Here is a 144,179-nt window from a genome sequence, read left to right on the forward strand (position 1 = left end):
TCATCCGCAAATTGGATATGGGATAAAGCAACACCTCTAGACCCAACTTCAACCCCGCCACAAAGACCAATATCGAATGCCTTCTTAAACATACCACTAAGAGCCTTACCTACAATATTAAAGAGCAATAACAACAACAGGCAACCTTGTTTTAGCCCCCTCTTGATTGAGAAATAATTCGAAGGGCACCCATTTACTAGCACATCAATCATAGGAGTCAAAATACACATTTAACCCAATTCCTTCATCTACTGCCAAAACCCATATTCTTAAGGATCAGATTCAAAAAATGCCAGTCCACAATATCTTAAGCTTTGTTGAAATCTGCCTTAATCAAAACAACGTCTTTCTTACTTTTGGACAGCCCATCAATGACTTTGTTCGATATTAAAATACAGTCTTCTATCTGTTTACTAGCAATAAAAGCGAACTGGTTTTCACCAATCACTTCAGAAATGCAACAAGGCATCCTCTTGGCCAAAACACGAGAAACAATCTTGTACATGCTACCCACCAACGATATAGGTCTGAAATCATCAGGAGAAATAGACTCGACCTTCTTCGGAATAAGAGCAATGAAAGACTTATTGAAAGAAAAATCTTCGACTCTACTCCAGTAAAAATCATCCATAAAAGACATAACTTCCCCTTTAATATCATTCCAGAACCTTTTAAAAAAGTCCAAACTGAACCCATCCGACCCTGGGGCTCTCGACCCATCAGACGACTTGATTGTGAGCCAAACATCCTCTTCCGTAAAAGGGAACTCAATTATTCTTCTAGTGAAAGAATTCATTCTCTTAAGAGGGACGCCAAATCTCTTCAGAGGAACAGTTTTAACGTCGTTATAACCAAAACAAAAACAATTTATGAATGCATGTTGAATTCCATCCTGATTCTTAAAGACCGAATTAGAGACCTTTATTTTCGAAATCAGATTGGTTCGGCCTCTAGAAACAGTAGAGATGTGGAAACAATTTCTTATTTTTGTCGCCTTCTTTAAACCACCTAAGCCTAGATTTTTGCAACCACTCTCGTTCTTCTTTTCTCAAGACAGCCCACAAACCTGCCTTCAAAGAATTAATCTCAGCCTGAACTGAATTATTGGTGGAATCAAAAATAACTCTGTTTTCTAATAAGTCTATCTTTTTACCAATCTCTTCCGTTGAATCGGTGTTCTTCTCTCTAACTACTCTCTCCCGATCCTTGGTCACTTCCTAGACCAATTTCAAAATTTGAGTCAGGCCATCTTATTCTTACACAAAACTTCCACCATTTCCTTAATTTACATCTCTACTATTGGCACAATATTTTATTTTTATACATGTACAGGTACCTTGTATGTAAAAGAAGGTAGGTTTGAAATTCAGATGAATTTGAAGAGCAAGCCTCCATGAGCGGCGAAGAAAGGGGCAAAAACCAAAGACTCAACAGCCATGAGCTGATGAGTATGTTGAGTGATGGACCCGAAGTGTCTTTGAGTGGATCTCCTATTGTGTCACCTATCACTGCTGCCTTGTGACATTCCGAACCCTTTGGACCCAATGACTTTGCATGTTCGCCGACCCCCGCCTTTACAAACACAAAATATATATATTTAAAATACATGAGAATTTAAAATTTTCAGGGACGACCGTCTCTGTCCATCAGTTCATCACTGAACACTTACATCAACAAAGATTACAAAAGCTAAACAACGTTTTGCATTACCTCAATGTATTTCTTTGGCATTATCCCCGCTCCTCCTGTGTTTGAAGCTGAGATGGCAACCTATGGAGACACTTGATGATCACAATGTTGTTCAGATGAAGTAAGGCTGATAAAAGTGATGATAGATTTGGTACCTGGACACCAGAAACTAGTGAGCCGGCTAGAACCCCAGCGAGAGTTTCAACTCCAAAAAGGGTTCCGACTATAAGCGGAGTAAGCATACTAGCGCGCCAGGAGGGATCATTTCACGGAGTGAGGCATCGGTTGAAATCTTGACACAATTTGCATAATCTGTTTGGTCCTGCCTTCCATTAGTCCCTGGAATAGTTTTGAATTGCCGACGAACCTCTTCGACCATTTTGAGAGCTGCAGTTCCCACGCTCTTCATTGTCATGGCTGAAAACCAGTAAGGGAGCATAGCTCCTACTATGAGCCCAATGAAAGCCTTTGGTGTCAGTACGTTGACGGAATTGATGCCTGCTCTGCTAACATATGCACCAAATAAAGCAAGCGAAACAAGGGCTGCTGATCCGATTGCGAAACCCTGAAACGAAAAGGGCACAGCATGGCATTCTTTTCAGCGGAAGGACCAACAATGAATTGGAATAAAAAGATCAATGGATTAACATAAAATTTACCTTGCCAATAGCTGCAGTGGTGTTTCCTGCAGCATCTAAAGCATCGGTTCTTTCGCGTATCTTGTGACTCATTCCAGCCATTTCTGCAATACCACCCATTGTCACTTATGGGACCATAAGCATCAATTGCAAGGCTGGTAGCTATAGTACTGAGCATTCCCAAAGCGGCGACTGCGATTCCATACATTGCAGCTAAGCGAAAGCTCACGTAAATAGCGATGGCAATGGCAAATATGGGAATGATGACAGATTTGTATCCCAGAGCCAACCCAAAAATCACATTTGTTGCAGCTCCTGTCCTGCAAGCATCTGCCACATCCTGCACCGGACTGCAAACATATCCGAAGAGGGTGATAAGCATGGGAAATAGAGAATGAAAGATCCAAAGGCTTTCTATGAGTTTAGTCTAACGATTACAACACCGAAGAAGACTCTGAAACATCATTACCTGTAAGCATTGCTAGTGTAATATTCTGTAAATAACCAATAACAAGTCCCAGCCCACAAGCCAGTAGCAACACAGAAGAAAAGGTGCCTGCATTATACATGATCAACAAGACTTGTTAAACAAAGCAAAGGGAAGGCGACCTTCAAATGAAGAGAAAACAGTTTACAGGTTGCACACCAATTTTTCACTGCCTTTTCGGTTCCGAAATTGAACAGAGTGAATTCCGATGGCAATGCAAAGAAACTAACCACGGCGATCCCGGCAGTCATGAGAACGGTGGAGATAAGAAGTTGTCGTTTCAAGGATGGTTCGATTTCACTTACATTCTTAATCTCAAAGAGATCAGTTGCAAAGAGTGTAGTTATCAAGCATACCACAATTCCCATTGAGCTAATGAGCAAGGGATAAGACATTGCCGTGAACTCATGCCTGACTCCAAAGGATGATATGGATGCAACAAAAAGAGCTGCACATGATGATTCGGCATAAGATCCGAATAGATCAGATCCCATTCCGGCAATGTCTCCTACATTATCGCCCACATTATCAGCAATAACCTGTTTAAATGCAGTGTTAGAGTTCGAGAAGTATCTACCATTGTTCTTATGAAGAAGCCTAAAATATTCAGCTAGTGTGGCAACTTACAGCTGGGTTTCGCGGATCATCTTCAGGGATGTTTTGTTCGACTTTACCGACAAGATCAGCACCGACATCAGCTGCTTTCGTATATATTCCTCCCCCAACTCTTCCAAAGAGGGCCATAGAAGAACCACCAAGACCATAACCAGTAATAGATTCATACAGTCCCTCCCAGTCATCACCATAGTACAGTTTAAACAGATTGATGGATACAAATAGCACCAAAAGGCCATTAGCAGCGAGAAGAAAACCCATGACCGCACCGGCACGAAATGCTGTTATAAATGCCTTACCAATTCCTTTCCTTGCGCCTAGAGTTGTTCTGGCATTGGCATAAGTTGCAATCTTCATCCCTAGAAAACCTGAGAGGACCGAAGTAAGCCCTGCAAGGGCGCAGGGCCGGTTTGCAAGTATTTCCCTGGTTGTATGCGCACGGTTCACTTTTGGTGCTGAATCCCCTGACTGAACCAAGGAAGAGGAAAATGATTGCAGCAAATACACCCATGAAGATACCAAGGTACTTGTATTCAGTATACAGGAAGGAGGTTGCACCTGGGAACATAGCAACAGACGGTATGGTATGGTATCTCATCAATGTTTTAGATTAAAAGATTCAGCAGAAGGGAAATAAGTCGAAGAAAAGTAAATGAAAACCTGTAAAGTTTACAAGTAACAGGAAAGGAAGCTCACCAACAGAGATGGCATGTTGAATCTCAGCACACTTGATGGACATCTCAAGCTGGTTAACGCCCTCCTCTTCTTCATCGGATTCGATCAGTTTTTGTATAACTCCATTGCTTGAATCATTTGATGTGAGTTTCACCCTGGAGACCAAAAACCATTGAAGCAAAGAAAAACCAATGCCCAGCAAGGCAGCTACAAGTATCAGAATTTGGGTTAGACCCTCTGTCAAGGCACTCATCTCCACACAATCTCACTTGGTTTCTCGGCAAACAAAAAGTAGCATGTGAGTTTTGAAGAATTGATTAAAAAGGCCGCGGTTCTGGAGAACTCAATGGAAAATATAGACCGGTTTTTGAACGACAGATGGGACAAACTTTAGATTCTTCTAAACCTTGGGTTTCGTTAACGGGTTGTTTTGATTAGCAGTTTTGAGTTATGTCACTGTCATTAACCAATGTGCTCCATTTACAAGTGCTTTAACGTCATGCTATGGATAAGGTTGCATAGAAACCAGAATTTACAACGAAGAGAGATCAGATCAAAACAGTGGTATTTACTTGTTGATCCTATGTTGTGCTTCATTATGATGAATTAATTCTTAATTCAATGTTCATTGATTAACTTCATATATTATTTATTAATATTCTCGAGAAAACCAGTTGATTTTCATATTATGAGCCGAAAGTTAATGGCTCATATAGAAATCGATGATAACAATGCAAGTCTAAAATATGAGATCACATGAAGAAGACCAACTAAAAATTCCTTTACTTTTTCCATTTCCACGAAGCTTATTCAAATTTGGTTGTCAATTATTTGGAATTTACAGATGCTATATTCTCCATCTGAATTTTACCTTTAAAGTTCAAAGTGAGAGCTGAATTAATTATATGGCAGACATGTAAGAAAGTAATTATTTTATAATTCAACTCGCCAGCCATATTCTAAAGTGTATTGAAAATATATAGAAACAGGGACTATGAGGAGGAGTACTCTCGTTCAAGTTTCCACCTAGGGATGAGCATGGTCGGGTCGGATCGGGTCGGAATTTCGGTCTACTCAACCCGATCCGAAAATTATAAATCTTCCATCCGACCCAAACCCAACCTCAAAAAATATACACTTTTCGTCTGACCCAAACCCCGCCTGGGTTTTTTAGATAAAATTCAAACCGACCAAACCTGACTCGAAAATATATTTTATTAAAAAATATTATTTATTCAATAAAAACATGATTTAATTGAAAGAAAATATATATATATGGATTTATTGTAATTATCTTTAATATATAAAATAAAATTTTTTTGGGTTGGGTTATGTATTTTTCACTCTAAACCTGAACTAGACCCGACCCTAACATAACCTTAAAAAAAACCTGACTCAATCCAACCCGAACTAAATTTTTTTTTAAAATCTGACTCAATCGGATCGGATCGGGTCAAAAACCATTGGGTTTAGGTCCTATGCCATCCCTATTTCCACCTTTTATCTTCATAAAATAATAAAAATAATATATTTGAAAGTTAGTGATTGTCCATTATTGTTTTAGTTGTATTTAAATTTTTTAATAAAATAATAAAAAATAATGAGTTTCACAAAATTTAATTATATTTGTATTATTTATTTAATAAAATATTAAATTGATTGCCTGTAGTAGGGATGGCAAAAAAACCCGAACCCGACGGGGAAAACCGAAAACCGAATTAAACGGGTCGGGTTCGGGGATGATAAACGGGGACGGGGACGGGGACGGGGAAAACCCATTTATTTTAAACGGGGACGGGGACGGGGACGGGTTTGGTAATCCCCGCCCCGATTACCCGATTACCCGCCCCGATTACCCGCCCCGATACCCGACCCGATAAATATTAAAAATAATTATATATATATAATATTAATAAATTTAATTTAAATAAAAAATATATTTATATTTAATTTAAATATATATATATATACCCGACCCATTCTCGGCCCAATACCCGACCCAATACCCGGCCCAATACCCGTTTAAATAACCGTTTATGCTAAACGGGGATACCCGTTTCCCCGCGGTTTTCCCCGATTACCCGACGGGGATCCCTGTTTAAATCTCCGCGGTTTTTTAAACGGGGATGGGTACCGGTTTTTTAAACGGGGACGGGGACGGGGGGCCCGAACCCGGCCCGTTGCCATCCCTAGCCTGTAGTAATATAATGGGTAAAATATACAAATGGTCCTCAACTATATGGTACTACTTTGTTGAGTCTTCTGACTATTAAAAGTTACAAAGTGGTCTCTCGATTATAGGGCGTTGCTTTGTCGAGTCTCCCTACTATTAAAAGTTATAAAATGGTCATCCGACTATTCATATGTTCCAAACTCGTCCTTTTTCGTTAAAAAATTACGAGAGTTTATTTTTGACTATATGACATTGTTTTGTTAGGACCATTTATGTACTTTACCCTAATATAAACTAGTTTTAATCTACGAGAGTTTATTTTTGAGTTTTTATTCGGAGCTTTGAAAATATTCGGGGTGGTTCTGTATATATACAGGTCCAGGCACGGCATTGTTTCTCTTTTTAAGGAGGGCTCGTGCTTTATATTCAACAACCTAACCTACTGAATTTGACAAATACACAGTTAATTAGGATTTGACATCAGGTAATTACAAACAAAGAGGTGTTCATATTAGACATCAAAGGTGGGTCAATAAACCTAATCATATAGCCATCAACAAGGTCAATGAAATTTCAAGCAGAAATGTATTTAGTCGGTTCCCAACGTTTCAAGATAACCAACAAATGTTTTTTCTTCTTGTTAACAATTAGCAAAGGCCAGGCAACTGGTTAGGGTCCACCTTTCTTTTTCACATATGTAAGCATCTGGAAAACTTCACGTAATAGTGCTTGCTTACAAGACATACTATGGGCTGATTTCTTTTTAGACCTTTGATGTTACAGTTTCAGGCGTTAGAAAAAGGATTAGTCATTGCAAAATACCAGGTGACGAAACAAGCTACTGTAACTTTACAGGAAGCCCCTGGTTTGACACAGATTTATCTTCTACTTTTTAAATGATATATGGTAAAGGGTTGCATACAGGAAGATTCAACTCATTTTAAAAAAAATTATTGCATGAGTTGACATCATTGAGTGGTTTCAGTGGTAAAAGATATTATTCTCTTTAGAGAATTCGGATTTAAACAACTGTATCTATAGATGTGTATGCCTTATCAATGACAAATAAATATTTCAAACAATATATTATCTTGTAATAATGCTAGACTATTAAAAAAGTGATTAAGTGGATTCGTCATAAAAAAAAAATTTGATTAGGACTTTCATTTGATACATTAGTTGAGATCATGCATGACCACATGTACTAAGTTTTTAAATTCTTATGAAGCAGCTAATTTAACCCCTGGAATTGTCCAATGCGATTGTCCAGCCGGTTGTTTGGCGATCACTGTCGATAAGAAAAATACCACCAATGAATGATGGAATATTCGAGACCAATAAAGCACAAGAACTAGACGCTTCTTTTGTCATATTGTCATGGTGTTCTGACTTTTTTTTTCCTTTTGAATTGTCTCACTCTCGTTTTGTCATATTCTCTATTCACGCATTTAAGAATTAAGATAAATTTTACGTAACCTGCAACATTTGTGATGGCTCTATAGCAGCAACGTATAAGTGCATGTTTCCACAAGGAATGTTTGCAACCGCTACATCAAAGCTAAACACTTTCCCGTCCGCAAAAGCCTAAGGATCAAGAACCGCAACATGTTTATTGATATTCGTAAACATCAATTGAACTAGATATAATCCAGATTTTTTGAGTTATCAATTTGTTTACAGCGTAGAAAATGATCTCTACATCTGCCTTTGAAGGAGAAGCAACTGTTTTTTTTTTTTTTGACTTTATAACTATTTAATTCTAACAGGGAACCCAAGATATTGACAATGCAATCGAATTTGATGTGTTCTTCCACTTCGATGAAATGCTCTAACCGAAATCTCGTCTTTCTTCGGATCGACATTTGTAACAGCTTTTTCGTCTACTACAATACTATTCTCTCCTTTCATAAATTCAGATGGCTCCTTGTAATGTTTTCCCATTGATTGATAATACTTCAAAAACAGTTTCCATGTCCTTAACTACGAAACCTCCTGGTAGTTTTCGACCTACATCTCCTGCAGCATATACACGCCACACTCCAAACTTTGATCGACCGTGACCTGATCCGATGGTGGAGCTGAACCAATGATGAAAGCAACATATGTTTTCAGAACTTCGTGATTAGTAAATGCTTGAAGAGCATAGAAAGCTTCTTCTAATTTTGGTTATCACATTGGCTGAAGTGGTAAAGAACCATCAAGAGTAAAAAATAGACTGTGATACAATGCTTTTCAACTCCACAAGCTAACTGAAAATCCATATATGATCGAATGAAGTAAAGACCATGTAATTTTCTATTCGTATAAAAGAAGGTAGAAATCTATGGATAATCCAAGGTTAGTTTTTAGACTCTAATTCAGTGCGAAAGATGCTTTGTACAAAATACCCGAAGCTTTATTATATTTCACTGACAAAGGCAACAATTTTGCTGCTTCAAAATCATACCAGATTTTTAAGACCAAAAGTATGCGACATTTGATCAAATTAAAGCTTTCAACAACCAAATCCCAACACACAATTGTAAGAACTAGTTTAGAAATTGATAAGTCCTCTTTTAAGTCTTAAACTCCCAAGACCAAGAGGCCAAAAAACCAAACTTTTGGGGTAAAAGAAAGCTCTTTTCCTTCTAAATATGTCATCTTCTATGTCCAAGAGATTGAGTAATGGATCTTTTTTTTCATATCTCAACACATTAGAACCAAAACCAGAGTTTTTTGCTCCTTACAGACTCTTGACAATTAGCTGATTACAATCAAAACTCCAAGGTATTCTTCGATTTTGCACAAGTCACTGGAATAGCACAGGGTCCATCTCTGCTCTTCCAAATTCAATCTCTTTGGGGCCACAAAATCAACATTCATTACATTTAAATCGAAAGGCCGGATTTGGGCAAGAGAATTTGGTTCATTGGCTGCTATGGAACCTTTAAGTCTGATGGACTTACAGTAGATGGAATTGCTAGCAGTGAGTGGACAATTCTTGAGGAGAGTAAAAGCAAAATTTTATTTGGAATGCATTTATTGAGGGGGAGCTTTGATTTTTTTCAAATGATTTTTAAAATGTCAAATTTACTACTTACTCTCCAAAGTTATTTTGAACTTCAAAGATTAGAGTCTTTTTGATTTAACAAAAAGGGGGAGAAGTGTTAAAGTAAGGGGGAGTAATTTCAAAATGTTTTCAACAATCTTCCCCTTTTGATATAACAAACATTTGAGTAATTTTAAGATTTTGAAATAAAGTTTGAAATTACTCCCCCTTACTTTAACACTTCTCCCCCTTTTTGTTAAATCAAAAAGACTCTAATCTTTGAAGTTCAAAATAATTTTGGAGAGTAAGTAGTAAATTTGACATTTTAAAAATCATTTGAAAAAAATCAAAGCTCCCCCTCAATAAATGCATTTCAAATAAAATTTTGCTTTTAGGATCTTGAGACTCAAACAAAATTGAATTTCAACAAAGATAACAAACATTTAGCATATGAAATTCAATATATCCAAGACTAAAATACTTTATGCAATATCAATTGTTGAATTTAAGATCATATGCATAAAGTTTTCTAAAAAAATGTTATGCATTTGAAAAATTTTGATATCAATTATTAGAGAGATATCATTTTTATTTAAACCACATGCATAAACATTCGAATTTAGGTCAAATTTTTTTAAAGATTTATAAAATCAAAGTATTTGAAAAGTTGATATCAACTGTTCGAGAGATATCATTTGCATTAAAACAAATTTTGACCAAAATTTTATTATGATGAACTAAAAATTCTGAAAAATCATTACAACTTTAAAATGTTCATCATAATCATCTTTTCAACATACATGAGATTAAAACAATGATGCATAATCATTTAAAATCAAAACTCATGCACGCTTAAAATCAAATGAGCAACCAAATAATCCAAAATTAAAAGTATTAAGCTTAGAGGTTACTCATTCCTTTTTCATGTGTGGCTAGAGCATCTTGAATTATCATCATTTTCATCACAATTGCTTCCACACACCTACAAGAGACATTTAAGTAGATTTTGGTATCCAAATTGCTTTGGATCCTTGAACGTTAGTTATAATGCCCCTTGTTCCTTTTGGGACCCATACTTGCCTAATTTAAAAAAGTTTTCCTTTCTTCAAAGGACAAGTATGTTCCATATGAGCATGATAATGACAATGTGAGCATTTTGCATATTTAAACATAATAGATTGTTTTTAGAAATTAATTCTTTTTTTTATTAAGCTTTCAAACTTAACACCTAACTCAAAATTTTCTTTTTCTAAATCATTTATTTTGATTTTTGAAAGCTCTAAATTATTTTTCAAAATTTCATTTTGATTTTCAAAATCAACTTTTGCTTTCAAAATCAAATTATCTTTATTTTTGAGTTTTGAAATTAATTTCGTATATTTGGAATTTATGGTCTCAAATCCCAAATACAACCTATTATAAGCATCTTGTAACTCATCAAAAGTAACTGAATTAAATTCATTTGAGTTAGAAGATGCCTTGAATTCTTCTTGAGTGGATATGAGACATAGGTTGACTACTTCATCTTCATCATTAGAATCATCTTCATCACTCCAATATGCAACAAATGTATTCTTCCCCTTTTTCTTTAGAAGAGGACATTCATACATGACATGCCCCTTTCTTTGACAATTGAAACATACCGGGGGACTCTTCTTCTTGGTTGATTTCTTCTTGTTTTTCTTCTCTTCCCTTTCTTCATCTTCCTTCACTATCATCTCATGAGTGAGAAGGGAACCAATTAGCTCGTCGAGAGTGAGAGACTTTAGGTTTCTTGCTTCGATAATGACTGTCTTATTTGATTGTCACTCCTTTGGAAGAGAGTAATCTTCCTCACAAGCTTCTCATTTGGGATTACTTCTCCATATCCCTTGAGACGTTGACAATCACGGGAAAATCTATCCGTCATAGCTTTGATGTCTTCATCGGGTTTCATCTTGAAGTTCTCGTAGCTATGGTTGAGAAGACTTTTCTTTGATTCTCTCACTTCGTCGGTTCCTTCATGAGTGACTTGGAGCTTATCCCAAATCTCTTGGCACTGGAACAAGATGAGACTCGTCCATTCATTTGGGCCTAAGCACAAAATAGAATATGTATAGCCTTAGAATTAAGTTGAAAATTGTTCTGCTCTTCTCTACTCCAATCGTTGTACTTGCCGGGTGGAGAGGAGTAACCGTCCATGATTGAGTACCAAGCTCCTAGATTGTATGATTGAATGAAGTACATCATCTTATTCTTCCAATGTGCATAATTTACTCCATTGAAGAAGGGTGGCTTGTTGACCGGTTGTGAATGCATAATAGGATATTCTTCAAGATAATAAGCACCGGAGGAAAAAGTCATTTCTTTTTCGGTTGCGTCGGGAATTGGTAGAGCTTCTTCTAGGATCTCAAGGTGGTTAAACCTTCTTAACGAGTTAGGCTCTGATACCAATTGTTAGGATTTTCGAAAGCTCAAATCGATAACGGAACGGTTGCAAGAGGGTCGAACGGTTTGTGTTTAGGGAGTAAGGAGATTGAAAGATAGAGAATTGCACAGTGATTTATAGTGGTTCGACTTTCTCAACCAAAGTCTACTTCCACTACCTTAGCTCCTCACCAAGGATTTTCCAACAAATTCACTAATTTGTTCTTTCTTTTGAGGATAAAGAGTAACCTTACAAACTCCCTAATTTTTCCGGGCTAAACTAGAACCTTTCCCTAGCTTTTACACGGGCTAAGCTAGAACATTTCCCCTTTACAAAAGGATAAAAGAATAAAACCTCTCTAAGTTAGGTGTTTACAAGAATTAAACTCACAAGAACTAAATATTTACAAGATAAAGATAAAATAAGAATGAAAAACTCTTCTCTTGTGTTTGATTGCTTGGATAGTTGTTCTCTTGCTTCTTCAAGTGTCATTAGCTTGTATTTATAGCTTGGAATGTGTTTGAAGTCGTATATAGTCGTTGGGGATGTTTTGGAGCCGTTTGGGGATGAGAAACAATTAATAAAACAACTTGGAGCGTGTGGGGAATCGGTACCCCCTCATGGGGAATCGGTTCCCTAAGTGCAATCTATTTTTGACCGTTAGACAGGGGGGAATCGGTACCCCCTGGGGGGGGAAACTGTACCCCCTGGACAATCTGATTTTTCTTAAAACCCTTTAAAAAGAAAATATTTTTGGCTCGATTAAGGCTCGAAATACTTTGTAAAATTGTTTTAAAATAGTTTAAGTATAAAACACAATTTTACACTTTAGTAATGATTAAAATGAACTTTGAAAGACTTGAAGTAATATTTTGATATTCGAATAATTACATCGAATATACTTAGAAAATCTTTTGTAAAATCTTAAAATTCATTTAACTTAATTTGTTATATCGAAACATCAAAATGTTTTAAACAACTTACATTTTTAAATAATTTCCATAAGCATCATATTTATTTGTATAAAATATAATATAATATGAAAAAAATAATATTATGATCATAAGTTGACAAAGATATTATTTTTTAATGTATAAGATTTATTTTTTTAATAATTTAAAATTAGATATTATTTTTAAATAAATATATTTTTACAATCATATTATTTTTTACCTCATAAAATTATAAATAATTAATATATTGAATATTTAAAATATAAAATAAGTTTAAATACTCAAATTTATTAATATTTTACTAAATTAAACTCTTTTTTATATTATTATTATATTTATAATTTTGAGTAAAGTACGAAAAAATAAGAATTGAAAATGATCATTATAAAAAAAATTCATTAGTCTAGGGGTATTATTGTCCATAGTGGTGGAAATTGTCTAATACCTAAGAATTTAGAGGTAATAACATTCCACAATTTTAACCAAAAAATGCTACTATTGTGAAAAAATTATTTCCTGGTAATAGTCTTTTCCGTGAACAATACTAAAGCTATTCCGAAAAAATTATTACCTTTAGTAATGTTATTTTCCACGAATCAAACGCCCCCTTAGGTTTTAATTAAAATTCTTTGAGATGCTATAGGTTTTTGGCATAAAGATATAATTATCCCAACATTTGCACAAATGATCATTTTGTTTTTTTAGAGTATTTTTGTCCCTAATATTTCGTTTGGTCAAAACAGATCATCCTAGGTTAAAACCATTAGTTGAACAACTATCAACACACATTTTATTAATATGATATTTCTATATATGTTCAATTCTTGTCACGTTATCACTCTGAGTAACACGATATATTGCACATACCATGTCATTAACTGTTAAAACCACTTTAGTTTTACTTGTGCCCATGATTTACTTGGAAACACCGAAACACATATCACAACGTCAGAATAAAGCATCGACAGTGGTTGTGCTTTCAATCTCGATTAAACCAGCTTGAAATAGCTCGTCAAGCACAGATGAATTCAGCATACACAGTAATCAGATACGAACTTACGTTCTTCATGTATATGGTCTCGCTGTTGCCATGAAACTTGCACTATAATTTACTTTCAGACTAGAAACTATTTTGTTTACACCATCTTTGGTGCAGCCTTACTCATGGTGAAAGGATCCTAGGACCAATTATGAGGTTTCCCATCTCGATTCTGTGCTAGAGGGAGATCTAGACAACTTCATCTTGACCTATTATCTGCTTCATCGGACAAAATAAGATTGGCTGCAGAAGATCTTTTCTTTAACAGCTAGCCAAACCAGTTTTTTTAATTATTAATCGCATCAAACAAAGTTTGATTAATTCGATCGGTGACCGAATTATCGACTGTATTAATCAAATTTTTTGTTAGTTCTTTTAGTTAGGTTAATTTGGATTTAATTGATATAATTTCATTCACTTGGGTTAAAATTTAATAGGGTCTTTAAAGTTTAATGAGTCTTAGGTCTAGTATGGTTAAAAATAATTCGATCTTAATTCTTAACAAATTTGAGTTTAAAATATATATGTAATACATGTAAGTGGGTTAGATTCACTTCCATAGTGTAAAAATACTTTTAGGTTTACACAGATTTAAGAGCGTTGGATGAATGAAAATAGACGGTTGACATTGACAATAGTAAATGTGAAGATATTCACTGGAAAAAAATGAGTTAATCTCAGCCATCTATTTTCACTCAACTATCTATTAACCGAAAACCTAATTTTGGAGTTCTTTTTTTTTAAAAAGGGTACCTTGTATTATAGAGATTCCAAAGTCAACCACCCCCAAGGACTTCATTAAAAAACCTCCCTAGCCCTAATCGGAGGAAAAAGAGTATACCTTGAGGTGGTACATTAAACGTTTTGATTAATCAAATACAACACTCCATAACCCATAAAAGTAACCACCACCCAACAAAAATAAACTCATCAACAGACCATGAAGACAACCGCCACTCATTACTAAAACCTGAAACGAGGGTTGGAAAAAAGGCCAGCAACTAAAACTAAAGCGTAAATACAGGCACTTCAAAAACCATAACAACATTTAACCAAACCTAAATAAAATCTCAACAGAAAATCACACAGCAAAACTACAATCAGCATCAAACGAGAACGATGGACTCTGGGCTACGAACAAAGTCTTGCACATAAGGAATCAACGACAGCCATAAGAAATTCGCCCAGACCCCTACCTATAGTAAAGCTTTAGTAAAAATCTGATCCACCGAGAACAAAACACCGTTGAGTCTGGATTTATTTATGCCTATCCAAATTACCCAAATCAGACCGAAAAAGCCAAGCTACCATAGAGTTCGAACTCTTTTCGTAATAATTGTTTAACATTCATAGGGATAACCATGTTAACTTTCCACACTCTACACCATCGTTGTCATACTTGCCAAACGACTACACATTGACACAAAACATGATTTTATAGTTTCCAGTTCACATTTACAAAACATGCAGCAAGACTGTTCTATGCACTTAACTCCTCTTTTTTACAGCTTTAAAATGACCGGTAACCTTTGATGAACTGCTTTCCACACAAAGGCAACAACTTTAGGAGCGGCAAATTTAAACCAGACCAATCTCTAAATATGATCTTCCGACTTTCCAACGCATGCCATTTTTAAGCAGTATGCTTTCGGAGTATACATGCCATCTTGCGCACTGATCCACTGCAATCTATCTACTCCTAGAATAGCACTCACAACTTTACTCAAAACAAGGTTGAATTCAGTCCACATAGGCTTTTCCCATTCAAAGAGAGCTCTTCTCAGCTCAATCCTCCATTCTCATGCTCCATGATCCCACCTCCCAAACTCATTGATCTTGTCAAATTTTCTTGTTGTAATACCAAATATTCTCTAAAAAGAATCTTTAAGGGAAACCAGATCAGTCAAAAAATCGATCATATTCCTATTGCTCATTACACACTTCAAATCAGAAAAAAAGATCCACCTCATAAGAAACAACCGGATTAACAATACATTGCCACGCCCAAGACGATTTTATGTTGTTAACAACTTTTGGTAGAATCAAATCATTATCATAATTATACTTTGCTACAATAATTTTCCTCCATAAACTATCAACTTCCACACTAAATCTCCAAATCCATTTATTAAGCAATTCACGGTTCCTAGTTTTAACATAAAAAATACCCAAACCCCCATACAATTTCGGCCCACAGATATTGTCCTACTTAATCCAATGAATACTCATATCCGACTTAGCATTCCACACAAAGTTTGCTATACATTTATTGATCATCTTAGCTATGGAATTAGGAATTGTAAATATGGACATATAATACACCGGTAAATTAACCAAAACAGATTTGATTAATGTTAATCTACCACCAAAAGAGAGTAGTTTACCTTTCCAGCTTTGAAGTCGATTCCTGACTTTGACCAGAATGGGCTACCATAGACTTTGAGCTTTCTTCTGTCTTAACAGTAGTCCCAGATAAGTCGAAAGAAGCTCTGTCCAACCACAATAGATCAAATCGGCCCAACTCTTAACTTTGCTCTCTTCCATATTGATTCCAAAAAGCTTAGTCTTTTTTATGTTTAACTTCAGACCAACAACAACTTCAAAATTTTGAGAACACGATTGAAGTTTAAAATCGACGACTCTTTTTCTTCGGAACAAATTAGTAGGTCATCCGCAAATTGGATATGGGATAAAGCAACACCTCTAGAACCAACTTCAACCCCGCCACAAAGACCAATATCGAATGCCTTCTTAAACATACCACTAAGAGCCTTACCTACAATATTAAAGAGCAATAACAACAACGGGCAACCTTGTCTTAGTCCCCTCTTGATTGAGAAATAATTCGAAGGGTACCCATTTACTAGCACATCAATCATAGGAGTCAAAATACACATTTAACCCAATTCCTTCATCTACTGCCAAAACCCATATTCTTAAGGATCAGATTCAAAAAATGCCAGTCCACAGTATCTTAAGCTTTGTTGAAATCTGCCTTAATCAAAACAACGTCTTTCTTACTTTTGGACAGCCCATCAATGACTTTGTTCGATATTAAAATACAGTCTTCTATCTATTTACTAGCAATAAAAGCGAACTGGTTTTCACCAATCACTTCATAAATGCAACAAGGCATCCTCTTGGCCAAAACACGAGAAACAATCTTGTACATGCTACCCACCAACGATATAGGTCTGAAATCATCAGGAGAAATAGACTCGACCTTCTTCGGAATAAGAGCAATGAAAGACTTATTGAAAGAAAAATCTTCGACTCTACCCCAATAAAAATCATCCATAAAAGACATAACTTCCCCTTTAATATCATTCCAGAACCTTTTAAAAAAGTCCAAACTGAACCCATCCGACCCTGGGGCTCTCGACCCATCAGACGACTTGATTGTGAGCCAAACATCCTCTTCCGTAAAAGGGAACTCAATTATTCTTCTAGTGAAAGAATTCATTCTCTTAAGAGGGATGCCAAATCTCTTCAGAGGAACAGTTTTAACGTCGTTATAACCAAAACAAAAACAATTTATGAATGCATGTTGAATTCCATCCTGATTCTTAAAGACCGAATTAGAGACCTTTATTTTCGAAATCAGATTGGTTCGGCCTCTAGAAACAGTAGAGATGTGGAAACAATTTCTTATTTTTGTCGCCTTCTTTAAACCACCTAAGCCTAGATTTTTGCAACCACTCTCGTTCTTCTTTTCTCAAGACAGCCCATAAACCTGCCTTCAAAGAATTAATCTCAGCCTGAACTAAATTATTGGTGGAATCAGAAATAACTCTGTTTTCTAATAAGTCTATCTTTTTACCAATCTCTTCCGTTGAATCGGTGTTCTTCTCTCTAACTACTCTCTCCCGATCCTTGGTCACTTCCTTGACCAATTTCAAAATTTGAGTCAGGCCATTTTCTTTATTAGCTTCACATAAACCTTTAATTTTTTTAACAAGAATGGAATCATCCGCCCACTGATTAAACAACTTAAAAGGTCTATTGAACTTTTTTAACATATTTTCTTTTAAAACGACTGGCCTATGATCAGAGAAACTCCTAGGAAGAGTAAATTGCATCACTTGGGGGAACATATTGGCAATATCGGGTGAGATCAAAAATCGATCAAGCCTACTCGGCTCCATATTCACACCACCCATGAACTTTGTAAACGGACTTCCCACATTTGGAACTTCAATTAGATCCCAAGCAAAATAAATTCATCAAACATTCTCATAGCAGCCGATTGATCAAGAACCCTTACTCTTTTAGACTCCGACCTAACAATATTGAAATCACCCCAACTATAACAGGAATATTCAAAACAACAATGACATAATTCAATTGCTCAAAAAATGCTCTCCTATCGCCTTGCACATTCAGACTATAGACATTTATAAGACATATCTCCCTATTATTTAGAACCAATCTAACCTTAAGGACTAAGATTCTCGTTAATACAATTTAATCATTCACACCAAACACATTCAAATCCCATATTGAGATGAGCCCACCTGAAGCTCATTCAGCAGGCGAGAACACCAGATCCCTACAATACTTCCCTTTCAGTCTTCTTTCAAGAGACCCACTAACATCAGAGACTTTAGACTCCTGCAACATGACTAAACATACCTTGCTCGATTCTATAACCCGGGAAGCATCTCTTAATTTTTCTAATTTCCCTAACCTTCTTATGTTCTAGGATAAGACATATAAACTCAGTTCCATGAAATAAGGACACACACCAAAACAATCTCAACCAGTAATAAAAAACGTAATCATGACTTACCCCTTAGCTCGATCGATTCCAATCTCTGAATCTCCTACTTCCTCGGCCCTGAGAACTCCACCCCAAGGTCTCGCCAACAACTAGAGACATCTCCGCTTTCGTTCCCGAGTTTGACTTCCCACCCAAAATATCCCCACCGAGGAACCCATTATGGTTCGAACAACTTCTACCAATCTATAATTCACGTAGTTCGTTGGCACTCGACTTTTTCCTTTTGGTAGTGATGATTCTCATGGAGACTCTTTTACTAGATCGAGTTGCTCTCTTTAGAACGAGTTTAAGAAAATTTTCTACAGTAGAAATACCACATTCTTGATTATTCTTCAGAGGACACCCATTATTTTCAACTCGAGTTACATCCAAAAGAGATTCATCCATTAATTTGAGGGAAAACACTTCTTCAATCTGTACTTCCTGAAGCCTTGAGCTATGAGAAATGGACTGGATCTCCCAAAGCAAGATCAGATCTCTATTAATTGCCATGAGCCCAAAGCTCTCATCAGCGAGCTGAGCGTCAGGCCCAATATTAGACGCAATAGGCACATCGTGAAGCCCCTCTTTTGAAGCAACAGAATGGTCCACAAAAGCTTCCACATGCATCGATCATTCTTCCAACGTATCTTTAACCTTATCACTCCTCTGACTCACCGAATCGACATGTTCTGTCTCATTACAACCTTTCACTAAATTAAGCCCTACAACATATTCATCTTCGAAAACATGATCTTCGGCCTCTTCAACATCAGCTGTACGCCACTCTCTACCCCCTCACCAAGGACCCATCGATGAAAGTTTCGACCTCCTCCTGAACTTCTGTACGGATTCTGATGGAGAAAACATTTCCATTAAAAATAATAGAGACTTTTTATGGGATAGTTGACTCAAATTGAACTTCCAGCAGAATCCTTGGAATATCGAACCTATCCTGATTTCTGGTTTCATCGTCGATCAGAAGAACTTTCCCCCACAGACTTCATATTTCTTTAAAAAACTTCTCACTCCATATAGATAGAGGGACGTCATTCAAAGAGACCCAAATTTTAACCTTAACTCTATTCTCAAATCCTTCTAATAATTCAAGCTCATCAAACCATAGGCGAATCCAATCTTCTCTACATAACCAGCAAACCTAATAGTCACTTACATTTTGGAATTGGATAATCACTAATAAATCATGCCATGGACAGACCTTCACATCGAAGCCTTCAGCTCTAAAGGCTGTTTGAACAATATCTTCATTGTACATGTTCTTGATTTTTCCAACCAAACTACACTCTCTCCACGATAATTCTTGCGTAGGAATGAAAATATTCCTACTAGTTGCATCAGAAATAGAGTAAGGACTTAACGCTCTATCATCTGCTACGTTAACATGGACCACACCATTAGAGTTTCCTCCTTTCAGAGACTGTTGCCGACCTTCCTTCTTATGAATCTTTCCATCTACTTCATGCAACCCTCCCAGAACTTCCTTGAAGGATCTGGAATCACTTAAAGCTGGCTTCCATACTTTTTTGACGCTATTGACTGCAACCCCCTCTTGATATTACTTTTAGCCACAAAAAACTCTAATCTTAAAACCGTCCATCACCCTACCGTCCGCTCTAAGCACCGCTGTATTTGCTTCAGACTTCTTTCTGTACCTAACAAACGCAAATGTAGAACCCACAACTAGTCTTTTTTTCTACTATTATATGCAATGAATACGTCTGTCACAACACCATAAGCCTGAAACGCTTCCTTAAGAGTTGAAACATGAATCCTTTTCCTTACATTGTTAACAAAGATCGAAAAGCATTTGGGAGCCAGAACAAATCTCTCCCCTTGACCATACCTTCCTGAAGCTCTTTCCTTGTGACTCACCATACCTTGTTTCTATTCGATGTTTGATGAGTATTTATAGTGGTCTACAAGTAGCATACTAGATAGATCTGGTCGCCAGAGTTTCCTCCTCTCCGAATTATGATATACAATCACTCATCGGTTTGAAAGTTCGATCAATCTCACCAAAATCAACCCGATAGAGTTTTCCTGTTCCAAGGCAAATTTTTTTTTAGAATTCTTTTAAATGTTAACTTATTTAACATCCAACTAATAGATCGATTAGCTGAACTAAATTTCGATTAAAATTGAATAATAAACACCCCTAACTTTAGAATTGTAAACGTAAGCTAATATAACAACTTTTGAGACTTGAAATGTCTTAACGATTCTGGAATTGTAAACGTAAGCAAATAGATCATTCAATATGACCGTACCTAGAAGAAAGCTAGTTGACATTTTGACATTGCTGTAAAGTTGAAACAGTGTAAATAAAGGGCATGTAATTTTAATTTTAATCTTTCTACTAAGATTTGATTGATCATCTATTATTATATTATTGGTAGATTCAAATTAATAATATAATTAGTTATTTTCCTTTAAAGATTTCGTATTTTTTTAAAAATATTCGAGGTATTACATTTTAAACTTTGGGAAAATTACTTTTTTAGTCACCCATATATTCCTGCAGTTTTGGTCAATAATCGTTAATTTCTTATTATCTGTGATGCTGATGTGTCACCATAAAAAATATCATGTCATCAGTAAAAAAAATAATAAAAATACCAAATATGTGATTCTGATTATTTTTTAACGACGGATGACTAAAACGGAAAAAAACATAATGTTATATATATATATATATAAAATAATTGAATGATCAAAACAGAATCATAAGAATAAGTGGATGATTAAATATTTAATTTACTCAAAATTTTATTATAATTGAGAGATTTAATACCGATTTTAAAAGGGGAAAGAAAAAAAACAGAAGTTTCCAGGAGTCCGCCCAAGAAAAGGGTAAAACGGTGAAGGGAACATCCAAGGGTTTAGCGAGGGTTTTAGCTCTCCATCTCCAAAACTCCCTAAACGATCCAACTTATCCTCCTTAAACCCTCTCCTCCGATGGAATATGCCTTGCTGCCATTTTAACCAACCGCCTCCACTAAGTTTCCATTTCTGCCCCTCTACTGCATCCAAATCCCCTCCAATGCTGAAGCTTCTATCCTCCACCTCCTCTAGCGTTCACTGCCTCACAACGGCAACTCCCACCCTCCGAATCAACCAGGAGGCCAATTCGGTCTTTTATGCCTTGGGATTACTCACCGGTTTGACTCGGAGGAGCCCTAGGAATTCGCTATTCAGGGCTTGCTTCTGTTCTGATTCAAGCGATGGTTCTGGATCCAAACCAGCGGTTGAAGTCGAGGAAAAGGGAGCCGAATCAGAGTCTGGGTCTGATTTGAAAGCAGCGTCGGCAATTGTGTCGACTTACCCCAGGCCAGAGGATTACTTGACGGTTGGTTTCTGAAATTTTGAGTCATTTTCCGGTCGAGTTTGTTTAGTTGATGTGAAATTGCAGTAAAAGAGAGGATAGAAAAGTGTTTTCCCCCTTTTTAAATGATATTGTTTCTATTCAAAACTGTTATTTGTTGCTGAGTTTTTAATGGGTTGTCCCCTTCCATGCTATTGTTTATGGTAAAGGTGGATCTTTTTATACCATTTGTGATGATTTTTTTTGGACTTTCATAAAACACGTTTAATATTGTGGCGTTGATTGGTGTTTCTTGTTCTTGTTTTTTCCCTACAACATAGTCAAACAAATTGTAAGGTTTTTTACTTAAGGGTATATGTTGAAATTAGAACTGCATTTTCGAATAAAGCTCCGTATTTGTTCTCTCCACATATGTTTAATGATTTTTTTCTCCCTTGTTTCAGGTTTTGGCGTTACCTTTACCACATAGACCCCTTTTCCCTGGATTCTATATGCCAATTTATGTCAAGGTATGACATGCTGTCCACTTGCATGGGCTATGTAATTTTCCCCATATGTTTTTACTCTTAGGGTAGTGGTAGACTGGTAGTTAGCATTACATTGCTGAACTCTATGGTGTCTTACAGTATTGCAGTTTATAGCTTAGCTGGCATGATACAATATTAGTTGGTTATTTGCATTATGTGTTTAATGGTATTAATGAAATTTAAACTCTTATCAATTTGATTGTAGATCTTATCTTGACTAACTTGTTCCATGTTACTGCTGCTGAGTTAATTTGACTAGAAGAAGTGGAATATTTCATAGATAAGATTTTTTCCCCTTTTTGGAGCAAACTTGTTTTATAGATCAGGAAAATGTCCACGCTCTGCTCTCTATTCTGCTACTTAACTTTGGTGATAATATCTTTTCCAGTTTGTAGATTTCACTATTAGATAGGAATCTTGATCAATGGATCAATTACAAAGATGCTTTCTTGTGCAGGATCCTAAGTTGCTAGCAGCTTTGCAAGAAAGTCGAAAAAGGCAAGCTCCATATGCTGGTGCTTTCCTTCTTAAAGATGAGCCAGGGTCAGAGTCTAATCCTAGTTCGGACACTGTGAAAAGCGTATATGATATTAAGGGGAAGGAGTTGTATAATCGTCTTCATGAAGTTGGCACCCTTGCCCAGGTATGTATTTTTGTTGCCATTTGTAGAAAAATACGACTGGAAGAATTTCTTCTTCATTTATATTCCACTTAGAGAAAGTTATATATACATGTTATTGTAACTAGAAAATGGGAAGAAAATAAAGAAATCAAATCTAATTTCTAAAGTTACTCCTACAACAAATCAACTTTTTACTTCCTAAGATTTCTATGACAGTCTGTACCATAACCCTATTATTTTAGTAAATAATGTCCTCCTATACTTCGTTAGTGTTAAATGCACACAATTAGAAGCATCTACAACCATATATCATTTTCCTTGATGCATATATCTGTTATGTGATCTTTTCAGATCTCAAGCATCCAAGGAGACCAGGTTATCCTTATTGGTCACAGGCGGCTTCGAATTACAAAAATGGTGTGTGGGAATGATCTTTTTAGCCTTTCAGAATTTGGTGTTTGTTTAATATTATCTATGCCCTGAATAAGTGGACTCTTTGTTAAATGCAAAACCTTCTAAACTTAAAAACATGGTTTCTGAGTAGGTCAGTGAAGATCCTCTTACAGTCAAAGTCGATCATCTCAAGGTATGTTTTTTATTTGTTATCATTTCCGCAATTATGTATGCAAATTTCAAATATAGAATTGATGGTTCCTTGTATGCAATCAATAGTTTAATATTACATATACTCACCTAGTTGTCTTTATCATGCAGGAAAAACCTTATGACAAGGATGATGATGTCATAAAGGCAACATCATTTGAGGTTATATCAACCCTAAGAGACGTTTTGAAAACTAGTTCACTTTGGAGGGATCATGTTCAAACGTATAGTCAGGTGTGTTCTATCTTCTAAAATTTTGATCTATATTTCTTATATCGCTTTATATCTTTGCTTTATTTCTAGACATTTTGTTCCTAAAATATTGCCTTAGAGTAGGTAGATTCTCTATTGAGGATAACATTGCCAATATACTTGAGCAAATGTTCTATGATTAAATTACGTGTTAGTATTATTTCATGGCAATTACTTGAGATAAAAATGGTTATATGTACATCATATTTATATCAATGTACTAGTTGTTTTGATCAGTTTGCTGGAATAAGCTAATGGTTATATATTTTTTTTCTTTTTTGCCTTCTTTCTCAATATATGCAGCATATAGGTGATTTCAATTTTCCAAGATTAGCAGATTTTGGAGCTGCAATATCTGGTGCAAACAAGTTGCAATGCCAGCAAGTTCTTGAAGAGTTAGATGTAAGTGCCTTGGATATATGTTACTATTGGTTACAAATTTTTGAGAGGCGGTTCTGGTTCAGTTTGTTTTGTATTTGGGGATACTGAAGTCACACACTCCTATCATGTTAACGATGTTGTACTGCTCTCTTCACCTTATGGAATTGGCATTGGAATCCATTGTTTACTTTTTATACAGTTTGAGATTGGCGTAGTTATCTTCCTCTCTTTTAACTTGTGCTGTACTGCTCCTAATAGGTGCATAAGCGTTTACAACTTACACTAGAATTAGTAAAAAAGGAAATGGAAATCAGCAAGATTCAGGTACATGATGCCATTACTTCCATAGCACCTCTATATTAATTAAGCCTTTTTATTGTCATTTGATTTAGAGTATTCAAATCATTTGGCGACTATTTTTAGGAATCAATTGCAAAAGCAATTGAGGAAAAGATAAGTGGTGAACAACGCCGATACTTGTTGAATGAGCAGCTTAAGGCTATAAAAAAGGTATTTCATTCCACTGTATTTTTATTTGTTTATTTTTTGCGGTAATGCTTTTACCAATTAGAATGAACTTCATTTGTTCTGGTGCAGGAACTGGGGTTGGAAACAGATGACAAAACTGCACTTTCAGGTTAATTCTGTTCCATGATATATTTGGCTGAATCAGAAGATTATCCACCTGCTTTTCCTCTTTTCTTGTAAAAAATGGAGTAATTCCATTATATGTTTTCATAGAATAGGTACAAGAATATATACAAAAACAGTAGCTTATCTTAGGAAACTTCTATGCTTTTTTTTATAAGAATTTCAGGCCTCGTTAAAAACCTCCTTCTTGATTAATGGAGCTTATATGAACTCCTTAATCAGCGGAAGGAGGAAAAGAGTGCATTAAGATTTTATTGAACCATAAAATTACATAAGATACAACCATCATACACCCCACCAACCAAATAAACTCGAAACAACCATAAAACATCCAAAAATATAAATATAGAATCAGCCAATTCCTTCTTTAGCTAAGGCATCAGCCTCTAAATTGCTTGTCCTATTAACCCATCTAACAACACCTTCTAAAACATTAAGCCTATGAACAATATCTTTAATCAAAAAAGCATAAACATTAGGAACTAGATCCACTTCCTTAATCCAGTCTACCGCAACTTTGCTGTCGCTTTCAATAATCAGACGTCCCTTCCTCTCTCGTAAATTCGCATAGAACATTAGACCCTTCTGAATAGCTTTTAATTCCATAAAAGTTGGAGGGCCGACCAGCAGTTTCCTTGAAATAACTTAAAGTCAAACCCGAGGAGTCCATTAGAACACCTCTTATCCCACTCTTCTTCCAATATCTTGTAGTAGCCGCATCAACATTTAACTTTACAAAACCTTGAGGAGGAGGAGACCAAGGAAATTTAGTTACAAGCCGATTAGGATAAAGAGAGCACAAATCCCCTAATGAAGGGTCTGAAATAAGAGAATCCTTAGGAATAGACACCTCTTTGTACTTAGCAAGGAACCAAGAAGCTAGTCTAAACCTTGCTAGGAAAAAATACTCAGCCAAATCCAACTTTCCCCCTTCAAACACAATAAGATTCCTAACTTTCCAAGTAGTCCAAATAACTGCCCCAGGAATAAAAGACCAAATTGTAGAGGTAGACTTCAAATCCGCCCAAGCAAGTAGGAAGTTTTTCGCATTAACATGCAAAACAGACTTAATCTTCCAGAAATTCAGAAATTTGTTCCAAATCGTCCACACCACTGAACACGTGAAAAACAAGTGCGAGGGAGACTCCACCTCCCTCTTACAAAGAGGGCACATAATGTCTACAATTCCTTGTATTCCCCTTTTAACAAGTTCTGTCCTAACAGCCAGCTTCCCTAACACCACCTGCCACATAAAAGACTCCACTCTAGGTGGAATCTGGCCCCTCCAAATAATCTTCTTCCAGAAATATACCTCTTCCGAATCCGAAATAATGGCTGAACAAATCTTAGTGCCAGATTTAACAGTGTATACCCCATCTCCAGAACCTTTCCAAATCACCCCATCACATAACTCCGTAGATAGAGAAACAGAGGAAATAGCGTTCATCAAGTTAACCCACTGTTCTACTTCCCAGTCGTTTAAATTTCTTCTAAACTGCACATCCCAACTCCAACCCGATGAGCTGTAATTCCCAAATTCAACCAGTTTACCCATTCTGTTTGTGGAAATGGAAAACAATCGAGGGAAAATAATTAGAAGAGGATAGTCCAAAGCCCAATTATCCTTCCAGAACCTAATCAATCTGCCATCCCCAACTCGAAAAGAATACAAACTTCTAAACTTAGAGCCAATACTGTCTTCTTTAAAGTGATTCATAACCACCGATTTCCAAATCCAAGATACTCTTTGTGGGACTTTGCTATCAAACATTAACCAAGATGGATCCATATTGTATTTTGAATAAATGAATTCCCTCCAAACAGACCCCCTTTCATTAGCATACCTCCAAGACCATTTTGCTAGAAGAGCTCTATTCATGAAAATAAGATTTCTAACACCTAAACCCCCCTCGAATTTTGACTTGCACACATTCGGCCAGTTAACCCAATGTATCTTATTTTTACCTACTCCCCCTCCCCATAAGAATTTCGCCATAATGGAGTTAAGAGATTTAAGAACCGCAGCTGGTATCTTAAATAAAGATAAATAATACATAGGGAGCGAACATAGAACCGACTTTATTAAAACCAACCTTCCTGCTAATGACAGTGAAGAAGCCTTCCACCCCTCTAATTTATTCGTAAAATTATTCACCACTGGATTCCAAAGTACTGTAGAGTTTCTAGTAGCACCCAAAGGCAGTCCTAAATATTCAGAGGAAAAACTACCCACAGAACATCCGATAGAATTAGCCCACTGCTGAACTTCTTCCTCGTCCAAATTCACACCAAACAGTTTACTTTTCTTCATGTTGAGCTGTAAACCAGAAATCACTTGAAACACTCTAAGCACCCTCTTCACATTTAAAATCTGCGTCTTAGATGCACCACAAAACATAATGAGATCATCCGCGAACTGTAGATGCGATAATTTGAAAGTAGCCGCATCCCTTCCAATAACCAGTCCAAAAAACAGACCTTGATCCACAGCCTTTAAAATTAGCAGATTGATAAGTTCTCCAATAAAATTAAACAACAGAGGTGATAGAGAGCACCCCTGTCTACGTCCTTTAGCCATTGCAAATTCCTCAGTAGGAACACCATTCACTAAAACAGAAACTGAAGCTGTGGTTACACACTTTCTGATCCAACCTCTCCACCTGGAACCAAATCCCATTTTCTCCATTACTAGAAACAAAATGTCCCAATCAACCGAATTATACGCTTTCTTGAAATCTGCCTTGAAAACACAACCTTTAATACCATTTTTCCTCTAATAATCCACTCATTCATTCGCAATTAAAGAACAATCCAATATTTGTCTCCCTTAGGTGAAGGCAAATTGAGTAGGACTAATTAAGTCTGAAATACAGCTCCTCAACCTCCTCGATAGGCACTTAGATAGGATCTTATATAATCCACCAACTAAGCTAATAGGCCTATAATCATCAAGGTTACCACTGTTAGAGACCTTAGGAATAAGAGTAATAAAGGTATGGTTGATACCATGATCCCAATCTTTCCCCGAATAGAAGTTGAAGAAGAAATTCATAATTTCTCCTTCAAGTACATGCCAATATCTCTTGAAAAAACCCAAATTAAAACCATCCGGCCCCGGGGCTTTGTTGCTATTGCAAGACTTTAAGGTCTCCCATATTTCCTCCTCAGTAAATTCTTTCTCCAAAATTAAACTCTGCTGAATCGAAATTCTGGAAAAATCCAACTCGATTTCTTTCACTTCTAAGGTCGATTTGTCATTAAAAGCCTTAAAGAAGTGTTCTTTGACAGTGGCTTTTATAACATTTGGGTCTTGAATAACATTACCCCTGCTTATAAGAGCATTCAACGCATTTTTTTTCCTTCTAACTGAAGCACATGTATGGAAGAATCTGGTATTTCTGTCCCCATCTTCTACCCATTTGGATCTAGAATTCTGGAACCAAATCTGCTCCTCTATCTTATGCAACTTCCATAATTCTGGCCTTAACTCCTTTAACTCAGCTGCTTTCTCATCATAAGTACCATCTTGCTGCTGTTGGACCTCCACTTCTAATTTTTGAATCTTCAATTCTATTTCTGAAATTAAAGCTCCAGGAAACTTTTCTCTCTTCCCTGCCCAATTTTTAATGGCAATTTTAGTTTTTTTCAGAATTTTGAAAATTCCAGCATTCATCTATATCTCTTTACATTCTTGAATTGAAGAACTGATCACATCCTCAAATCCTGCTTCATCCATCAGATAGTTAAACAGTTTAAACGGCTTTTCCCCCTAATTTACACCTCCATTCTCAATTATTACTGCATTATGATCTGACAATGATCTTGGCAGCAACGATTGTGTTAAATCTGGAAAAGCTGCCAAGAATTGGCTATCAACCAAAAATCTGTCCAACCTTACATAGGTCGGAGAATCTTGGTTACACCAAGTAAACCTACCTCCACTTAATGGCAAATCGATTAAACCTGTATTAAGAAGAAAACGATTGAAAATCTCTAAAGAATTCCTGTTTTGGCCTCTACCAATCTTCTCATCTTCCTGTAGATACACATTAAGGTCCCCTCCAACAAAAATAGGCTCACCTCCAATGAACGTGCTTAATTCTTCAAAAAAACTCTCTTTCTCCTCCTCAACTGAAGGACCATACACATTAATGAATCTGCAACTAAAATTATTTGCCCGAAATCTCCCCGATATAGCAATAAATCTTTTGGATGTACACTGATTTTGCAACTCAAATACATTATCATCCCAAAACAACAGTAATTCCCCTGACGAACCAACCGATGGTGACTCAATAACCCCTTGCAAATTATTTAACCCACTCCTCATAAAAGACCTTTGAATTTTCTCCAATTTCGTTTCCTGCAACCAAAGAAATTGAGGACAGTATTTGGAAACTAGCCTCTGAACAGCCCTTTTTTTTCTCTATTCTATCCAATCCTCTAACATTCCATGTTATTATAGATATCTTTAACATCATCATAAAAAAATCAACCAACTGGTCCCCCCTCAAAATCCTCCTGCTTGTCCATCCTCAAGCCTTTTTCTAAACTAATAATCTTATCCAAAAAGGCTTGTTGTCCTTGTTTAAAGGAAATACCCAACATCTTACTTATCTCCCAAGTAGCTAAAGCTTCATCTAATAAATCTGAAAAACCTGAAGAGGAAGCTGTTGAAATGCTCACTATTTCTAAAGCTTCCCTTAACAAATGTCTTCTAGCTCTTCTGATAAAAAAACCCGATTCAAAGCTGTGATTATCACCCATTAACTGCAATCCTTCAACCACCCTCTCCACACTCATATCCCCCGAATTCGATCCATCATTCACATCCTCACAACCCTGAAACTCTGCATCCACTGACAAGCTATCCAATTGGTTTCCTTTGGAATTTATATTTTTCCAGTCCCTGACGATAAATGCACTTTCTTTCTCAGGCTTAAAATTCAAGATACTTCCCATCCAGTATTTTCTGCCCCTACACCTTTTGTAAACCCTTTTGTAACTTCTGCTTTTCCTTTTCTCTAACGGTACACTTTTGGTACTTAACGAAGTCAGACTTATAACACAGTCTACCCTCAACTTTACTTCCAGAATTATCAATGGTAGGCTCTATCACCCTTAACTCATAATCCTTGGCTCGAAAACCATCATGTTTAATTATCTCTGAATCTGACCTCCTCCCCACATCTTCTCTGCTGTAAAAACTTGACTTAGCCAAATCCTGATCTTGAACCATTTTCCCAAATTTATCAATTTTAATTTTTGGCCCAACAGGAATAATCCTCATTACGTTAGGCCCAGAAAACTCATCTTCTTCTGATTGGGCTTCAGACCCATCAACCGTCATTTTTGAATCTCTCAATCCCAAACCTGCAAACTCACCCACTTTGATACTCCCCCCATACTGCACAACTGACTTTCCATTAATGTCTGATCTAATTTTTGAAATTCTTTGAAACCGATTATCCCCACCAACTCCACCAAGCCTGATAGCTGCGCCCTGTTCCATCCAACTGTCCACTCTCTGACGGTTTTCTTCATCTGATCTAGCAGAACCTTCCTCATTTTCTGACCATATCTTGTCTCCTTCATTCTCAGTCATGAACGATCCAAACTGTCCCTCATCGGAACTGACCACTGGAGGATTTGTGGAAAAGAAAATAGTCTCATCATTCGTCGATCCATTCTTCATGGTTACTTTGAAAGATCTTCCATATGCTCCAATAGTAATCTGATCTGGAACATCAAAAGGACTTGCCACCCTAATTAGCAATCTTGCCTTTGTAAGATCTTCCCTGTGTTTAGTGTCATCAAGAATATCTATCACCCTTCCCCATCTCCCTGCTAAACTTTCAAGGAAAGATTCATTCCAGCATAAAAGAGGTAACCCAAAAAACTCCACCAAGCAAAAAGCCAAAGGAACACCATCTTCGTTCAGTAATGGCTCTAAACGATCAAACCAAAATTGAAGATCTTCTTTCTTCTTCATCCAAGCGTCTGACATTTCTTCAACTGATTTAAAGATTATTACACAAGAGTTCCAGACATACCCCCATCTAACAATCTGGACGTATTAGCCTTCATTTACTAAAGCATTATGAACTAACTCTAACTCAAATGAATGCTTGATAATCCCCGTCAATGATCTTTTAACCCAGCTCGAGCTCTCAGATGAAATGTGCATCTGCATGATGTTTTTCCTGACTTTTCCCCTGTTTTGAGCATCGACGGCCATATCTTTGACCTCCAGAACACTCCTCGACCTCCTGTTCGACATCAATGCATCTTTGTACGATCTGTCATCCCTCAAACTTCTAAGAACATCATCTGGTTCTTTTGGATTCGATATATCAGCAGTGATCGGACAAGCATCCTTCTTTAAATCTTTATTATTACGCTCTACCCATGCACGGGATTCATTGTATCTTGCGACTCCAACCGTGATCCTTCTCCCATCTATGGTCGCTCCATTAAGGTTTTCTACAGCCCTTCTCAAACCATTCTCATTTCCAAACTGCACAAAAGCAAAAGTGGAAAATCTGTATTTTGGATTTCTAGTTTCCTTAGGGATATAGACTCTCTGAACTAGACCATGAACTAAAAACATTTCCCTTAATGCACGTCTTGACACTCTCCGACTAAGATTATCCACAAACACCTTCCAAATCTCCTCGGAAAAAAATTACTTTTCGCCCTTTCTCTCACAACTTCTCTCTCCCTCTCTCTCATCTTTTGTAGCTTCAGTGAATACGTGACAACTATTTGATAGATTATGCTCCTATGTTGAATGTACTAATTTGTGGAATAGCATCCGTCGATTGTGTTCAGATTTTCTCCTTTCATGGCCTGGTATGATTTGCTAACCTACCTTAGCATATCTAATTCACTGATAATGAGTGATATTGCTTCACAACCTTTCATGTATGAACGATAATGTATCGTTATTCTTTATCATCCACATTGATATTGTTTCTGTACCTCGGTAACTTTGGATTTAAAGATACATCAAATTTCCCATTAATGTAAGATACAACAAATTTTGTGGAGACTTCTATGCTAGGTAAGTGGCCTATTCTAGGTAAGAACTAAATCCCTTAAAGTTAGGGATTGTAAGACATTCTATAAGATTCTACTTAATCACATAATCTTCCCTTAATTAGGATTCTACTTTCTGACACTCCCCTCAAGCTGGGAATGGATATCCTCCATTTTCAGCTTGCTTACTAATTTTTGGAAACACTTCCCAGGTAACCCCTTGGTAAGTATATTAGCAATCTGGTCTCCCATAGACACATATGGTGTACAAATTAACTCACTATCGAGCTTTTCTTTTATAAAATGTCTGTCCACTTCAATACGATTCGTTCTATCGTGTTGAACTGGGTTATGTGCCATGTTGATGGCTGATTTATTATGGGCTTAAGGAATTATGCTGCTGGTGTGGGGATTATTCCATCGGAATTCGAGGATGTGGTGGAGCACGAGAATGTGCTGGATCAAGGGGCTAGAGAGTCAGTTTTTGAAAGCAGCGAAAGTTGTATGTCTGCACGTGATAGAGAGAGAATATTGGATTTTTTTGATTCATCCAACTTGGATGGTCGGTTAAAGGCAAAGGTGATGAAAAACGTGATTAACATTATTAAGAGGCGTGCTATTAGTAGTTCCAAGGGTGTGGAGGCCCATCAGGATGGGGATGCCCAACAGGTTGGGGCGGTGGTTGACAGGATGGATGGCAGAGATATATCGGGGTTAGCAGAGAAAGTTTCGGGTCCCCAATTAATGGCCTGATACAGCCAAATCAAGCAGCAGTAGAAGGTTCAATGTGTGGGAGATTTGTATGTTCTGGGAGCCAGATTATGATTCCATTTTTCCAGCTTTGGAGCCAGAGTCTATAGTTTGGTTTTCTGCCCTCTTCGTGTGGATGGAAGCTCCTGGATGTCTGTGTTTTATTTTGGATACTATGGTTTGAGTCAGCTGTCATTTTTTCTCTCTTTTTTAGGTGTTCTGTTTTCTGGTGCTCTCAGAGTCAAGAGTTAGACTTTTAGTTGGGTCAGTCCTTTTGAGGCTGTTGTGGTTGATATTAGGTTGAGCTACTGTTGCTGCTATGGGGGTGTTTTTTGGTTGTTTTATGGTGTTTTGTTTTATGTACGGGGTCGATATCTGGATGTATTTTGGTGTTCTTATGTTCAATGAAATCCTAAGGCACTCTTTTCCTCCTTCCGCTGATTAAGGAGCTTCTCTTTAAGTCTCTATAATCAAGAGGGAGGTTTTTAATGAGGCTTTCAATTCCTATCAAAAAAAAAAAATTATCACAATATAACTTCATTGGGCATTCCCACTTGATCTTCAAGTCTTCCAGAATTATTCTTAGCCATAATAGTTCACAAATTCCGAGAGTCATTGCTCTAAACTTAGCCTCTGCACTTGAACTAGCCACCACATTTTGTTTTTTTCTCCTCCAAGTCACAAGGTTCCCCCCCCCCCCCCCGAAAAGGGGCAATATCTAGAGGTTGACCTCCTGTCCTCCATTGACCCTACATAGTCAGCATCAGTATAAGCTTTTAGAGTTAATTTTCTTCCTTTTTTAAACATAATTCCTCTGCATGGTGTGCCTTTTTAATTACTGCAGAATCCGATTAACAACCCTCAAGTGTGAGTCTTTAGGATTGTGCACAAACTGGCTCACTACTCCAACTGCATAGGCAATGTCTGGTCTGGTGTGTGATAAATATACAAGTTGTCCTACCAGTCTTTGATAGGAGCCTCTATCAACGACTACACCTTCTGTTGTATCTCTAAGTTTGTGGTTGGCTTCTATTGGTGTTTCTGCTGGTTTGCACCCCAATTTTCCCGTTTCTTCCAACAAGTCTAGGGTATATTTTTGCTGAGATATGAAGATTCCTTGTTGAGAATGTGCCACCTCGATTCCAAGAAAATATTTCAATTTGCCAAGTTTCTTGACTTTGAATTCTTTCACCAAGCACCTTTTGAATTTATTCATTCCCTTTAAGTCATCTCTTGTAACTATAATATCATCCACATAGACTAATAGGATAGTTACTCCCCCTGAATATGAGTGCTTCACAAACAAGGTGTGATCGCCTTGACTTTGCTTATAACCTAGCTTTAGCATCACCTTAGTAAATCTACCAAACCAGGCTATTGAGGACTATTTTAGTCCATACAATGCTTTTTTTTAATTTGCACAATACTTGCTTAGTGATAGAACCGAAACCTGGTGGAGTCTCCATATACTCTTCCTCCTTGAAATCTCCATGTAAGAAGGTGTTTTTAATGTCAAAATGTTGAAGTTTCCACCCTTGATTGGCAGCTAGAGACGGCAAAATTCTCACAGTATTCATTTTGGCAACTGGAGCAAACGTCTCGAGGTAATCTATCCCATACGTTTGAGAATACCCCTTGGCTACCAACCTTGCTTTGTACCTCTCAAGTGTACCATCTGATGTACTTCACTGTAAATACCCATCTACACCCTACTGTCTTCTTTCCTTCTGGCAATTTTACTAAGTCCTATGTCCTGTTTTTCTCAAGAGCTTCCATCTCCACCTTCATGGCATTCTTCTAGTTCTCATCCTCTAACGCCTCAGATACATCTTTAGGAATGGTAATGGTGTTTAGGCTGGTAAGAAAAATTCTGGTATGACATGAATAGGTACCTCGGGTTTTGTGTGCAGGCTCTTTTCCCTTTTCTAATTGCAATGGGAAACTCGAGATTCCTTTGATCAGTAGGTTTATTAGAAGTTTCAGTAACAATATTTTGATCAAGTATGGGTTCTGTATTTACCTCACTTTGGATAGGAGAGGGGGATGATTGAACTTGCATTGGCGTCTTCCTCCTCGAGTAGATCAATAAGGGACGATTAGTATCCTGATCCCTTTGCTGAAGTGCATTAGGAGTAGTTTCAGTGGATTTTGTGGACTGTTTGTGGGAGTATGTTGGGACGAAACAGAATCTGGTTGCTGGTTACTGTTTTGAGTGGCTGGAGTGGGAGAAGGAAGGTCAAGAAGTGGCTGGATAAGGAACAAATCTTTGTTCTTTTCTTCCTTGAAAGATATCTCCCCCTGAAGATAAGGACGAGTAAAGTAGCTTTCCTGTTCTACAAAGGTAACATCGTCAGAAACGAAATACCTTCTTGTAGGCGGATGGTAGCATTTATATCCCTTTTGAGTAGAGGATGGCCCTCAAAAACACACTTTAAACACATTTTTTTGAAATAGGAGTGCTCTCTAATGACAAGTATATGTCCAAATTTTCTTTCAGCTACTCCATTCTGTTGGGGTGTATTAACACACGAGGACTCATGTATAATACATCTCTCTTGAAAATAGGGTGACGGGATACAATTGAAGTAATCTCTGGCATTATCTGACCGGAATCTCTTTATTTCAGCCCCAAATTGGGTTTTGATCATGGTATAAAAGTTTTTAAAGACAAAATTAACATTAGACTTCTGTTTTAGGGGAAAGATCCAAGATACTCTTGTGCAGTCATCAATGAAAGAAACAAACCAACGAGCCCCAGATATATTTAAAACAGTAGCTGGCCCTCAAATATCACTATGGATAAGATCAAAAGGATTAGGATTTCTTTTATTGTTTTTTGGAAAGGAGGTGCGCTTATGTTTTGCTAATTCGCAGATGTCACAGTGAAAATTTTCTACACTGAATTTTTTTAACAACGAGGGAAACATGAGTTTTATAACTTTAAAGGAAGGATGACCAAGGAGAAAATGATGAAGCAATATTTGATCTTTATTGGTTTGGGAATCTGACATAAGGGATAACAGTGAGGAATTCAGGACACTAATCCTTCCTCCGGGGTCTTCAAGATAGTATAGACCGTTGACTTCCTCGGCACGTCCAATCATCCTCCTCGACTCTATTTCCTGAAAAATACATTAGTTTGAACGAAAAAGAACGCAGGAGTTGGCATCTTTGGTGATTTTTTGGATCGAAATAAGGTTGGTGAATAACGTAGGAATATGGAGAACATTTTTTAGAGTGAGGGTTTAACTTATGATGATATTCCCTTGCCCAACCACTGTTATTGTTCCATTAGCTACTGTTATTTTCTTATTGCTCGAACAAGGTGTATAGGTGACAAATCTAAGTGAGGAATTGGTCATATGGTCTGTAGCCCCTGAGTCTATTACCCAGGAACCTTGGGAATATGTATCCAAGGATTTAGAGATTTGAGAAGAGGATATACCTGAGAAAACCAGACTACAAGTACCTGTGGATGAGGGTTTTTCCAGAGACTCCAGCAAGTTTTTAAGTTTCTCAATTTCTTCTTTGTTGAATTCAGCAGGCTGTTCTTGAGAATTTTCAGCAAGCTGTTTTGTAACATATGCACGTCCTTGCTCCTTTGATGGTCTTCCTTTTTCTGAGAAATTCAAATTCCTGTTTGTTGTTTGTGGCTTCCCATGGAGTTTCCAGCATTTTTCTCTTGTATGACGAGGCTTCTTACAATAGGTGCACCATAGAGAGTCCTTGCTTGCTGTTTGCTGCCTATTACCCTCATTTATTATCTGTTCTAAGCCAGATTTCCTCTCGGTTACAGCCCTTGTGACCAGTGCTGAACTTTCTATTTGAGTGGTTTCGATCATCACCCCTCTTCTTCCTTCTTCAGCACGTATGATTGCAATTACCTCATTTAGTGTGGGCAGATCCTCCTTTCCAAGAATTTGGATTCTTACCGCATCAAACTCAATATTTAGTCCAGCAAGGAAATCATATATATGATCTTTTTCTACAAACCTTTTTAAAATGGCTGCATCTTCACTGCATCTCATTTGGATACACTGATAGTGACCCATTTCTTGCCACAAATTTGCAATAAGTTGGAATATTTCGTGATTGATCTGTTTCCTTGCTTGGTAGACGAGATCTTGGTCTTGATTCATAAATCTGGGCTGCTTTTCGAACCTTTGAATAGGTCTGTTTCACTGCCTCCCATATCTCTTGTGCTGTGTTTAAGAACATGCACGTATCACTGATTTCTGGAATCGTGGAATTCCACAGCCATGACATTACAAGAGAATCCTGTTCATCCCAAGCTTCGAACCTAGGATCTCCTGCCTTAGGTCCAGATCCAAGTAGATGGCTTAACTTTCCTCTCCCCTTTAGGAACGTTCGAACTAGTTGAGACCACCTAAGATAATTTTTTCCATTCAGTCTATACGCTGATTTTATGTTCTGCAAGTCCCCTGTTGAACTAGAATAGTTCCCCTCATTCCCCTGGACTTCTTGAGCAGTATCAGAACTGCTGGTGTCGACTACTTCCACCATTTTCGTACTAGGTACTTAAATGATTGTTTTGAGACAAATCGGAGGCTGCTAGGGGAAAAAAACTGTGCCTAGGATTGAGCTATACTTACTCTGATACCATGTCAACAATGGAGTAATTCCATTATATTTTTTCATAGAATAGGTACAAGAATATATACACAAACAGTAGGTTATCTTAGGAAACTTCTATGCTAGGTAAGTGGCCTATTCTAGGTAAGAACTAAATCCCTTAAAGTTAGGGATTGTAAGACAATCTATAAGATTCTACTTAATTACATAATCTTCTCTTAATTAGGATTCTACTTTCTGACACCTCTCTCTCCCTTTCTTTAATAAATAGTGATTTGCAAGCATGGATGGTTCTCTTGAACCTAATTTATTGTTGGGGTTAATGAATTTGCAAACAAACCCTTCTAAAAAATAATTTCCATACATCTGTTTAACTGCTTGTTGAAATCAGTTTGTCATAAGGGGGTATCTGGAATTCCAAAAGTTTGGTACTTTTGAAGCTATATGATTTTTAGTTTTATATTTTTGAATCTTTCATGCGTCCTTTTCTATATGTTCATTTTTCTTCATTGCAGCGAAGTTCAGGGAAAGACTTGAACCAAATAGAGAGCAATGCCCACCTCATGTCTTGCAAGTTATTGAAGAGGAACTAACAAAACTGCAGCTGTTAGAGGCCAGTTCAAGTGAATTTAATGTAACTCGGAACTATCTGGATTGGTTAACAGTAATACCTTGGGGAAATTACAGGTTCGTTTCTTCTTGCAAAGGAACACTTGTTAAGACTTAGATTATGCGATGTCTTAGGATGAGTTATCATTGAATATATATATTTTTTTGATAGGAATGGAAGGCCTCGTTAAAAACCCCCTTCTTGATTAAGGAGCTTGATAATAAGCTCCTTAATCAGCGGAAGGAGGAAAAGAGTGCTTTGGATTTTATTAATAATGAAAAATTACATAAGATACAACCATAACCAATACACCAATAACAGTACATAAAACTTAAAAACACCCCCTGCCATAAAAGTCTTCACTGTAGACCAGAAAACCACAGTTGAATCCTAACAATCAACCTATCCCACTCTTAGCTAGATTGTCTGCCTCCCCATTACACGCTCTTGGAATCAACCTCACTGAATGTACCTTACCAGTGATGAGAGGCGAAATCTGATAAACAATAGACGATAAGAAAACAGGAGCCAAACCCGGGGCCTGAATCCATTCCACTGCAGACTTACAATCACTCTCAACAATCAACCTACCAACAGATTCCCAACGCGATGACAAATATTTCAATGTCTCTTTTAATAGCCTTTAACTCAACAAGTGGAGGAGTTCCTTGACCAACATTCTCTGAAAAAGTCAAAAGGGTGTAGCAATTCCAATCTCTTAAAATACCACCGATCCCTCCACCCAAGCCATCTCGCCTAACAGCTCCATCAACATTCATCTTAAGAAAATCTAGTGGGGGGAATCCATCTTATGACATGACATTCTTTGGGTTTTGATAGAGAAAACCCATCTGCAAGAAAAGGATTACCAATCAGCACATCCTCCTGTATCGAAATCTTAGGGAACCTGGCTAGGAACCATTTAGAAAGCCTGAATCTGATAGTGAAGAACAGAGACAGCCTATCAAGAGAAGATCCTTCGAACACCATTGCATTTCTTACTTTCCAAATCGACCAAAAAATGACTCCTGGAATGAACTTCCAAATCATCGAGTTCTCCCTCAACTCACCCCAGGAACAAAGAAGAGAAGGAGGGTCTTTGGGTATAACGAATGATAAGTCCCAGAAACTAACTATTTTATTCCATAATTCCCAAACAACGTGACAAGAAATGAACAAATGCTGCACTGATTCCTCCTGTTTCTTAAAAAAAGGACACATGATATCATCCCCTAGAGATAATCCTCTCTTAACCAACTCAGTTTTAACTGCCACTTTCTGATGAGCAAGCTGCCACAGGAAAGCTTCCACTCTAGGTGGAGCAAATCTCAGCCAAACCCCTTTACACCACGACACACTGCCCCCAAACACATTACCAAAAATATTTCTGCAAGATTTAACCGAAAACAATCCATCCCCACTCGCAGACCAAGATAGGTAATCTTCCACCAACTCTGATAGTTGAATATCCTTCAGCTTAGACATCAAATTCATCCACTGATTCAATTCCCAATCGCACAAGTTCCTTCTTGTTTCAACATTCCACACCCAACCACTCGGTTCCAAGCTACCAAAATCTACAACCTTCCCCCCTTTAATAGGTGAAAGCACGAAAATTCTAGGAAACATAATTTTTAGTGGAACATCATCTGCCCATACATCATTCCAAAAGGAAATAGATTTTTCATTTCCCACTTGCAACTTCGCATTTGATCTAAGACAATCACCTTCCGAATCATTCTTCAAAAAATTATTTGCAATACCTCTCCAAATCCAAGAAGATTGTGAAGTAACCTCCCTAATAGACATTGTATTGCGACTAACCTTTTGTTTGCTACACAACACACATTTCCATAGGGAATTTTTATCATTAGCAAATTTCCACACCCACTTACCCAGTAGAGCCCGATTAGTGAGGTTCAAATCTAGTACACCTAGACCACCACATTCCAATGGCCTACAAATGTACTCCAATTCACCCAGTGAATCTTCCTCTTTTCCTCCTTATCTCCCCATAGAAAATTAGCTAATAATGAATTTAACTTCTTACCAATTTTGCAAGGCATTTTAAACAGCGATAAGAAAAAATTGGTAAGGAAGTTAATACCGACTTCAATAATACTGTCCTTCCAGCTAAAGACAAACAGGAAGCTTTCCACCCAGCAAGTTTGGAACTGAAGTTCTTAAAAACAGGATCCCATAAAACTTCTGAATTTTTCTTAGCACCCAGGGGAAGACCCAAATAGTCTATTGGAAAAGAAACAACTGAACAGCCCACTCGTCCTGCCCAATCTGTTAATACATCCTGCTCCATATTAATTCCAAACAGCTTACACTTTGCCAAATTTAGATGCAAACCTGCCATCATACTAAAAATCCTCAACACCCTTTTAACATTCTTGATCTGAGTTAGAGATGCTTGACAAAAAATGATTAAGTCATCGGCGAATTGCAAATGAGACAATCTAGCAGAATTTTCCGATTTCCCAATAACAAAACCTTGGAACAAACCCCTGTCGACTGCTTTAGAAAGCATCAAGTGGAGCATCTCACCTACAATGTTAAACAAGAGCGGAGAGAGACTACAGCCTTGTTTTAAGCCTTTGGCCATAGGAAACTCTTCCGAAGGAGACCCATTAACGAGTATCGAGATGGAGGCTGTTGAAAGGCACTGAGAAATCCACGAGGACCATCTATTCCCAAAACCCATCTCTGGCATTGCTCTAACTAGAATTGGCCATTCAACAAAATCATAAGCTCTACGAAAATCAACCTTTAGAACTACCCCTTTCAACCCTTGTTTTCTTCAATAGTCGATTCCTTCATTCGCAATAAAAGCTCAATCCAACAGCTGTCTCCCCGGTACAAAAGCAAACTGGGATTGACTGATTATATCCCCAACACAGCAACTCAATCTCTTAGATAAAACTTTAGAGAGGATCTTGTATAGACTGCCTACAAGGCTAATAGGTCTAAAGTCCTCCATACTGACCGGATTAATCTTCTTCGGGATAAGCGTGATAAATGCGTGATTAACCCCATGTTCCCATTTCCTGCCCAAGTAAAAATCCTGAAAAAAACTTCATTACATGCTCCTTTAAACTAGGCCAACAATTTTTGAAAAAACCCATGGTGAAGCCATCCGGACCTGGTGCTTTAGAACTGTCCGATGAGGCTATCGCTTGCCATACTTCCTGTTCTAAGAACTGCTCCTCTAGTTTTTTAGATTGATCCCCTATCAGCTTTGTAAAATCTAGAGATAAATCTTCTACTTCCATTGTTAACTTGAAATTGTAGGCTTTCTTAAAATACTCTGCAATATGCAACTTGATCATTTTCGGATCTGAGATCACACAACCATTAAAGTTCAAACTTGTAATTTCATTTCTTTTACTTCTGTTTAGTGCAGACAAGTGAAAAGATCTTGTATTTCTGTCCCTATCCTTAATCCATCTCGCTCTTGATTTCTGAAACCATATACTTTCTTCAATCCTATACAACCTCCAAAGATTCGATTTGAACTGCATCAACTGGTCCCACTGGTGGAACGAAAGTTCCTCCATTAAGCAAACTTCCTCCTAACCTTCTCCTAAGGGACTGAGAACAAATTTCCAGCTTTGTTTCTTGAATGAGAAGAATGCACGGCTTGTGCTTCTTGACCATATTTGCTATAGCTCTTGATTTTTCTTTTTACCCATACCCCTGACGTTCCATGTAATGATCTTAATCTTCATCATATAAACAAGTATAAAACCAAAACCTCAAAGCAAAAAAGCAAACAAAAACCTATTCCCCCGGTTCCATCCCTTCCCTATTTTCAACCAAGCCCTCCTCAAGGTTAATAATTTTTTCCAAAAATATCTTCCTGATTTTCAAATACATTATTGTTACTATGTATATTAATTTATAACCCTGTAATTGTTATGCCTGAAGGTGTGGCTAGAAGAAAAAACAACTCAGCTAACTTTAAGAGTTCCATATCTTTTCTTATTTCCAATGTCCTTCATTTCTCTTTGCAGTGATGAGAATTTTGATGTTGTCCGGGCACAAACAATTCTTGATGAAGATCATTATGGATTGACTGATGTTAAGGAAAGGATATTGGAATTCATAGCTGTCGGAAAACTCAGAGGAACTTCACAAGGTTGGTCTAGTTTCTTTTTTCTTATAGAAAATGCCATTGAATGGGATGTTTGATGTTTTCGTCTCGGTGGTTTTCATCAGACGGCCATATGCAATACTATATTATCTGTATCAGTGATTATAATCATAATAGCTTAAAGATGCTTGAGAAAGTGCAGCCTTATTCATAATGGGAGAACTTGAACTTGAAAGAAAAAAAATCCTCGGCATGAATTAAAATAAAGACGAATCATTTTACCTTTAGGATGAACCATGTTCTTGAAAATTTTCTTAAAATAAAATTGGACACAGTTGACCTTTTCCACTTGTATTCCATTGTAGTGAAGTAGCATTGATCAATTTCCACTTTGTACCTGAATATTCTGAACAACAGATGGCAGTGAGAGCAATCTGAAACTAATTGCAGTGATAAATATGTTTGGCTGCTATGATATGCTAAATATTGAATGACACGATAAACCAGTTCTTTGGGTATGGCTGCTTCAATGTTTCAAAAAATTTCTGTTAAGCAACTTTTATTATTCTTTTGCCTTTCAGAATTAAAAGGTTTTTAAGTTTTGTTCGATGAATCAAAATCTCTGGAAACCAAACCCTTTTTATTGTTTCCTTTGATATAAATTTGTTCTTGCAAGGAATAGGGTTGTTGATATGGCACTCTCTAGTTTGATTTTGATGTCTTTTCAGTCTGAAATGTTGTTTCCTACCGTGGTTTTGTTAAATTAATCATATCAAGTCCAATCATCATTGATGCATGAAAGTTAAAGCTGTATAAATTGGCCATCTATTTTAATTTCAAAATAACAGCAAAAGTCTGATTCATGATCTTTTAATATTGCAGGTAAAATTATCTGTCTCTCAGGCCCACCTGGAGTGGGCAAAACTAGTATTGGCCGTTCCATTGCCCGAGCATTGAACCGTAAGTTTTTCCGATTTTCAGTTGGGGGACTCTCTGATGTTGCTGAAATCAAGGTTGTTACCTTTCTGTGCTCTTTTTGAGATAGTAAACATCTCAATATCATTGTATTGATCCCTTTTCTTATATCCTAATTTGTATCCAGGGGCATCGTCGAACCTATATTGGTGCTATGCCAGGAAAGATGGTGCAGTGCCTAAAAAATGTTGGGACAGCAAACCCTCTTGTACTCATTGATGAGATAGACAAGGTATCTTAAAAGCTAATATTTGAAAACTTTGCATTTATAGTTTATTTTTGGGTTTCTGTAATGATTTGCTTCTCACTCAATTCCTCGGAGATGAGCTTTTTACCATTTAGTGTTCTTGAATTTGATAATGGCTGACCATTTGAATTCTACCGTAATGACAGCTGGGGAGGGGATATGCTGGTGATCCAGCGAGTGCTTTGCTAGAGCTACTTGATCCCGAGCAAAATGCTAACTTTTTGGACCACTATCTTGATGTCACAATTGACCTATCAAAGGTGTGATTGTTGATTTGTAGGATCTATGTTAGCTTACTTTGCCTTGTGATAATTTTCAAGCATCTCTTTAATATTTATGATAGAAACTTGATGCCTCACATATGATGAGCATTTTGTTGCAGGTTCTGTTTGTTTGCACTGCAAATGTCGTGGACAACATACCAAATCCTCTCTTGGACAGAATGGAGGTAATTGCCATTGCTGGTTATATCACTGATGAGAAAATACACATCGCCAGAGACTACCTAGAGAAAACTGCACAAGAAGCATGCGGTGTTAAACCTGAACAGGTCTTTTTGTTATAAATTTTACCAGGATGGTATTTATGTTATCTGACGGATATATTTGAGAAAAAAAGGAGTGTTTTGACTTCTCTTCATGCTGTTTCGTCCAGGTTGAGGTAACTGATGGAGCTCTTCTTGGCCTAATAGAAAACTACTGCCGAGAAGCAGGGGTTAGAAACCTTCAAAAGCACATTGAAAAGATCTATCGTAAGGTTTGCTCAGCTTTCCTTGTGATGATGAAAAACTAGTGTTACGATGGTTACTAGGTTTCAATCATAAAACATTACAAGAATCTGTCACATTGGTTCACATGCACGTAAACTTTCCTGTCTTACCTCTTTAGGAATTGTATGGAATGTAGGACGTGGATTATAACTATGTTGATGTATGGCAGATTGCTCTTCGACTTGTGAGGGAAGGATCATCAAATGAACCTGTCATTAGTGGAGAGGTAGTCCTACCGACTGAAGCCGAAGCTGAAGTTGTTGATGCAACTGATCAGCATGCAGCTGCAAACGAGACCACTGTTGAAGTTGAATCTGTAGGGAATAGCAGTCATGAACTTAAATCTGAGTCCTCAGTTCAGACAACTGACCAGTCTGACGCAAAGGTATTTTAAAAGTAATCCACTTGAAAAGATGGTTTTAGGCATTGAGAAAACAACTAACATTTGTAGCAAGAAACAACTATGGCACCTTCAATAGGTTGTGTAAAAGTTATCCACCTGAAAAGATGGTTTTGGGCATTGGGAAAACTTCTAACATTTGTAGCAAGAAACAACTATGGCATCTTCAATAGGTTGTGCTAATTGTTAGGCTATTATCCCCTTCATGCTTTAGTTTGAGACAATGTGACCCAATTGCTTATTGCTCTAATTGGTCTTTAAAAAATCTTTTTTCTTCAGGATGCAACAGAAACTGAGAAACTTCAGACAACTGAAACAATAAAGGCAGTTGAAAAAGTGTTGGTGGATCCCTCAAACCTAACCGATTTTGTTGGAAAACCAGTTTTCCATGCAGAGCGCATCTACGATCAGACTCCGGTTGGGTTGTGATGGGTCTAGCTTGGACTGCCATGGGTGGTTCTACTTTGTACATTGAAACTACTCTTGTTGAGCAAGGAGAAGGGAAAGGTGCCCTTCATGTCACTGGTCAACTTGGAGATGTTATGAAAGAAAGTGCACAAATTGCTCACACACTAGCCAGAGCCATTTTGCTAGAGAAAGAACCAGATAACCCATTCTTTGCCAATACCAAGCTCCATCTCCATGTTCCTGCTGGGGCCACCCCTAAAGACGGTCCCAGTGCCGGTTGCACTATGATCACATCTATGCTATCCCTCGCTATGAAGAAGCCCGTTAGGAAGGATCTAGCAATGACAGGGGAAGTGACTCTAACTGGGAAGGTTCTTCCAATTGGAGGGGTAAGCTTAAATAAACCTTCTTTCTGGTCATGTAATCATTACCATGTTAAATTCCATGCATTCTCCAACCTTGAGCTTTATGATTGTCTCTACGTAAATATGCTTGGGTCTTTCCTCTTTCTTTCGTCTTTGAACTTACGAAAGTGAATATCAAAATCATCAGGTGAAGGAGAAAACAATAGCAGGAAGGAGGAGTGAAGTGAAAACCATTATATTCCCATCTGCAAATAAACGTGATTATGATGAGCTTGCGCCAAATGTAAAAGAAGGCCTTGATGTGCACTTTGTGGATGACTACAGTCAGATTTTCAATTTAGCATTTGATAATAATACAGAAAATTAGGTTCTCGTCGCCAGCAACACAGCAGACAGATTGTTTTTAGATAACGGCTTTCTGCCTAAATATTCCCTGTAATTTATTGGACACCAAGACCCAATTTGTACTGTGATACACCAACATTTTTAATCCAGATATCAAAAAGCAGAGCACAAATTTGACAAGTGCTCGAAAATAGATATGAATTCATTTTCAGAAATGAGAAATAAATTGGCAAACTTTCTTGTTTCCACCAAATGCAGCTCAATTGTTCATTTCATTTAGTCAACGGTAAAAGCTCAATTGTTCCATCTAGTCTACGGTAAACTATCAATTGATCATTTAATTATTTTTATTTCAATCATATTTAAATTTAATTGTTTTGTTTAATGGATATTTTTCTCAATGTTATTGTGTCCATATTTTCTTTTGATTTATGTTTAGCCAGCGGCAATATTAATTTTAGTATTGATTGTCGATAATAAGTTATTATTAGTTTTTTATATTATGTATTTTTCCCCTTTTGTTCTTATCAATTTGAATAAAATTTTGTCCTGTGGCATGTGTTTATTTGCTCTTGTGGCACGTGTTTTCTCTACTATTGTTGTATGACCCATATGATTTTTGGTAAGCCTTTCGTATACTTTTGCGGTTGTTTTGGTGCTCACACAAAGATCATCACAATATTTGTTTTTAATTGGTTTGTCGATAGTAATGTATAGTTAGATTCTCTCTTTGGTAAAAATTATTTTTCGATATAATCATATTTGTGTAGCGAATCAGCCTACCAAATAGTTTGATTCGTTCATCACTCCTTTATCACTTTGTAAAGCGTCTCGATCAACATGGACGAGGAGCTTTTATGAAGGTTATTGGTTCTTTGATGTTTGGTTGTCATTCTCAATGGAATGTTTTATTTTTTTTGTATCTTTGGGTTTAATAATTTTGTTTTTGTATGAATTTTTTTGGTGATTATTGTCCTCATTTTTTTCTATGCTTAGAAACGTTGTAATTCTGATTTCTTTTATTATTTTTATTAATGAAATTCAGTTATCATTCTTAAAAAATAATTGATTTAACGAAACAATAATATGTTACAATATAATAATTTTAATTCTAAAATTTAGACTTTTTTAAATTAGGTATTCTAGAGTTTTTTATATAATAAAAAACAACAGAAATTTAGAGAACAAAAATATAACACACTTTTAATTAATAAATTATTATTAACTTTTTCTAAATTAAAAATGGAATTAAATTAAAAACAAGAGGTGATGGTGAGTTGTGGCCAACAACATGAGATTTCGGTTGAATTTAAGGTTTAGATTGACATTTTATCATGGTTTTCAGAATCGGACCGGTTAGCGAATCGGCCATGCTACCGGTTCACTGGTTCAAACGGTTGAACCGGTTCTACCGGTCGGAAGAACCGGACGACGTCATAATTATGTAAAAAATTAAATAAAAATACCAAAATATTTAATAAAAAATAATTTTTTATATCACAATTCATATTCAAAGCAAGTCATAACATATATAAGTTAAAAACCATAAAATCAAGTGAAACAAAATGATTCAAATTAACTACAACATAATATTTAAGGTAAAACATATTAAATAATAAATATAATATATAACTATAATTAAAAAATAAATTTGGGGCTAAAAAATCATAACAAAATGATATTGTTTGGTTTAATTTTTTTTAAAAACAATCTCACATGGCTAAGAAACATAGAAGATCATCCCAACTAACTTCTATGAATAATAGAGGTAATTTGACATTCAAAATCATAGAGCCTTTTGGTGAGCATTGAGTGAACTATTCTTTCACTTCAATCAAGCTCGAATTTTAGGCTTCAATCGAGCTTCTAAATTTTTTTTGAGTTCAAGCCTTTTCGAGTTCAAGTTTCAATATTATATTTCGAGTTTGAGTTGAACTTGATAAGTTTTAGCTCGTGAGTTTAAGTCGAGTTGAGCTTACTTTTAAAATTTTCAAGTTCGGGTCGAGCTCATCAATACTCGAGTTCGACTTGGCTCGTTTAACAAACGACGTCGTTTGGTTTCATTTGTTTAAAAAAAAAATTGGCGGTTTTTTTCGGTTTTCAGCCGGTCCGGTTTGAACGGTTCAACGGTTCCGGTCGGTTCACTAGTAGCGGTTCAACCGGTCTAGATTGAATCAGACTAGGCAACGGTTCCCGGTTGAACCGACCGTTTCGGTCCGGTTTTCAAAACACTGCATTTTATCTAAAATTTTAGGGACAAAATGATAATGCATCTAAAGTTGATAAATAAATTAATATTTTATCTAAAATGTGGAGGTTAAAGAAATTGACTCTTTTTAACTAACATGTCACGTAATCAATTAACGACACAATGAATAAAATACAACAATCGATAATGTAAGTGACCAAAATTTAATAAATTGATAACGTAAGTGTAGGGATGTGAAATTAGATAATCATTCATGTTTCAGTAGGATAATGTTAGGTCGAGTCTTGGTTGACTCAGGTCTGGATCATTTCCATTTTGATTTGAAATCAAATTTAGTTTGGGTTTGAGTCAGGGTTCATTTCAATTCGGATCAATATTAATTCAAGTCAAAATAGTTCTGGTAGGAATCAGGTTTAGATGAACATTAGGTTGGATCTCGTTCAGATAAGGTGCAACACCCTAATCGGATCCGACCCGAAGATCGATTGACTAGAGTATTACACGAGACCACCAAAGTGGCTAACATAATTTTTTTTCTTTTAAAACGATGTTGAAGTCATACTTGAGAATTCATAACTAAAATAATATTCATTAAAATGAGAAAAGTAACAAAGGAGATTAAGTTTGCAAAATGGTGAGCTCCCAAATACATACTAAAATAACATCACATAAATAAAACAGAGTTACGACTGAATACAAGAAGGTATATGAATAGTACAAACCTTCTAAAATAGACTCAAGACGTACTTTGGTGCCTCGACAAATCTGGAATCACTAGTGACGATAATGCTCTTCGATAGATCTCCTAAGAACCTGTGCACAAAAACACATTCCAAACGCTGAGCTTATGAGCTCAATGCCACACTAATAATTGTTTTATATTATGTGCATTCACTACATGAGCATGCTAGCATATAGAGGTATGAACATGCTAACATACAAAGCTGAGGTAAGCATCATGGTGTAGTCAGAGGGTTCTGCATCATGGTGTAGTCAGAGGGTTCTGCATCTTGGGATGTACACCCCTCTAGCCTACCTATAATATCCTTAGGTATTCAAGGTGGAATTCAGAACTGCATCATAAACGTACACCCAACAAACTCACTCCTCAGAGTCTCAGGGCATCTGCGACCAAGCAGCAACTGAAGTGCTTTGGCAATAGCTGAGATATATCTAGATTTTCTAAACATACAAGATGATCATCATAATTCTAAAGTAACTCAAGTGTTCAAACTATTTCCCGAGTGTTACACAATGACTAGTTTTATGTCATCTTAATTCATATTATTTCTAACTGTAGTTGTATTCATTACTATCATCACTTGTAGTTTTATTTAGTGAAGTTCTGGTTCTGTTAGACCCCCTTCTCAAACCCCTTGGTCAAACTGGGTTTCTTACCCAATTTAAGAATATGGTACCAATACTAAGCCTTTTAGTATCGATACTAACATTTGAGTATCGACACTCACCCTTGTTACTAATACCAAAACTGACTACTGGGATCTGAGGAAGCTTGAAAGTATTGATACCCCTTTTTGGAGTATAGATACTTCTATACTAAGGTATTGATACCATCTTGAGTATCGATACCAAAATTAGATTTAATATTTTGGAAATTAATGTAATATCGATACCCTTACTTAGGGTATTAATGTCCTTCACATGGTATCAATACTCCCTTGAGTACCGGTACCAAATAGGTTACTGAATTTGAAATCTGAAAATGGTATCGATACCCCACCCTTGGGTATTGGTACCCAACGAACGATATCGATATCTCCAGCTAAAACCCTTTTGTTTTAGGTTATCTAAAGAACAACATAGGCATTTTTCATCCAATACTGATACCTAAGACCAGAAATACTCTGTTTTGAGCACGGAAATGGTACTAAACTTTTCCCAAAAGCTCTATTAAGGCACCCAACTGTTATTTAAGTCTTGTGTATGTTAAGAGGGGTCATTATAGGCCAATTTACAAGCTGAATAACATCACAAACTAAAATATACCAAGGATGCACTTATATTATTCATGAACTCATGCAACCAACCAAACACATCTATTGATCTACAAGTGGTAAAGATGAATTATAAATGTGTTACTTGGAATCCTAAGCTATTGGAGAACACTCAAGACTCAATAAAGTGCTAACTTCTTATTTCCCTTACTTTTTGAGCTTTCACTAACTTCTCTTACTAAATAAGAATAAAAACATGAGTTACTAGTTTGCGTTTGATTAGTAATATGTTAAGGAAGATTCTTAAAGCCCAAATGCCCCTAAAACGAGTTGTTTTCTCAAGGGTTTCCAAAATCACTCTAAACCCCCACCTATGGCCACCATGACCAAAACTTGATTTTGTGGCCTTAAATGAAAGCTCTAACGATGTTGATTTCAATTCTTACCTTCGTAAGACCAGACTAGAGGATGAAGGCCAACAAAGTTTCCACCTTTGTATAAGCTACAAAAGAGAAGAGACGAGGTTTGTATGAAGAAGAAAATGACAAATGATAGTGGGAAGAAAAAAAGGTCTCTGTCGTGACCTCAGTAACATTAAAAGGAATTCAACCTTTCAAACTTTAAATGGTGAAATTACTCCCTTGGTCTTTCCAACTTTGGTCTCCAATAAAAAATGCCATTTTTTTAAATAAACTTAGTCTCAAACCAATCCCAAACTTGGATTAAGGTTTCTAACAAGGCTAATGAGTTTACCCAAAACTCTCTTGGGTTAACCCGAACTACTAACCCGAGATTCGGGTGTTACATCGGGTACGCCATTAACATATAAAATTAAGGTCGGATCTTACCAGGTACGGATGAACTTCTAGTCAGGTCAATTTGGGTGAATTATTTTTGTCTTTTATGAACGTCAAATAGTAATTTGTAATTGTATGATGTTTAAAGTAAATTACAAAAAATAGAAATAATTATGGGCCAATTTAGGATAAAAATAAGTTTAAGGACTAAATTGAACAAACATAAAAATACTAACTGAAATTTAAATTAATTAAACAACATACAAGGATCAAATTAAAATAATTATAAATGTGAATCTAAAGTTAATATAAAAATGGATTAAATTGCATTCATTTAAAATGTAGGTGAACAAAATTTATACAATTTGGAGATTATGATTTAATTTACAGGGTTTTAAATGAATTTTATGATGTGATTTAGAGGGTTTGGAGTAAATTACAAAATATAAATAATTATTGGCTAATTTTGGATAAAATATAGGGATTAAATTGAAACAATTTTAAATCGTAAATCTAAATAAATATCAAATTGGACTAAATTGCATTCATTTGAAAAGTTGTTGAACAAAAGTTTACAAGGCTGAAGGTTATGATATAATTTATAGGGTTTGAAATGAAATTTATAATGTGGTTTATAAGGTTTAGAGTAAAATACAAAATAGAAATAATTATGAGCTAGTTTTGGATAAAAATATTTTTAAGGACTAACTTGAATAAACATGAAATTATAAAGTGAAATTTAAATAAATTAAACAACACACATGGATCAAATTAAAACAATTGTAAAATGTAAAGCTGGAATTAATATCAAATTGGACTAAATTGTATTCATTTAAAAATATAGTAAAGAAAAGTTTATAGGTTTGAAGATTATGATATAATTTATAGGGTTTGAAATGAAATTTATGATGTGATTTATAGGATTTGGAGTAAATTATAAAAATAAAAATAATTATGGGACATTTTTAGATAAAAAAATATACTTTTAAGGATTAAATTAAATAAATATGAAATTATAAATAAAATTTAAATAAATTAAGGAACACATAGTGATCAAATTGGAACAATTGTAAAATGTAAAACTGAAATTAATATAAAATTAAACTAAATTCATTCATTTTAAAAGTTTTAATTAAACATCTATTTTTCAATCTAATAAAATTAATAATCAATAAATTAATCATTTAATAAAATTAATTTAATGATTATAAATAAATTTTTAATGTAATAAATATAATTACTATAGAAGAAAATTTATTAATTTAATGGTTAGAATTTAATTTATTAATCTAATGATCATAATTAATAATTTGTTTTAAATTATGAAAAATTATTATTTTTATTAATTTTAGTAATCACAATTTATAAATCTAATATAACTTTTATGGATTACACTTTATAGATATAAAAATTAAATATATTAATTTAATGATCATAGTTAATCATATACCTTAAATAATGAAGAAGTATTTTGTCACACTATAATATCATAAATTCATAATCTCAGAACTTCATGTATCTTACAAGTCAAGTAATATCATATCGGTTAAATAACAAGTTAGATCATTTACATGTCAAGTTAATTATAGGTCAGGTCGATAACATCTCAAGTAATATAAGTCATTTACTAGATTAATCTCGGGTTCAGACTCATATCAGATCGAATGCGATCAAGTTTGGTTATCATTATCAAGTTGGCTGTAGGTCGAGTTCAAATCCAAAATTTCCAAGTTCGACTTGAGTTCAGGTCAACACCAGTTCAAACTCAAATTGATTTTGGATCATCACCATATCAGGTCACAAGTAGTTCTAACTCAAGTCGATTTCAGTCAATTTTATAGTTTGTGTAACACCCTAATCTCAATTATTCGAATGTCACACGGAATCAACGAAGTGACTAATCAATTTTTTAAACAATTTATTCGATATTTGAAAATATAAAAGTTTATAAAGGTGGAGCTCCTTTATTTGAAACTAAAATATATAAATAAAATACTTATAATAGACTCGAATAAAATTATAACCTCTACATGGCCACTCAAGCCCTCATCGTTGTACTCGGATACTCCCATTGAGACTCATTCGATGACATCGTTGTCGTATCGCAATCCACGAAACCTATAATCGTAAGTTATAAAAATTTAAAGAGTGAGCTATTAATCCCAAAGAATACACATCTACTCTACTATATTTCATAAGGTTCATAAACATAAGTATGCAAATCATATATAGACATAAAGATATCGAGTGTAACATAAGTCTTCCCTAATTAGTCCTCAAGGCTCAAAGTATCTCCTCTAGCTTATGGAGTAGCATATAACATATCTTGTATATCAACATTCGTTGTACAACTTAAGAGTGCTATCATTCAACTATTAATCCAAAACTATATGACTTATGCTTATAATCATTTTACTAAAAACCAGTCATCCAATACCATATAGTAATCGTCTATAACACATAAAACTCATTTGACCTCAAGTACTAAAATCAATAATAACAGATGAGATGAGACGATTTAGAAGTGACATAAATAATACATGTATTTGGTATCACACAACATCAAATACGATATACAACATAGGTCATACTTTACAAATAACAACTCACAATTTGATCTCACTTCTAGGCTTGTTATTGTCATTAAAAAGGTGAATTTAGTGAGCACAAAACCTTAGTCATATGTTTACAAATTATTTCCAAGACTGATGGAAATATTTTAGAGCATATCAAAAATATAGTTACAGATAAAAACCAGAAGTATATATGTTGTTAATGCTCAATATGTAACCTACTTTAATGTCACTTATTTTTGCTTTAAATAACTTTAAAATTTTGTATTGGAAATGATATTTTTGCAAACTTAATATTATAAATAGTATATTTTTTTTATAAAAACAAACTTAATTGAGTTTGTTTAATTTAACTGTTTACTTGCAATTCTGCTATAAATATTGTGATTGGGTGCAGTGGTTGTTAATTGGTGGATCTTAAGATGTAGGGGTGTGTAAAATCTGATCCGTTGATTCGATATGAAAATATAGATATTCGATTTATTTTTTAAGTTTTGGATAATTTATATTTTTTTCAGATAATCAGATTAGGGATATTTGATTTCGAATTATATGAAAATTTGGAGAAAAAAAAACATTCCTTTAAATTATTGTACCCAGGCCCACTTATACCAACCAACTAGCTTGCCCCTATCTTAAATGTCCATCACCCCGGCTTGGTCTTATAACTATCGATGAGCCTCTCTGCTCCTCTGCTCTTGACTTTCTCTTTATCTTCTTCTTTCTCTTGCAAATCCTTTCATTTTCCCGATATCAAAAGCCTTCATTTCCTCTTGTCACCATCCAATCGTCCGAACCTTAAAAGAAACTTCATTATTTCTTCCCACTTCTCTTAACATGGATCATCCTCCATCTTATCACAACCCATTTGCCATCAATTTTGAGCACTAATCATTTATTTTTATATCAAATTTATTATCTATAACTATATTTTATATATTTTTTTTTATCTTGAATTCGCAGGAAAAAATGCCTCTATCTGATCTTGTATATTAACATCATGGTTATTCTAATTCATTTATAAACCATATTCTCTCTAAATTAAGTTTTTTTTTGTGTTAACATGAGTTGGATGGTTACTTATTGTTGATTAATTTTTTATACTTTGTTGATATGTAAATTAAAGTTTATATATGAAATTTTTGTATTAATATCTTGACTTTTTTTGGGGTTAAATTTAATTATTTTTAAATTAAAGTCTATATTCGGATTCGAATATACGAATATCCATTCTAAAAATTATGGTATCTAATTTGTTCTGATCGGATTCAGATCAAAATTTTAGTGATCCGATTTTTTTTGAATATCATAAATTTCGGATCGGATAATACCCGTATCCGAAAATGCAGACGATGTTCCACAGTTTTCAAACAATAGTGACTAAATTAAAAAAATTCTGAAAGTTAGGTGATCATTTCAAAATTGTCCCCTAAAAATATAGTATAAAACGATAGAATAACAATCGATTTTCTACTTCACAATCTGCGTCTGACCCTGTACCTTACACCCACGAATCAATCCTCTTCCATTTATTTAACAAACACATCAATAGAAGGATTGAAAATAGAAGAGAATGTCGCTTCGGCCAGGTACCCGAACGGAGGTGCGGAAGAAGAGTTACAAGACGGGGGTGGACGCAGAGGAAGCCAGGAGGAGGAGAGAGGACAATTTGGTTGAGATCAGGAAGAACAAGCGCGAAGATAATCTCCTCAAAAAACGAAGAGAAGGCCTTCTACTCTCACCAGCCTTTGCTCGATGCTGTCCAAAATGCTTCCGCTATTGAAAAGAGGGTACCTTTTCTTTTCCTGTTTGGGTTTTTTGATTGATGGGAAATTTTGGGATACTACTCATTTTATTTATTGTTGCTGTTATTCTTCAATTACAATTGTTAATTCTGATGATCGGAAAGGATGTATTTTTCTTTTGTCAACTTAGGCTAGAAGAATAGATTTCATCGAGATTTGGGTTTTTGACTCAATCTAGATCTTCAAGCTCACTTGATTCGTTTTATTTTTTTTCCTGATTTACAGTGGTTCAAGTTGAAGTATTTTAATAAAGAAAGGGGCTTTTCTATTCAAAATAAGAAAAATAAAACCTTTTCTTTTAATGCACCCTTCTGTTTTCCCCCAATTGTTTCAAGGATTTGAGATTGAGTAGTCTTTTGAAAGAAAAGGGGGAAGTGGAGGTTTTGGTTTGTGTATTTAGGATGCCAATATTCTGATATTCTATAATCTATTTAGCTTTTCAGCTAGTGGAGTGTTTTCTTCCAATAACCATTTTCTGTATGGTTTTAGTGTTTGATAAGATGGATTTATGTGATGGGAAATTTTAGCATTTTTGATCGTATCTCTTTCATGAGGCAGAGTTGAGATTTGGGAAGGGTTAAATGTGTTTGACGTTCTGTATTCGAGTTAGGTTATCCAACTATTAGGTCAGGTAGAATGCAGAGGAAGTGTGGGAGAGGATTTTGTTATGGTTTTGATCCCCTCCATTTCAGGCTTTTTCTATATGGATCCTGAACATATTATTTCTGATATCTAACAGCTTGAAAGTATTCCTTTGATGGTACAAGGGGTGTGGTCTGACGACCCTGCCTCACAGTTAGAAGCCACAACTCAGTTTAGGAAGCTGTTATCTATAGGTAAGTTGTTTTTTCTAATTCTTAGAACAGTTCTTTTATTAAGGAATATGTCCATATACGTTGTTGACTTTCATCTACTTTATCTTTAGAGCGCAGTCCTCCAATTGATGAAGTAATCAAAGCTGGAGTTATCCCTCGATTTGTGGAGTTTCTTGGAAGGCAGGGTGTACCCCAATTGCAAGTATGATTTTTCAGCCTTTTGTTTAAGAGTGAGATCATTTGTATAAGATTATTATTATTACTGAGACTAATTGCCTTTGATTTTAGTTTGAGGCTGCCTGGGCTTTGACCAATGTTGCCTCTGGCACATCTGAGCACACCCGGGTTGTTATTGAACATGGTGCTGTTCCAATGTTTGTACAGTTGCTTAGCTCTGCTAGTGATGATGTTAGAGAACAGGTCAGTTCTTGTCCCAGTAACTATATCTTCTGCACCTGTTTAGAGTCACGATATACTCTTATTTTCCATGTAACTTGTACCGTTAGGGTTTTTACATTATCTGCATTTGCTTTACTTGTCAGAGCATTATATTTTACATTTGATCTGCGTGCTGATCTTTTGTCAAGTTCTTTTAGCAGCAGCGGCTGATGCATTTGTACCCTTGCTTCCCATATTTTCTGGTTAGGCTGTATGGGCTTTAGGTAATGTTGCAGGTGATTCTCCAAGTTGTAGAGATCTAGTTATTGGTAATGGTGCACTTATGCCATTGTTGGCTCAGTTAAATGAGCACTCCAAATTATCCATGCTGAGGAATGCTACATGGACATTATCTAATTTCTGCCGTGGCAAGCCGCCAACGCCCTTTGAGCAGGTAAAGATTGTAGAGGCTTCTGTGGATATTTAAATAAAAGAAGTTTTCACAGTTAGCTTGTCATTGTTTTAGCCATTCATTTTGGTAGCTTAATAAAGCTTATGATAACAATCTTGTATTCTTTTCAGGTGAAGCCTGCTTTACCAGTTCTAAGGGAACTTATTTATTTGAATGATGAAGAAGTTCTGACAGATGCTTGCTGGGCATTATCTTATCTTTCGGATGGCCCGAATGACAAAATTCAGGCTGTCATTGAGGCTGGGGTCTGCCCACGACTGGTGGAACTTCTAGGGTAAGCGTATGAAGTATTCTAGAAATACTGGAATGCTAACAACCTTAGTATGCTATCCTTTTCTAAGTGTCTTTTCAGCGTGGATACCATGAATCTCTCAGTTTCAGCTACTGGCTATAGTTTTCACTTCTGTTGGTTTTTATCTGTATACTTTTTGGGTTTATTCTTGTTCCATTATTTTGACTATTGGTGCTGACCAAAATTCACGTATGCCAGTCATCAATCGCCTACAGTTCTTGTACCTGCTCTTCGGACTGTGGGAAACATTGTCACGGAGATGATAATCAGACTCAGGTATGCATGTTCACTACCAGTCTTGGCTTCATTTCTGTTGTTTATCACACTTTCTTTGCTTGTTTCGTTTGGATTGTCATCAATCAGCTTTAATGCAAATGTAAGGAAATAGTAACAAGCTTCATATTCTTTTACGTGGAAAAACAATTGTTGTCAAATTGTTTCTTTCTTTGCTTCAAAAGCTGCAATAAATTGGGGTATGTTTTTCAGTATGTGATTGACAACAAGGTGCTCCCTCATCTGTATCAACTTCTTATACAAAATCACAAAAAAAGCATCAAGAAAGAAGCTTGCTGGACAATCTCCAATATAACAGCTGGGAATAGATCTCAAATACAGGTATATTATCTCTCTGAAGATATATTGCCTCAATGTGTGCTGTTGCCCGTAAGATCATCTTGTGTGCCTGCCATGTGTTGCTGAAAATTCGGAGGTGTTGAAAAATTTTAGTTGATGGCAACTGCACCATTGCTAGTTTGAATTGTGACTTCAGTTGATACTAGTTCTGGGGCAGTGTTTAGTGATGTACTTATTGATTTTTTTGTTGATTTTCTGTGGCACAGGCAGTTATTGAGGCCAATATTATTCTCCCTCTTGTACACCTTCTTCAACATGCAGAGTTTGATATTAAGAAGGAGACTGCATGGGCCATTTCAAATGCCACCTCTGGAGGATCTCATGAGCAGATTCAGTACGTCCTGCTCCCTTTCTGCTTACATTTTTAGTTTTTCATTTTTGGATCCAATATTCCTTCATGTTTATAAAAGATACATAAATGCGTGTAAACTTCCATAGATGGATTCACTTGAGAATATAACAGATATTGTCCAAATGCAATAACAGCATCATTTTGCACACATGTACTCAGATGTTAATGGGTACCGGAGCTTAAGGCTTAATTAGTTATCAGGATAATGAATGCAATTCTTGTCTTTTTTTTTTCTCTCTTTCAACTTCTTTCATCATAATTATGGTGACAGATCTTGTATCAATTTTTGGTTTTGAATCAAGTTTTAATAAGTGAATAACAGCTATATGCTTTACTGGTAATCCATAATGAAAATCTGCTTCTTATTCGAGTAACCTTACATGATAATGGTTCTTAACCATGTGCTTAAATCATATGCATGTGAGACAGTGGGAGACAGTCTGCCTTGAATGTGGCAAACCTCAAATGATGTTTTATTTTGCAGATTCCTCGTGAGCCAAGGTTGCATTAAGCCTCTCTGTGACTTACTAATCTGTCCGGATCCACGGGTAGTGACTGTGTGCCTCGAAGGGCTTGAGAACATTTTGAAGGTTGGTGAGGCTGATAAAGAAATGGGAATGAACGGTGGAATCAACCTATATGCACAAATGGTCGATGAATGTGATGGGTTGGATAAAATTGAAAACCTTCAAACTCATGACAACCATGAGATTTACGAGAAGGCTGTAAAGATATTGGAGAAATACTGGGCTGAAGAGGAAGAAGACGAACAGAATATCCAAGATGGTAGGAATGAAAATCAGCAAGGCTTTAATTTTGGAGCTAACCAGCATCCCAATGTTCCACCTGGTGGCTTCAAATTTTAGTTGAAGTGTGTTTAGTTGTAGAACTTGGGCCATGTCTGCATTTTCGTCAATCTCTACAAGGGGTCAGGGTTTTTGTTCTGGCGCATAGGCGTTTACTTTTTTTTTTTTTTAAATATGTTGAAAGGATTTAAAACTTTGATCTGTATTTCTATATTTCCATAGGAAAAATATACCTTGGGGTTGTGGTAAATCTGAAACTATAGATGATAAGATTTTTGCCTGTTTATCCTGTTTTACCAAATGCGTATTAAAGTTAGTAGGAACTACGTAATGATTTATGGCAGACAACCATAAGAAAGAGGAAGAGACTTTTAACCTCCGAAGATCCATATTTCTCCTTGGTTTCCACTTCAGAGAAACGTGCTCAACGATCATGCTTAGATTGATGCTTTTATTCATTTTCTTTACGTTCCTCTAATTTTCGTGCTTTACTTGATACTATCTTGTATTGATTTCAATCTCATGGGTTGCTAAATTCTTTTGTGTTGTTTGTGATCCGAAGGGTGATGACTTACGAACTTAAGGTGTGGAAACTTGATTGAGCGGAGCCAAGGGTTTATCAGTCAGTTAAACACATGCTTAGATTGATTTTCTTACCTGCAAAAAATGAAACTCACATTCATCAAACACAACATGGCGAGAGATGTACACCTTTTCATTTGGTGAAAGACACTAATATCTTCTATGTTGAGGACTATAGTCGAGAAGCATGCATGGCTAGATCTTAAAATCCAGTCTGTGCTTCTAAAACGGTCTCAGATGAGGAAAACACTTGCATCCAAATACTTTTCATCAACTCATATTAAGGCTAAATGCCAAATAATTTTCACAAGGCGATTTTCTTTGAAGTACTTTTGCAGGTAGTCCTATTGACAAAAAATGGTAACTGTATAAGATCAGTATTGAAGGGGAAGAGATGTTTGAGCAAGCAAGGTTAAGGCTAGTTCAACTAGATGGTGATGCTTTCTTTCAACTACATTTTAAGAAGAGGTATGGGGTCACATGAGTAGATGCTTAAATCCAACTTTAAGGACATATGTCAAAATTCGAAAATCACCCCTAGATGGTGATGCACTCGTCTTCTTTCCTTCTCCTTTTTCTAGAATACTGATATTGTAGTATTCAACATGGTATCATTTTCCAAACGATCTTGAAGTTCCTGTCTGTTCTCCTGATTTGTTATGTATCTGGTGCGGTGGGCATGACTCATGACGATTCCTCCTTTGGTGGTGGTGACAGTTCTTATTCTGTTTCTCTTAGACTTCTTCTGAATAATGGCAAGGCATCCACGAACAAGAAGGTGAGTGTTGTTCTTAATGATATCAATTTCCTACTATAGAAACAACAGATCTTGTTGCCTCTTTGTAATCACAGCCTTCAAAAGTTTCTTGAAGGCAATGTGTCTGTTCCTTCTTCAACAATTGATTATGATTATGGTGTCGAGATTGAAATGAAGAGAGTGAACTTTTATTGCCCAGGATAGTGCCATAGCCTCCTAACTTCTATCTATGATCAGCCCGCATTTGCTTCATCAATTCGTTGGTGCTGTAACATCTTCTAAGATCTAGAAAGTTGTAAAAGTTTCCCCCCCAATAGGTCCCCAACTACATTAATGAATCTGCACTATAACTTTGTTCTATTCATAAGGTGAGATGATAATGCAAGCGTACATCTCTTCAATCAAAGAGGTTTGCGATACTTTGGTTATATGTGGTAATCATGTTTCTGATTATGAGCATGCCTCAACCATTTCATCAATGAGTTTCCTATAAGCCTTTCAAAGGAGTTATTACTGCTAGCCGTGAACCATTCACTGTTGATGGTGGTGTCAATCTTAATTGACGTTGAGGCACAACAAATATTTTATGGTGCTTTGAACAATTTGCCAATTCTTTCTAATCTAACATGTTCCCATGATGAAAAATGGTGGTCAATATAAGACCAATACTTTATGGGAAAAGGGGACATCTACTTGACAAATGTAATCATCGTTTTGACCGGAACCGCGAGTTTATGTTAATAATACTGGTGCAAGGTCTAAGAATGAATCTGTTTCACTTGCTATGTGCGACTACTCAACTAATAGTACTAGTCATAATCATTGTTGTGCAACATCCCATTCGACAACTCGTACAGAGAGTTCTAGTTGATTTGATTGCATGCTCAGAGGATACACCATGTTTGGATACATTGTCGGTGACTCGAGTGTAACACATCATGTTATTGGGGATGCAAACGACACTCGAGACATCTTCATCCTCTATTTTTCACTGCTAGGACTCATACTGGAGGATAATTTGAAGTTAATAGGAAGAGTGATAGAAATTGGCTTACAATCTTGCACGTTGAATAGTGGCAAGATCTTCTTCAAGTAATTCTTTTGTGAAAACCAAATCTTTCTATTACTTCTATCTCGGTGAATTTGCATCCCTAGAATCTTTTTTGTTGATCCAAAGTCCTTCATTTCAAATTCCCTAGTCAGTTGTGCCTTCAATTCTTCAATATGATTTTTGTTGGGTCCTGCAACCAAAATGCCATCCACATACAACAACAATATAACAAAATTGTTATAACCAAAACTCTTGAAATAAGCACAAGGGTATGCGTTAAGTATGTTGTATCTAAGGCACATAATGAAGGAATCAAATATCTTATACCAACACCTCGGCGCCTGCTTTAGACCGTACAGAGATTTGTTCAACCTGCAAACCAAGTTCTTCTTTTCTACTTCTTTAAAACTTTTAGGCTAGAGCATGTAAATCTCTTCTTCAAGATTTCCAAGAAGAAAAGCTATTTTAACATCTAGCTGCTCTAGATGTAAGTTCAATGTAGCACATATTGCCAAGACTACTCGAACTGTTGTTAGTCGAACCATAGGAGAAAAGATTTTATTGAAATCAATACCTTTTTTTTGAGCATGTCCTTTGACCACCAGTCTTGCACGATATCTCTCCACTTGATCGTTACCATTTCGCTTGATTTTGAAGACCCATTTTTATAAATTGGCTTCTTTCCTTATGGTAGTGGCACAAGGTCCCATGTATTATTTTTATGAAGGGCTTCAATTTCTTCTTGCATCGCCATCATCCACAGTGAATCATCTTAGCTGTTTATTGCCTCATGGTATGTTGATGGCTCACCGTCTTTTGTTAAAATGCAATATGCAATATTTCCTTCTATAACATAATCTAAGTGTCAATCGGGATGTCTTCTCACACGATCTAATTGACGAGTTGTTGGAGCTTCAGAACTCTCTGGTTCTTGTTCATCATGTGTTAGTTCTGCTTCAGAAGAATCTCCTTGTTCAAACTCATTTTCTACATGTATCTGTGTAGTCTCTGACTTTTCAGCGCTATCATCATCTTCTTTCTTTGTAGCTTATCTTTTATAAAGATAACATCCCTGCTGATGATCACTTTGCGGGCAGTGGGATCCCACAAGCGATACCCCTTTACTCCATCAGCATACCCCAAGAATTTGTATTTCTTGGATTTTCGATCCAACTTTGAAATTTCTTGGGAGTTGTACATCACGTACACAATACCTCCAAATACATAGAGGTTTGAATAATCAGCTGGTTTACCAGTCCACATCTCCATTGGTGTCTTCCGCTCTATTTCAGTTGAAGGAGCTCGATTCACCAAATAATAGGCGGTATTGACTGCTTCTGCCCAAAATGATTTTTCTAGGTTTGCACCCCTTAACTTTCTCTTGTTCTTTCTAACAAGGTTCTGTTCATCCGCTCTGCCACTCCATTTTGTTGAGGAGTGTTCGCCACTATGAACTGTCTTTTGATGTTTTTTTTCCTGCAAAAGTCATCAAATTCTTCACTTGTGTATTCTCCTCTATTATCTGTTCTGAAACACTTGATCTTATTTCCAAAATCAAGTTCCACCCGCGTTTTGAAGTTTTTGAAAGTTGAAAACACGTCTGACTTCTTCTTAATAGGGTACACCCAATATCTCCTAGAGTAGTCATCAATAAATGAGACAAAGTATTTTGCTCCGCCTAGGGATGTAACTGGTGCTTGTCATACGTCAGAATGAACCAACTCTAGAACACTTTTTCCTCTAGAATTTGACGTGTTAAATTTCAACCGGTGCTGCTTACTTGTTATGCAATGCTCACACAAAGTAAGTGATACATTTGTTAAGCCTGGAAGTAGCTTATGCTCCACAAGAACTTTCATTCCTTGTTCTGACATGTTTCCAAGTTTCTGATGCCATAACATTGCAGAATTTGAACTACATGAGGTAATAGAGGCTTTTGCTTCTAGCAAAGTCTCTCCCTTCTGCATTTACAAGTTTGATGCTATCTTTTAGCCTTTCATTACTACAAGCGCTCCATGGAACACCTTCATGATTCCTTTCCGTGTTTCAATCTTGCTTGCATTATTATCCAACAATCCGTAGGATAATAAAATTTTCTTCAAGCCTTTCATGTGCCGCACATCTAGAACAACTTTAATTGTTCCATCATACATCTTCAATTTGATTGTTCCCACGTCAACGATCTCTAAGGCATGATCATTGTAACTATACACAGATCCTCCTGAGACATGTTCATAATGATGAAACCATTCTCTTCTTGAGGTAATGTGATATGTTGCTCCTGAATCAATGAGCCATATATCTGTAAATCTTTTTCTGTCTTCCATGGTGGTTGATGCTTCACAACATAGAGCATCTCTATCATCTGAAGTGTTTGCGATATTGCCTTGTGGATTAGAATTTTTACCTAGACTCTAACAATTATTCTCAAGTGACCATTCTTTCCACAGTTGTAGCACTTTAAATTCTTTTTGCTTCTCAACTTTGATCTACCATGTTTGTCACTACTGATTTGGCCACGTTTTATTGATCTTCTTCTCATCGTTGTCAACGCTTCTGCTTGTTGCAAATTTACTTGTTTGTCTTCCTTGTTCTTGCGCCGATTTTCTTCTTGTAGAACAGCAGCTGCAATGTCATCGAAGACTAGACTGGTGACATTATTGTTTGTCAAGTTAATGATGAGTTGATCATACTAATCAGGTAGACTTTGAAGTAGAAGTTCATCACGTTCTTGTTCTCCTATTGTACAACTTAAGGATGTAAACTAATAAAATAAAGTGTTCAATGTGTTTAAGTGCTCCACTGCAGTTGATTCTGGCATCCGTAGAGTGTACAATTTTCTCTTAAGGAAAATTTTATTGTGCAACAATGTGGCATCGTACAATTTGGTGAGATGATATCATATCTCCTTAGTTGTCTTCTTCTCCTCGATGATTGACAATACTTCATATGCTAATGCTAGATGAAAATTTTCTATAGCATTCTAGTACATTTTGATCCATTTGTTGTCATATGTGAAATCTACCGGCTTTTCACTGATAGCTGCTAGACAACCGTCTTTCCTCAGGATGACCTTCATCTTCAATTTCCACAATGAGAAATTTCTCCCATTGAAATATCAAATTTTGTTGCCATAGCTTCTATTATTAATAGCTTCCACTATTTTACTATCATGAATAGTTCTTTGGAACCTTCAAAGAATGAATAATAACTTATTACTTTCTTATGTTGGAGGATCCACCTTTTGGTGGCAACCACAAAGACAATAAATAGATATTACACACTCTAATATGGCTCTAATACCAATTGTCGCGGAATACGACTATCGGATCACTACAAGAAAATATACCTTTAATTACACACGAACGATGACACACGCTAATTTATGATTTGCAAAAACTGTGTGTCATAAAAAATGTCATGTTTCTTAAAATATGAACGATTTATGACTTACAATAATGTGTCATATTTAATAGTCATAATCCAAAAAATTTGAAAAAACACGGAGTACACTTTTTAATTGTGTGTCATCTCTAAAAGTCGTATTTGAATTTCCCCTCCATTATTTTCATTATGTCCCGCTTATTTTTTCCCTTTACTTGGAAGCACCTTTTTCCCCTTATTTTTTACGTTTCATTTCTATTTGAAATTGTTTCAGGTTCTAAAAAATGACTCAAGATATGGAGATGAAAGAACAAACAACTCCTTCCAATTTCGTTATTTCCTCTTCTCCATCCACTTTGCATTGTAAGCTCACTCCATCTATGCATCTATAACACCCATTCCCCCTCTCGCACGCATATTTTTTACGCCTGGTGGTAGAATTTGATTTGCTATTTTCTAATGTTTCTGAACTGGGGACTTGTGGGATTTCTCAGATTTGAATAAATTCTTATGGGTTTATGTTAGATTTGAAGGAAATTGCATCTCTGATAGAGCCGGTGCATATGACCATGAAGCTCGCCATATTTTGCGGGCTATAAGACTTACTATGGCTTTAAGAAGGAAGTTGAAGCCGTCTGTGCTGTCCTCATTCCTCACTTTCACCCTTAGCCCTGGATCTGAGGCCCTTACTCGGCTTAAACTCTGGCTTCCACCTTATAGTTCTGTTTCACACTCTCGTGCATTTGTTTTATCTTTCTTACCTACATGTGGCTTTTTTCTCTCTATGATCATGCATTATCATTTTATACTTGCATCTATTTTGAAACTCATAGTTATGTTGTTTCTGTAGTAACATTTAGTCGGTTAGAGCCTGGAGGGAAGTTGATCATGTGTTTCAGAAAGGCTTCAACTGCTTCAGCATCTGATCAGGTTTTGCATCTATTTTGATTGTGCATCTATATGCTCGACGGCTACGATAAAATGCAATACAACTGGTTCATATGAGTGCTTTTGTTCTTCTTGCTTTTAGTTCATTCTCAGGATACAATTACACTTCAGTTATGGTAAAACTTATTGTTGGTCTTTTTAAAATCTATATTCTATGTATTTTTATTTCAGGTGATCAATGAAAACAAAACTAGCAATGAAATTTCTATGCATGGAGAAGTCAGTGCCTCAAAATATAAAATTGCTGATATACTTTACAATTATTTGAAAATAGCTCAGGTTCACGTAACTTTTTATCCATGAACCATGCTGAAATGGCAGATCCTAGCTTATGGTCAAAAATTGATAAGTCAGGACACATAGCAAAAGAATCATTAGGAGCCAAAGTAGAAGTTTCCAGAAAGAGAAAGAATATCATGCTAGGTTCAAAGAGTAAGCGTCTAAGAATTCATAATGAAGACTTTATAGAGCTGAAATTAACGTGGGAAGAAGCTCAAGGGCTGCTTCATCCCCCTCCTAATCATGTAACAAGTGTTGTCATTGAAAGTTTTGAGTTTGAAGAATACGAGGTATGTTATATCTTTATTGATCCGTTATTTTTTCTGTCCACATTTAATATTTGTTGTGATTGAAATCACTTTTGGTTGTAACTGGCAGTAATAGAAACCACTTTTATTTTGTCTTTCTAGTGTTTGTTACTCAACTTTGGCAAATTTAACTCTGATATGCATATCTTAGATTTTCTATGGTTGGTACACCCTTGACGAAGACTTAAAGGGTTGCTCAGGAACTTTTTATATTGTTTGCTGTTAGTGGATGCCACCACAAAACCAGAATAATTAAATGCAAGAACATCATCTCATTCTTTCTAATTCTGGCATTTTCAAGTTTTTTCATTCAAAGATGTAATCCATTTTCATCATCGACTGTTCAATTTGTTTTTGCTAGGATGTGATTACTAATTAATCAGTACATTGTTTTAGGTTGCCTATTAGTAGTCTTTTGATATTTATATATTCCACAAATTCTATCCTTTCTGTGGGATTCTTTTCACTTTCTGTAGTTCCACAATTTCTCACTTTCATTGTGTTAATAACAAGATGCATCGATTCTTGGGAAGCCACCAATATTTGCTACTGATACTATGGGGTAACTCACTTTCTTTTGGATACTAATGCATGTATTAAAGAAAATTAATTGTCTTGGTTGTAACGTGGTCGCAACTCGCAATAGTTGTCTTAAACCAAGCAAATACAATTTTTGTTTCTTTGTGTTAGGGTAAAGATCCAGTGGGATCAATGTGAAGATTAAGTGGCGAAAATTGCCTTCTAATTTACTTCTTCCTTCCAAGGGAAGATAGAGTGTGAAACAAGGTTCTCAAGGGAAGCCAGAGTTTAAGGTGGAAAGTCCTGTCTGGAGAGCTGGAAAACTTTATAGGTTGGAGGCAGTGAATGATGTCCATATCCTTGAGTTAAACTGGGCACTACCTTGTCTTTTGCAAGAGTATCTGAAGAAACTGGAAGATTATTTGGCTCATCTTCTTGGTCACGGTATATATTTCTGCATTATCTTAATGATTAAGTAGGAGGTTGCTCACGAAAGTAATAATAACAAAGAAAAGGATGCATATGCATATATGAAGAAAATATGAATGGTTTTTGATTAGTTTGTGGAATGTAGATAGTGTTTTTCATTTGCTTCAATTTCCAATGCTTAACCCCTCAAGTTTATTCAATATGCTTAACTACTACTAGTACTACTATTTGCTGATATCAGATTTTAATACCCTGAAATTAATATGATTGCTACTATTCCCTTCTTGTTTAGAACCATATAAGAGATAAACAATGCTTATATCTTAGTTTCTGGTTTATTCATTGAGAAATTTTTTTGCTGCTTAAACCATGATGTTGTATATGTTTTGTCATGTGTACTAAAGCACAAATGTAATATCTTCTTCTGGTATTTCTGGTATTTGCTGCTGCATTCCATTAACTATTCATTTTGTTTCTTTGTTGCAAAAAATTTGCTTGTTTATCCACCAGAACATGTTATCTTTGGAGACTATGTCTATGAGTTATTGGATGAGTAGACGATAAGAAAGATTCTAGGTTTCTTCACTCCCAGAAACATGAGAATTGATGTAGTAACAAAATCCTTCAAGCTAAATGGTATCATGTTCTGTTCTATTTAGTCATCATATTCTTATTGTAAAATATTGGACCATGTTTCTATGTTCCAAGAGTCTAAGAACAATGACGATCTAATTTGAAGCCATATGACTTTCTTTGATTTGCAACTACCAGTTGGTTGGATTGTCCCTTTTACATTGTAAATTCCCACAATTATCATGTTTCTTATGTTATGTTGATTCTGTTTAACTAAAATGTGCTTAATTTCTTTTATTTATACTGATAATTATGGGAAAGCAACTGAGTGCATATACTCTCTGACACACAATGTGTGTCATTTTCATTTATGATGGGGGCTTCAATGACACACAATGTAAGTCATATATGCGTGTCATAAATTTATGACACACAATGTGTGTTGTCTTAATTTATGACGAGGGCTTCAATGACGCTCAATGCACGTCATAAATGCGCGTCATAAATGCGTGTCATAAATGCTCGTCATCAAAAATTCATGTCGGTGGCTTCAACAACAGGCATTTGTGTGTCATCCGCACCCATAGATGACGCGCAATGCGCGTCATTAAAGGGGTTTTTTTTCTAGTAGTGGATAGAGCAAAATTGCAATTGATAATTTGAGAAAATAAAAATGAAGATAAGAAGACATAAATTTTACGTGGAAAGCCCCTAAATAATATAGGGTAAAAACCACGGGCAACGGTAGAAGAATTTCACTATGAGAAAATAGGAATTACAACTTCTCTCGATCTAACAAGGAGAAAATAATAATAATTTTCTCTTGATAAAAAAAAAGAGAAAACAACTCTCAAGAAAACTCTATAAATTCTCTAGTATTGAGAGAAAGCTAGAATGATTTGGGATGATTTTGAATCTAAATGGGTTAGAGTATTTATAGTTGAAGCTTAAGGACTAACCTTGTAAATATCCTAAAGTACAGTAACTAAATTTGGTAATTTCCCTTACCAAAAATCAACAAAACCTGCTCCTTTTTTTACCATTTTATTCGGTGCATCATTTTTTGACTTTTAACAATGGATGCATCAGAGTACAAGCTTGTTATAGGTAATGTCAGGAAGGTTGATATTACGAAAGTTGGTAACTCTTTTTTGTAAACATCATATCAAAAACAATTGTTTCTTCATAACTTGTTACATGTGCCTAGTGTGAATAAAAATTTTAATCTCTATTTCTAAACTTGCTGGATACAGTGGCGTCTGCGTAGAGTTCCATGCCCGAACATGTGCTTTCTGTGATTAAAAATCGGTGATGTTCTGATGACTGGACATGAGGAAGATGGATTATATCGTTTTAATAATCCCGGATGTAATAGCTTGCCTAGTTGTTTTTCCAACAAGATTTCAGGTCCTGTTGATTCCTATAAACAAGTTAGCACATATGAAACTTGGCATTGGAAGGCTAGGGCATCCGTCCATTCTTCCTTGCATAAACTTTTATAATCTTCTAATAATTTTTTTATGAAATAATCTTCTAATGTTGATTGTAATAATAGGTGTGTTCAAACGATCAGTTCGGTCACCAAACTGACCAAATACTCATTAACCGAATTAATCGAATTTTTTAACGGTTAATCGAACTAAACTCTTTTTTGAAAATCATTAATCAATCTGAATAAAGTTCGGTTAATTTGATCGGTGTCCGAATTAACCTAAATTTTTATATATTTTTAAATTAGATTAATTTGAGTTTAACAGAGATACTTTTTTTTTATTTGGGATAAAATTTAATTAGATCTTGACAATTTAATGGGTTTAGTGTGTTTAAAAAATAGTTTGGTTTTAATTTTTGATGAGTTTGAGCTTAAAATATGTATTTAATATATATAATATACTAAACATTTTAAATTTATAGTTAATTCAGTTAATTAACCAATTTCGAATTGAATTAACCGTTAATCGAATATTAAAAAATGATAACCGTTTTCCTACTAAACTAAATCGATGGCCGACCGAATTAATCAAACTATTTTGGTTTGATCGTTTAATTCGATTAATTTCAAAAAGTGAACAACCTTAGTAATAAATAGTGTATGGAGGTTATGTGTTACGTGCAGTATATACAGTAATAATTGTTTTTCACTTGATCAACATGCTGCCAACAGATGTTAGACCGAGTGTCTTTAATTTTCTAAGAAAATTATTTTAAAACCAATTCAGCATATTATTTTAACACTGAACAACAATTTACATAGCCTATTACATGTCATTCTTAGTATTCCTATTACATGTCATTCTTAGTATTCCCTGCAAATGAGTGTTAGGTCGGATCGTATGGTGTGGCTTCTCAAGAACCATGGTACATTTACTGTTCGGGTGCCCATCATTTCTTGCTACTTGTTCATGAATATTGGGACTCTATCCCCCTTGCGGAGCAATTGGACGTAGCAATTGCCGGAGAGAATTAAGATATGTACTTGGTGAGCTTTCTGTAACTAGCTGCCATGTTTCTGCTAACCTTTTCGATAAGTAGATCATAGCATCTACGTTATGTTTCTGGTGTGCCAGCAATGGGAGACATTGCTTCATTCGTTGAGAGATTGTCCTTGTGTGATGTCGATATGGACACTGTTTCGATGGGGCCACCTTCTTCAGTTTGGAACACCTAATTTTGTGGACTTCTCAAAGCTTCTAATCCTCCTATGGGATTTGTGTAGCAAACGGAACAGACACTTGTACGAGGGCACTCCACGTTCATATTTGGAGGTACATTGTTTTGAGCTTTCTTATTCTGGTGAATGTCTACATGCTCGGTAACGTCCAGATATTGCCCTACCACCAGCGGTTTTTATATGGTCACCGCAATAGTTACGTGTTCTGAAGGTAAATGTTGATGGTGCTTTCGATCATAGGACCCACGCTGGTGGTCTCGAACTTCTTGTGGGAGATGTGCTTCGGGCTGTTATGTAGCTGGTACTGTTAGATACATGCGACTTGCTCTCGGTGGTTTTCTTGTTGAAAAATTTTGGCATTTTTGCCTTAAATTAGGGCCAACTTAAGAAGGAGCCAGGACAGGAAGCAGGAACCATCAACCATTTAGAATTCTATAACTAAAATTAGAATAAAACAAGCCTCCACTTCTTTAAAATTGTTGAGAGCAGCTGCTAATTAAAAAGAATATTAACAAATCAAGTTCGGAAATGCATTCCATTCCAACGCCTCATCCTGATATACAACTAACACCCAAACTTCTACTATCATAACGCATTTCCTTCCTTCCATACTTGAACACTAACATCCTACACAAATTCTCTCATGCTAATTTTTCATCTACCAAAATTGAATACAACTTTTAAAATTTGGAAGATTTTATGCATCCAGGTCCCTTTTCGAATTCCATACAGGAGATTTCGGAACAACACCATCGCTCAAGATCCCACTTCCTTTATCTACAATAATCAAAGGATCAGAATCACTTTCTTTAACCTGCATCATCAATGGTAAGCATATCAAGAAAAGAGAAAGGATAGCATATGACCATTTGGTAAACTGGCTCATCAAAGGGCATGCAGTGAAGTACCCGAGGCAACTGAGCTGATACTTCATTAGCCTTCTGCTGCTGGCTCTCGATAGTGCAATAATAGGAGTAAAGGATCATTCCAACTACAGCAATCAAGATCCCCAAAATAGTGCGCCAGCTAAATGGATCATGAAGTAGAACATAACCAAATGCCAAAACAAGGCATGTTTTTAAATGTCCTAGGACTTGGTAGGTGATTGGGGACGTCTTCCCAATTACTAGAAATGTACTAAAGTTGACAGTGACAGATATCATGCATGACAGAACAATGAAGAACTGCAACAAAAGGTTGCATAACGAAACAATTAGAAGCAACAATATTCGATAGAAATATTCCAATCTTACCGATCTTACCAGCACTTGAGGGGTATACTTGAAAGCAAAAACATTCTGGTTAGTCAAAAGGCCATCCAGGAATGGGCCACTGATGAACAAAGTTAGTGCCTGATAAGGGCAAGACTGGTACAGGAGTTGAGTTGAAGATACCTTGAACTTCTTCTGGATGTTATTAGTCATCTAAGATGAGATTAGTTATGGAGTTTAAACAACTGAAAGTATTTTGTATTTAGATCGCGTTTAACATTCATTTGTTCCTAAGCACTGAAACAAATTATGGAGAAAAAATGAAAACAACTAGCAATAATAACATTTCAGCTAAGGATACAATTTGAGCTATACATGTCGTAACAACAGCCAGGAGAGAAAGGACAGAACCCAGGAGATTGAGCTGAAGATCAGTCACAGTAGCAATCCCAACTCCGACAAGAAGAATGGCTAATGAAAGCTGGACATTCCTACTGAAATAGCATATAAACGCATCAAACTACAACCATAAGTTTACCAAATAATTTGCTACTCCAATAGTAATATTATGATGTAAAGACCACCTAAAACAACTAACAAATTACAATAGAAAACAAGTAAAGATTTCAACTACGAGAAGTTAGAAATAGTAAAATCCAAGGAAGAAATTATTGATTGCAGCAAAAGCAGATGACTAATGTAATTCAAACTCCAAATTCTAGTGTCTATAAGCTCCAAAGGACCTCACATCCTTAGGGAATATCTAGCCCTCTAAACATTTATCCCCGAGGTTTATCTCCAAAAAAACAAATGCAAGCAGCCAAAATTATAAGAACATATCAGACATACAAAGCAACAAGCATGTCAATACTGACCTGAATTTCTTCCTGAAGAAAAGGGTCTCCAAAAGAACAGTACAGGGAATAATTGCCAGTTTTGTCATCTAAAAAAAACAAAACAAAAGCTTCACAAAATATGCTTTAAGAAAAAGGGAAAGGCTAAGGTTTGAGCTGGATATACATAGCACTAACAAATCCTATATCCATAGAAGTTGTAAGCACAAAATATCATTATGTATGAATTATGTTTGAATCAGGCAAAAACTTGACATGACTTGTATATCATTCAGGAGGATAATGACTAGAAATTTACCTGGAAGAAACCAACAGAATTGAAACCCAAACTAAGATTCAAAAGGCCAATGGACATCCCATTCAAAATACCAAATCCCATGACAGCTCTAGCATCAAAAGGCTTATGCTCAAACATGTTCATCCATAAAGCCACATGAAGAGTAGAAAACGTGACCAGGAGATGCCAACTTGTCAAAGTTGTGGCTGCAGAAGGCAGACCATAAGTATACACGATCAAGAAACAACAAGAAAAAAAATATGAGAAATTCTGATGATGTTCTCAATTTAACCACATGAAATTACAACAAACTATTAGCTTACAACTTCCATGGTCTATAATTGACTACTCTGTTGTAGAATTTGGTATTTAAAGAATTTATCAATTATCGTTTTAAAGAAAACAGCACAACATATTATGATAATTGGCATCATGAACAATTTCAAAGACACAAGTTGAAGAAAGTCCTTTCTTCTTAACTTGGTGAAGGAATGATTACATCATTCATCATATTGTAGCCAAAGTTATGCAGCAATAATATAATCAATGAGGTTATTTGATCACTTAGTCAAGAAACTGTACGATCATCAACCCAATTAATTTGAGCACTTAAGTAATGCTTAGAAATAGTAATTGAAAACATGCATTAAAATTATTTTCACATAAATGCATGCAGATTGTGATTCTAATGAATTACCATCTTCTAACTTCTGTTCTTTTCAAGGGAATGATATTTCCAAAGCATGAATTCTAATGTGTGCATATAAAGAAGAATATCAATTCGTAATTGTCTGCATTAGCACAGCATGAAAACATTAATCGACAGTTTATTCAAATTGTAATATTCAACACCTTAATTTTCAGTTGAAATTAAAAAAAAATCATTTCTAGTTATAGTGATCGGATCGTTTTCTTGATATCATAAATAAATCGGAAAGGAAAGAAAACAAAGACAAAAAAAAAATTAAAGGCATCTTAAATCCAAAATTTTCAGATAATAAACATGAATTAAAAAGGGTGGAATCTGGAAATAGACATAGAAAAATCAAATCAAAAGCAACATCAGACATAGTAAAAAAACAAAGATTTCATAATGTATTAGACATAAAGTGAAAATGAATCCATCAATCACGTTAGGAAAATAAAAGGAGAATTAAGTGAGCTGTATGCAATTGAAATTTAACTGACCAAAGTTGAAACCAAGAGTGGTGATAAGAGCTTTGTTGCATATAACAATGGAAACTGAGGAAACAACCGATAAACTCAAAGCACCAATTGTCCCCGGCAGGAACTTATGGTTGTCACCCATTTTTCTTTAGAAATATGAATCAGATTTGCTGATTATAGTAGGATATTTAGGCATTTGAATTGTGGAGCTACCTCATTATCACATACAATAGGCGTAAAGGGATCTAAATATGAAAAATGGAAGAAAGATCATCGAAGAACCCCATATCTGCTTGTTTTAAGGAGAGATGAGAAACAGATGATAATAATAATAATAAGTGTAAGCTACACATTTAGTACCTCAACTATAACATTTGTTCTGTTTTCATCACCCCAATTATTATTTTTTCAAAATCATATCTAACTATATGTTTTGGTTTATTTTGATTATCCGAAGTTAAAAAATTAACAGAACTACTAATATGATAATTTTTTTTTATTTTTTCAGTGAGGACGTGACATTATCTTATGGTGACAGTCATAATAATTGCTAATTTTTGGGAAAACTAGTTCAGATACCACTTAACTTTGCATGCTAACTTGTTTATACTACTGAACTTTTAATTTTGCTGATTATAGCAATGAACTTTAGTTTTACATTCAATTATACGACTTCATCGTTGAGTCAGTAACGAGACAATGACATGGCTAAAGACTGCTGTCTTGACCTAACACACCAAAATGATGTCATTTTGGTGCGACAATTTTGATGCCTAAAACGATGTCGTATTAGATACTGAACTGTAGAGGTGTATCAATTTTGCCACTATACTTTTAAACAATTTTCTTTTTAAGCACTACACTTTTTAGTTGCCTACAGTCAATCATTACCCGTCATCAATCATATTTCGTGGCAAAATCGGTATCAAAATATTTGTGTTGCACTCCTTTTTCTTCTCCTATGATTGGTTTTTGATGAAACTCACTCAAAATCGACAAAAATCCATTTAAAAGTTCAACGTATTAACACTCATATCTCTTTTAAACCGTATGATAAGGGTAGATTTGAGGTATGTTGTTTGTCTTCTCGAAATAATGCTTTTCACTATTCAGATTTAGAACAAACATCCAAAGTCCCACAAATCTAAGAAAGTCTCCAAACATCTCAAATGATAGATTTTTTGGTTTAATTTCGTCAATTTTGAGTGGTTTCATGGCAAACTAATCATACGAGAAGAATAAGGAGTAAAATGTGAACATTTTGGTACTAGTTTTTCACGAATATGATTGATGGCAGACAGTGATTGACTGTCAGCGACGGACGAAAAGTGCAATGCCAAAAAGTAAACTATTTAAAAGTTCAGTGACCAAATTGATACATACCTAAAGTTTAGTGTCTAAAATGACATCACTTTAGTCATCAAAACAACCACACCAAAACGATGTCGTTTTGGTGTGGCATGCCATGTAACAATCGTTAGTCATGCCATTGTCTCGTTAGTGACTTAAGTGGGGAGTGGCATAATTAAATGTAAAACTAAAGATTAGTGCTATAATTGACAAAATTGGAAGTTCAGTGGCATAAATGAGTTGACGGGAAAAGTTTGGTGATATCTGAAGTAATTTTCCCTTAATTTTTTAATATGAGTGACCAAAATAAATTAAAACATAACATGGTATAATTTCGAAACAAAAAATAGTTAAGTGATCAAAATGGAATAAAAGTGATATTTTGAGATACTAAACGTGTAGTTTACCCTAATAAGGGTTAAATAAAAAATAAGTCCTTAAATTATGCTATTTTTTGTTTTAAGTCCATAAACTATTTTTTGGTAAAAATAAACCCTTAAACTATTATATGTAATCATTTTAAGTACATGAATTATTTTTTTGATTAAAATAAACCTCTAAACTATGTCATTTTTGCTTTAAGTCCCTAAATTATTTTTCGGTCAAAATAAATACCTAATTTTGTGTGACATATTTAACTTCTTATTATCTGAAAACAAAATCTAACTAAAAAAATGGCGGGATTTAAAATAATTACATATAATAATTTAAAGACTTATTTTACCAAAAAAAAACAGTTTAAGGACTTAAAACAAAAACAAAAACATAGTTTAAGGGCTTAAAATAAAAACAAAAACATAGTTTAAGGGCTTTTTTTACATTAACCTAATAATTACAATAACAATGCTTTTACCTATAGAAAGTTTATATATTCACTAAATTATCCGTAAATTCTTAAATAACAAAAGAGTATAAGTAACAGACTGAGGCTCAAAATAAAATTAATTCTAGATGGTATCAATAATCCTCTAAAGGGTATCGATTATCACCTTGAGTATCGATATCAAAATTAGTTTCAAAGTTTAAATATTTTTTCGCGATATCGATACCACTAGGTTGAGTATTGATACTAGAGGAACGATAACAATACCATTAGAACATAACATCGGTAATCCTCTCCAAGGAAACCCAGATTTTTCCTAAACTTTATAGGATATCGATATTGAAAGAACAATACTCATACGTGATAACTCTCCAAAAGAGTTATCATTTAAGATATTTTTACCGAACACCTTCGTGATAGAATAATTAGGATTTTGCCGATGAAGCACTTCATATGGAGTTCTTCGGCCCAAAACATCCGTTGGTAATCTGTTAATTAAAAAATCAACGGTGATAAAAGCACGACTCCAGAATTTTATAGGTAACGAAGCTTGAGCTAGCATAGTTAACCCTACAACTATGTGGACCATTCTGCTATGAGGTACTAAGACAGCTTTTCCTATGTTGTATTCCATTCAAAACAAGCCAATTGGAACGAGTTTGATACTCGTCACCTCCATCCGTTTGAAACGCCTTAACCTTACATCTAAAGTGAATTTCAACCATCTTGTAGAAATTGAGAAAACACTGAATAACTTCAGATTTCTTCTTTAACAGATACATTCACGTGTATCGACTAAAAACATCAATAAAATACACATAATATGAAAACCCATCAGAACTTGTATGTGTTGCATCCCATAAATCATAATCAACTAACTGAAAAGTTTCCTTGCATTCAGTTAAAGATCTAGAAAATGGCAACTTGTAAGCTTTACCTTGCAAACATGCAGCGCAAACATGCGACATTTTATTCTCATCGGTAACTTATTACAAGAATTGAGAACAGATTTGAGTACATTATTAGAAGGATGACCTAAACGATTACGCCACAAAACTAGATTATCTTTTGTTTTTGACACATGATATGACTCGGGATGAACTTCCTTTGCGTCATAAGGCAGCAGCCGATAGAGCCCCTCAGGTGTGAGCGTCCCTCTTAGAAGAACCATCTGAGTCTGAGCATCCTTCATAAAGCATTCATAAGGGTGAAATTACATAAACACTCTATTATCTTGAGCAAAATGTGACACGGATAATAAATTTTTCCTTATAATAGGAACATGCAGCAAGCTTTGTAAAATAGAGATTTTGTATTAGTCAGCAAAGATCCTTGACCTATACGAGCAATTTTGATACCCTCGCCATTACCCATTTGAAGGTATCATTACCTGTATAAGTTGTTCCTAAACTGAAAGTGGGCAGATCATTTGTGATGTGATAAGTAGCTCCTGTATCTGGATACCAAGTGACATCAGAAAAAACCTTTCCATTCATTTGACTAGCAGCAACAGAAGATGTTGTTGTGAAGACCGTGGTGGCTGCTGCAAATCCTGCAGATGCTGATGGAGAACCTTGAACTTTCTATGCACTCATTTGTTTAACCTCTGCAAATAACCAAGACTAAGTATACCTTTACACCTGCTGCGGTTTCAATCTGTTGCTGAGGGCATGTGGTTCTCGTACGGTCTTCGGCAATGTTGAGTGCAGCTTTATGGTCTGTTGATTCTGATTATATCATTTGCTAATTTTTTTTTTCTGTTTGGCCGGTCGGAGAGTTGCTGCTGCTCTTTTGCTTTTGTCTCAGTTTGTTTGAGAAAGGTGCTTCCTCTGAGTGCTGTTGCAGGTCATTCCTTTGCTTAGTGTTTTGCTATATCATTCGATGGCTACTCTGCATATGTTCTGGTCTCGCTGTCCAAGAGAAGTTGAAGTGCTTTAAATTGGTGTGGTTTGCTTAGTCTGAATAGAGAGCTGCTCAATTTTCATGCTTGTTGTACTTGCTGCCTTAGTGGTTGCTTTGCCTATAGTCGGAGCTCAGCATTTCGTTGTGGGTTCCATGTAGATCCAAGTAATTACCTGGCTGTGTTTGTTATTGTGGAGGTTGTTAGGTAAAAAGCTGCTGTCGGGGTTCTATAGTTTTGATGCTGGCATTTTTTGCTTGCTTGGTCTATGTCGGTCGAGTTCATTTTGGTTGGTTTGTTTGGTTTGTCCCTATTATGTTGTAGTTATTCCGGGTCACTGGTCTATGTTGGTCACGTTCATTTTGGTTGTTTTGTCCCTATTAATAAAAATAATCGAGCACTCTTTTCTTCTTCCGATGTTACTATTGAGTTTCGGCTCAATCGACCGAAGGGGTTTTTAACGAGGTTATGCTTTCCTTTCAAAAAAATCTATAAATTCAATTTTACTAATCATTTTCAACCAATCAATATGTGCCACATGTTTATAAATTTTTAAAAAAATTAAAAATGAAAATTAATATATGTTATGATTTATAAGTTTAGATACCAATTAAATAACTAATATCAAATTTAAAAATTAAATGGATCTTTAAAAATTTAACGAAATAAAATTTTTAGATCAATGTATGATATGATTTTCAAGGTCAGATACTAACTAGATACACTAAATTTGGAGATCAAATGAGTGTAAGAAAATCATGAGCTAACTAAATATCTAATACCAAATTCAAGACAGAAAGATATACATTAATCCTTAGATATATACTCGGGAAGCAGCGGTACACACAATACAAGTTTTGAACTAGGAAAAAGGTTATGAAGCTGATCGATGGCTGAAATTAAGAAGAAACAAATACAACTTTCCCTTTTCTGTTCACTATTCGAGTGACAAGTTCATGAGCCTATACAATTTAAACAAATTTAGATCTCTTACCACAGATACAGAAATCAAACAATACATATAACATCAACCATCACAAACAAGCTATAGCTGCGGCAACTTATTAATTGCTCAAGAAATTGAAAACCTTCTCCTCCTAGGCTTGGTGACATCCACTCCAATGCTATCATCGATATGAGAAGTGTCTTTGAAGCCATGGCGGAAGGGATTTAGCTTCCCTGGAGTCTTGGACACGAGGAGAAAAAGGTAGGCTTTCTATTCCCACTGCTCTTTGAACTTGTTCTGGTTTGATTGTTCTTCTGCGTGTCGGATACGTACATCTTCATCTTCAAAAGCTCCATTCGTAAAGCCTCGTTCTCTTTTACTAGTGATATGTCTGCCTGCAATTGATTCCTGGTGGTCACAGCGGCTGGCTCATTGCGGTCAACTGCCCCACTACCACTCCTTAGCTTAAGCTGATCATAGTACAATGCGTGCAGAACAATCTGCACGGGCAACCGCTTGTTTTGTGACGCATGCACTCGAGCCTCGTATGAAAGCTTTAAGGGGTCCATGGAGCTGCATACCTTCTCCCTTTCTATTTCATCCATATTTGGATGAGACTGCATTCATAAATTCATATGCTCAACAATGGTAAAGCACTTATCTTTTAGGATAACCTTCGTATTTAGTTAGTCATCTATTTTCATGATTCTGTTTCTGTCATCCAATTATTTTGTTTTTAAATTCATACCTAGCTGTATGTTTTAATTTCGTTTTGTCAATTGTCAAAAAAAATAGTAAACTACACGTTTAGTACCCCAACTATCACATTTATTTTGTTTTGGTCACCTAACTATTATTTTTTTTAAATTATACCTAACATTACATTTTTATTTCATTTTAATCACTCGCCATTAAAAAAGTAATGATGATGCTAACGTGTCATCATAATATAATTTCATGTCATCGTTAAAAAATTAAAACTATAATGTCAACAATTCTACTATTTTTTAACAGTAGGTGACCAAAATGAAAACCAAAACGTAATGTTAAGTATGATTTTGAAAGAAAAAAAAAGTAATAGTTGAGTGACAAAAACATAACAAATGTGTAATTCGGGTACTAAACATGTAGTTTATCCAAAAATTAATATTTATGCTGACGTATTAATAGGGATGGGCATAGGACCCAAACACGAAGGGTTCCGACCCGACCCGATTGGGTCGGATTTTTTTTAAAAAATTCGGGTACGGGTTCGGGTTTATGGTGAAAAATACTCGACCCGACCCGAAATAAATATAATTTTACCTTATATATTTAGGAATAATTACAATAATACCCCTCTATATATTAATTTTTCAATTAAATCACTGTTTTTATTGAATAAAAATAATATTTTTATTATTTCGGGTCGGATTCAGATTTTATCTCAAAAAGTCGGGTCGGGTGGAGAGTATATATTTTCAAGTCGGGTGAAGGGTGTAAAATTTTCGGGTCGGATTGGGTTGACCAAAACCCGACCCAAACCCGACCCATGCCCATACCTACTTATTGCGTATAATAATAGAAAGTTAACATTAAAAAAGTAAAAAATCCTCGCATCAACAGTTCTATTTAGTTTTTAACAATGAGTGATCAAAATAAAATAAAAATATAATATAAAATATGATTTAAAAAATATTTGAATGGCCAAAACGATACTGCATGAATAAGTGAGTGACTTATTTATTGCAACTTATATTAGCATTAAGAACTATTTAAAGATTAAAAATTAACCTCGAGGTAAACGTCTATGGCCCGATGGAGATCATCTTCGACCTTTCTGGCTCCTTTAGGGACGAGATTAGCAATAGCGTTGAACTTGGAGATGGTGAGTTCAACTACGGTTGCTATCTCAGCCAGGCACGCGTCGACAGTCTTAGCAACTCTCTGCATCGAAGAACTTACCTCCCTAAAATCACCGCCGTTGAAAACAGGCATGCTCTTCTCCAGTTCTCCTTGTCCACAAACCCCGATATGATCCTCCGGAGGCTGTCGAGATCGAAGAGTCTCTCCCTATCATAAGTGAAAGACAAAACCAAAAGATCATCGACCGTGACATGTTCCAATATAAATGAGATCCGTTCTCCAGCTCGTTCTTGCTAGCGGAGAAGGCAACACAAGAAGTGGATCGGAAAAGCAGCTTTCTCTGCCGGTAGAAGTGTCACTATGGACTCCAAAAGCTCGCGCTGCTGGATCAGAAGATCGTAATCGATGGGCTCGGAACGCTTGATGCCATTCCCGAATGATCGCGGACTAGATCTCGTAGCCATTTTTCTGCGTAAGTTATGACTTATGAGGGCGGTTGCTATTGTTAGTGCCTTTGCTGTCGTTTCATTGCGCCGACGATTCTGCCAAAGAACTCAACGGCCAGGATCGATAGCTCTTCCGTCCACCAGTTTGGAGGCGTACGGTAAGGGAACTCGCCTCTCTACAAGCCTGCACACACCATTCATGTTCCAATAAGTTGATCCTTCGACTTACTTTTCACACAATTAGCTTCTAATTTTGGTTCCTACCAAACAGATCAACGTCCTTGGTAATACTATGATTGATCCATATATATAAATTGATTTGCATCTTTGAATAATTTTGAGTTCCTCAGCCATAGGAAGCAGATCTTCGCGTGATTTGAGAACCACGACGGCACCAGAAAGGCTAGAGAGCGCAACCTGTGAGAGGAAATCATCGGTGCGCCCTGCTAGGTTGTTGTCGCTGTATTTATCGGTCATCTGGAGATACTCCGCGGCACATCGGAGAGCCGCCACGTTATGGACCGTAATCTCGAAATTGACACCGTAGCAGAACTTTGCTGCTTTCTCGAAGATCTCAGGGCCTCCGGGAACTTCGGAAAGGTTGATTCTCGTCAAATCTGCTTCTTTCGTTTCCATTACCAGCTTCCTTATATAATTGCTCTTCGCCACCAGCATGAACTACACAATTCGAAATGCCCTCATTTTCACAATAAACAAGGCACCTAAATTCTAAAAAATAATTGCATACCTTACGAAGATTGAAATTGGCTTCACCAACTTTGACTATAACATCAGTGGGGATCTCTTGGGAGAAAACCCTGAAATTGACCCAAAAATGATGATTAGTTAAGAATCAGAGTAGAATAATATAAATCGTAAACAAAAGAATTGGCCGTAGTTAATTATTTGTACCACTGGCCGGTCCTCTCCATGGCGGTGGACAGCCTGTTGTTTCCGTTTAAAGGAGTGGCCATAGGCGAGCTGGTTTGGTTTGGGAAAGAAGGATGTACGGAAACAGAGAAGAAATTGATCTGCTTCTAATATAAGAACTTGTATGTATTAGTTTTTATAGAGCTTCTTGTTCAATTAACTTAATTTATGGGGTAATTATTGTTAAATTAATCTTATTGGCTCCTCTGACGTTGTTTTCTAGTCCTCTTTGCTATTTTACTTGCGATCTTATCCGCCGAGTTATACTAACTTTCGAGTAAGTACCATTCTACCCCAACATTAGCTATTGCTATACTATATCTGATTGATACTTTGTATCTTTTTTTTTCTCCTTTTTGCTTCAAAATATCGAGTAGTTGCGCCTTATGATAGTTTAATATAAGATTAAGGAATAATAGAAAATTGATGTAATCGAAAATATTATAAAAATATAAAATTATCGGTTTGACGTAATCTAAAATATTAAGGAACAGTAGAGAATTGGTGTAACCGAAAATGTTATAAAAAACATAATATTTTTGGTTATGCGCAACTAAAAATATTAATCTTTTTCTAATTTTTTCGGTTCCTTAACAGAGAATTGGCATAACCAAAAATGTTATAAAAAACATAATATTTCGGTAAAGCGCAATCTAAAATATTAATCTTTTTCTAACATTCTCGGTTGAACAAAAAATATTATCAAGAATGTAACATTTTCAGTTGCCAACCGAAAATATTATTAAAAATGTAACATTTTCGATTCATGTTAGGATAAAGTTAACATTTTAGACTACGCCCAATAAAAAATATTACGTTTTTTATAACATTTTTAGTTGTGTCTATTCCCTGTCGTTCCTTATTGTTATATTAATATGCATTTCGTTCGACATTCCTCAAAAGATCTGATTCATATCTAAATGTAAACTATTTTATCTTCTCAAATTATGAAAAAAAAAATAGTTTTTTCATGCCAATAAAAGAGCTAATTTATTGAAAAAGAGAATATATCTAAAATTATATTGAAGTTTTATAACTATAAACGTAAATCAAACACATAGTTATGAAATATTCCTATAACAATTGACAAATTGACATTTGGAGTCGAGATAATAAGGCTCGTACAAAGAAAAAGTTAAAAATTCATTAAAAAAACTCAAATAAGATATAGATATAAAAAGATCTAGTTGCACTGAAAAACGAACCACAACAAGAGATCAAACTATTAAAACCACCAACAATCACATATTGAAATCGAGTGTCATGAGAAATTTATATCCAAATGTAAATCGTGTATCTAAATCCATTATGATGGTATGAAAAATCAACATGATAACAAATAAGTTTCATTTTGATCAGTCGAGATGTCGTCAAATTCAATCCTAAAAAAATTGAATGAAGAAAGATCAAACAACGAAAAACGTATAAATAACAGAGGAAAGTGTATCGTAGAGACGAAAAATGTGTCATAGAAATAAAATTATTGAAAATTAGAAAAACAAAAAAATTAAAATGTGATATAAAGAAAATAAAAAATATATAGTGTTGAATGTCGAGCACCTGTCAAATAGGGGTGGCAACAGGACGGAGCAGGGACGGTTTTATATTACCCATTCTGTCCCCAACACTTGTGGGTACGATTTTGGAGAATCTCCAATATATGTTTCGAAGATTTTTTTGTCCTCATATCCATCTCTTACGGATCCATACGAGTTTCGGTTAATCATCATCTAAAAAAATAAACAAACATTTTTGAAATCAATGCAACACCTAAAACTTGTAAGATATATCAGATTGTGTCAAATTGGTCTCTATCTATAATATGAAAGTTTCAAACGTTGATATTCATCTAACACTCAATGTATATGTACAATCTTAATCATTTTCAATCTCAACAAATCAATATATTTTAAATGAGAAAATATATAAACTTCAATTTTAGTTCCTTTGAGATGTAACAGTGGCAACACGTACTCTCACAGATATTTTTTGAGATCCTCACAGTTATTCACAAGGGTATTGTTCGATTATCCCCGTGAGTGAAGATTTCAGTTATTCTCCATCCCGTCGATTCGAATCTCCACGGTTTTCGATTTTTCACCACCTGATTACCACCCCTACGGTCAAACAAAGAAAAAGAGAAAGGAGCAAGCAGCTAGTTATTTAACTTTTGTTTTTCTGAATTTGAGGTAGGATAATATAATAGTTAAATGTTGGTTATCAAATGAATTAAAAATTTTTTGGATAAATGTTATCTTGTAAATCACCCCTACATTAATAAAAAAATGTAAACTATTTTTTATAGTTCTAACATTGTGAGTAAAATAATTGTTAATTACGTATATAATGTAATAAATAAAATTTATTTTTTATTTTTTATTTTTTATTTTAGTTGATATTAGATTTAGATTCAATTTCAGATAATTATTTTACATTTTTATATAAAAAATATTGCGAATAATTAATATACTTTTAGTTAAATCAACCCACTAAAGTAAATAATATATAAGTTATAAATATTATTTCAGTTATCATTCATCTTATTAAAGAGTCAAAGTTACAGTTACAGTTAGAGTGGATTTACTTTTCGTATCAAAATATAATTTTTGTGTGTGAGAATTTGCTGGTGTGAGCCCACCAAGATGATGTTAATTAAAATTTATACACAATATGGTTGAAAAAAATTATATAAAAGTTGCAAAAATTAAACGATTTTAATGGCTAAAATAATGATTGTTATTTTTAGATATATCATATTCAAACACCAATGATTATAAGATATTTGCACTTTCATTATTAAATAATTGAGAATTTATAAAACAAATATTATCGCTTATAATCACCATTAGATTAATCGAAAAAATATATAAAAGTGTTATAAATAATATTTAAGTGGATGTTTCATCTTCCATACTTAAATGTATGGTAACTTAAGGTGTAAATGTTGTAACATATAGCTCTAATAACTTATGGGTTTTTTTTTAGCCTGTAAATGGATGTACCTACAAACTTGTAAGATATGGTTAATAAAAGATTATTAACTACTCACATAGTATTTCATATGTATGCTATAATTTTATAACACATTATCAACATGATTTTGTTTAGAAATTTTTTTACAAAAAATTTAGTATCGTCTCTATCTAATTGTAGTCACCCATTATATATGATAATATATATAACAATATATAGTATAGTTTTTGAAAATATTTTTGAAAACATATAGTATATAGTTTTAGAAACGGTTTTTGAAAACATATTATATAGTTTTTGAAAATATAATATATATTATATAGTTTATAAATAAATATATAGTACATATTAAATTTATAGTGTTATTTATTATTTTCATTACTTTATTCATTTATTTACTTAATTATTTTATATTCATTTTCTGTCTAGGTCCAAAGTCCAGATAGTCTAGCAAGGGAGCCCAACTGAGCTATGCCAGCCTGACCCAACAAAGCCAGCCTGACCCAGCAAAGCAGGCTCAGTTAGGTTACTTGACCCAACCCAAATTAACATGTTATGGTTTCAACATTAGGGGAAGGCGCCGCATAGGGGGAGCTTGAATGGCGTGTGAGGACCACGCATAGTAACTAGCCAAGATTTCGACAGAGAAAACTGGAGCAACCCAGGACTGAACCATCCTAGAATTTTGGGCCAACGTGAACGATAGCAGGGCTAAGTAAAACGAAGACAAGGGAAACGTCCACCGTAATGACCGGAAATAGCCCCCATCGGGGGCTATATAAACACTCCGAGTGAAACCAAACGAAGAACAAATAGTAACACAGAAACAAACAGCAAAATACCAAAAAAACCATCGAACACAACACCACAAAAACACCGGTGGAGCATCGAAAGGAGTCATCTTCTTTTTTTTGCACAAAAATATTAAAAAAACAAAAAACACATAGGAGAAAGTTTTTTTGCCGCTGGAGTGAAACTAAAAGTCGCCAGATTTTCAAAGAGTCACCAATTTAAAGGTAAAAAATCAAAATGTTAATCCTAGATCTATGTTATTTGGGGTTTTTTTTAGGAAATTTGGGGTTCAATTTTGGCCTCAGGGTGATGCGGGCTTTCGAAAAGGGTAGATTTTAGGTTGTCCAGTGGTTGGAGGCGGCGGCCGGACGACAGTTGATCACCCCAGTGAGGGGTATCTGGCTCTAGGCCGACGGGAGAGCAAGGAGAAGATTGCGAGAGTTTAGGGGGAGAGTGCTTTGAGAAATTGTTGAAATGATATAATTTTGTGATTTTTGGGCTATTTATAGGGGTCCTTAATATAATTAGCAAATAGTTAAATTATTTCCGTAATCCCTGCAGTTTTGAAGCGTAATTCATTTTGGTCACCTATTATAAATTAACCCTTGACTTTTGAATTATTTCAATTTAATCCTTGATTATATTTTCTTATATTTTGCAATTTGGTCCCCTAACCTTTTGTTTTTCTGTTGCAGCTAACATTTAGCATTGATTTGATCCATAAATTTCAATTTGTTTCAATTTGATCCATTAATTTTTTATTTCTTTTAAAATTTAACATTTTCTTCATTTTTTAATTTTTTCTCTTTTAACATTCTTATTTTACTTTATTATTCTTTCTTTTTTACTTTGATTTTTTGATTTTCTTAATTTAACCCTTTTTTCTCTTTGATTTATTTAATATTTATTTATTTATTTTATTTTTACAATCTAACATTTTTTAACTTTTTAGGGGCAATTTTAATCGATCAAAGGTAAGTAATTTGAATCGAATTTCAAATTAAATTTTACTTTTAATTTTCGCAATTAAGACAACCGATAAATTAAATTGATACCAAAAGGACAGTACATGGGTGCTACTCCTTCCCTGACTGTAATCGACTCCCGAATCCGATTCAATTCTGGTTAAAGTGCATATCAGGTAAAATGGTAAATTAAGGTATCCGATCAACCTAATTTTAAATGATCAGTGGCTCCAACACATCAAAATCAAGTTGAAACCCAATTCTCGGGACCACCCGAAGGACGGTTACAACACTAATCTAAGGTAAATTATCTTTCATTAATTTTTATTTTTCTTAAAAAGTTCATATTAAGTTTATGCCATTAAATAGTTTTAAATAATAAATAAAATTTAAACATTTCATGTCGTTTAACTTGTTTTCTTTAAAGTCCAAATCGCTGAATATTTACTATACTTTTGATCAATTTATCTATTGTTATATTTTTAGCTTTTTATCGTATTAAAGTTTATATAAATAGATAGTTATTAATAATATTTATCATTTATTTTAGTTTATTTATTTTTTTATACTAGTATATCAATGACAAATCTTGCAAAATTAGAATTCGTGGCTCTAGATATTTCTGAAAAGAACTATTTATCATGGATTTAAGATGTCGAAATACACTTAGATGCAAATAGTATATGTGACACTATTAAAGAAGGGAATAAAGAATATGCTCAAAATAAGGTTAAAGCCATGATATTTTGTCATTGTCATCTATAGGAACTGAAATATAAATATTTGACTGTTAAAGATCTCCTTGTTCTTTGGGATAATCTAAAAGAAAGGTATGACCACTATAAAACTGTTATACTTCTTAAAGCTCGATATGATTGTTGCATTTGAGATTACAAGATTTGAAATCAGTAAGCGTATATAATTTAACCATGTTTCAAATTACTTATAATTAAAATTAAGTGGTCAGAGTATCACTAATGAGGATATGTCATACCCCATTTTTCACGCAAATAATATTATTATGCAGACACAAGAAATATGGATTGTTAATTGTAGCCTAGTGGCTTCGAGTCTATAATCATGCCAAGAACAGTAAATTTGTATTCCGAAACACAAAACCGAGAACCAATAACCATTGAAGAAGCACAGTTGAGCAATGAAAAGGGTGATGGCATCATTATTAATAATCATTGCAATATTATTCTGCCCAATAATATGGAAAGAGCCCTTTATTCGATTGACAGACACGTTGCTTGCCAATAACAACTGAATAATGGCAATGAAGAGTCCAGAATGAGTACGATAATTGGTGGCACCGCCATCTTCAGATCTAACCCGCGACAGTCCGGTCAAGGCCTTCGGCCGGAGATTCCTGAGATGGAAAATGATAACCCATACCATATACGTAGTGACCCCTAACCAGGAACAATCAACGACCCTCAAAACAGCAACGCCATGGTGCAAAACCCCTAAAAACAAAAAATAATAATCGAAAGCCATGTAATCTGGAAACCATACATAAAATCAATATGGGATTGTAACCCCAGCACATGTGCAATAAAGGAGATCACAAAGGATCTGTGACAGATTATGCAGCCGCCAGTAAATGTTAACGGATTGCAACGCAATCACAAACAAGATCTGCGTCGGGTTATACAGCCGCCAGGAAACCCTAAAGGATTGCAAAGCAATCATTAACAATAGCCGAACCCTTTGTGTATTTCGATAAATGATATCTGCGCTGGACCAATAATATTGGGGATCTCGAGATCTGGTTATAAGTCGAAACCAATGAAACCAGTGGAAAACTTGCATCAAACAACCACGAGAGTGGTTTTGATGGCCATAGAAATCGTCCTTCTGGCAAAAAAAGAAAAGAAATTCACAAGAAGGCGATTCCAAGAGGGGCAAAAGTGGAGAAAATTGCAGAGAATTTCCTCCATCTCTGCTAAACGAGACATTTCCGATCACGTCAATAAACTTAATGACCATAAATGTGTTTAATATTTAATGCAATTTAAAGGACCATGTTTGATCACGACTTTTTATGTAAAGATATAAGGTTACTTGATTTTCGGGTATAATTACGAGGGGCTATTTTGTATTTAATCCCATAAATAGAGATATTTTCATATAACGGGCCTCGGCCCACATTGCAGGAAAAGCCTATCATGAAAAAGAAACGAACTTAAAACACTCATCATTCACTGATGTCAGTGGAGTAGCCGAGCAACGAAGAGAATGAGTGAAGGAGGGGTGGTTTGCGTCACCGGTGCCAGCGGTAGCATTGGATCTTGGGTTGTCAACCTCCTCCTTGCTCGCGGCTACACCGTCCACGGAACCGTCAGAAATCTCAGTTACTTCGTTTCCCCCTTCTTTTTGCCCCTCTTGTTTCTTCATTCCATTTTTTATTTCCATGTTATTTTTCATCTTCTCTACTGATTTTGTTGTCGCAGGGGATGGGAAAGAGACGAAGCATCTAGAATCTTTCGAAGGAGCTGATTCACGTCTGCGCCTCTTCCAGATCGATCTCCTTGATTACGATTCACTCGCCACCGCTATCAACGGCTGTGTTGGCGTTTTCCACCTCGCTTCTCCCTGCAGCGTGGACCAAGTTCAAGAACCTCAGGTACACGCGGCCTTGCCTAATCCATTTACTTCATTTTTTTCCAATTTTAATAGCGGATGGTATCACCTTGGAGATTATTTTACAGAAGGAGCTTTTGGATCCTGCAATTAAAGGAACGCTCAATGTACTCACAGCTGCCAAAGAACTCGGTGTTAAACGCGTGGTGCTCACGTCGTCCATCTCCGCTAGTTGGCCCAGCCCCAACTGGCCGGCTGATAAGATCATAACGGAGGAGTGCTGGACTGATATCGAGTACTGCAAGCAAAATGAAGTAAATATATGATGTTTCCTTTCTTTCTTTCTTTTGTTGTAATGGCTATATTATGATCCACCGTATGGGATGATATATTGTGGGTTTTGATCATTGTTGGTTGAGCTAGTTATGGTATCCGATTTCTAAAACACTAGCTGAAAAGGCTGCGTGGGAATTCTCCAAGGAGAAAGGTTTGGACGTGGTGGTTGTGAATCCAGGCACTGTGATGGGTCCTAATATTCCTCCTAACCTTAATGCTAGTATGGTAATGTTGTTACGCCTTCTGCAAGGTAATATTCTTCTCAAACTGCATTCCTTTTAGTTGGAAATTATTGTTCAAATGAGTGAAATTTGAATATGAATCTGTACCTAGGCCACTTACTACATGCATATGGTCTTATTAGTGTTCATTGCATTTGGCGTTCCGCCAATGCAGCTGCTCATGGCCTAGCACACTACGCTTTATCTGTACCTAGGCCAGTTTATCATGTATGTTTCCGCCATGCTGGGATGGACGAATGATTCTATGTTAGGGGGCAGACTTATAAAATTTTCACCCTTCATCAGTCCATCCCTGCCGCCATGTATATCGGAAGTACTCATAACTGATGCCTTTCATGGCTAGTACTATATAATCCATGTTATTTTCATAAAAAAAATGATTCCGTGGGGTCTATCATCTATGCATTGCATTTGATCGACCCAACTTTCCTCTCTTTGGATCAATGAAATTTAGTGCTCTCGGCTAGCTAATGGATTTCAACAGAATCCATATTAGTTTTTTTATGTAGCTGTAAGATATTGGTTTATGACCATATTCGTTGAAGCTTCATAGTCAATCGTTCTTACTTGCAAGTGTTTTTCGTTCTGTGTCAGAGAGTGCTTGTCCATGCACCATATTCCTCTGTGATTCAAAAAAGAAAAGAGAGTTACTAGAATGTAATACGTGTTTCTCTTGTTGCAGGCTGCACAAACACATATCAGGACTTCTTCATCGGATCCGTCCATTTCAAAGATGTTGCCTTAGCACACATTTTGGTGTACGAGAACAAACAAGCCACCGGAAGGCACATGTGTGTTGAAGCAATATCCCATTATGGTGACTTTGTAGCCAAGGTTGCTGAACTTTACCCTGAATATAATATTCCAAGGTAATAAGTCATGCTTTATGCACCCATTTATATCAATGCAATTGGGTATTTTTTTTTGTCAAATATCTTTCCTCCCCTCCATTTTTTTTATAATTCTGGAGCGAATACAAGGTAGTATATATTCAAAGACTCTCAACCATTTGACAATTAATGCTACCCTTGCATATGCGGTATTCGAACCCGGGATCTCAACCTACTATAAAATTTTAACTGCAAATCCTAATTTTGTGTGCATATTTGCGTAGTTTGCCAAGGGACACTCAACCTGGACTGCTAAGGCCAAGGATGGAGGTAAAAAGCTGATGGAGTTAGGGTTGGAGTTTATTCCGATGGAGCAGATAATCAAAGATGCTGTAGAGAGTTTAAAAAGTAAGGGCTTTATTTCATAAATGTATGTTCTACTTGTACCCTGAGAGCTTTGTTGTATAGCCGTGTGTGGCAAAGAACCAATAGCTGAAGGTCTGTATGAATAATTTCAGGGGTAGAGAAGCGAGTAAAACTATACTCCGTGGATATCTTTATACTTTAATTTGTTTATCTTCTAGTTTTCTGTACTTCCATTTTTCTTTCCAGTACCGAACACTGAGTTTCTATTTATTTTTACAATTTGAATCAAATTCTGAATAAAAGTGAACTTACACCTCAAGTAATTATATAAGTAAATTTATAGTAATGTCATTGTATTTCAAAAATCACAATCATATTATTTTATTTATTGATTGTAATAATTAGATAATTAAATATGTAATGGGTATTAAGCTTTTAGTTACAATTAGGTTATTTTATAGGATAATTACACTTTATTGCCTGAATCTTATTTTGTTTCAAAATCATACCTAACATACCCGTTAAAACTTAATGGTGATGTTGACTTTTCATAATAGGATAATGTCACGTCATTATTGAAAAAAATAAAAAACTGTGACATTAGTATTTTTGTTAATTTTTTTAACAGTGGTATCAAATTGAAACACAAGCAAGCGTTAAACTATGGTTTTGAAAAAAAAAGTTTGAATACCAAATTGGAATAAAAGTAATAGTTTGGATATTAAACATGTAGTTTAACCTATTTTATTTATTGGTTGTAACATTTATATCATTTTAATGTAATTAAAAAATATTTTTTATTATATGATTAATTGTCCGGTTACACATTATGAATAAGGTAGTTTTGCCTTAGGTCCAGGTTAGATTTGTTTTGTTTCAAACTTTTGTTTTAAAAAAAAAGTAGTTTTTTGTGAGTAAACCTTTTAATCAACTTGTGATGGGATGCTAATGCTAATGTAATTCCATGAATTGCAGGATGAATGGATGATGATACTACAAACTATAACATGGATCGTATAGCCGGGCTTGCCAACATGCGGGTAAGGAACTACAGCACTCCTGAGGTGGATAAGCTATAAAAGCAAAGTTCATCGCCGGAAGAATCATAGCAGCAATAGCTATGGCAACTGGCCTCGTATGCCTTGAACTATACAAGGTTCTAGATGGAGTGCATAAAGTGGAAGACTGTAGAAATACATTTGCAAACCTAGCACTGCCTTTGTTCCGCCAGGCCAAGCTCATTAAGCACAGGGACATGAGCTAGACAGTGTCGAACCGGTGGAGGCAATCCCACTCTGAGAGAACTCATCCTGCGGCTCAAGGACAAGGGCTTGAATGCTTACAGCATATCTTATGGAAGTTGCATGCTCTTCAACAGCATGTTCCCAAGACACAGAGCGATTGGATAAGAAGGTGGTGGATGTGGCTCGGGAAATTGCCTCCCTACCATCGCACATGGATGTGGTGGTTGCATGAGAGGATGATGACGGCAACGTTATCGACATTCCTCGGATCTCCATCTACTATTGTTGAGGTGTTTCAATAATCCGCCTAATAAACGAGGCAGTAATTTTAGTATGGCAATGGCATTCTTCAGTTCTGGTTTTATAGCAATGAACGTACAAAATGGAATCTTGCTGGACGGTTGCAATATTCATATAAAAATTGAGCCTACTTTAGTTGCTGAATTGTGATATAATCCTCTTTAAGTTTTGTTCTTTCTTGGACATGAATGCATCATGCAGGTAGATTGGGCTATGTAATTATGTATTTTGATGAGTTTATCCACTGCCACGTGAGATGTTGAACTTTTCAGAACCCTCCACTTTGGGATGCTGCTTTTGTCGTCTTTAGGAAACAATCGTCGAGTCATTCCAACAAGGCCTATCTGTTGCACAGAAATTATGGTGCCATGCCATCAATCTCCCTTTTTATTTATTTGTTGGTGTTCCATAACTTCATTAAAAGCCATTCTGGCTAAGAGAGTTTTAGTATCATTAGATGGAGCAGCCAAGTTCCCCGTGTTTCATCAATGTCAAAATGGTGATATGCATGATTTCCAATGTTAAAGATAAGTCCTTTGATTTTGATGCAAAAGGATAAAATAAGCTAAGCATTCAATTATTGAAGTATGATATTGAGGAATTTCTTACAATTGAATTTTCTTTCGACTTGAGTGGAACAACATTTGACAAAGACTATTCCATAACAATATTCTGATTAAAACCACAACGCTATGTTTCCTGCCAAGGAAGTGAGACAATTTTAATGGGATGGACCACTGAGAAACTATTTATCTATAATACAAGGGTAAATTACAATTTTAATACTTAAACTAATACTTTTGTTCCGTTTTGATATCCAAACTTAATTTTTTTAAAAAATCATATCTAATATTTAATTTTTGTCCAAGATAAAAATACTATATTTATATTATTAAATTATTATGATTATTATTAATGTTATTATTATTATATTTTGCAGGCCATCAAATTCCATAGACCTGGCCCAATTACAAACACAGATTACAAGTTACAAGATCCAGTCTACTTGAAGCCCAAACTCGTATTTGACCCAACTGGAGCCCAACAACAGTTAGCCCAGACAAGACCCGATACAGACCCGGATCCGAGCCGACAGGGTATAAATTTTTAGAGTTTTTGAAACCCTAAGGGGGTGTTTGGATGGGGGAATGTGGGATTCCATGGGAATGGAATCCACATTCCCCTGTTTGGTTAGCCCGGGAATCCTATTCCCGGTAATGTAAGATTACCAATAGTGGATTTTTTGGGGTATATTACCGGGAATGTCATTACCTCCCTTTCCTTAGGTATTGTTGGATTACCGGCGTTTTGGACTAAAATGCCCTTAAATTTTTATTTTTTTTCAAAAATATATTTATTCTGTCATCGAATAATAAAATTTTTACGAAGGTTAAATTACAAATTTATCCTTAAATTATTTTAGATTTACAAAAAAAATCTATAATTAAAATTTTATATAAAGTTCAAGGGTTAAAATAAAATTTTACCCTTTCATTAATTTTTTTTTATTTTTAATTTTGTAAAAAATATATAAATATTATGAATTTAATTTTTTTAAAGAAAATATATAAATATTTTTCAACTTGTAATATTACACAAATATATAATTAGGACAATTTGGTCAAATATACATTCCAATAATCTTTTATTCCTTTAACCAAACACGTAATCTTACATTCCTGCTAAGCCAACCAAACACAAAATACAACATTCCAGTAATGATATTCCTTGGTAATCTTACATTCCCACTGGTAATCTTATATTCCGTGAACCAAACGCACCCTAAATGACAGCCACGCCAACGTTTCCAGCGCCGCCGCCGAACACGCCGCCGAGCTTCCCGAGCTTCCAGCTTCCACAGAGCCACCATGGGTCGTCATTGCATGCGTCAAAAACAACAAATCAACCATTATCTACCACTAAACATTAAAAATACTTGAACCTACCCCACTATAATCCCAATCAAACCCCACTATAATCCCACTCAAACACCACTATTCGAACTAGAGGAAAATCTACCAACAAAATCATTTTAAAAGATGAATGCCACCATTCAGTTAGGGAAAGAAAAGAGAAGAGATTCGGAAAAAAATAAAAACCAAGCAAGAAGCAGAGAAGAGAAACTTAGGAGTTCAAAACCGATCGGGAACATCAACGATCGCCTATCTCCAAAGCTTTCGAAAGGTACAAAAGTTTAGATCTAGAAATTTGGGTGTATTTTTAGACTAAACCGGTCTGATTTATAGAGAGTGGAGAGAAAGGGGAAGCTTTTGGGACCATTTGATCCCTACGCTGCCGTCCGCTGCCGTGCGCCGCCGCGACGGCCACCGTGAACCGTTTGTAGCCACCGGCGGCGGCAGACCGATAAACCCTCTGATGAAAAGTTAAAGAGAATTATTTGTTCTCTCTCTCTTCTATTTTGAAAGAGAAGAAGCAAATGAGGAAAAATGTGTATTTTAGCCTTTGAATAACAATTATATATTAGAATCAAAACGATGCCGTTTTGAGTTTCCTTGTTCCGTGTTTTTCAAACGTTTAGAGATAATTTCAGTTTTAATCCTTTCTCTTTTATAATCTCATACTTGTTTTACAAATTGTTAGGTAAAATCACAGTTTAAGTCCTTATAGGGTTATTTTAATTGTAATCAAATCATCTTAATAATTTATTTTATTTTTATATTTTTGGTTCTAAATATGTTTGATATTTCATTTTAATCCTATTTGTGTTAATATTTTATACGTTTAGATTTTAGTTATTAATTTTATGTATTATTTGTTTTGGTCATCATATTACGTTTTTAGTTGTTTCATTTTTGATAAAATTTAATTCATATCTTATTTAGATTATCATTGGTTCATTAATAGGTTTAGGGGTTTAGAATAAATACTCTGTTTTACACCTTAATTAGTGATTAAGTTCATTTTAGTCACCATCATAGTGATTAATGTTTAGGCTTATTATCCATTTAGTCTTTATCGTTTTTTTTGTTTATTTTTAGTTAATACTTACTAGGTCTTTCTAATTTCTATTAATACTTAGCCCTTTTTAATTTATTTTAATATTATTTTAGTTCTGTAAATTCATATTTATACTATTTTAATCTTTTATTTTTTTTCTGCTATTTTGGTTTTCATAAGCTTAAATATTTATTTTTGCTTATTTATATTTCGGTTTATAATATTTATTTGTTTTCATTTCAGTCCTTTGAAATTTCTCCTTTAAATTATTAATTTGAAGCAAATTAAATTAACTTTAATAAAAAGGATCACACTTTAATTATTGATGATGATTCATAGTTTCCATCATTTACGATAACGTGTAAGCGAAACAATACCAATTTTGGGCGTTGTGGGGTGCTAATCTTTCCCCACACGTAACTGACTCTTGAACCCATTTTAATCGAATATTTGGTAAACGTAGACCTGTTTTTGTCTTAAAAATAATTTTTTTTAAAATTATTTTTAAAAAGACATTTTTAGGTATTCGACCTACCTAACCCAAAGGCCGATGGTGTCTCTTTTCGATTTTTATCCAAATTTATTTTCCAAAATTAAAAGGCGTAATCGTTTTCTAAAACAAATAAACTAATTGTTCCACCGAAAAACGGTTACGACAGCTTGGCGACTCCGCTGGGGACTGTTTTTTAAAGAGTCAAGCAAGTCGCTTACTCATTGTTGTAGTGGAAATTATGAGTTCATGTCTTTAGTTAACTTATGATCCTTTTATTGAAATTTTTAATTGCTTCATTATTTTTATTGTCATATGAATATTTGAATTTTTGCTTTCAGATCTGTCCAAGTTTTTTGTCGAGAGGTTTCATTTTCCTTTCGAGTCAAAAAGTTTCTCTTTACACACATCACGGGCATTTGCATAAATAAGCTCTATACTCGAGCTCTAAACCCTTTCTAAGTGGGGGTGAAAGCTAGGCTTTCGAGAAAATTTATTCTTCGTGCGGGCCTAGTAAGTAACCTTCAGGATTCATATACCTTATGTTTTCGAGGGAATTTATTCTCCGCATAGGCATTAGAGAATGTATCCTCTCGAATTGAACTCGTTCCGTTTGAAACCTGTAATAGGTAAGGATCGAGGGTTTGGCAACCCAAGGGGGCACCGACATCAAGGACAATTCGAGTACCTTTTCCTCATAGAGCCGAAACCATGCATATAGTAAATCGTAGAACAATCACCGTAGTTATAGACATACCGAACCTCTGTCTGTCTATAGGTACCCAAAATAAGTGTACACGAAGAAGGAGCGTTTCTGAACCTTATCTTTTTGCTTTAAATACTGTTTAATAACAGCATGTGAACTAGATACCAAACGATTAGGATTAATTTCTTGAAAAATCATTGTGGGTAGATAGCATGTCCGAGTAGGAATATTTAATTAAAACATGTTCGGGTAGATAGCATGACTGGGTAGGTGTTATATTCATCTTTGAATAATATTTTTATTTGTATTGATTATCTTACATGTACTAACTAATTTCTTTTCTTTTGTTTGTGTACACTAACTTATTTCTTTTGTTTGTGTCATTTTTCATCTTTATTTGTATTGCATTGCATCAACATAACATAATGCAAAAGTATTGATTCGCAAGGGGGTACTCAGGTGGAAATTTTGCACACGAAGAGATAAAAATTTTCAATCAAGCAGTCGCATACACAGACATGCTCCGAGGGATAAGAGAAGTCCAGAATACTAGAATGAGACTTGTTCGAAGATTGGGCAACATTTGAGATTGGAAAGTTGATTCTTTGATCCAAGAAGTAATCCAATAGTAGATTCTCATATACGATCATCTAATAACTAGTCATCAAGGAGCGACGTACTAACTTCAGCACCGTCGTGGCATTAACGGAGTTAGTTTACAAAGCATCGAGGAGTATCAGTTCCAAATATGAATATCCAAGATGAAGTAGTGAGCTCAAAGATCGTATAACATTCGAGATTAAAATGACGATCCACTAATCCAAGGAGTAATCCAACAATAGATTTTTATCTATAATCATTTCATCGTTAACCATCAAGGAGTAATGCACTTCAGCACCGTTGGGGCATTAACAAAGTTAGGTTACAAAGCGCTTGAAGATCCAAGATGAAGTGGCGATCCACTTCAGATTCAACATCTAAGTGAAGGCATGTCTGTAAAGTGCACTGTGTTAGAATGTGAAAGTTTTTATTTCTAGTGAAAATTATTCTACAATATCCATCGTTGGGATCAACAGTTTTGCATCTGTATTTACATCTTTGCATTTTGCATCTGCATTTGCATATGCATTTACATATTTTCATAATTATGTTTTTATTTTCAATATTACATCATGCATTTTCATTTTGTTTCAAACTACTTTACATGCATAAAATCATGAAAATATGGGAATAATTTGTGGAGGATTCCATGACAGAATTTTCGAAATCAAATTGGAGCTAACTTGGTCTTCCTAGAGAATGATAAGAACCATGAATGATATTTTAGCAAGGGCTTGTAGAATTGAGAAACACCAAGAGCAAATTATCAAGACTCAACAAGAAATGATCAATTGAGCAAAAAAGTTCCACGATGATTCAAAGAAAAAAATGAATCAAGCAGAGAAGTTCCAAAGTGAATCAAAAGAACAAATGACTAAATTAATGGACATGGTAAATGTTGTAATCCATGGAGAAAAAACCTTAGAGAATCTAGTTACGAAGGATTTGAATGAAAATATGAATGTTGGTGTTGTAACCAAAACAAGAAGGACAAATAACCAGGAACTTGTAGAAGAACGTGAAAATCAAATGCAACTCCAAAAATCGGTTGAGCTGGCGTCAAATAAAAGAAGCATGAGAGAGGACCAAGTACCAGTGAAGAATAATAAAAAGAGCAAGAATGAAAAGAAGATGAAACATCTCATTCTAATTCCAATCTCATATTCAGACTTGTTACCCTTTCTATTTGAAAGTGGTCTTGTAACACCTATTCCTCCAAGTACTTATCTGCGTCCAGGTTGGCAAGATGTCAAAGATTTATGCAATTATCATTATGGAGATTTCAGTTACTCTACAGAAAATTGCATAATTCTGAGATCAAAAGTCCAGGATCTTATAACAAAAGTGTTGCTATGTTTTAAAGACGAGTAACCTAAGCTTGTCAAAAACTCAAAACTGGTCGAGAAAGAGAATTTTCGAATTATTATCTTTCTCATGATGTTGGTCAGAAATCAAAAATTCAAAGCAAACATTTTGGCCATCAATCACAAGGTTTTCAAGAAAGTAAAGTAAACAATTATAAGGAGAAAATGATGTCAAGGGAAATTCTACGTAAGTTTCCTTCAATTTCGTGCAACAAGTTATATCCTGAGTTACTCAAAGCCCAACTTACAGCCCCATGTCAGGCTAAGCCTTTATTGCCTCCTTACCCCAGATGATATAATGAGAAAGTCTTTTGTGAATATCATGATATAATCCGATGACACTCCATCGAGAATTACGGTAATTTCAAACGATGAGTTCAAGACCTTTTGGTTCATAAGTTCATAGAAGTGGATGTTAATAGTCAATCCCTGTTGATCAGATAATTAGGGTTCAACCCCCAAAATAAAGTTGATAGTGTTAAAACAAGTGAAGTTCATACATCAGAGGACATTACAAAAAAAAAAGGCAAAACTAAGGAAGGTGAAGTATGTATGGCAGATTCAACTCTCGATACTTCTCTGACACTAAAGAATGAGAAAGAGATGAGAAATGAAGAAATAAACGGAAAAGTAATTCGAGACTGGCCTACAGGTCTAAGAAGGAATGTGACAGATGTAACCCAGAAGATACCTCAGACACTTATATCAGATTTTCTGAAAACAAGTGAGGCAGGGGGTAATCTAAGGAGTCTGGTGAATACTACACCGATCATAGCTGCAATAAGCATTCAGAACCAAGTTAAAACTATCATTATCAAGGAAATTTGTTATGGATCTAAAATTGAGCCTAATTTCCAGTCGGAGAAGAAAAAAATGATGATTGAGACTGCTCAGGAGGAAGTAGAGATTTGTGCATTTGAAGATTTATCCAAATAAGTTGACACAAAAGATAATCAAGAAATGGGGGCAAAAGAGGATAAGGACCCTGGTTCGATTACACACCCAATATTCTATGAGTAATGGGGCATGTTAAATAAACAAGTGAAAGTTGTTATCTACCACTGTAGTACTTTCTGTTTTTAGCATCTTGTTTGAACTTTTTTTCTAAACCTTTTTGTAAGGTTATATAAATAAATTTGTGTTTCTTTTATGGTTATGAGTAAGAAATCAAATTTTAATATTGAAGCTTTTGAATATCATGTAAATTAAATATTTTTTTAATTTTTCAAGAGTTATAGATCTTTGGCAAGTGGTAAAATTAGACTTTTCATATCCCATACAATGCCAGAAATACAATTACTTGATCTATTTTTAACCCATACTAAATCCTGACCCTACATTTATCTGAGGATCTGAAGTAATGTCTCTACCCATTTTTGAGACACCAAATCCAGATATTTACCGTCTTGGGTAGAGTTGATTGGTTTATAACATTCCACCATATACACGACTTCAAAAGTCACACATTTGTCCTTCTAGATACAAAACCATCATACTGGTGAAATCAACAGACCTCAAAAAAAACCAAACTTTTAATTATCCATGAATCTTCATGTATGAAGAGAGGAGATAGGGTATCATAGATCAATTTGTTGAAGAGAATTTTGAGTAATTGGGGCAGGCTCGAAGAAAGAAAAAGATGAGGAGGATATGAGAAAAGTAAAGGTCAATGTTTCTGAAATTAAGTCTCCCATCAGTTGGGTATTCCAACAATTCTCCCAAGCTGGTATGATTCATTAAGAGTTTAAGCCAAAACCTAATGATTGTAGAGATTATTGTGAATATCACCAGGAAAAATGATATGAAATGCAGCTGTGTCTTGAATTTAGGGGATTGATACAAAAGTTGATGGACAATAAAGAGATAGAGTTCTTCGAGAAAAAAGAAAAAAAGAGAAAAGAAGAAAAAAGAGAAAAGAAGAAAAAAAGAAAAAAGAGGAAAAAAAGGAAAAAAGAAAGAAAAAAGAAAAAAGAGAAAAAAGAAAAGAAGAAAAAAGAGAAAAAAGAAAAGAAGAAAAAAGAAAATGAATCAAGATAGGTGACTCATTGAGCTTCAAATTACAAGGTTGATCAAGTGTAATCAGTTTAAAGATTCATATTCAATAAGAAGCTCAAGAAATGCTTGAGATATAAGGAAATAGAAATTGGCAGTCTAGAGGGATCTAGAAAAAGAAATGATGAAAGGCAAGTAGCAAAGTAGATCCAAGTTAAGCAAGGCAAGACTGAAGACATCAGAATGAATTGATCCTTGGTTCAATTACCCTTAAACACTTGTTTGGACCTTTTTATCCCTTTCTTTCGTAACCATGAGTCATGGTATATGCTACGTACCTAAAAAGTCCATTCTAATCATACATGTATTTTTAAGTAAAAGAGATTATCTTCAGATTTTATTCGGCCTCTTAGGATGATTTTCACTTGCAAAAATTGGTTTGGGGGTTCAAGATGTAAATTTTGAATAACATTTTGAAGCCAAAAGAATATTTGAGTTGAAAACATGAAAAGACAGCTCGAGTATTGAATAGTGCAACAACGACATAAGAGGTGATCTTAAGCTCTTGATGAAGCATCGCACATCCCAAAGACGTTTATGAGATTCTGGAATCAAGAAGTATCTCTATGAGATGAGCATAACAACTATTTCTTCAAGTTAGTAGATGCTCAAAAGGAAATATATGCTGGATAAACCTGAGAGACCTTATCTTACCAGAATCAACCTACACCTTAAATCAGTCAATAATTTAGACACTTGTCATAGGTCTATGATTTTTGAATGATTTAAAAAAGTAGTTGATTTATTTGATATTCATTAAATTCATGTTTTATGATTTGATTCAATTGTGAACCTATAAGAGACAACAATTTACAAAATTCTTTCATTCTTTGATAAAAAAATGAGCAAAAACATTTTCAAACAAGATAGTCTCAAAGGAGGAAAGTCCTTGAAGCAAGTTGATGCCTGTTATGCTTCTATTTGAGAAAAAGGATAAGCAATGCAAAAATGATAAAACACTTCACATTCTTGAAAGCAAGTGGAAAGCAAGTGGTCTGGAAGATAGGAGGGTTGGAGGAGAGAACTTGTAACACTTTCTTGTGACATTAGTAACCTGATAAGAAGAGGAAGATCACCTTATTCAAATGGGGCACATATCTCAGTGCATAATAAAAAGGCAAGAATATAAACAGTCAATAAGAAGATGACCACCTTATTCAGAAGAGACATATATCTCAAACATTTCTGTCAAAAAGATTGACCACTTCTTAAGTTTATGACAACATGAAGAGAATTAATTGTTGTTCAGTAACACCAGAATGAGAGCATTCAATATAAACATATTTGGGCACGAATAGAGCCATAATGGTCCACAAATAGGGCATTATCAAAGTTGTAACTCATGGGAATCATGAGATTCAAATTCAATGGACATTGAGAGTGAACATTTTAACTTGAAGGTTGGAGGTCCATATTATCCATGTGGGGCATCTTGAAGGCTCACATCAGCAGAAAAAAGACAGAAGTAATCCGTGTGGGTATCTTGAAGGCTTACACCAGTATGAAAAGGTTGTGATATTTTGAAAGTCCATTTCAACCAGAAATAGAATATTCAGGCATTTTGAAGGCCCATTTCAGACAAAAATGATTCATGTGGGGCATTTTGAAAGTTTATGTTAAAGGATCACATCAGCAATAAATAATTTTGAATACATTTTGATTGTTCGTATCCACAAATATTGGGGCGTGCTGAAGGCCTACATCATCCTGTGTCAAGATCATTGATTTGAGCAATTGCATTATTCTGGTTTGATGCTGAAAGTTAAAGCATCCCACTTGCGGTCTCACTGAGATTTGTTCTTAAGTGACGTCCTACAAAAGCTCTGAACACTATGCAAAGAGCTTCACTGACAAGAAATCTAGGCAGAAGCTACATGAAAGGATGAATGTGTTGTCAAATGTTTTACAAATGCTTTATAGATTTTCCAAGAAAAGAAGAGAATAAAAAGACATAATTAAAGCCTTAAATGAAAGAAATTATATCTCGATTGGCATAACCTCAAGAGTTGAGGAGCCCAATCCAAGAAGAATCATTACTTTGATGTGGGGCCATGTTACCCAAACAACATGATATTTTCAAAAGATTTTTAAGAAACTAAGCCTAATTTTTAGGGGTTCCTTGATGACAAGCTTTAGAGACCAACGTGATATGTAGGGGTTCCTTGATGACAAGCTTGAGGGATCAACGTGATATGTAGGGGTTCATTAATGAACACTTGAGGGACCAACGTGATATGTAGGGGTTCCTTGGTGACAACTAAGAAACTGAGCTTGATTTTCAAGAGTTTCTTGATGAGTAAGTCCTTCGGGCCATCAGTAAGTCTTTCGAGCATGATGTGTAAGTCCTTCGGGCCATCCATAAGACCTTCAGTGCAGGATGATTTCAAATGAGATTTAAGAAACTAAGCCTTCGGGGGTTTCTTGGTTTGTAAGTCCTTCGGTCATCCATAAGACCTTCAGTGCAAGATGATTTCAAATGAGATTTAAGAAACTAAGCCTTCGAGGGTTTCTTGATTTGTAAGTCCTTCGGGCCATCCATAATACCTTCAGTGCAGGATGATTTCAAATGAGATTTAAAAAAGTAAGCCTTCGGGGGTTTCTTGATTTGTAAGTCCTTCGGGTCATCCATAAGACCTTCAGTACATGATGTTTTCAAATGAGATTTTAGAAACTAAGCCTTCGGGGTTTCTTGATTTGTAAGTCCTTTTGGTCATCCATAAGACCTTCAGTGCAGGATGTTTTCAAATGAGATTTTAGAAACTAAGCCTTCGGGGGTTTCTTGATTTGTAAGTCCTTTGGGACATCCATAAGACCTTCAGTGCAGGATGTTTTCAAATGAGATTTTAGAAACTAAGCCTTCGGGGGTTTCTTGATTTGTAAGTCCTTTGGGACATCCATGGGACATCCATAAGACCTTCAGTGCATGATGTTTTCAAATGAGATTTTAGAAACTAAGCCTTCGAAGGTTTCTTGATTTTTAAGTCCTTCGGGTCATCAGTAAGTCTTTCAAGCATGATGCTTAAATCCTTCGTGTCATCTGTAAGCCTTTCGAGCAAGATGATAAGTCTTTCGGGCCATTCATAAGATCTTCAGGCAGAATGTTTTCAACATTTTCGTTGCTTGATTCACGACATTTCGAATCAACGACGTCTCTTAAAATAAATTTTATCTCACCTGAGATAGTTCATTTTCGAACCTATTTCTTTTTATTCATTTCACATTTTTATATTTGAAAGGAATTCCAGAGATTAACAAAGATTTCAGTAAAGATCATAATTCATCAAAAATGGAGTTGAATCAACAACACATCACTAGAGGGATCAACATTTCCAGTGAAGAGTTCATAATGAGAAGAACTCATCCAACAAGAGAGATCCAACGCTTTATAACGAAGGATATCCAAATCAAACACTAAACAAAAAAAGAAGACCGGACAAAAACTGGTAGTCTATTTCATCTTTTCCTTATTCTTGTTAACACAAGAATGTGCAAAGAGGGGCAGCTGTAGACACCCATTTTTGTCCAGGATAAAAATATTATATTTATATTATTATATTATTATGATTATTATTAATATATTTTGCAGGCCATCAAATTCCATAGACCTGGCCCAATTACAAACACAGATTACAAGTTACAAGATCCAGTCTACTTGAAGCCCAAAGTCGTATTTGACCCAACTGGAGCCGAATAATAGTTAGCCCAGACAAGACCCAATCCAGACCCAGTTCAGGCCTGGATCCAAGCCCGACCCAGTATAGATTTTTAGGGTTTTTAAAACCCTAAATGATAGCCACGCCAACATTTCCAGCATCACCGCCGAACGTCTTTTCACCGCCGAACACGCCGCCGAGCTTCCCGAGCTTCCAGCTTCCACTGAGCCACCTTAGGTCATCATTGCATGCGTCAAAAACAACAAAATCCCACAAATCAACCATTATCTACCACAAAACATTAAAATACTTGAACCTACTCCACTATAATCCCACTCAAACACCACTATAATCCCACTCAAACACCACTATTCAAACTAGTGGAAAATCCACCAACAAAATCATTATAAAAGATGCATGCAACCATTCGGTAAGGGGGAAGAAAAGAGAAGAGATTTAGAAAAATAAAATAAAAACCAAACAAGAAGTATAGAAGATAAACTTACAAGGAGTTCAAAATCAGTCCAGAACATCAACGATCGCCTATCTCCAAAGCTTTCGAAAGGTACAAAAGTATAGATCTAGAAATTTGGGTGAATTTTTAGACTAAACCGGTCTGATTTATAGAGAGTGGAGAGAAAGGGGAAGCTTTTGGGACCATTTGGTCCCTACGTTGTCGTGCATCGTTGCGTCGACCACCGTGGACCGTTGTGTAGTCCACCGGCGGCGGCAGACCAATGAACCCTCTGATGAAAAGTTGAGAGAATTATTTGTTCTCTCTTCTATTTTGAAAGAGAAGAAGCAAATGAGGAAAAATGTGTATTTTAGCCTTTGAATAACAATTATATATTAGAATCAAAACGATGCCGTTTTGAGTTTCCTTGTTCCGTGTTTTTCAAAGTTTTAGGGCTAATTGCAGTTTTAATCCTTGATATTTTATAATCTCATACGTGTTTTACAAATTGTTAGGGAAATTCACAGTTTAAGTCCTTATAGGGTTATTATAATTGTAATCAAATCATCTTAATAATTTATTTTATTTTTATATTTTTGGTTCCAAATATGTTTGATATTTCATTTTAATCCAATTTGTATTAATATTTTATACGTTTAGATTTTAGTTATTAATTTTATTTATTATTTGTTTTGGTCATCATATTACGTTTTTAGTTGTTTCATTTTTGATAAAATTTAGTTCATATCTTATTTAGATTATTATTGGTTCATTAATAGGGGTTGAGGATAAATACTCTGTTTTACACCTTAATTAGTGATTAAGTTCATTTTAGTCACCATCATAGTGATTAATGTTTAGGTTTATTATCCATTTAGTCTTTATCGTTTTTTTAGTTTATTTTTTATTTAATGCTTACTAGATCTTTCTAATTTCTATTAATACATAGCCCTTTTTAATTTTATTTTATTATTATTTTAGTTCTGTAAATTCATATTTATATTATTTTAATCTTTTATTTTTCTGCTATTTTGGTTTTCATAAGCTTAAATATTTATTTTTTCTTATTTATATTTCGGTTTATAATATTTATTTGTTTTCATTTGAGTCCTTTGAATTTTCTCCTTTAAATTATTAATTTGAAGCAAATTAAATTAACTTTAATAAAAAGGATCACACTTTAATTATTGATGATGATTCATAATTTCCATTATTTACGACAACGTATAAGCGAAACAATACCAATTTTGGGCGTTGTGGGGTGTTAATCCTTCCCCACACGTAACCGACTCCCGAACCCGTTTTAATCGAATATTTGGTAAATGTATACCAGTTTTTGTCTTAAAATGATTTTTCTTAATTTTTTTTAAAAAAATACATTTTTAGGTATTCGACCTACCTAACCTAAAGGCCGATTGCGACTCTTTTCGATTTTTATCCAAATTTATTTTCCAAAATTAAAAGTCGTAATCGTTTTCTAAAACAAATAAACTAATTCTTCCGCCGAAAAATGGTTACGACGCCGCCGTTAAAAACTTAATAATGATATTGATATATTACTATAAGGAAATGTAACATCATCATTGAAAAAAGAAAGATGCCATGTCAGTAGTTTTGTCAGTTTTTTAATGGTGTGATAGCAAATTGAAACATAAACTAAATGTTAAGTTGTTGGATTAAAATCCATAATTATGTACATATATTTTTAATGTATATTGTTATCATAAAATATAACATAAATTAAGTGACCAATTATGTTAGAAAATCATAAGGTATTAAAAGTGTCCATAAAAGTGTAGATACTATTAAAGTTGTATTTATAATTCTATAAGAGGCAGAGTTATAAGGCCATCTCCAGTCCTCATCTCTATCTCTACTTTAAAGATGAAACAATAATTTATCTCCAGCGCTATCTCTACATTAACATCAACTCTACTTTATTCACAATATTTAATTATTATAATATTAATTTTACAAATTTAAAAAAATACAAAAAATCAGAAAAATTACAAAAAAATTAATATTATTATTTATCTAATTTTAATGTATTTTTATCTATCTTATAATTTAATCAAAAATTAAAAAAAAAAAAACAGATTTTTGTAGCATTGCTACAGTAGAACGCTACATGTAGCGTTGGTGTTTCATGAAACTCCAAAGTGGAGTTGAGTTTAGCGCAGGGTTGGAGCACGCTACAGTGGAGTTTTGCGCCACAGTAGAACAACGTTGGAGATGATCTAAGAACAGATAATAATTGATTCTTAAATTAGCTATATAAAGGGGTAGAGTTTATACTTAAATAAACTCTATCTTCTTAGAATATCAAAATCAAAGATATATGCAATGATTTCAACTAATTAATTGATTCAAGCACGCTTCCAAATCTAGTATTTTATTCTTAATGATTTGATATGATTATATCTTAGTTGTTTTCATATTTATTTATGATTAGATCAAAACGATTGATACTGTGCGATTATGGATCCTTAACAAGTTTTTTCCTTCTTACTTTACATGAATGATACGTGGATTTAATCCACATTAAACAATGGTTCGTGGATTTGTTATTTGTCAATTCATGAAAGTTATCGCATATTATTATTTCTTGGCCCAGCATTGAGTTTAGGTAATCCTGCGCATTTTTTAGATTGCTAATAAGGGTGTATACAGTATAATTCTGAAACTGTTATGCATGCCCTAATTTTTTTTGTTATATATTTTTTAATAATTGTATATATATTGATCCAGGTATATTTTATATTTAGTTTGGCGTGTCATTGGTTATTAAGGAAATTATTTAAGAATAAATAAAATTTAACTTTGGTTAAGTCTGATTTTTTAATGGATTTGTATTTTGGTTTCTTGTATTATGTTTTGATCTAATTTGGTGAATCTATGATTAAGAAACTCTCAAGAAAGTTTCAAAGATTTAAGTTTTTGGTTTCTAATAACAGCGTTTAGACAACCTTATTATAGGTTACTTCGGAAATCATGACATAATTAGAAAATTCAGTTTTGGTTTTGGACTATTATGAATTATAGAATGTATATTTAGCATTGATATATTCGATTTAGTTTGATAAAAAATATTTTTTTAATATTTGGAAAAGTTTTAATTCATTTGTATGCTCTTTGACCTTGACTTTTGGTTAAATATTGATTTGAATCCAGTTTATTTATTTATTTTGTGATTTATGAAGTTATGAACTAAATGCATATTCAAGGAATTCTTTAGAAACAATAAAAGAGTTGACTTTTCTGTTTCTGATAGCACTGCCTATGTAACCTTATTTTGGGTTATTTCGGATATTGTAGTGCAATCAGAAATTTCAGTTTTAACCTTTGATTGTTATAGAAATATTAAATTTGAATACTAATATTTATTTTGAGATGACTTAATTAAGTAATAAGTCATTAAATTGGCCATTGTTATGATATATATATATATATATATATATATGTGTGTGTTTAAATATAAAAGTTATGTACATGTACCTTAAGATATATTAGTATTGACATAAAATATATATTTTTAAACCAAAAACTTTAAAATTTAAATACTAAAGTGAGGGAAAAGATATAATTAAGGGGTAAATTTTACGAAAATTTAGGCCAAAAATCCATGAGCCAAAATTAATTGGCCTAAAGGGCATCCATAAATTATTTTGCAATCTATGACATTTGCTATAGTGTTAGGCAAATCCGTCACCTTGGGGTAGCGAGTTTGTTTGGATATTTTTTTTAATAAACCCAGAGATGTGAGCCCTCGATGAAGAATTTTTTAATATTTTTGAAGAAACTCGCCACTTTCATGTGATGAGTTCAGATAAAATATATTATCTTTTTATAATTAAAATAATATATATATATATATATATATATATATATATATAAAGTTAAAAAAAGACTTGTCACCTCCACGTGACAAGTTCCATTTAAATTTGATAAGTATAGTCATTGGTTAACGTTGTAAAAATTTAAAATTTAAAAGACAAAATCGTCACGTGGAGGTGACGAGTTCCAACAGGCAGATTGATAATTTTTAGTATAAATAGGAGTAAGTTGATGGTGTTGATATGAGAAGAGAGGAAAAATTGGGAATAAAATAATGAATCAATGGAAACAATTTGAGTATGATTTAACGAAAGGTGTTTATGATTTTTACGATTCCAACTCCTACGATAAAGATTCAATCCCATCTTCAGATGATGAGTTGATATACCAGACATTAATATTGATGGTTGAGGAATATAAGTAGAAGAACAAAGTTGAAAAAGTCGATGAAATCGAGAAGAATTGAAGAAGACAAAAGATAAGTATAAAGACTTTCCAATCCAACGTAGCAAACGACTTTAGAGAGGGGTAAAAAATAAAAATAATAGTAGGAAATTGAGAAGAAGAAGAAGAAGAATAAGTATAAGAAAGACAAGTGTGCAGACATACCAATCTGACGTAGTAACCGAATTGTAGAGATGAGTGAGAATTTTTTTTAAAAATGTTGATTTTGATGGTTTAAATAAATGTAAGAATTTTTCATTACTAATTACATAATTATTATATTAAGTGAAGTTATTTATGAATAGTTTTCAATTATGTACACAAAAAGAATGAATTAAAGTGAAAGTTAAAATTATAAAGATGTTGATATTACAAAAAAACACACATAAGAAAACGTACAACTAAAAATATGAAGTGAAAGATAACAACTTAGAGAAGTACGTAAACACAGTTAAATGAAGCACAACAAATTCCGTTAACTAAACATAATTATAAAGGTTTTATCACCCAACTCAATATTTTTGAAGATTAGGGTAATGTTTTCTATTGTTGATAAGTTGGTCTTTGATTTGCCCGCATAGCTGAAGTTTGGGTGGTCTCGTCATCCTGGACTGTAAGTATTAATGTATGGGTTATATTGTCTTTGTGGAGGACCTGGAAAGTTCCCTACTGCATTGAATTTTGTATTGCCTCCTTCTTGTATCAGCAGGCAGCAATCCGTTGGATGGTCTAGCTTTGTGCATATCCCACATGCTCTTGTTGCTCCATATTTTCCTGCAACAAGTGAATTAACTACTTCAGTTAATTTGACTAATTTATTCTCAAGGGAAAAAGTACTTATCTCGTGAACCCATCGACTGGGTTCACTTGAAAACTGTTGAGAGTTGGTTGTCATGGTTGAAATCAATTCCCTTGCTGTTGTTGGGGGTCATGTTGACTAATGCTCCTCCACTGGAGACATCTACCATCTTCATCTCCATTGGAAAAAGGCCTTCATAAAAGAATTGAATTAACATTTGCTCACTTAATCCGTGTTGCAGACAATGTTCGCAAAGCTTTTTAAATCTCTCCCAATAGTCATAAAGACTTTCTTCGCTCTTTTGCTAAATGGAAAGAATGCTCCTTCGTAACTCGCTTGCTTTAGCCGCTAGAAATAACCTGTCAAGAAAAATTTGATTCATGTCAGCCCATGAATTAACTGAATTTGGAGGTAAATAAAATAACCAATCTTTAGCCAAGTCGGCTAAAGAGAAAGGGAAAGCTCTCAATTTAATTTGATCATCAGTAAATCCCTATGGTTTCATGCTAGTGCAAAACATGTTGAATTCCAACAAGTGTTTGTACAGCCATGGAAGGAGGGAAGAAGATGAATGAGTCCCGTCTTTAATTGAAACGGAGTACCGTCTTTAATTGAAACGTAGTCCCACCACTAGGAAAATTAATGCATAATGGTTTCTGAGTGATAGGTGATGTGGCTAGTTATCGAATTATTTGTTATTCTTCTGCCATCGGGATGTTGTATGCGTCTACTTCAGAGTTTGTCTCCAGATTTAATTCTGCTTCTGAACTCTGCTCTTGTTCTTCTTGTTTTTTTTTCTCTTTTCTCGAAGTGTTTGTGCGTGGATTCTTCGTGCTCGTGCTTTGATCTTCGGATCTAGATCTACTAATTCACCTGGGTTCCTTCTGGTCATAAATCAAAAACTAGAAAAATAAAGCAGTATTTGTCGTTAGTCCTCGGCAATAGCGCCAATTTTATAACCGTCATTTTGCTATCAAAATAATTCCGGCTTCTTAATTAAATAGAAAGGAAAAGGTAGTATAGAGAAGCAGGGTCGACCCATAAGGACTATGGTTTTTGTTATTTAGTAAAATTGTTACTTGATTTTAGGAAAAGATAGAATTCCAGGTAAAGTTGAAAAACTATAATAAAATAAATAATTATAATTTAAAAAAGGAAAAATAAAATATATTGATAAATATAAAAAGGGTTTTAAATTATTTAAAAAAGTATAATAAAATAAAAATTAAATAAACAAATAAATAAAACAACTAAATTGGGATAAAGAAAACTTATTGTGGAAGCAGCCTCAGACTTCAGCTTTGCCTCAAATTCTTCGGATTATCGAAATAGATTTTTACTTCAAGAGTCACGTCGGCTTACAAGGACAATACTTCACTGCCAACTCGGATTGTGTCGTTTCAACAATAATTGATTTCGATCCCAATTTCCTCTTAGCAAAAGATTTTGTTAAATATGTTCTCGAGAAGTTAAATAAGCTTCAATAAGAAAATCCTTCTTCAAATGTTAACCATAACAACATCCGGACCAATGTTGAAATCGTTTTGATTTGAAAAGTAAGCTCAGAAAACAGAGAGAAAATCTGAAGCGATTTAAGTACCTTACAATTTTCACATTTGGAATTGAGCATTCACTTTAGTTTTCGGCTTGAAAGAAAATTAGCTAAATATGGCCAAAGTCATACTTAGAATAATTGAAAAGTATGCGAAAAATAGAGAGAAAGATTTTATTCTCAGATGAGAGAGATGTGTTTCTAGGCTTACCCTGAAAGGATATTTATAACCTTCAAATTCCTAAAAACAAGCTAAAACATCTTAAATCCTAATTAAAACACTTAAAACTATTTAAACTAAAATACCTAAAAAAATATTTAAAATAATATCCTAAATCTTAATTAAAATACTAAAACCTATTTAAACTAAAATACCTAAAACAAAGATAAAATATAAAAATAATATTCTAAAACTTGAGTTTAATCCAAATCCGAATTCCAAAAACGTGCTGACAATCTATTCATGCTTCTAGAAACGCTGACTGGATCTTCTAGAAGGTGCTGACGTCATTGCCTCGTCAGATGTTTCATGTCCGAATTCATGCCCACTAATCCAGCTTTGTTTCCGAAAATAAAAAAACTACAGAATTCTGTCATTTTAGTGCAATTTTCAGAATCTGAAGTCATGCACAGAAAATGAATCAAAACAAACAATTAAGCCACAAAACCAATGATTAAGGAATAATTTAAAAGCAAAATATTAACTAAATTAAGCACTTATCATGCATCCCATAGACTTGCAAGTTCTGTCGAAGCTGGTTGAGAAGGTGACACTACATCCCATTAATCTCCTAATCATTCACTTTAAAGTCGCTATCTAACCATGCCATTCATATCCATAACCATCCATGACATTTGGTGGTGTCGTCTTACCCAACAATTGCTCACAAATATTAGCTACATCGTAAACATTACATCTCACCAATGTCACACCATTAATAGGGGTAAGCAACATATTCTAGAATAATTGTCGTTTCTTCACAAGGAAAATGGAAGGTATGAGTTTCGGGTCTTCAACGTTCAATCAACTTTGAAATTAATGCAGATATCATCTTAAAACCACAAAGAAATGTGGTAGCATACAATTTGGATTGTTGTAGATAAGTAACAATCCGGTGATGTTGCTCACCACTTTTCATTCTTTTATGGCAAATGGTTTATTCTTCTTACTACATTAACATTAACATTCTAATTAGTAAAATTTTCTAAAAAAAGCATTAACATTACAGTTTGAATTTTTAAAAATATAAGAACATAATGTTTACAGTATTGAGTTCAAGCGAAAAAATATGGACAGTATCAAAACGTAACATTTTTTCTTGAGTAAACATTTTAAATTTACACAAAAATATTAATAAAATTAATATTATAATTCGAATATTTAAAAATATAAGAAACTAAAATAATTAAAAAATAACTTGCCCAATCAACTGATCTCCAAAGTGGGATTTTGGGGACAGACAAGAAAGGAAGCTGAAAACTAGAGTTTCCTGGATATAGTTAGTCGCATATCCACGCTTGGTTTAAGCTATTCTTGAAATCCAATTTTTATTAAGTATTCATTTATTTTATTAATTATGAACGTCTGAAATTTTCTTTTTGATTATCTCATAATAAAAATTTGTATTGTTAATCCATGTTGCATTGATATGGATACGGAGATAGATACGAGGACGGATACGGAGACGTGGAATGACAATTTTGACGAGTGTATAGAAAATATAGAAAAACTTTAAAATTCGTAATTACTATAAAATTACGTATTAGACCTATATTCAATTTTTTGTTTGCATTATTTTCGTTAAAAGGATATACTTGAGTTTCTAACGTCCGATCTAGGTGTTTCAAGATGTGTTAGAAATGTAATTGAACGACGGTTCATACGTAAAAAGACATCTAACCCAAAAAAATTTTAATCTCATCCAAAAATTTATCGTAAGTAAATTGATATTCCATATTTCAAAACCAACTTTAATTTCTTAATCAAAATCATTTTTTTATTATTTTTAAAATTAAATCTCAAACATAATTCTAGGTACATGCATGAAGATCAAAAGCCATATCTGATATGACCCTAAAAATCCCTCTAACATATCTAACTTAGTCATACCCTTTCAATATGGGACATCCCTGGTATGTACCCAAATTATATTCGTCTGGTATCTCTCTCATAGATATATTAAATACATAAAATAACATTAGGTTGATATGCCTATATAATATAGTTGTTAATATACTCATTCTGAATATTGCTAAACAAAGTTTATGCTTGTAAATGTATTTGTTAATCCTCGGCGGCACTAACTTTAATGTTGGTTGTCGATTGTAGATATTTTTTATTATTTTTTATATTGTATCTCTATTTTTTATGATAAGTTTATCTGTATGACATATTTTTTATACTTTTTGGCATGTTTTTCGGTTGTTTGGTTGTTTTTTCATTTATCTTTTTTCAAAAAGTTGATTTGATATTGTCACGACTGATCAAGATGATGCTTATCCGATATCTTATTGATCTTCCCTGTTTTGGACAATCAGATTGGATTTGAATACCCGATTTACGTTTGTGGATAGCTTTTCACGTCGCTCGAGTCTGATTTACGATTTATCGGTGATATTTTAATAGTTTGATCCTCTTTTATGGTTCGTTTGTCAATGCGATCAGATTTGTTTGTATCAATCTTTGTTCTATTTTCTTGGTTAAATTTTTAATCTTTCTTTGTATATTTGTATAGTCCTTATTTGATCTTAAGTTGCTAGTTTGCTTCAATGATTATAAGAAATTTTCCTAATTACGTGTTTAATTTACGATTGTGATTGTGAATCTTTATTGTAATTTGAGATATTTTCTATTTTAAATTAAATTAGTTTCTTTTATTAAAAAAAAAGTTTATGCATGTAAATCATTAGCGCCCATTCACCGTGCACTACAACAAAACTGGCTTTTTGTGGCGTTTTTTTGACCTATAACAATGTTTTTAAGCACCGCAAAAAACACCTATGATGTTATGACAAACGCCGCAAAAAGCACCGCTGAAAATAGCGCCGCTAAAGTTTACAGCGTTTTTTAACGAAAAACGCCAAAATAGGTGACGATATATAGCGGCATTTGTCATACAAACGCCACAATATGTGTTGATGTTTAGCGGCGTTTTTCCCACAAAAGCCACAATATGTGTTGAGATTTAGCGGCATTTTTCTCACAAACGCCACAATAAGTTTTGAGATTTAGCGGTGTTTTTCTCAAAAACGCCACAATAGGTGTTGAGATTTCGTGGAATTTTTTGATACAAACGCAACTATAGATCTGGTATATAGCGGCATTTTTAGGATACAAAAGCCGCTAAAGGTCTGGTATATAGCGGCGTTTTTAGGATACAAACGCCGCTACATGTATGGTATATTGCAGCGTTTTTTTGTTACAAGCGCCGCTAAATAACACAGAATTTAACCAATTTAAAAATTATGTTCGATTACCCTAAATCTATTTTTTCAACATGTTCCATTATCCAACAAACAAAACAACAATAACATCAAACTCTATATCCATAACAAGCAACATCAAATCCAATATAATAAATAAAAGTTTTCATTAACGTAATATAAGTTTAGTTAAACGGTTCAGTAACATTAACAGAATGCTCATAACATAAATGAGACTACGATGGTGGATTCTAAGGTTGCGTTTTCTGTATCATCTGCATCATATCATTGAGTCATTTTTCAAATTCTTCGCATCTCTATTGATATGTTGCTTCTCTCTGTGCTATCACTGCTTCTCTCTGTGCTGTCGCTGCTTCTCTCTCTAATTCTGCTGTTGCTCTCTCTGCTTCCGCTACTGCTCTCTTTGCTTCCCTTGCTTCATTTTCTGCTTTCATGTTAGCCATTTGTTGATCCATCTCAGCCAACTTTTCTTTTAAACGACTAACTGCTAATTGGGAAGATCGAGATTGTGATGACATGTACTGTGATGAACTGGATCCAAAATATTTGGTGGGAGTAATGAATGATCCTTGACAGCGCACCTGACCATATCTTTCAGGACCCAAAACGTCATTAATAGCTTGGTTTTCAATGTCATCATCATTAACAATACCATGACTCGAAGTAGTAGCATGATACTCTGCCATTTTCTCCCTCGATTAATAAAGTGAATAATTAATTAAAATAAAAAAGGTCATGGTACAAATATAAATAAAGTCAGGTAAATTTAAAACATCTACCCAATAAACGTACCATAATTTCTGCAGCTTCAGCAGTCATAAGAGTGTCATCCTTCTTCGTATGTGTCATATCGAAGAGTTGGATTCAGCCAACTTTAGAACCGGATGTATTTTCTTACAATTTACCATAAAATAATTACTATGAGTTAGTATGTACATGGAATACAAAAAACTATGTCAATAATCTATAATACCTCCTCATGAGCTATACAAGCAAATCTCTTCGATCCAACCATGTGCATAAAATTTTGCTGTTGCCTGCTAGCAACACCAACATGCTCTCGGTCCTACAATGTCAAACAACCACTTTTAATGATGATTTACAATTCATTACAATTATTTCTAAAAAATACATCATACATGTCCTTTTTGTGAACTCTAAAATCTGACTGCATCTTCCCATTGGTACCTGAGCATTCCTGGTGGGGCTGTTTGCAGCTTCTCTTCAAGGCTGAGATCATTCTTGAAGTATTTCTTCTTTAAGGAGCTCTTGTGGTCCCTCCATCTCTTCCCTAATGCTTGCTTCACATAATCATCAGAGATCTCTAAAGAAAATTTCTCTTATACAGCAAATAAGTGTGCACCGTAAATATAAATTAGTATTGAATTTCTATAGAGTATCTATTATAATGACATTATTACTTTAACAAAATCCAATGCTTGATTTTTGTTACTATTAGGCATTTCGCGCCATGACTCATAATTGATCGGTAACAGATTCGCATTACGTCCAACTATGCCTAAGTAACCTGATAGAAGACGTGTTTCTGGTCCAATAGGTTGATCGACATCGTTTCTTGAAACTTTAACACGGTTCCCTGGAGGAAGTTGGTATAATTCTTTCAACGTTGTACGTCCTCGAGTCTTGCACGTTCCAACATTTTCAACTATATTAAAAATTAATAAATGTAAGTTTTGAAAATGAACAAAGTAGTAACTAAAGTTTTGAAAATTACCTTGAATTTGTACATCTTTTTTCGATAGTTTCAGGAACTTCGGAATACTCAACTACATTCGATTCCTCGTTATTTCATTTTTCATGGTCTTCTAAAGTTCGAACAACCCGCAAATCAGTTATTTTTCTCCTCGGCATGATATCTGTAATAAACAAACATGTGTAATAAAAAAAACAAATTAATTAATGAATATATTGAAAGACAACATGTTAAAGGTTATAACATTATAAATAAATAAATTAAGATCTAAAATCTTACGACATTCTTATGTAATGTCAGTTGTCATAAATATCTTCATCAACGTCCTCCCGAACCCATTGAAATTGTGTTGTATTTGTGATAGTTTCATCTAAGTTTTGTGGTAGTAGAGGTAAACATTCTGATCTTGTTTCAATTTCATCTCTACTTCCATCCCCGATGTCTATCAAGTCTCTAGAGTATTATGGAGCACAACATACCAACTGCCATCCATTGGATCCTGACAGTAAAATACTTGTTTCACTTGAGAAGAAAATACATATGGTTCATCCATCAACTGTTGCCCAGTGTGAATTAATCGAGAGAAATTCACCATTGTAAACCCGAATTTATCTCTTTTTATGCATCTGTTTACATCAACCCAGTAACACCGAAACAGGACAACCTTTTATTTTCCATAATAATCTAACTCAATAATGTCCGTAAGATTTCCATAATAATCGACCTCTCCCCTCCTGCGGATTATTGTTCCTGACACTAGCATAACTTGTAGTTAACGAAGTAACTACGACTCCACAATTTTGTGTCCTCCTTAATCTTTCACGAGATTTCTTGTGGAACCTGAACCCATTAATGAAAAAGGCATTATATCTTTTAATTATTCTATTCGGACATTGAGAAAGCCATTTAACATCTTCACTAACTTCTCTCCCACTCCAAACCTATTACACATGAATGGTGAATTAATTTTCATTGATTTCGATATAAAAAGCAAGACATATATTATTTACACATATGTGGAATGATTTAGTTGCTTACCGTCTGGCCTAACCATTCATGAAAAGTTTCTATAAATAACTTATGTATCTCTCGCTGATGTAATCTTCGAGAGCATACACGAGATCTCAAGACTTCTTTAAAATCACTATAAAATATATTATGTCGTTAAGAAATGATAAATATAAAAGATTAAGAGATTTCATTAGGATTGGGTCCGAAATACTTACGTGCGAAAGGGATCTATTGAATCGTGATGGAAAAGAACATATCGAGACGTGTCATCTAAGTGTGCAATTTCAACTTTCCCTAATGGTTGACCATAACTTCCAAACAAATAATGTTCAAGTAAGTCATTAGTACTTAACACATCATTTCGATTTGGTCTATTCCATCTTGTTTCAAAATCTTCCAAATATCTAGAGCAAAATGTCATACATTCCTCTGCCAAATACCCTTCAGCAATTGATCATTCCAGATAACTCTTATTACTACAGTAAGACTTCAACTTGCCCAAGAACCTATACACAAAACAACATACTACGTAAATACATTTTATTAAAAGGTATAATCAGTAGTAATTTAAAACGTATAATTCAATTAACATCTCTCTATAGGGTACATCCATCGATAGAAAACCGGTCCACCAACTCTTGCTTCGTGAGGAAGATGAATTAGCAGATACACCATAATTGTGAAGAATGAAGGTGGAAATATCTTCCCCAAGTTGCATAAAGTCAAGGCGACTCGATCTTGTAGTTTATCAAGTTCTTCAACCATCAAAACTTTCCCTCATATGACTTTCATTATATTAGAAAGTTCAATGATACAAGACGTCACCTTACTCGACATGCAACCGCGAACAACTATTGGCAGTAAATCTTGCATTAATATGTGATAATCATGTGACTTTAAACCATAAAGTCTTCGATCTTTAACACTACACATCGAGAAATGTTTGATGCATACCCATCTGGAACCTTTATATCCTTCAACACCATGCAAAACACCTTTATATCTTCCATTCGGATGTAATTGCGGATGAAGATCATGTCGAATTCTCATGTCCAATAAGTCAAGTCAACTCTTAAGATTATCTTTAGATTTTCTGCCATCATTCAGAATGGCCCCGATAATATTCTCACAAACATTCTTCTCAATATGTATTACATCAAGATTATGTCTCAAAATCTGATTCTTCCAATAAGGCAACTCGAAGAATATACTCATATTTTTCCACAAGTCTACCTCATTTGGATCATCCTCTACATCAGACTCATCATCACTATGTTGGTCAACTTCAACCTCTTCATTGACCTGCTTTGCCTTTTTCTTTGATCGTGTACTACTTGGTTGATTCATCTTTCCATAAGTAAAATTGATATTTTTCAACATTCTGAATATTTCAGACCCGGTTGTTTGGTCAAGAGATTTTCGAAACTCTTCATCACCATCAAACATATTCTTTTGACATCTAAATCTATTATTATCAGGTAACCACCGACGATGTCCCATATAATAAAACTTCTTTCCGTTAACCAACCACTTCAAATATGTTTGTGCAGCACAACATAGACAAGCATAGCGACCTTTGGTACTCCAACCAGATAAATTTTCATAAGCAGGAAAATAATTAATTGTTCATAATAAAATAGCGCGTAAATTAAAGTTCTCATTCGTTAACACATTTCGACCCCTTCACATAACTGTTTCAACTCTACAATTAGCGGCTGCATGTAAATATCAATATCATTTCCGAGGTCTTTCTCACCAGGGATTATCATGGATAAGATGAAAGATGATTGTTTCATGCAAATCCAGGGAGGCAAATTGTATGGAACAAGTTCAACAGGCCAAGTACTATACGAATTACTCATTATTTTGAATGGATTAAAGACATCAGTTGCGAGACCGAGCCTGACATTTTGAGGATCTCTCACAAAACTTGGATACTTGTTATCAAATGACTTCCAAGCTAAAGAATATGAAGGATGTCGTAATACTCCATCATCGGTTCTGCCATCATGATGCCACCTAATAGACTCAGCAGTCTTGGAGGACATAAACAATCTTTGTAGCCTAGGTATGGGAGGCAAATATCGCAGAATCTTGACCGATTTCTTTCTTAATCGTGCTTGGACTTCATCATCAGTAACATTTTCTGCCTCCCTAGCCATCCATCGAGATTTTCCATATACATGACAAGACTCTTGATTTTTTTGATCACCCCAATACAACATGTAATTATTCGGACAACTATGAATTTTGTCATATCCAAGACCCAAATCTTTTATCATTTTCTTCATATCTTTGCATGATTGAGGGATTTTTGCAAAAGGAAACACTTCTCCTAGTAACTCCAACAATTGTGTAAATGTGTTACCAGTCCACCCTCCCAGGCATTTTAAGTGGAAAACATGAATGCAGAAAGAAAGCTTTGAAAACTTTGATCCCTCATAAAGTTGTTCATTCATTTCATTCAATAACTTGTAAAACTTTGTCGCTTCTCCATTTGGCTCTTCATCACATCCAATTCTTCCCGTCTCAATGAAATCATTAACATCATTCGGACAATAATTTTCTGTAACATACGGCTGATATTAAATGCATCTCGTAACATCCCTTCCATGTCATCTTCTCTGAAAGTTGGATGGTGAGAAGGAGCATGATAAGTCGAATAACTCATGGAAGCAGATCTATCTGATACAAACTCTCCATGAAAGATCCATTTTCTATACACCAAACAAATCCAAAAACAATTAGATGCTCATACATAACTTCACGAATGTGCCAGTTAATGTTAATACGGTTTTTACAAGGGCAAAGAATCATATTCTCTTGGCTTGCATTCAGAAAAGCTAAATTTAGAAAGTTTTCGACTCCATTTCGATATTCGACGCTTACCCTTGAGAAATCCATCCAACTCTTATCCATTTCGTATTTCTAGAGTTTCAAATTCAAATGTTAATTGCTAATATTATAGATAAATTTAAAACCTAAACAAAAGCATTACATTTAATTTCACAATTTATTGCTAATACTAAAGAGAAAAGTAGAACCTAAACCTCATTATTTGGAATTTGTTCTATGGTATCAACAAGGTGACAAGGATATCATAGCTGTTCAGCTATGTGAGGTATTATGTGCTTTTTAAACCTCATTTTCGATATCAGCTGGTATGACCAATTATGGAGTTGCAAATGGAAGGTAGATTTAATGTCCGGATCTACAACAACTAGTACAATAGTTAACTAAGGGGAAATTTATCTCTAATATATGCATACTCAAAACTTTGTGTGCAAGCTATTGGATAGGAGTCATGGAGCAGTATGGACAACAACTTCACCACCAAGTGGTCCATTGTCTTTGAGAATGCTACTGAGTGGAGAGGATGGAGATGAGTCATGGATTGTTCCTATTAATAACATACTAGAAAATTGGAAAGGTGGAGAGACATATGACACAAGAGTTCAAATTAGTGTCTAGGAATATGTACTAGGTTCTTTCAGTTCTTTGTTTAGCAATACAAGTAAAAGAATAAATTCACAGGCTTTCCTAGAATGTGTAGTTTCATCATGCTTTATAGGTTAGCATATAATTATTTTTTGTCAAAGAAAGGAATGACAAACTTTAGTAAGATAAATTCTTATGTAATGTATTTATTACTAATGAAATTTTATGTTTCTTAATAAAAAAATCAAATTTCTCAAATAAGTCATCATAGAAAACAGCACTATCCATATAGTCTAGGAAAAGACCTTGACTTGCACTATAAACATATTTTTTCCAGTTTTACAAATATTCATCCATTTCCACTTGTGCATAGTTTCCTGATTTTCTCCACAAGTATGTTATCTATTAGTATACAGTACGAAAAAAAATTTCATAATGGTCATGACAGTTTAACATACCCTATTTGCTCAGGCAGGAAATGCTGCAGCAATTCTTAAATCCCAAATAATAATTAACAAAGATGACCTGGTATCCTTAGGCATAATGCTACTTCTATTAGTTCCAAATAGCTAAGGTATGATTAAACCTATTAAATCAACAATAATACACTGTCTACTGCCTTATCTTTCTGGTGTTTAGAAGCACAAAATAATCAGCTCGTAATAGACAGAGAAACATCCTTAGTGAAATGACTTAGTACTGCGTGAATATCTGAACGCTAACACTATGATCTTCAATATTCATGAAAATAAAGCAAGGTCAATATTAAGATAAGAAAAAAAAGAATGAAAGGTTTAGTGAAGTTAATAAAGAATCGAACACTGCAAGGAACATAGGAAAAACAATTGATGGAGGTGGTCAGATTGATCATAAGGCTGAGTAGAGACAGATTATCGGTTCTTTCAGCCTTGTTAAAACATTGTTTTCTTTTGATAAATAAATAAAATTGTTACTTAATCCAAAAATGATATGTTATAGTTGCAAACAATATCAAAGATGGCATGATTTGGTGAATTTCTTCACTTGAAGCAAGCTGAGAAAGATGGGAAGTTCTCCAACTAGAATATGAAATATATCGCATAGCTAAACCAACTTCCTATATCTCAGTACACTAATCCCCTGTAATAAGCTACTGGGTTCATACAGTTGCACAACTAACATATCTCAGGCTGATGCCGAGAAGTAGAACTAAATAAATTTGAGCAATGAACCAAGAAGATGAAAAAGAACATGAACAACAGAGGAATGTAGATGTAAAAATGGTGAAATTTTCACCTCAAATCACAGAGTTGAGCGTTGATGGCGTAACGATGGCGGTGATCACGAGCAGCAGCAGGAACGACAGCTTCAAGCGGCGATGACCAGCAGCAGTTGAGTACGGGCAGCGACGGTGTAGGTGATAACGAGCAGCAGCAGGAACGACGGCTTCAAGCGGCGGCGACCAGCAACAGTTGAGTACCAAGCAGCGACGGTGTAGGTGATGACGGCTTCGAATGGCAACGGGGAGAAGTTGTTTTCGATCGTAAATCTCTAGGATGATTGAAATTAGGTTTAGAATTAGATGGAAAGGGGAAATGGTCTCGCAGGATTTTAGAAATCAATAATGCGGCGTTTTTTATTATGTACCTATTGTTGCGTTTGTAAATAAAAACGCCACCAAAGGGTATGAGACGACAACAATTGCGGCGTTTGTAATCCAAACGCAGCTATAGTTATACTCTATTGCGGCATTTTTTAATAAACGCAACTAATGTCCATATATATTGCGGCGTTTGTGTCTAGAAATGCCGTAACAATTCAAATATATTGCAGCGTTTGGTGAAAAACACCACTATATAGTACACCTACTGCGACATTTGTTATAAACGACACTAATGTCTAAATTTTTTGCGGCGTTTGCGTTTAAAAATGCCACTAAAGTAAAATATGTTGCGGCATTTGTTAAAAAACGCCATTATATATTACACCTATTACAGTGTTTGTATATAAACGCCGCTAATGTACTATTCATTAGCGGTGTTTTTTTTTATATAAATGCCGCAAAAGGTTATATATATAGCAGCGTTTTTGGATACAAATTCCGCTAAATACCTTTATTTATATAAGATTAACATATTTTAAATATTTCATTTCTTCTATACATAAACTAAATTTACAACCATACATTTTAATTAAGACAGAAGTTATGCATAAAACTACTTAACAACAAAATACATTACAATTTATAAACATTAAAGTTATGCATAAACAATCTTCACCATATTGTTCACTACAATTTAGTATTCATTGCTCCTTCATGGGGAAAGGACGTAGGAAAGCTATTTTCCTTGTTTAACAACGCATCGTTAAGTTTTTCCTCCGTGTAAACTCTATATGGAGAAACTCTTCATCCATTTCACCAAATAAATCTCCTACCTCCGGTTCACCAAGAAGACTCCTTTCGCGCTTCAGTGCTTCACTTGAAACTGATAACGCCCCTCCACCTATAGTATGAAACTTGATTGGAGGTGGCTAGGGAACTGAATCAAACATTAAAATAAATTTAAATAGATGATATAAACATTTACTTGTAGTAACAGTAGAGACAACATCGTCTTCATTGAGGATCGATACTGCTTTTGCAATTGAAGATTCTTTCAACGCCACAGAGTTACCGAATTCGGTTCTAAACATAGGGTATTTATCCATTCCTCTATCATCGTTCTCAATAAGCTTTGAAGATCCTACATGCGTACGATCTATGAAATTTGAGTGAGCGTACAAAAAGGGAAATATAGCGACAGAAACATTCATAGATTATTACCTTCAAGTAGGAGATCGACCATGGAAGGGTATGAAGCAATAGGAGTTCCTTTTGAGTCATCATCGAGTTTCGATGGAGAGACCGGACCGATAGCCTCCCAACGATAATTTGATCTATCGTCAGAGCAAATACGCCACGTAGACATTCCGACGATAATTTCTCTTACTCAAGGCAACACCTGGTCTTTTTTTTCTCTCAAATACGTTAGTTTTCTGGGTTTTCCCCATTTTCAGAATACCAACAAAAACAAAAATTAAAAAGATCATTAGTGATAAGAGAAATCAAACCGTGGAATTGTGTTATAGTTCGTCGGTGAGAGGGTTGATTTGGTCGCCGGGACAGATAAAAGACGATGTCGCTTGGAATCATGTGAGGGTCGTTGTTGTACCAGAGAAGAAACTATGAGGGAGGAAGAGTTGAAATGAGTTTAGGGTTTAGGTAGGAGAAAAGGAAGTACAATATATTTAACATTTTGCGCCACTATATCACATGTTTTTTGCGGCTTTATAGAAAAAACGCCACTATTGATTAACACTATTGTGGCGTTTGTCAAAAATGACGCTAAAGTATTATTTATTACGGCGTTTATTCAAAAAAAACGCCACTTAAACAACCATATTACAACGTTTTAGACAAAACTGTCGCTAATTTACCACTCTATTACGGCGTTTGTGGTATAAACGCAGCTAAATTAACACTATATTGCGGCATTTGGCCTAAAACGCCGCTAAATGTCTACTCTATTGCGGCATTTTTACTAAAAATGCCGCTATTGATTAACCCTTCTGTGGCGTTTGTCTAAAAACGACGCAAAATTATTCTTAATTGCGGCGTTTGTTGGAGCAACGCCACTATATACCACCCTATGGCAGCGTTTTTGGTAAAAACGCCGCTATATTTCTACTCTATTACAGCGTTTTAAGAAAAAAAACGCCACCAAAGTCTCAATTTGTGTCATTTGGATTGAAAACACTACTATATGTTTAACTTTTGTGACGTTTACTCTCCAAACGCTGCTACATAACAGTTTTGTTGTAGTGATGGCATGATATACGATGTATTGATATGAGGAATGGGGATGTGATGGCTAGAGAAAGGACAAACATACTCATTCTGGAATATCGGATCGATCCGCATAAAAAGGGCTACGTATTCTCATGCAACCTTATTATATTAATGTTTTGATAACATCCTGCCTTGGAAGGAGAGATTGGTAGGAGTTGACCATGCCTGCCTAATCTTCTCAGCTCTCCATAAGCACATCAAACAAAGAATTTTCCCCGTCTCTTTTCATCATCTTCACATCATCTTCACATGCACCACCTCCATTGTCTCTCCCAAATTCATTTTTTTAACTTCTCATGCATACAGCAGAGATATTGTTTTGTAAATGTTTCGGCAATTCAAGCATGCATATGATGTTTTCCCCCGAACAATATTACAGTTGATGGCTTGATGCTGATGAGTATGCCGTGTGAAAACTTTGTAATTAAGAATCTCATAGTCAAAATTCAGCATTTTTCACGGAAAACAAAACCCCAGAATCACATTGAGTTTGGTGCTCAGAGAATCACGATCATGGAAGCTGTGATGTGGAGGTAGCTTTGAATCCGATATGCTTTGAGAACCAGCAAATTTCATATATTATATACATTTAACATCTTGTGGGAGAGGCAGAGGAATCTTGGGAGTAGCCCATAAAATACAAGGCTTGTCCTTATTAAGAGCTAGCAGCCATATGGGTAATGAGGGACAAAGACAAATCCGTGATCACCGACAGCAGGAATCAACTGCACTGTCTTCCCCAACACCCATACCTTTTCGAGGGCTTTGAAATTTCTCCAAATATACGTACTATATATGAAGGTATCCCATGTATGTGGCTATGTGCATGACATGTATGTATCAGTCATCATCCACAGAATATGATCTGGGTCCGCTATGTATGAAGAAAAATATTATTTCCACCAAGTACTGAGTGCTTTTAGGGTTTGTACTTTCCATTTGGAATAGATTGGGAAACCCAGTTCTACACTCTTCCAAGCTATGGAACCTTCTTTCTCACAGACTTGTACTTGAATTGTTCAAATCAACTTGCAAGAATATCATGATGAAGAAGAATCCATTGAAGCTGGATGAAGATAAGGAAGGTGATGATGGAAGTAAAGTCAAAGATGGTACAAGTTCAAGCAACAGCATAGTTGAAGAAGGTGAGAAGAAGGCGAATTCAAATGCAGTTCGGCCGTATGTGAGATCAAAGATGCCAAGGCTACGATGGACCACCGAGCTTCATCTTTCGTTTGTTCGAGCGGTGGAGAGACTCGGCGGTCACGAGAGTAATATCCTTGCATCCATTTACTACATTCATAGTAGGGATTTAAATTACAGTGACAGTCATGATTTAACGGTTACGAATAACTTTGCTACTGCTATACAGCGGGTGCTATTGCAATAGCGAACCGCTATTCAAATCCCGATTCGTAGATTTTCAACTAACTAATATGAATAGTGTTGATGGTCTGAGAAAGAATGTGGTCTTAGGCGGTTCATTCTCTCTGGACTGAATGAAAAGTCGCAATCAGTGTTGATCCAGAAAAAAGAGAAAAAATAGAGAATACAATAAACAGACACCAAGTCTAATCTAAGGAAGATGAACTTTTACGATGACCACCTTTCTAATCAAACCATCTACTAATAAAAAGCAAAATATCCTTTTAAATTGGTGTGCTCTTTGGTGTGTAGGAGCTACTCCAAAGCTGGTCATGCAACTAATGAACATCAAGGGTCTTAGTATTTCTCATGTCAAGAGCCATTTACAGGTGCTTTGTTAAAATCTAGATATCAACCATTGAAGTCTTTAATGGGATTGTTCTGATTTCGATTTTTTTATTTTATTTTTTGAGTATCTAGATGCATCGGAGCAAGATGATCAATGATCAGGGTCAAGGTACGAATAGCTCTTGTTAGGGTCAGTGACCGTTCTAGAAATATTTTAGGTTAATTAGTTTCTACAAATATTCTCTAACAATACCATCTATCATGGTATATGTGACAGTTCTAAACAACAGGCACCTTTTGGGAAGTCGTCTCTGGCATCAGTCCAAGGTTCACGATCATCTAAGAGTAATCAGGTATAGTATAGACTGAGCATTTTATTCCTTTGTAAGTTAAGTCTCCTAATGTTTCTGGCACTAACATATACAGCGATATTCCATGGAGTGCTGTCCATGGGAATTCAATGTCCGATTCTTACTTGAGTAATTGCATAAATAGTACAAGGAAAACTGGTTTTAGTCATTCAAACATGAATGAAGAGTTTGGTTCAAACACAAGGAATGAGGCTGTCTATATGAATAATAACTTCATCTTCAACCAGCAACCTGTCGGGGAAATGGAAGAGCTTCAGGACCAACTACAAATGCAGCCAATGGTAATGCATACGCATCCCACTTCTGCAAACAAATGGCTAGGAAGAGGAGAAGAAAGGCAAAGAATAAACAAAAGAAAACCGGCTGAGGAGGACCTTGATTTGAGCCTCTCATTGAGCTCAAAGCTGAAGCAACAAGTTAGGAGAAATATATCAAATGAAGAAGAAGAAGAAGCCGCCAATAGCAATTTGTCTCTTTCATTAGCTTAAACTGGCAAGTACCCTGGATCTGACTACATGAATTAGGGATAATTCTAGTGAGATCTTGCTGGTACTTGTCCAAGGAAAAAGAAAACACATTACTATTCATAGAGTGCCCGAGTCATTTTTCTTGTAGTGATGATTTAACTTTGTTTTCAGGTTTCTGTGCTCAAATGCATGTTTTAGTTCAAATAAAATTTCAAGTGCCAACTTAAAGGCCATGATCTTGACATACATCATAGGCTTCAAGTGAATTTTCATTTGCTCTTTATTTTCTTAGTTTCTGCATAAATTTCTGATTTTACCTCATTTTTCTTTTCTTTCACCATAGGTGAGTTGTTAATATAATTTATTCCACCCTCAACTTTTATATTCTCCATCTCTTGAGGTGATCTCAAATCTCCCTCAAAAACTACAAATGTCATCAAAGTGCAATTTCTTTGTAAGACTAAGTGTTTGGGACTCCTTTACCAAGTCTAGTAAATAACTTGCTTTTATAACATGACTCGTAGGTTCGTTTTCTTCAAATTGCTCACTATAACAAATCTTTTTGCTACAAAATGATTCATCGATAACGTCACGTTTAGAACAAGTTATGAGTTTAGACCACTTACCACGCTAATTTTTTTCTTGAAAATAAGATTTATATGAACATTCATTAAGACCTTTTTGACCACAATAGAGGCGTATAATTCCAAAATAAGTGAAATCAAATGCGTTGCTCCAAGACACTTGAAAAGAAACAAGAAACAAACCTAACTTGTTAACACTAACAAAGAAAAAATTTAGGAAAAAGGCATCAAAGGTCCCTGTAATTAAAAAAAATAATGTGGTTATCGTATTATTTTTTCTCTCAATGTGACTCTCCAATTCAAAAAATAAACCAAATGTGGCCCTTTGATCAATGTTTTTCACCATTATTTTCTCTCTCAACGTGACTCTCCAATTCAAAAATAAACCCAATGTGACCCTTTGATCAACGTTTTTCACCATTATTTTTTCTCTCAATGTGACTCTCTAATTCAAAAAATAAACTCAATGTGACCCTTTGATCAACATTTTTCACCATTGACTGTTAAGGTACTGATGTGGTGATTTACAGTGTTGATATGGTAGTCTACGATGTTGATGTGTAGTCCACGGTTTGATAACGTGGCGGATGGGTTAAATGGTAACTCAAACATAGCAGATGGACTACCACGTCAGCACCGTAGACTGTTAGGTCAAGACCTTGAACTGTCATATCAGCACCGTAATGATCAACAACAAAAAATGTTGGTCAAAATGTCACATTAGTTTTGTTTTATAAGTTAGAGAGTAATAAAAATAATATGAGTGTCATATTAATTTTTTTTTTCAAAAAGTACAAGATCCTCAAATGTCTTTTTATCAAAAATTTACTCATTGAGACAAGTAGTTAATCTTGTAAGTTTTAAAGTCGTTTCAACAGTGACTAATCTCAAAGAATATATAGTGCGGTGATCATTCTAGTAAACCATACCTAAGAACTAAGAGGCCATAAGATAAGAATGTTGGATTAAAATCCATAATTATGGGTACATATTTATAATGTACATTGTTATCATAAAATATGACATAAATTAAGTAATCAATTATGTTATAAAGTCATAAGATATTAAAAGTGTCATAGAAATAAAAGTCTAGATATTATTAAAGTTGTATTTATAATATGATAAGGAGCAGAGTTATAAGTATAAACAATAACTGATTTTTAAATCAACTATATAAAGGGTTATGGTCCCCAATATATAGACAATCTTGTATTTACCCTTATCCCCTTCAGAGAGTTTATACTTAAAGAAATAATCAATCTAGTATTAAAAGTGTCATGAAAATAAAAATGTCGATACTAATATTTTTTTGTTCTTGATAATTTGACATGATTAGATCATGGTTGTTTTTCATATTCATTATGATTTTAGTTCTAACAAAAACGCCGGACAGAAAATGATGTTTCTTGCACGGATGAAGGAAGGTGTAGCATTACTGTTCCTATTAATACAAGAAACAAGAAAGGGTTAGAAAACTAAAACAAATGAAGATTAAATCTAAGAATAAAAAAAGTGCAGAAAACTTAAAAACCACAAATTGAATAAAACAATTTTTTTCTTCATAAAGAGCATATTAGAGAATGCATCAAATCATAGCAAACAAAATGAATCACTGATTACACTTGTTAGCCTCTGATTACAAGTGTCCACTACAAGAAAATATACCTTTAATGACACACGCTAATTTATGACTTACAAAAAATGTGTGTCATTAAAATAATGTCATGTTTTTTAAAATATGAACGGTTTATGATCTACAATAATGTGTGTCATATTTAATAGTCATAATCAAAAAATTTTGTAAAAACACGGAGTACAGTTTTAATTGTGTGTCATCTTTAAAAGTCCTATTTTAATTTTTTTTCCCCTCTATTATTTTCATCTTTTCCCGCTCCTTCCCTCACGCCGCTTGCTTCCCCATTTTTCTCTTTTTCTCTTTGCAACCTTCCACTGGTTTGGCCATTCACCGCAGACGAGGGAGTCAAAATTTAAGGGTTTCCACATGTATTCCTCGTTCTCTATTCTAATATTTGGGGTTTTGTTATTTCTATTTTGTCTGAAAATATTGAAAGTAAAGCAACTGCAAGATCGTATTCTAAAGTTGTTAAATGCCGTGTTGATAGTATTTCATGTGCTGGTAGAGCCGGTGATGGAAATATAGATTTTAGTTATTGTAACAAGGATTTAGACTATAATAATTCATCTTATAGTTCAGTGTCAGTTTGTAGTTTAGGATCCGAAAAGGTGCCCTCTTCCCAAAAGCTAGACTTGTCAATTCCTTCTATGAAGGACGAAGGTTCTGGTGGTAGTTCAACTATGATCCAAATTCCATCTTCACATTCTGGAAGCAGCAAGAGTGTCGTTGGAGGCAGATATGAGATTTCTCCCAAAATCCATCCCAAGTTAGAAGAAGATATTGAGGGCAGTAGCGAGAACCCACTGGATAAAACTGGTGAGTTTAATGTTATTAATGCTATTGATCAGTTACTGTATGCGAGAAATGCTTCGGAAAGTTTCTGAAGGTGATTGGCTCTGTGAAGAATGCAAGCTGGCTGAGGAAACTGAAAACCAAAAGCAAGGTTAGTTTTCAAACAGAGAATAAAAATTACACCCAGACAAAATCATGTGCTGACATCCTTTTGCGATTGAATTTTCAAGGTTTGGATGCTGAGGGGAAAATGGAAAATAAACTTATCTCAAGTACACATATCTTAAGTAAGAGACATATTGAAAATCTAGAGGGTGCTTCAGCTCCAAAAAGACAGGTTGTTGATGGATCACCAAGATCATTGAGGCCCAACGAAGTATCTTCTTTGTCTCGAGGGAGTTCATTTAAGAACTTAGACAAGGGGAAAGTGAGGCCATCACCGTAAATTTCTCTTGGCAACCATTCTGGCAATGATATGTAGGAAGTTGTATGCTCTTTGACTTCTGGTCCACGGCTGCAAACACCAAAGGGTAAGTAAATTAATTTTTTTATCTTATCTAAAATTTTCCCTATGTTAATTTTAACATTGGCATAATGTTCTCATTGTTACAGGGAGCTTATTGAAATGCAGTTCATTTAATACCTTAAATTCCAATTCTAAGGTGAAACTTGTGATGAGGTTATTGTTCAGAAATGAGAAAGTGCTTGAGAACATACATCACTTTATAGCAAGGAACCTGCTAGAATGATGGGAAAAGATTATGGTTTTTATTGAGGTCATACTGTGCTAACAACCCTTTTAAATCCCTCGTATACTGAAATGCCAGATCTATTAGTGAATCCAAAATTGGTAGTTATAACTCTGGGCCTGAGAGAGGTTTAGGAGTGAGGTTTCATTTTAACCAAGGTTTAGGATGACTTAGTCCTGAAAAAATAGTTTCCTTGCTATATTTGTTTTGATTTGGTCATCTCTAATATTGCTTTTTAATATCACTTATCAATAACTGTATACTGGAATAGTTGCTTATATTATCTGCTTCTTGAATGCGTATTGTCAATAATTTTCAGAGTACTATAAGTGTTCCACCTGCCTCAAACTCAAGACTTTCACCGCTACCTCTGGAACATGCCGGTTTCAGTTATGACCATGGGGCAATAATTGATATTCCTCTTGATACAGCTTCAGGAGGATCACATAATCAGGTTGGTAAAGAAATGTCTCTAAATTTCATTTACATTATTCGGTTAAGCCCTGAATCTCACTTCCTGGTTTACAGTTTAAATGTAGGATTTAAACAAGAAAGTCCAGGCTAAGGAAGCGGAACTGAAAAGGCAGGAACAGGCATGTTGTATAATAGATTTTACAACATTGAATTCATTTAGGATCTACTGAATCATAGATTTACTTTTTCTCTCATTTCTCTTCTAAAGATGTATCATCGACCTATTTAGAGTTTGATGTAATGAAAGCAAAAATTTATCTCAATAATCTCAGTATCCTAGTATCATAAAACACTGCTAGGATACTTTATCAAGCTGTTGGTGGAATATCATGTGTTTCTCGATCTATTTTAGTGTACTAAGTCATTCGGATGGTTTTAAGCTGCAAGGTCATATTCTTGCACATTTATTTCTCAAATAAATAGAATGAAAGATCATATCATCCCTACAATTTCATTGGTCAGCTTACTCCTTGCATGAAGTGAGGCAGAAAAAAGAAGCAATAGCAAGAGGTAGCTTTCATTTTCCTTTATTTAACTAGTCTCAGTGATCACATTTCATTTTGTTCTCAGCTTCAGTATTTGGTCTAGATTACTCTATACTTTTTTGCAAAATTTTTTACCTTATTTTATTTCTTTTTATGGTCAAAACTTAATTTTTGTCATGAACTACAGTTTCACTTCTCTACTTTGTAGCTGGAATTGTTGTGGAAGAGAAAAATTGGCCACCATTTTTTCTAATCATTCATCATGATATTGCCAGTGAAATTCCAATTCATCTACAAAGATTGCAGTATGTTGCATTTTTGACATTTTTTAAGCATGTAAGTTTTTCCTATATTTTATTTTTTAGGATTCTATGCATGGTACATCTAGGTATCATGCCTTCATTTGTACCATGCTAAATTGCATTGGGTAATTTTTTGTACCATGCTTTTATTTTGTTAACTCTTTAGTTGAAAATGGCTTTGGTGTAAAGCCATGGACTGGAGACAATTCAGTGATTGATGGTGATTCTATGCAGGATTGGTTTTATGCCTTTTGTGGAACATCATAGCCGTTACTACAGCATGGATCAAAGGGGAAGGCTAATTTAGATTTATATTTCCATGTCTTGTTTTTCTTCTTAATATAGCATTGTGATTATGTTGTGTGTTCCTTATTATTGCTTAGGTGTTAAGATCTGGTTATTGTCTATCATCTATTTTGTAGCAGGAGTACCAAGAGCCTATGTATTTCGGTATCGCCCACAGTTATCGAAACATTATAGTATATATTTTGATATATTTCATCAATTTTTATAGGGCAATGAAATTGTACACTACTCAAAGTGGATCTAACAAAAGGGTTAGCCTCAATTGGATCAATATTTTGGTGAGGACTTCAATCGATCATTCCTTATTTAAATTGCAGCTTTCATTTTGACTAATCATTTATTGTAAACTGTTTATAGTGTCCCCGTCAGTCGGGAGGTACCGAGTGTGGATATTATGTTTGTAAGTTCATGAAAGAGATAGTCGAGAACATACTTGAAGTGTTGGTCAATAAGAATGTAAGTAAACTTTTCTGATACATATCTGTCATATCATACATACACATTAGTCATACAACTAACTTGAAGTAGGATGCTATTATTGGAAATTCAGCTATGATAACATCTTGTCTATTCATATTAATAAGAATTGTCAAGCTCTTTTTATTTCTGCTGAAAAACTTATAGTTAGATGCTATTCTAGACTTCTAGTTATCACCTTGTGAATTTAACGTAGTAGAAGATTACATTGATGGTAAACTTATTGTTAGTTGCTTCTATTGATAGATCCTGTTGTAAGTAATGAGTGAATTCTTGATTCTAATTACACGTGTTAAGCATGTCACAATCGGGACTAGTTTTCGATATATGAATCAATGTCTAAAGGAACAATTATATTGGGGAATAATGCCTCTCGTGGATAATGTGAGACACGTACTAGACTTAAAAGAGAAATTTGATTTTTTCAAGTACTCTAGATGAAAAAGGATACAAGTAAACTGCTGAAGGTGGAATAATGAGGATCAATAAGAACTCTCTTGTGGTGATAAAAGGTCAAAAAATGATTGTCGAGTTTTTTGTCTTGTAGATTCAATAGTTCTAGATGATGCAATTGTTACTTTCATTTTCTTGTTGGATGCTAAATGGAGAAAAATGGGATTTTATGATGAATAAGACATATTGAAGCTTTTAAAGTATCCCTTAAATAACAGTGTAACTGTGAGAAATGAAAAGTAAAGCTTTTAAAGCTTAAGATACCTTTACCACGAATTTACTTGATTTTTTATTCTTTTCATATTATTTAGTGATGAGTGATGACTTGATAACCATAAATGAAAATGTTTGCTCTTTACAAATGTTTGGACTACTTTATGTTCTCACCTGAAGATAGTTGATGCTTGATTAATACATGCAAAGTATTAATTCCTATATGTCATCAGCATATGGTTCAAATAAAGAGTGGAAACCAAAGGTGATCAACTCTAATTTTGGGAAGGGTTCGAGAACAGTTGGTGCATCTGATGTTCCTACTAGTTTAGTTGAAGTCAATGCTTATTCGCAGCCTGTTTCAAGAGTTCTCGACTCTGAAGAAACAACTTCAAAATTGCAGAAGAAGCTAGAGGAGTTGCATCTCCCGCAACGTCAACATGTTTGATATTCACAAAGAATGGGTATCTTATGTGGAAAATTGTATTATGTCGTGATATTTTGTATCGACATATGATTACAATATTTTTGTTAACTTGATGTTATTATATTGTATGCAAATGGATTCCTTATATATAATATGATATATATATTTAGTATTATGAGGCATTAAATGTGATTTAGTTTGATTGTTTTTCAATCTACAATATATATATATATATATATATATATATATATATATATATATATATATATATATATATATATATATATATACAACATACAATCACGAAACACGAATGTGTGTCATCTTTTCTAATGGCGTTTGCTTCAATGACACGCAATGTAAGTCATAAATACGTGTCATAAATTTATGACACACAAATGTATGTCGTCTTCATTTATGACGGGGGCTTCAATGACGCGCAATGAGCGTCATAAATGTGCGTCATAAATGCGTGTCATAAATGCGCATCATAAATTTATGACGCATAGTTGCGCGTCATCTTAAATTCATGTCGGTGGCTTCAACGACATGCAAATGTGTGTCATCCGTACCCATAGATGACGCGCAATGCGCGTTATTAAAGGGGTTTTTTCTACTAGTGGTCTTTTGGTTATCAACAGAAAAAAATTACAAACTCTATAAATAGTTGAATTATATGTGCTAGAATTGTCACGCCATTACATGGGTAATACTATTTAATTTCTTTCTTAGAAAAATATTTTAACTTTTAATTTAAGAAATAATAATAGTTTTGACATTTTATTGGGACATATAAAATTCAAACAATTATTAATTTATTAACTAACGTTGACTACCCTAGCGTCAAGTTGCATTGCATGTGCTCAAAAGTCATCCATTAAAAATAAGGTTAAAAAGTATTTAAACAGTCTCCAAACTTTTAGGGCATTTATATTTTGGTCACCCAACTTTTTAAACTTGCAACACAGTCATCAAATATTTAGTTCGTTTTCAGTAAGGTCCCTGTTGTTACCTTCTGTTAGTTCGGACTGACGTGGCATGTTAACTCTGTTAACCTTCTTTTTCCTCCTATTCTTCTTCTTCATCCTCTTTCGTTAACCACTACTCTATTTTTTGAGCCAACTTCAAAAATATTTGTTCAACAAATCAAATATTATCATAGCATGTGTTGATCACTGCTGGTAAAAAATAGGCTGGACATAGTCCCAGGATCCCACAATGGGCTTTTATCCTCAATAACTCATTTCCCTACAAACATCCAATGCTTGATCAAAACATTCATTTTGAATTACAAGAAATATCTCTAATTGGCATTTCATCGAGCTTCGACCAAATAACTACACTTGGAATACATAACAATAATCCCATTCCATAGCTTTTTGTCATGACGTTGAAGAAAACTTTGTTCCTCTCATCCAATTCTCATCAAGCTGCATAGGCCCACATCAATTTGATGGCTATAGATGGGTTGAAGCGAAGATGTTGAACATTTAATATCTTGGAATTGAGTTTTTTTTAATGTTCTGATATATGGGTATTAGTCTAGCATCTTACCGCAGAAATCTTCATTGAGAATACTCTATATTTTAGGAGCTTTGGCTGGTTTGTGTTTCACTTACTGATTAGTTTGTTCATTAAAGGCTGACAGATGAGAGGTATAAAGCTGGGGTTATGGAGCTTTAGCAATATATTAACAGTTTAGGGAATCTTGATGTTGTTACTTCGATGACTCTTAAAGATGATACCAAGGTTCGATCACCTGATTCCTCAAGAACTGCCTATGAAGATGAACCAAGACTTATGTTGTTTAGAGAATGGAATTTATTTGATTCAATGTTGTGCTTGTAATACCCCAAATATTAGGTCAAAAAGTGTATTGAACATATTTGAAATTTAATTGAATAAATGGTAAAAGATGAGGAAATGATTTGGAATAGTGTTAGACTAAATTATATCAATAGAGGAATAAAATGGCATTTTGGTCCTTTAAAGGAAAATGAATTTTAAATTCATTTTCTTTAATAGGGTATTAAAGTAAGGGAAAGGGGAAAAGAAGATAACCAAATAGTTATTTCTCTTTTCTTCTTCTTCCTGTGGAACAAGCTCTCCCCCATAGCAAAGGTGAGGTTTTATTTGGATAGTTTATTCTTCCATTTTTGATTGGTTTTTGATGCATTGACTATTATAGAGGGTTAAGGAAAGATAATATAGGAGTAAACCTAAAAGATATATGAAATATGAGAGATTTAAAGAAATGGGTTTTGTAATGATATGTTATGATATGAGTGTTTATTGATGTTTACTAGTAGATTTGACTTGTCAATGAAGTAAAAAAGATATTAGAAGCATTGGATGAGTTTAAAAACAAGTTAGAAAATATGGTGTGATTCTTAGATTCAAGTGAGCTTAAGGGATTTTTGATTTTTAAGAAGCTAAATGAAGGAAAGTTAATAGGGATAAGTAGAGAAGAGTTTAATAGTATTATTGGGGGTAAACATAAGGAAATTTGACCAAATTTGAGTAAGTTTTGGGCTAAAAATGTAAAATATGGGTAATGGTATAGGTACTGATAGAACAATACCGATACTATAGGCTTAAAATTAGTAGAATTCGCTGAGTAGTATCGATACCGATTCAAATGGTATAGATACCAATAGGGGAGTATCGATACTATGAAGATGGTATCAATACCATTGTTAACAGAATGCATAAATGGTATCAGTACCATAATAGGGTATCGACACTATAGTATAGTAGTATTGATACCACGGTAGGGGTATCGATACTATTGAGCCAGAAATGTGAAGATAAGCTAAGATTGTTATAGAAAATATAATAATGTGTACTCTTGAGTAATGTTTAAGTATAATTGTTAGGAAATATACTAACAATTAATATTGTACATGTCTTTGTTGGATGCTTGAGTAGATCGAAATCAAACTCCTGAGTCAAGCAAAACTAAAGGCAAAGTACCTGAGTAATCAACGTTGTGTTTTGGATACTAGCGAGACAATCCATGTGAGTACATTTAGTATGTATGTATATGTTACGGTAGTCATAGATATATGAGTGATTGATATATGTATGGTGATCACATAATGGTACTGATTGTACAAAAATTTAGGAAATTCATAATTTGTTTATAAATTTCCGTATAAGAACTTTATGTGCAAAAACTAAGAAATTATAGGAATTACTTTATTGGTATTGTGGGTGCAACCCACTTAAATTATAGGAATATTGTGGAAATATTGGATTGGCACTATAGAGATAAACCATAGAGTATATAATGATTTGAAAGAGTTAATTGATATTATGAATAATTATTATAGTAGAAATTGTTCTAAAATAAAATATTGATGGCCTAGTTGTGCATTTGAAAGAAAGATGTCAATTATGCCAGTTAGATGAAAGGCTAAGTGCCTTTGAGGCCTAGTTGTGCATTTGACAGAAATGTGGCAATTATGCCAGCTAGATGAAAGACTAAGTGCCTTTGAGGCCTAGTTGTGCATTTGACAGAAAGGTGTCAATTATGCCAGTTAGATGAAAGGCTAAGTGCCTTTGATATCTAGTTGTGCATTTGACAGAAATGTGTCAATTATGCCAGTTAGATGAAAGGCTAAGTGCCTTTGAGGCCTAGTTGTGCATTTGACAGAAATGTGTCAATTATGTCAACTAGATGAAAGGCTAAGTGCCTTTGAGGCCTAGCTGTGCATTTGACAGAAATGTGTCAATTATGCCAGTTAGATGAAAGGCGTGTCACAAATGAAATGTATAATAGTGTATAAAAGGCATGAAAGTATGTCATAAATGAAATGTATAATAGTGTATAAAAAAGGCATGAAAGGATGCCATAAATGAAATGCATATGGGTGCATTATTGGCATGAAAGGATTCCATAAATGAAATGTATGTGGGTGCATTATCGGCATGAAATGGTGCCATAATTGAAATGCATATAGGTGCATTATTGGTATGAAAGAATGCCATAAATGAAAATGTATAATGGTGCATTATAAGTATGAAGGGATGCTCTTAATGAAAATAAAGAAGAATGACTAAAGAGATAAATAAAAGAAAAGAAAAATATAAGGAAAGATAGGTATGCTAGGCATACTAAAAATAATTAAGATAATGGTGAATGAAATACGGTCTAACCGAGGAGGATTATAGGATCCTTAAAGAATATAGGATTTAGTACGAACTAAATAAATATGACATACTTATGTATACATAAGGATTTCTTTACAATATTATTTCTCACTAAGTAAATACTTAACGTGTGTTGCTTCGATGTGTAGGTAAAATAAGAGACAAATCAAATAAGGAGTGCAGCAGTAGCAACAATATCATCCATTAAGGTTGACTCGTCAGTAACTATAAGTCAATCTGGTTTGTTTTGGAAAAATTTAGTTGGCATGTAATTAAAGTAAGAAAAATGCTCTGAATTATAATTAAGTACAACCTCTTATCATATTTCAATTAATGTTTTTCTTTATATTAAAAATGTTATGTTTTAAGGAAATCTGGAGACAAAATTTTACGGGTTTTTAAAGGAAAAACTTTAAAAGTGATGTGACATATGTATTTCGTGTACGGAAAGGTATACGGGATATGGGTGTTACAGTGCTCCTTATACATTGCTCCTAAGTTGAAGACCTGGAGTGATAATGGCATGAAGAAGCTTAAGTTTCTTCTTGCAAGGGTAAGATTAGCACTTATGGATTACCAGAAGAAGTTCTAGTACATGAATCATGAAGTAAAATAGAAGATGAAAGATCAATTTTGAATAAAATTTTCTTGAATACGAACTTAATTATTTCTACTACAAAACTTTCTTGCGTCTACATGGTTATACATCAAGGGTTTCAATAGCATATATGGTATATGGGGTTATTGCACTGCTTGAATCATTCATGCAATCGGGTGGCACGTGTGCTTCGAAGCAGTTTGGGGCAAGCTTTGGAGCAAGAACCTCGTTAAGGCGGTGGGGACTTTTCAGAAGGTTTAGAGGGAAACAGAGAGTTTGTTGCAAGAAGAAAGGGTCGGCGGAGGCGGCGGTGATGTAGCCGATGTTAATGGAAGAGGAATAGGAAGAGGAAGAATGAGAAGAAGAGGATTAACGGAAGAGGAATAAGAAATTTCACGGAGGTAACATGCCACGCCAATCCTAACTAACGGAAGGTAATGGCAGGGATTTTACTGAAATCGAATTAAAAGTTTGATGACAGTATTACAAGTTTTAAAAATTAGGTGACCAAAATGCAAACACACTAAAATTTCAGGAACTATTTATATACTTTATGCTAAAACTAAATATCTAACCCAACCATGAGATGGTCAAGTGGAATATATATGTTTATATTTGTTGATCAGCTTTGGATATAAAAATCTCCAAATATATATATACACACTTAAGAAATTGTAATCTTTTTAATCTAATCTTTGACACATTTTGAGCACTATGAGTTATCATAAAAACTCTCGATTAAGATTGAGAGACGAGATGGACTCACACACATTCATCTTTTTATTTATCTTTTAATCGAGACAAAATATTTTAACAGCAACCAATTATTAATCACTGCTCGTGATTCTCCCCATAAACCAAAAAAAAAAATAAACCATATATTATAGTTGTAATCCAATTATTCCAATCAACGATATTCGAAACAAATAATTATTGAATTTACAACCGAGAAACAACCAGTAGCTTTTGTTAGTCATAAGTTCATACCTTATTATGGCAATCCCATTCCGTCTTAATTCACAGAATGTTACCACTACATTCACATGGGGAACAGTTGTAAAACATCCATTACTTAAGTAACACGGTGAAGCTTCCAAATGGGGACCACGCGGTCAAACCCAAATAAAACATCGGTGGGAAGCTTCAGAATGAGCCAGCTACCGACGAGGGATTACCTGGCATTTCTATATTTGAAATTTTCCCATAATCACCCTCGTCTTCAATCACCCATTTTCAAGATTTTTTTTATGTCCACCAAGTGTATCTCGAATGATATTATATATCAACCAAATTGTGCACTTTATCAAATACAAAGATCATTTTAAGTTTATTGAGCTACTCTCTGACCGGGGAGGGAATGATGGAATGAAATTGGAAATTGGATATCGCAGGGCAAAGTTGAGGCCCAGAGGAAAAAGGAAAATAATATAGTAAATAAAGGAGTAATTAAAAGACACCAATAAAACATATCCGAGTTTTCTTAAATTACGGAAAAATAGTTGTAATAATAATAAATTATAAGAGATGTAGATTCTCAGTTCTCCCTTTTGTAACCCAATATTGGTACAGATCCGACCACTCGACCATTTTAGCCTTTTTGTGACCTCGTAATTACTACACTGCGCTGAGTTAGAGCCATGACAACAATCAGCAGTCTCCGAATTTGTCCCTTCAATCCGACGCCTAATAATCCCACCCGAACCCGTACACTCCGTTTCCTCTTTTGTCCCACCTGATTCACGTGCGTAACTCCTAACCGCCACCCATCCATCCGATTCCCAATACACCACTCCTTCCGTCGCTAATTTACCTATCCTTTCTCTCACCGAACCTTCCAAGTTTCCCGTACTCTCATCCTCTTTGAACTCCGACCTGCTGAAATCGAGCACGCAACGTGGAGATGGTTCCCCGATCGGAGCCGAAGCCGATCTTACGAATGGATGTTGTAACAGCTGATCGCAGCTCCATCTTTGTTTCAGATCCCTTCTCAAACACTTGTCAACGAAATCTTCACCGAGTTCAGATAACAGAGGCGGTAACCGAGGCAATTCATCCGAGTTAGCAATACGAGCCAACGAGCTGAACCCTTGATCTTCCCAAGCTGGATTTCCGGTGAGCATCTCAATGACGGTGCAGCCTAAGGACCAAACGTCACTCTCCAGTCCTTGATACTCGCCGAGTATAACCTCCGGTGCCATCCATAGAGGGCTTCCACGTGGCGTGATCATGGTACTCCTATCCTTGTCCGCCGCGCATTCCTTTACGATTGCCGATCCAAAGTCGGCGAGCTTCACGGTGGTGAAATCGAGACCGACCAAAACATTCTTCCCTTTCACGTCGCAGTGTATGATGCCTTGGTCGTGCACGTACTTCAAAGCCAGCAACAGGCACCGCGTGTGCCACCGCAAAATCCTCTCATCCAGGTCAGCCGACCGTTGTTTAACAACCGCCACGTCAACAAGAGTGCCACCTGACATGTATTCCACGTGAAGATTCCGGTGAGAAGTGGTCACGTCATCGCCGAGAAAATCAACAACGTAAGGAGATGAAAGGGAACGGAGGATCCTGATTTCGTTCTCCAAACACTCCAATTGGCCGGGAAGACACGTCGACAAGTCGACAGACTTAACAGCGAAAACGGTGCCGTCTGACTCATTGATTGCCAAGCTCACAGTACCAAAGGCGCCTTTGCCTAAAAACTTACCCCTGATCCAAGATGCTTTCTCGCAGCTGCTCTGTTTCTCCATGATCTGACTTTTGAAAACTATTTTTTGCTTGTATTTTTCGAGGGCCCAAATGGGTATTTAAAGATGTGTAAGCCAAATGTTTTTATAATTATATTTGATCCCACGTGGAATTTATAAATGGATAATACGAGTCTTTCTTTTTTTTTTCCTTTGTCGTAGAAGGGAGAGTAGGAAGGTGGGGAGGATGATTCATGGGGCAGGGGCAGGGGCCTCGTGGAGATAATCTAAGCCGTTTATCTGAGTTGGGGGATGAGTGGGTGTTTTGTGGTTGGCATTGATTGGTGTAACGAAACATGTGGTTGACATGTCATGGTAATTACTTGGACGATTCTTGGAAGGCAAAAGCTTTGGTAAGCTTATAGAATATTTCCAAAGCCACTCATTTGCTACAACGTGTCCCACGTCTCTCCATCCTTCTCATATATTTACGTCTACAAAATTAGCTTAGGCATCTTATTATTATTATTAATCTTAGATAATATATCTTCGAAATAATTTTAATCATTGGATAATAAATGTTTATACACTTTCCTATATGATATGTTTAAATTCAAATATCGAAAAATAACAATTATTTTTTTAATTAATGAGTTTATTTAGTTCATACAATTTAGACAATTGTTATTTTTTTAAAGGATTCTTTAACACATTAAAAAAACAATTAATTATTATTTTGGGAGATTTTTTAGATCAAGAAAACATAAGTGAACAATAATAATTCGTTTTTTAATATAAAATAAATTAAGTGAATACAAAAAAAAATTAAAATGCATTAATTTTTCTGATTTTTTTCTCTAAAAATGCATGAGTTGGATTTTATAAGTATGTGGATATTGATTGCGTAAGAGTGATCAACCTATCATGAAATGTGTCTTTAGAAGAAGCAAAAAGGTGCACTCGTAATTAAGCACGACATGACCTTGAGGCTGGATGAGTAGGAGATTAATCGAAAAACAATAAAATATTGAATTGATGCCAAGTGGAGACGTAGACGAAGATTTGGGGACATAGACAGTTGTTACAATGCGACATCAGCTCACGCGGCAGCAAACTGTAGGTCCACGTGCGAATACCAATGGACTTGAGGCTGTGAGAGAAATGGGATCCGATCCACAGCTGTCCACGTTGTGTTTGTCGAGTGGCTCTGGCAGTGAGAAAGTTTTGTTGCGTGCACCACCAACCTCCGTTTGATCACTTTATTTTACTCTAAACAACAAAAAGGATATAAAATATAGTTAGAAAAAGGGTGTATATGACAACTCTACGTGTCAGGGAAATATCCATTCAGGATCTTCTGAGAGATTAGTATTTTGCAGGACACCCTTCCACGTACTGAAAGAGTTCCAATTCTTCACTCTCACAATCTTCCTTAAATTCCAAAATTGGACCATTTTTAACCAGGTGGTAGATGCGAGTTTATTTTCATTTAAAATGTCAAGTTGGATAGGAAGCTACAAAGCATACCTACATATTGAACTTGAGGTTAGGTTTGTTTTATTGTAACTGATCTTTTCTAAAAAAATCTTTTAATTATTTATTGTTTGATTATCGGAAAACATATTGATTAATATAATTTATTTGTCTGATTAACATAATTTCCTTGCACTTTTTAGAAAATGATTTACAGAAATTACTTTTCAAAATATAATTTATTTTATATAAATTATTTTCTAGAATCTATTGTCAATGAAACAAACGGACCCTTTTTTTTAAAGTAAAACAAATGGGTCCTAAATTATATGGATTGAGGTCATTTCAACTCGCTCTAAATTTTATTTGTAATAATCTCATACGAAAATTTGTGGGACTAATATATATATATATATATATCCATTTTGAAAAATATTGCTAGACAATTATAGATGGTTGTTGTGTTTGCATTTGAGACTTAGCCAGCAGCCATGCATGTATTGATTATTGATATTACAAAGACTATCCATGATTGATGTCATAGTCCAGGTCAGTGGACCCGAGGATATGCCATGCAATGCTTTGCTAATTATAAAATACAAATAGGCAGCGTAGCAATATTCCCACTATACTCGGCTTAGAAAGGGCCTTGGGATGGGACAAGGTAGAACAATTTCCTTAGTGAAAGAGAAAAGGAAGCAAATTGTAGTCCACTAAGACAAAGGAATGGAAGGTCTAAACCTAATGCTTTAAAAAGGATAGAACATTTCCTTACGGCTTGCAATAATTAGTGGAATTCCGTTGATGTCGTGTTTGTGTTAGAAACTTCCTCTTTCTTTTAAATTAAATGCTAATTGATGAAGGGAAAGCAATGTCTCGTAAAAATGTTTTTCCTCACCGAATCTGAATCCATATCAACATACGTCTTGGGAGTTTCAGATTTTTTAAGTAGGGATGTATTATATTTTCAAGATAAATGTAGAGATTTAAATTCATATAAATATTCTCGAGTGCTCGATCAATTAGTGGA

General features: G+C 34.9%; 3 protein-coding genes, 1 long non-coding RNA gene and 5 pseudogenes across 5 annotated transcripts; 5 read left to right on the forward strand and 4 right to left on the reverse strand.

The window, feature by feature from the left end:
* Positions 1–1,351: 1,351 nt before the first annotated feature.
* LOC120148654 lies at positions 1,352–4,437 on the reverse strand (annotated as a pseudogene).
* A 16,900-nt stretch (positions 4,438–21,337) lies between these two features.
* On the forward strand, positions 21,338–45,623 carry LOC120148701 (annotated as a pseudogene).
* Positions 45,624–54,462: 8,839 nt separating this feature from the next.
* On the forward strand, positions 54,463–58,776 carry LOC120148641 (annotated as a pseudogene).
* A 5,639-nt stretch (positions 58,777–64,415) lies between these two features.
* LOC120148700 lies at positions 64,416–80,450 on the forward strand. Its single transcript, XR_005518395.1, has 3 exons — positions 64,416–64,425; positions 66,642–66,649; positions 80,318–80,450. It is a non-coding gene; the product is annotated as an uncharacterized LOC120148700 (long non-coding RNA).
* Positions 70,581–73,772, reverse strand: LOC120148698 (UDP-xylose transporter 3-like). 2 transcript variants are annotated; one of them, XM_039161739.1, is made up of 7 exons: positions 73,560–73,772; positions 72,393–72,577; positions 72,116–72,183; positions 71,602–71,734; positions 71,292–71,453; positions 70,938–71,213; positions 70,581–70,843 (listed from the first exon to the last, which is right to left on the reverse strand). In XM_039161739.1, the coding sequence occupies exons 1-7, from the start codon at positions 73,678–73,680 to the stop codon at positions 70,727–70,729; spliced, it is 1,062 nt and encodes a 353-aa protein (XP_039017670.1). In that variant the 5' UTR covers positions 73,681–73,772; the 3' UTR covers positions 70,581–70,726. The 2 variants fall into 2 exon arrangements, with proteins under 2 accessions (XP_039017670.1, XP_039017672.1); XM_039161741.1 differs by lacking the exon at positions 70,938–71,213.
* LOC120148699 lies at positions 78,554–81,940 on the reverse strand (annotated as a pseudogene).
* Positions 81,941–88,716: 6,776 nt separating this feature from the next.
* Positions 88,717–91,056, forward strand: LOC120148686 (annotated as a pseudogene).
* A 34,779-nt stretch (positions 91,057–125,835) lies between these two features.
* LOC120148681 (putative Myb family transcription factor At1g14600) lies at positions 125,836–127,365 on the forward strand. Its single transcript, XM_039161727.1, has 5 exons — positions 125,836–126,064; positions 126,471–126,547; positions 126,639–126,675; positions 126,784–126,859; positions 126,933–127,365. Exons 1-5 carry the CDS (start codon positions 125,836–125,838, stop codon positions 127,363–127,365), a joined length of 852 nt encoding a protein of 283 aa, XP_039017658.1.
* A 12,932-nt stretch (positions 127,366–140,297) lies between these two features.
* On the reverse strand, positions 140,298–141,754 carry LOC120148652 (mitogen-activated protein kinase kinase kinase 18-like). Its single transcript, XM_039161715.1, has one exon. It carries the CDS (start codon positions 141,737–141,739, stop codon positions 140,309–140,311), a length of 1,431 nt encoding a protein of 476 aa, XP_039017646.1. The 5' UTR covers positions 141,740–141,754; the 3' UTR covers positions 140,298–140,308.
* Between the last annotated feature and the right edge of the window lie 2,425 nt (positions 141,755–144,179).

The sequence above is a fragment of the Hibiscus syriacus genome, unplaced genomic scaffold (assembly GCF_006381635.1).
Source record: "Hibiscus syriacus cultivar Baekdansim isolate YM2019G1 unplaced genomic scaffold, ASM638163v2 tig00110984_pilon, whole genome shotgun sequence".
Lineage (NCBI taxonomy): Eukaryota > Viridiplantae > Streptophyta > Magnoliopsida > Malvales > Malvaceae > Hibiscus > Hibiscus syriacus.

Coding starts and splice junctions, on each gene's coding strand:
- LOC120148698 (XM_039161739.1), bottom strand. CDS start 73,680: ATGGGTGACAACCATAAGTTCCTGCCGGGGACAATTGGTGCTTTGAGT. Junction 72,578..73,559: donor CACTCTTGGTTTCAACTTTG/GTCAGTTAAATT, acceptor TGCCTTCTGCAG/CCACAACTTTGACAAGTTGG. Junction 71,735..72,115: donor TTCTTCAGGAAGAAATTCAG/GTCAGTATTGAC, acceptor ATGCTATTTCAG/TAGGAATGTCCAGCTTTCAT.
- LOC120148681 (XM_039161727.1), top strand. CDS start 125,836: ATGATGAAGAAGAATCCATTGAAGCTGGATGAAGATAAGGAAGGTGAT. Junction 126,548..126,638: donor ATGTCAAGAGCCATTTACAG/GTGCTTTGTTAA, acceptor TTGAGTATCTAG/ATGCATCGGAGCAAGATGAT. Junction 126,860..126,932: donor GATCATCTAAGAGTAATCAG/GTATAGTATAGA, acceptor TAACATATACAG/CGATATTCCATGGAGTGCTG.
- LOC120148652 (XM_039161715.1), bottom strand. CDS start 141,739: ATGGAGAAACAGAGCAGCTGCGAGAAAGCATCTTGGATCAGGGGTAAG.